This window comes from Diuraphis noxia, unplaced genomic scaffold, assembly GCF_037042655.1.
Source record: "Diuraphis noxia isolate RWA-SAM2 unplaced genomic scaffold, SU_Dnox_SAM2 contig0003, whole genome shotgun sequence".
NCBI classification, from domain to species: domain Eukaryota; kingdom Metazoa; phylum Arthropoda; class Insecta; order Hemiptera; family Aphididae; genus Diuraphis; species Diuraphis noxia.
The window spans coordinates 14,963,697-15,107,875 of record NW_028301713.1 but is presented as its reverse complement, the minus strand read 5'-3'; the positions used below and the strand labels follow the sequence as shown (position 1 = coordinate 15,107,875).

The following is a 144,179-nucleotide window of genomic DNA, read 5'->3' as shown; positions in this document are numbered from 1 at the left end:
ATTGTATTTATTTTAATAATATGTGATGTATAAACTATAAATTACTATAATTTAATTAACGGAAATATTGATATTTAAAAATTTTTTAAAAAATCAGCCTTTTGACTTAAATAAGTGTTTTTATCATATCAATTTTTCTGAAAATCAAATTTACAAATTGGCTATATTGAATATTTCGAAAAAAAATTTATCAATTTTTAAGTTTTTTTATTTTTAGTATTAAAAAATAAAAATGTATTCTAAAAATATAGCGCAAGTGTCTATGGATTATATTTAAAAAAATGTTGATTAGAACAAAAGTTATTTCATTTGTCAGAATGTCAGATCTCTGTGGGACACCCTGTATAAAGATAACGTCAAAACGTATTTTCGAATTTTCTTCTGGAGCGTTACATATTATATATTAATATCAAAATAGTTTTCGGACAAGAGCTATTTTTCAAAAATAAAACTTTTTATTAAATCTGAATAGAAAATTGGATTTCCATATTTATATAGTCAACCGAAATCGTTATGAACTTATAAGTATGAAAACAGATCATATTTGAAACCAAATTGCCAAGTTTTATTATTTTTATTATTATTTAAATATATTCCATCTGCTTACAAAATAAAAACAATAAGAGTTTGGAAATATATACCCCGTAAAGAAAAACACGAATCACACGAATAGGAGACTATATGTCAATAACAGAACCTCAGAAATTCTGATTTTGTAATATTGTAAGGTGTATATACATTGTTAAAACGTGGGCACATAATGGTTGTCAACCATTGGCTGATATTTATATTAATTTTTTTTTGCATTCGTCTCTACGGCTGTACGATATATTATTAAACGTGCTTATATTATTTTAATTATTTTTTAACGGTTACGACGGGAATAATATGATTTTCGTATCATCAATTTCTGCTCGAGTATTTAACAACTATGACTAAAATACAAATTAAAGTGCTGAAGCGCAAACGTATATTATGAGCACAGAACAAGGTTTGTGCAGGTTGATGATGATAATATAAAATAAAACAAATAGGTACACTGCACCTATACATATTATAATATACTCATATCTGCCATACGGTTTTAAGTATTTCTGGTCGTTCGTAATCGCATCACAAGGTAAACCGTGCCTTAAAGCGTTTGCCAAAAAAGTATTGCCAAACACTGCAGAAGTAGGTACCAGCAATATCTGTACAATCGCAACGTCGATTTTACCATTTTACCACCGATTTCAATGAGTATATAATAATAGTATACGCATTATGCATTCCATATAGTAATTGCCAATAGTACATTTTCTCCAGTTTTAAATTATATAAACATAAAATTTAAACTATTAAACCAGTCATGTATTCTAAATATTAATGTATGGGTACCAATATTATATGGCTTTGCGGATATCGTATTTAGATACGTATATATATATATATAGAAAACTCGCTGGACAGAATTCGCAAAATTTAAAAAAAAAAAAAATCCTGAGCACATATAAAATGAAGACCGTGATAGTTTAAATACACCTTTTGATACCTGAAATGAATGTAATAAAAATTAAAAAGTAAAACAGTATAATAAATTATCGGGCTAAATATTTATATTATCTTATTTAATAAAATAATTATACAATTACAACAGGTATTCCATCACGCATACGCCAATAAAAATATCTAAATTCGCTGAATATTTCGTATAATGTAAGTCATAAAAATATATATTTCGACTTATATAAGTGCAGTGTACAACTGTTGTGCAACTATAAAATAGAAATTCGAAATGGTAAATAGTAATCTCTATATATTATATACCTTAAGTCCTTAATATTCTTAGAAATCAAAAAAAAATTTCAACTAGTAAAAAAGGTCTCTTGTTTAAAAATACTCTTGATATATATATATATATATACATATTAAATTACTGGTCCTGATTTTTAGCAGTAAAAATATTTTCTCCTAATTTTTTAATAAAAACTAAAATCAATAAAAATAAATTATTCTAAGTTAAATAGGTAGGTACATACTAAAAAGTTGAAAAAATTGTCGAAAATTTACAGTCAAAATTGTTCTTGTTACTTTTTTGTATGTTTATGTTGTATGCAAAACTAATATAAGTCCTTTGCTAGCCGGATACACAAAATTGTAATTTTTTTTATTCATACAATTAAAAGTAGTTTAAAAGTAAACGAATAAAAAAGTGCTGTATAATTTACTATTGAAATAGGTGTCGTATTAAATACTTCCCAAAGATAAATAAAAAATAAATAAAAATAACGACTATTTTAAGAAGTTGTCGTTTTCATAAGAAATTTGGCATTTTTTTTTTTGTTTTGTTTCAGCTCAGTATAAAATAATATCATTAAAAAAAAAAAATACTTATGAAAACTTTATCCGTTAAAACAAAGACATGCAAGTAATGCCTTGACCTATAAGCGTGAGCTGTAGGTAGAAAGTAAACATAACAATCAGGTTCGCTATATGAGTAAAGTATATGTGATGCGTATGATGACATGACTGATGAGCTTTCACGAGAAAATTATACCATTTCGTTCCCACTATAAAAAAAAAAAATATGAAGCGTAGTCTTGTTCGTTGAATCGTTCTCAGAGTCATTAAAAAAGATATTTTTCAAAAGAAAAATAGATAGAGGTAAATTAAGCTATTTCTTAACAATAACAATATAGGGTATAGTTAATAAGTCGATGTACCGAAGTACCGCGAATAAATCAAGTGAATAAAGACCACAGTTCTGGTACATATTCGATCACTTTAAAGCCGAAAAACTAAAATCTTGAGAAAAAGATTCACTATTTTTGTTTGTATATTATATTATTATATCTTATTTCAATTCAGCTCGAACGCTTACAAGTTGGCAGTGCATTTTAATATTTTAAAACAACCGCAGGAAAAAGTTATGAGTATTATTGACTGCACAATATTGTAGTACCAACCCGTGGTACGCGGAAGGCTCGTAGGTGGTACGCGAAGAATTTTTTTTATTACCTACTATTTGCATTCAACATTATTTAGTTTATTTTAGTGTTTTATTTATTTGATATTAGCTAATTTAGTTTTAGAATTGAGGTGGTACGCGTATTTATTATAAAAGTGTCTGGTGGTATTCTATGACAAAAAGGTTGGGAACCCCTGTTGTAGTCAATTAACAAGCTTTATGAAGGAAAGTACAAAATTATATTATCTCCCAGTGCATCTCACAAGCTTTTATTGATATTTTAATTTTAAATCAAGTTATGAGAATTTTAAAAACATGTTTCTTTCGTAAATATTTAATTAATCATAACTATTGTTTCAAAATTAAAACATTAAAACAATCCTCAGAATGCCTAAGAGGATAAAAAGATATCAATAAGTTTTACAATTGGTCGATTCACACGAGTTTTTAAAATAACGAAATTAAAATGGATTATCGTGAACGTGAAAATGTTCGATGTTGTACGCGTTTAAATAGACGATGACAACAAATGTGGGTGTAATGTACTCAGGTACTCGAATACCAGAAGACAGAACTAACTTTTCTCTTACAGTGTCGTTTTCGTCGTACTCAAGTCTTCACACATATGTTTTATGGTTGCTATAATTAAAGTTTAAATACCTTCCACGAAAACAAAACAAACTAAGTTAAACCTTCAAATTTCAATCCGGTAACTACGATATATACAGCTGTGTAGTCGAAGTGATGTGTGAGACGCATGTCGAGTATATGCGAGTGTTCATCATGACAAAACATATTATTAACGGGTATCAGGGGTGCCGTCAAAAAGAACTGAATGTATGAACGGATCGTAGAAACATATTTTTTCTTATGAATTCTATAATATTATAATGTGGTTGGGGTCCCAAAATTATCGTTCAGATAATATAATGTAATAATAATAAATCATTAAACAATAATAGCATGGTATTGTCCGTTTAATTAAATATTCGCCATAGGTCGGTGAATGTGACATTTACTATCATCAGTTCTTGACTTGAGGGGGGTTCCAAAACCCATCATTTTACCCAGATATTTTAGGGTATATTCCTAAATGTTTTTCCTGTGAATGGTACGGTACCTATATTTTAGCCAATTGACTGATAACTTGCTTATCCACTTATAAGTGGGAGTAGCTTGCATTTAATATTTACTGGGACTAGAGTCCCAGAAAAGAAAACCAAAGTTTAAAATATTGCTCTAAAGAAAAACTCTCTAACCACCCATTATGAGTGTCTCTAAAGTTTATAGTAATCACATGGAGGCATATAAAATATCAAAGCGGAAATAAACCTTAAAAGCGCCCACCTCGTCATTAAAACTATAACTCAAACATTATAAAATGTAAAATGTAAACAATAAATTAAGTATCCATCACAATAATATAGTATTTATTTTATGAATGTATACGCTTATACTTAGATGAGAATGTTTATAAAATAATATTATACCATATCAACAATTTTATTAGATAATCATTCTCTTTATCTATTGTAGCCTGCAGATTACTGAATCTGCAGTTTTGGGGGTCATGGTCGACATGACGTTTACGTTTTGATTTTCTGGTTAGAAGTCCTCCGAAAATATCGTTTACTTTTTGATAATTGAATTTAATATTAAAGCCGAGACTGTAGATAAAAACGTTATGATCTCTGAGTGGAAAAAGTTCGTACATCGCAATCATCACGCTGCACGCGCCATCGAAAGTTGTATTCATATTATTTTATTATAGCCATATTAAAGGTAGGTACCCATCAATGTACCGAATGATGTCGGATTCAAACAATGATAATAATCATAACAGACTAATATTATGTATATAATATTGTATTAATATAGTGCTGTTCTGGATTAATTGCGCGTGTGTGCCATCACTGCTGCGGCTGATTTATCTTCGGTACTTATTGTTATTTTGTTTTTTCCGTTTCGGTTCGTCGCCGATGAGGGCACAAAAATAATGTATATGAGTATATATAACCAGGCAATATTTGTTCAAAATGTTTATATTATATTATACGAGTGATGTGCGCTGTGTGTATTATGTATACTTAGGTGTTCCGATGAAATTCATTCGTAAATTTTCTACTACACAATGCAGGCGAGCTATGTACATCGCGACGAACCTTGGTGTCAAGTGTATGAATAGTATGGTATATTGTATATATGTGAGCCGCGTGTGTACGTCTGTTTGCCGTCGAGTGTATTTGTTTAAGGGAAACGAGAGTAGTAGTTAGTTGTAGTTGCCGATCACAATATATAATAATAATTGTTAATTGTTATAATATATTATATTGTTGTAAATCCTCTCAAAAAACCTATTGTCGTCAGATGCATCAAACTCATCGAGTTCAGACTTTTTCAGATATTGTTTTAATACCTATCATGTAATACCCGAACGATTTCGTAACATTCACTTATTATAATTACTGTATCAACGATGACATCGATGATGAAAAGTATAAAGTAGTTCTCGTCGTTCTCGAAAACGTATTATAATATTAAACTGCAATGCCTGTTATATATATGAATAGGTATGTGTACATAAAATGTTTTTCGATAGAACGGCTCGTCAGTCATCATCAACAGCTAGTATGACGTGTCACCGGCAATTTTCCGGAACAATTTATGGTGGGTGAGTAATTTTATTAAGGCGTAAAAGAATTTTTATACTTAACTATCAGTTACTATTATGATAAATAGGTGATAGCCTTTCACTGATAGCCGATAGGTATGTTGATTTTAATTCAGTGCGATAAATTAGTATCGTACAGTTGTTTTATAGGAGTTATATATGTATATATGTAATAAACGCATTTGGTGGGTTAAAATTATATGTACGAGTGGGTGGGTAGCTTCTATTGTGGATAAAAACTTAATGTTCATCATCACCAATAATTATAGTTTATAATAATCGTACACGGACCGCAGTCGTCTTAAATAGTATTTCAAACATATTATAATATTGGATGAAAATATAACACTCGACAGATAATGTACGTTTTTACATTATTTTTCCAGGAAAATCTGAGTCAAGTCTCCCGCGGTTGCAGCCGACCGCATTGCACGCGCAGTGTGTATAGTGCACTATAATATAGGCGTCAATCTTTGCGTATTATTTTGACGTACGTTTCTTTCCGTCCGAGCACACATTGGACACGGTACATACTGCACACTGCACCCGGAGACTAAAATGCAATTAACTTTCGGACAGCTGTAACGTTCCAGAAAAAAATCGAGTGTTTCGCATAATGTATATTAAGTAGGTATAATTTTAATCTGTGCAAATCGAAGAATAATTTATAAAATATTAAGCTACATAATATGGATTATCCTATACTAGGCAGTAGGCCGGGATAGGGCTGTTCGATTATTTTTTTTACCACTCGATTATTAATTTCACGTTTTAATCGTATATTTCGATTAATCGAAAATTAATTGTCATTCCAAAAATCTATTTTTAACGACAGATTAATCGATTTTTTGAATGACTCATTAACCGATTAATCGATTTTTTTAATGTCTGATTAACCGATTAATCGATTAATCAATTTTTTTATTGACTGATTAATCGATTTTTTTAATGACTAATTAACCAATTTTTTACTATGGATAAATTGATTCCTTAACTTCTACACAATTTTAGACAAGATTTGCAGGATGACTATGACATATTGATGTAGATGTCCACTTACTTTTATAATATTATCCTCAATACATTCCGAATCAGTTAGCAGAATGCAGACGATAAGATAGAGTGCATAGCAGCCATATAAAAGTAAACACAAACACACAAAATGTAAAAAGTGTTAAAAATAGAAATTAATTCGAACCGTCAAAGCACGATTAAAGATAATCTTATCTTTAATCATGATTATAATAGGAAATTCGATTATTAGGTTAATAGGAAATTCGATTATTTGATTAATCGGAAATTCGATTATTTGATTAATCGGAAATTCGATTATTTCGATTATTTGACGATTAATCGAATTTTATAAAAACCGTAAAATAATCGATGGGAAAAAATAATAATCGTTATAATCGATTAATCGAAATAATCGAACAGCCCTAGGCCGGGATAATGAAAATTAAACGCAATTACAATGATTAAGAGGACGTTACACAACCATTTGTTGTCTCCCACCGCAAATTTACGCTCAGCAGATCATATTTAGTTCCGTTAATTTAAAAATTAGAGTATATTGATTTATTATATAACTTGATGGTAAACATTATATGTGGGTTTTTGTGATAAATTAATTTTTAAGTGAGTTATGAGCATTTTTAATAAACGCTTTTTTATATAAGCATAACTTGCTACAAAGTTAAACTGTCATCAAAAACCCACAAACAAACACAGATAATGTTCTTACCTTCAAATTTTATAATAAGTCGTCAATATTCTCTAATTTTTAAACTAACGGAGCTAAACATGATCTGCTGAGCCTTTTTTCTTGTGCTCGACCATCCATCCACTATACACTGGTTGCTTAGTGTCACCAATATCACACAGACATTTTAAGGCTGTACTTTAAACGTGCACGAAGTTCCTCCCCCCCTCCCCACTTTAATCTATAAACTGCAGAAAAACTGTAAACAATTGTTTATCCATTGTAAATTCATCCACTGAAATAATTGGTAAATCACCAGAAAACTTGGAAATCAAAAAACAAAATGAGAAGTTTACCAAGTTCACGTGGCCCCTGTATTTGGAAATTATTTTTTCTCTTTTTTGTCATTATTAACCTGTTCGATTTTCATTAATATTGTATTTCTTTTTTCAATTAATTTTCATTTACAATATTATATTACTCTACTTGACAATTTACCACCACTGTATATTATATCGCTGTCTCTTCATATAATTTTAATTTTAAAAATAAATAAATAATAATATGTAACACAATATTTTATGAAAATAATAAGATAAGTATAATATATAGTGGCGTGTTAAGTATCAGTCGCTACTCGCGTATACAGTTGCATTCAGTCTGTTATCGCGCCTTATTCCGATAGCAATATTATATAGGGGCTGCGAGACGGGTGGACGTTTTGCACAATATTCCCGTCGCCGCGATGAAATATCAAAAACTCAAAGTTTTGGCCATTTACATATTTTGTATTATAAGTATAAAATATGTTGTAACGTACGCGCGCATGCAAATAATATAGCGAAAATGTCTAACTGCTGAAAGCGTTTTAAACGCGTAGTATAAAATACGATGGCGATGGCGGTGGCGCAATGATGATTTTGGTGATCGGGTCTAAACTTGAATCGCATATTATACAAAAGCAAATCTAATTTGGTGCATATTATACAATATTATCAGTGCGTGATCTTAACGCTAAATCATTTTACGCGTACTATGCTGGTCGCATTGAATAATACAGAGCGTGATGCGCTGTCAGCGACATATTTTGTTGTCGTTGAAAATCATCACTATATATATTCAAGTTTCAGATACCGTGCAAGAGATTCGAGGAAATCTGAAAAATTAAATATTCTTGTTATACCGGTTTGAAATACAATATAAAATAGATGGTCAGCCAATTTATATATGGGACCAATTATTACGCACATGAAAATGTTAAAAGCTGAATTATTAATCAATATAAGTTATATATGAGGAAAATATTCGCTCACATAATATTCCTGTATAATGATAATATATAGTCATGTTGAAACAGGTCGTAAAGTTTGGGACGGAACAGCTTTTACGCTGCAGATATTTCTAATATTGCGCGGTATGCGAGGGCAAAAGTTTCATCACTCTGTGGTGTTCACCACCTTTTCGTACCTCGTGTAGGTATATACGGTCGACAGAAATTCTGTATATTATTCTCTGTATAAAAGCGAGTGTAATATATAATATTATAGTAATAATATAATATTATAGTTTGTTTAGTCAATGATAAAATTCGATGTGAAATGTGTATGCGTATATATAGCGTATATACCTAACCTACGTAATAATAAGCCATTGATAATAAGCCATCGTCGCGCCATCTGACGCGAAAATAGTTACAATTATTACTTAATTAAAATCTACAGACGGCAGACAGCTGCAGTTATCTGCAATGGGCGTTATCCGTTATCGACAGCACTAGCTGCGTGCGCTTTCGATATTACAATAATTTTGTGTTTAATATAAATATTATTCGTAGATGTTTCAGAATACCAGCGGTACATGCGCGGTTAGAGGAAAAAAAATCACTGACACTGCATTAGATAATATTATAATATCTGAGCTAGGAAAAATCACATCGGTTTTGTTAATCAGCCACTCGAGTGGCATTTTCGCAATGGCGAGGCCCATCATAATGCATAGTGTTCCTACATAATATATTCATACTATACTGATAGCAACTGATAGTGATATTATTCTATGAAAAAAAAAAACTTTACACTCGCTAGTATAGTATTACATAATAATCATAACATGTTTATTATTTAGAGAAGAGTTTCATGGAAAGCGTTTAAAAAGGTATAAAACTGTATACATTTCATAAAAATAATTAATAAATATTTTAGACACATATTTGTTCAAAAAATCGTTACTTCTTCTAAAAACTTCATATATTTGGAACAGATTTACTCATTCTTTGAGTATTTCAGTCAGTCATTAGCGTCATTACTCACTGGACTGTAGGTAGGCAGGTGTCTGTAGAAACTCTTCAAAAACCAAAACATATAATCCACGCCCTATAGCGGGGCCCCATCACAATCATAAATATCATAATATTAATTAATTATTGGATTTTTGTTGTTGTTTAGAGATTTTTAGAGAACATTTGACGATAAAAGTCGATAAGTATACAGTCTTGATTGTAAACACTTGTGTTGTATTTTATATAGATAACAATAATAGACAATGTATAAAACAATATATAATTATACGACTTTAATGATCATAGTCATAATATGATCATTATCATATTATGGTCGACATTCTTGAGGTATACAAATTGAGTTATTAACGATCAGCAACAAAAACCGATTCGCTGTAATGGATGTGTTAAATTTGAATTCAATGATAAATCATTAAAACGATTCTAACGTCACGGTCTGTTACACTAACTGCTAGATCTTAATTTTATTTTATCGAATATATTTTTTATTGCTTTAAATTTTAGTAATTAGGGTGGGCATATAAAAATAGGCAATAATAGATTAAAATTAATAATTATTATTTTAAATATTTTTAAAATAATTTTACCATGTAAAAGTTCCAAGTTCTTCAAATAATAACCTAACATTATATTTTTTTAAATATTTTCACAAACATTTTATCATACTTGAATCTAAGAAATACTAAAAAAGTCAAACATTACAAATATCTAAATATAGCATAAAAGTTGTAAAAAAAAATTTGTTTTCATTACAAAAATAAGATCTGTTCAGTACAAATGTACGATGTATCTTGTAATTATTATCTTAACCTCCCCAATAATTGATATTCAAATCGTGATAACCAAAATAACACAGCGAATATTTTATTCACTTGAATACTTGATGGATGTCAGTACGTCACGATCCTTAAATATTTTCGGTGAATCGTAAATTGTCGATAATTTAATAAGATATTATGGTATGCACACTTGTGCTGATGGTTAGGTTTCATCCGGTCGTATTGATAATAAACGGGTGGCTTAATAAAAAAAAAAAAACGAGCTGGATTTTTCGAAATAATCCGACGTTTTTTAGTCAACGAGAAGTAAACTTAAACTCGTGCCAACCACGGACGCCTCAAACAATGCTCGTTATCTAAAATACTTATTGACTTTTGGATCATGTTCGTATTCGTCGGCAAGTATTATGGAAAATAGATGATTATATAATATATTATATTTCGAGAAATGATATCATCGCGCTTCAGCGTATTTGTTTCGTGTTTAGCTTGTTCTAATATTATTATTATAATTATTACTACCGCGCGTTTAAATGTTTAACTATACTATATAAATACCATTTTGGATAATTGTTTTACATACACTCGAAACGAATTTGAACGATTTTATAGGCCGCGGCGCGGCGGTGGCGATAGGTATTTAATGTTTTCATTGTTTACCACTTACTTATAAGTTATAACACGACTGTATAATAAATAATAATAATGAATATATTACAATACGTGGAATCTCCGTTTTCCAATAACGATTAATATAATAATATTATTATGACATCCGACACAGTGTCGAGGGAATAATAAAATGAATATTTAGTGACCATTCATATTCCATATACTTTCATAGTTAACCAATCGAGTAATAGCTAGTGCATAAAATATTGCGTAAGACGTATACTTACAACAGTGATAACATTGTTCAGAGCGAACACTAACTGATTTATATAGGATGTTATAATTATAATATAAACGAATACGGTATGATCTCGTTTCCGTGGCACGAGTTTAAATTTAGCACTGTATACCGTGCGAGCACAAACCGAAATAAGTAGTTTGAAATTTTAGTTTTGGACTAAAACCGGGTGAAATGGTTAGCGGTGGTTCCGTCTTTAGTGTGGAGATGACCCGCAGTGGATGAATGAAATAGGGATGGCCAGAGAGGTCTTTCCATGGTCCATTTTACTCGTTTTAGGGTTATCATAATAGTTTTGACGAAAAACTGATGTTCTTGTATGACTTATGAGTAACAAAATTATAAAAATATATTTATTTTATAAACGAATTGACAGGTTTATTACTTAGAATTCTGAATCATATACACATAATTCGCTTTGATGTACATAATAAATAACACTATTTTATACTTAGTATTTATTTATACGTCAGCTGAAAGCGTGCAGTGTGACATCTTGTACATCGTATTGTCAATCAGATCTATAGTATGTCATGACATCAATAAAAATATAAAATTCCTTTATACCAATCGCTACCATAAAAGTGTTATTTTTAAAAGTTTTATTTTGTTAACCTCTTCATAAATACCTATATATGAATTAAATATCGCTTTGAAAAATGTTGACCTCCTCCCCCAAAAAACACAAAACCTTAGATCCGTGACTAATAAATTGACGAACATTCAGTTAGTAAGTTGTGTAATATTATAATTATGTATATTGTACATATATACAGCTGTATACCCACTGCATGCCTCTATACTGAGCGATTACTGATGAGTGATGAGTAATAATTGGCGTACGGTTTGTAGATATAAATGGACACGTGATTATATTGTACAATATCAACCGACAACCGTATGCCCGAGTAATGGTATTTGGGAACAAAAATCATAAATATTTATTATAATATTAATAGAATAGAAATATTTTTAGCACCATATGCTTCGATATCAAATTATTGAAATATGTTCGTCACGCAAATTAAATTCACTGCAGATCCATAAAATTATCTAGAAATATGCGCGAACACTACAATCGGATACATATTATGCTTTTACCGTGACCCTGAAGCAAATCACCCAAAAATATTAAGAGGACAAAACGAATTTTAGAGGAAATTTTGCAAATCCACGAGGTGATGCTATGGCTCTCACACTCATCATTTGTCATACCATCACCGTTACAATTTACATTTGATATCTTTATCATATAAATGAATTCAAATTAATCATAATATATAGATGTGAATCAATCATAAAATGTTATACAAAGTTCATTAACTTTGTTTATTAATACACAAATAATAATCGTTCTAGAAATGTAATTATCGTGTACTTTTGTTTTTATTGTCATATATTATTTTACTCAATACTATCATTGCGAGTGTTGAGGGCTGTGTATCTTACTTGTGAGGATAATTGATAAGGCCGATAGGCCATCTTGTCCCATAGTGTTACGTGTTCAAAATTTGTACTTATTTGGTTCAGATAATCAAAGGACGGGACACCTTTAGTACCTTTAGCACCTACGTGATTTGTGTCAATGACTGTGGGAGGCCTTTTTTTCATTATACCACTGTGGATATGCACAACTATATCCTCATCAATCATTATTCATTAATCACTATAATATGTGTAGAGATATAATTTGAAACAATTAGGTTAAGCATTTCGTTCGTATGTAGGTATATAGTAGGTACGCCCAAATTGATCTTTTGTGGTCTATAAAGATGTATACTTTTTGTCTCTAAATAATTCGATGGCTTACTTATATATATCATAATATAATGTAAATTTTTAATATTTCAAACTTTCAAAGTATAATTGCTGGCGATTATATATCTATAAAATAATTTTGTATTATATTGTGTTTATTTATTGCATTCCATTAATTCGTTCAATGTTATGATGAGTCAAATGTCGTTTAATTTATTATTAATAATTGTCGATATTAGTTACAATTCATTTTTACTATATATAATGTACGGTATCATATAATATTCGATGGTTATTATAAACGTCCTTGAATTCTGAGAAGCAATACTTGTTACTCTGACATCTTTTTGTCATATTATTTCCGTGAACACTTAATATTTTTATGTACCCAGGTATAAGTATCATGTTTATATAAAAAATTCAATCGCACGCTTATTGCTTAATAGCTTAGTGCACAGTGAATGTATTTTATCTCCGTTTCGTGAGTTTATTATACTTTCCATCGTTTTGTTTGATAAGTGCCAAAGTGCGCTACGGCTGCAGGGAAGTTCATCAATAATTCCAAATTTTGTTTGCCTCTCCTCCTACTTGGTATCCTAGATAATTGTCATATTACACAATATATTATTAATGTGTTTAATATTGGTCATTTAATACATATTTATTAATTGCGTTATACCATCAAAATGTTATCATTTGGTTTTAGTTTGTAATTTATACCATACAAATTATAAACCTATGTCTAAACAATCCCATTTTAAATTTATAATGTATATATTTGTACCAATGTCCCTTAAAACAAATTTTAATCGTTGAATTTCGTATTTTCTTCCATAAGTAATAGGTATATAGGTGTGTCTCAAAATTAGAAAGAAGCTATTACGTGTGGATCATATAAATTAGTGATTATTAATAATATTTTGGACTTTGGCAGATTTGTCGGGATCGCGAGGTTAAGTCTCTGGTAAACTTGTAAAAACAAAAATATTTGTAGACCATATTAGCTATGGTAATCGTAGCGATTACTTTTTAACTTTTTTATTTATGACTTGTATAATATATTCGTTTTATTCATATTATATCCTGATAATAATTATCAGAGTTAACTTTACACACCGTGTACTATTGCAATATTTAAATTATTTAATTATAAATGTATATAATATCATTAAAACAAATTGCAGTTCACCACACACGTCATTACAATTATTAGTGTTTCGTTATCTGTGGAATTTAAATTTTTTGTAAAATCACTTATACTTAGGTAGTTATCAATTACGAGAATTTATATTTATATTGTTTTTTTTTTTTTGATCCACTACGTGTGACTTATAAATGTTTAACAGAACCAACCCTGTGTTATTACGTTTAAGATCAGAATGAATTCGCCTATTATCAGATTTTAAGTTGAGAACATAACGTGTGTCCCTACGTTGGCTATTTTATGATATTTTAATTATTTTTGTTTTTAAGAATTTATGAGCGAGTAACTTATTACAATTTAAAAAAGCTTATAAATTGTATAAAAATTAGAATATCATAAAAAGCCAATGCAAGAATAATTTTACTAGCTTAAAGTTAGATAATAGTTGAATTCAGTCTTATATTAAAAGTATAACAAAGCATGGTTGCTTTTGCTTATACTAAATATAAATTTGCCGTGTTGCGCGTGTGGGTCGGAGAAAAAAAAATGGTTATTGTTATTTTTCTTTCCATACACAGCTTATTAATTTGACCGTCATACAATATATATAGAGTAGTAGATTTCGATAATTATATTGAAACATCGTTAAGACAAATGCATTACAATAATTATGAGTTATATTCCAAAAGAAAAGTAATATAAGGATATGTGTTAACTCAAATTATTATAGACTTAAATGATTCTTGAAATTAGAACATGGAATACAACTATACGAAATACGCATACCTATCACTTTCAATTGACATAATTATGGTAGGGGGGAGAGTGGGGGGGGGGCGATATTGAGATGTATCCTCGCAGAGATTTTTGTTTTTACATAATCATAATTAATTTTCTGTAAGCATAGCAGTTGGCTATAAAAGATTTTAAAACTTTAAGATGCGAAATAAGAATTCACGGACATTATCATAGTTGAGATTTTTTTAGTTTAAAACTTCCTCAACAATTATATTATTGTATGACAAGAAAATTGAACGGCTCATATAGTTAAAAGATGACTTTGAAAACCATTATTACGTCATTGCGTTTCCCTCATTTAATTAATAACGAATTACCTAATATAAAACTATGATCTATGAAATTTCGGGGGAGGGGTGGGGGGTTGATAATGATAAATATTTATATCCCGCCCCAAAACCAATTCCAAATTACACCACTGATAGTTGATAGGTACTTACATATTATATTATAATCATAATACCATTGTTATACTTGTTAGATGTCCACTGTACGGTTTAAGTTATTGAATGACTAATTTATTACAAGATTACATTATCAACAAATCCCGTAACCACGATCAGTTTAAGTTTGATTGTGAGTATAAAATATTATGTTTTATTGTCGTCGTTTAATTGTCGAGCTGGGTCGGCTGCTGCATTGGATATTATGCACGTTAAAGCATATATAATAATAATGTCAATAAATATTTTTCCGATAACATTAGCTGCAGACCAACATTTAACTAAATTTGCGAAATTGTTTACTATATAATTTTACTGCTCGGTTTGCCATTTTTCAAAAACGGCAACAGTCCCTTTTTAGAGTTACGTATATAATACAATACAAACCTTCAAAGAGGTGATCGACGTTGATATACAGGAATTGATAAGGCCCCGAGGGAGTATTTAGTTGTCGTTTGAAATAATATTGAAAAAAAAAATGTAAAAACTTTAGTTTTTTTAAACACAGAATATATTTATGGTGATACGGGATGTAAAATACAAAAAAAACCCAAGTCTAGGTATTCAGTATTCACTCAAACACAACACAAATTATCATTTATCGACGACCATTTGAGAAATCATTTAGCCGATGAAATACGAAAACGTGTTTTGAATAATATACATTTCGTAATCAAAAGTGGTTAGTAACTATACTTACTACTTACCTATACATACAACTGAATAAATAACTTATAATAATTTTCTTAACTTTTTTCCGTACCATCTGTATACTGCGGTTTTATCTGTCGTTATAGGTTATAACCAAAGTTCAGTCATATATCGGTTTACTTAAAAATCGTCGCTTTTGCGGTCTAACCACTCTGTCAATTATCATAATATTCTAATTTATAATCTAAAATATGCAATAAAATTATACTTCCGCATAAGTGCGAAAAGTAGAAAATCTAACGAGCTCTTGAGTTATTCCTAAAAAAACAAACCGGTTTCCGACCGACTATTACAGCTACACAGCAAAGACAACTTTCGGAGACGTCGACGTTTTTGTCTTCGAGAGGCCTAGCTATATTGCCAGATAAATTATTTCACATCGCCTAGGATTCGAACGCGAACGCTGCAGTGGTGTTGCTAGTTAGGTATATTATGTATATTAATATCATAGCCGGTTGTAATAATTATTGAGTTATTTTTTCAACAACGAGTCTTATTAAAACGATTAAATGTTAGATATAAGTACTTCGAAGAAAAGAGCTGCAGCTTAGGTACACGAGACGGCGAACAGGGCCAAAAGCATAGTAGCAGGTACGTATTTTAATATAATATTGTGAGATATAACTGCTACAATATGGCACGCTTTCATCGAAATCTCATTTTACTTTCATCGTCGGTATCCGTTAAGGTCTATCGAGGGCACCGAGAACGAGTATAATATTTACTATTGTGCAAGGAATAACTTACTAGTATAATATAGAAAACAATAATGTGGCGAGGAAAAACATAACGAAATCTCGCCATTAGGTATGTATTCTTTGCGGCCCGACACGAAAAAAAAGTCGTACACTAAAAACTAAGAATATAATCTAAAATCTAAAAGTATAATAGTATGGTAAGTAGACGCAGGTCGAAGATAAAACCATAAATTAGAGGTTAGTTGAAATATCCTACGGAATAATACGGCGTCGACGACATATGTGGGTTATAAAAATTGGTAATTATTATTAATAAAAATATATAAACATCAAACACCTAGGTTTAGGTATTAAAAATATAATTATTTCGTACACCAGTGGATATTGAAATATGGTCAGAAAAATATAAATGTACCTAGCTAAATCCAAGAAAGATTTCATTTCATTTAAATTTTATTTAATATTATAATATTGTAAAAACATAGTAAAAGCATTGTAAAAATACTTGGTGCATTATTGGAACAATTATATTAATGAATAATATTTTTAAAAAAAACTGGTATTAAAATACTGGTTGTTGCGAAAATACCTTACTTTTGACCCGCAAAGTGCCAACTATTTGTCCTGCAATTTGCTACTAAAATCCTCCATCAAATAGTTAAGATTATACCACCAGTGTATAAAGGTATTAGGTATATAATACTCGGTTAAAATAACGATTACTCTCATGTATAATACTTCCATAAGATAATAGTATTATATTTCAATATTTAGTATTTAACGTACGTATATATTATATAACAGGAGTAAACCACATTATGACTATCATTGTAGAAGTACAACACTCTAAGTATATACTACTGTAATTCTGTTATCATTTATACATAAAAATTATGTTATATAATCGTTATTCTGTACAATCCGGCCCTGATTAAGCGTCATATTGTGTTAGTGTAATAATATAATGATACACTTGTTATGGGTAACCATCGACAGTGTGTATTAATGATTTACTAGGTCATAAATTATGTGTTAAGCTACGGAATATATCGATAGTCCATAAATAAAAAAAATAAAAGGGGAAGTCGGTCTGTTGCGTAGTTAGGTATAGGTATCTGTTTTGAGTGTACTTAGTACGTCGTAATTGAGTAGGTTGGGTGCGTTAAATTTGAATTCAATGAAAAATCATCGTATTTTGAGTGCGGAGACAGTTTTTTTGGTTTTTATTTCTAAGGATATTTTATTATTTTTAGGCATTATATTACTAGTAGTTCGTCTATTAGCATTACGGTATTTTGAACTAATTTTTGTAAAAAATAATATCAGTATTATAATATTGCATCGTAAATTCGAATTGTTTATTATTATTATTAACTTATTATAAATCAATCAGTCAGTAGGTACTGCGTAAAGGAGATCGTTGATAATTGGTTCATGCAATACAATAAAATTAATAATTAATAAAAAATATTCTGAAAATTAATTGCATGCAGACGATCATTATATACCTATACCTACATATAAATATAATATAATCATATGTAACCAGTGTAGTATTACGTAACGATGAAAAGTTTCAAGTTCCCGCTATTAATGTTTTTGAACTAAAATTTACTATATAATTATTGGGATTTGGATGTTGGTGACTTAAAAGCAATTAAAAATTATCTAAAAAAATATAAATGACATAAGAATGATAAAAAACGACTTAAATTAATCACAAAAAGGATTTAAAATTAATAAAAATGTTTAATTTATAAAATACAAATTATTATTATTTTTATTTATTATATTTTAATTGTTTCGACATAATTTTATTTTTGTTTTTATATATAAGTGATATAACAAATTATAAAAGCATATAAATTACTCAAAATTATAGCATTGTACCTACTATAAGCGCAAACTGTATATGCATCATAGGCGTGCGCTGCAGAGTTTCAAGTTGGGGGCAGTGAATATTTTTACCGGCCCATACATGGATATTAAGTTAACATTTTTAAGCTCAAAATTAAAATTCAACCTTTGACCTTTAAATAAAAATATTTTAAACGATAATCATTGGTTAATCATAGATTGTTTTTGCTCAACACTGGTATACCATATCAAAATTAAAAATACATCAAATATCAATAACATAATATTATTCTTTATTATTATAATACGGTTATATTATTATGTTATGTTATTATTATATAGTTCGGCCCATACAAATATATTCAAACCGCCCAGGGGCAGCAAGGGCACACCTTGCTGCCCCTGTCCGCACGCCTATGATATGCATATAGGTATATAAAACATAACTTATACCTAACATATTTTTATATTTTAATATTATAGTTTTATTATCTGTACAAATTGTACTTAATACTTTGAACATTGAACACGGAAAAGTTTCTTTAAATCAAAATGCTTATTGTATTTTAATTATTTACGATTTTACCTGCACTAATAAATGGTGTAGCTTTAGAACGATAAAATAAAATATTTTTTTAAGAGAAAACAATAAGCTCGCATTGTTGTAATATAATATTTGTCTTTTTTTCCGCAGTGAAAAGTTTTTAGTTATTTATTTTTAACTTGAATAATTATGTTACCTACGTACAAAATCGTTAACGTAATAAAATAGAAAAGTTTTTTAGGGCAATGTTTATAGGTACTTAATACGGAGGTCTTTAAAAATCTAGTTAAGGACTGAAGCCTTAAATAAAATGTAAAAGAATTATGTAATTTTTAAGGATTACTTAGGTATAGACAATTTTAAATAATGAATAAAAATAAAAAAAACATATTTTTTATGCTGGAATTTTATCGAATAAATATTTGCATAACATTATAAATTTTAATTATCTAGACTTAATACTTCCATGTTTATATAATTAATATTGTTTTGCAGCTGTTGTTTTGATTTTCCAAAGATACATAGTAAGTACACATTTAACGGATTTGATAAACGAGCCATTAATAATATAGAGCGTCGTATAATATACTTGTTGATATTTTTACTACAACAAGAAATGGTTTATTATGGATGTGTTTACATTAAATAAGTTGCTGGGCTATAATCAATACTGCAACAACTTCTGTGTGTATATATATATACACGTTTATTATTATGTGGAGAGCTAATAATTATTTCACTATAATGAATGCACATTGCACAACATTGTCCCAATGCCTTATTTGCAAATCCGTTGACTGTCAGTTGAAGCCTACGTGGGGCGTTTGATACAATACGAGTTTATCACAAAAAAATTATATTACGATCTACACGACAGTGTCGGTGAAATATTTAACGTACTTATAGGTCCACTCGATGATTAACAATAATATAATTATTGTCTAATAATGTATTTGGATATAATGTGGAAAACGGCCTATATAACACGTGTAACTAAGCCACTAAGGGCCTTGCTGCGTATTTTCGGTATGGTGTAGTAGGTACTTGTTTCGATTAGAAATTTTTATCATCTCTAAAAATAATTTAAATAATGTTCTTACATATTGTATTTTTATATACATAACATTAACAATAACCTTCGTATTTTTTTTTCTGCGTGATAACAATTTTTATTGCACGTCGAAGCGTTATTATAGATGCGAAAAATTTATAAATGTGTAGTCCCGCGAGTCTCGGAACCCACTCGTCATCCCCGCCGCCCAATTTCCCTCGAACGACCAGGACCTATACTCTCAATGATATTCTACTGAACCGTATTTACGTTCGGTGCACAATTCGGGTAATATCGGTCGGTGACAAACATGTGATTCGCGTTTCAGTGCCGATGGAAAACAAGAAATCACGTGTTTGTCCCTTCGGTGGGCTTTTTGTCTATTGCGTGACGCCGTGACATAATATCATAGTATAATACGTTTATTCGTCTATACTATATCTCGTCAAGGTCATATTTTATACTATGGTTGCCAAAATCATACGATATATACCTAGTGTAACATTGTCACATGTAAGTACCCAACGTTCAGATGTGCATAATGAGTGCGCACGTGTAAAAACACGCAGAACAATGGTCTGCCCTAAAAGTTTCACGTTTTAATTAAATTAATATTATATATGGTAGCGATTTTAATACTCTTTTAGAAAAATATTACGTTCTAATTCGAATGTTACTTCCAAATCTGTAAAAATTTTCCGCAAGGCACAGGTTCTAAAAATACGTTCGTTTTAAACCGCAATCCGAAACCGTATTATCTACAATAATACGAGTTATCACGCTGTATTCACACTTTTTACTGTCTTATATAATATTATTATAATCATCATGATATCTACATGATAATATTGAATAGTTTCGTTGTTATTGTAAGAGTTATTTACATCTTCATAATATAAGACATACTTGGTACCATTACCATGGCATTGAATAATATAATAATATATCTCAAGGATTTTTCTTTAGTTTTTCCATTTATACACGATTTATTTTTAAATATTATGTATAAATATACAGTATAATAATCTTTTTAAATATTTAATTTGTATTTAAATGATTAGGTAATATATTATTGAGCTTTAATTATGTAGTTGTAAGCAATTCATGCACACAACTCGACACAAGACATCGATAATTTCAAATAATATTATCAAATTTACATCGGAAAATACGTCAGTGCTATTCTATAATACACAGATATAAATATACTATATTATAATGCATTAAAACAAAAATAATTTTATTTATAAACCATTATTTAGAAAATTATTGGTCAAACATTAACCATTAATTAATACGTATTATTTAACGAGCTGATGAAATGTTTAACATTTTTAATCAAGAATTTACATGAAGCACAGGATTTTCTATTTTTATTTATTGACGTAAATAATTCTAAAATGTATATTTCATTATTATGGCTTATGATTATCTATAAATATTTTTTTTTAAATATGTTAACTATTTTTATAAACCACACATTGTGTGTACGGTTACGGTTACCACTTAGTATTTCTCACTATAAAAATAGATTTAATCTTATTGCTTTAACTAGGGTTACCATACGCCACGTTGCATATTATTATAATACTTACACAACACATATAACACGTCTTGTATCCAGGAATACAATTTACAAGGATTTCGTTTCATTTGATATTTTATTAAATGTACAGAAATACCATTTTTTATTAATATTAATTGTCCATGTGCACCTATAGAGGTACTTACTACAGTACTTCAATGACTGCATAAAAATATAAAATATACATGTTGTATTATCAAACAATGTGACAAACAATAGTGGTAGGTATTTTAAGTGGTTTTAAAGGGAGTTGATTTTTTTTGTTTTGTTTATCACACACGCAGCTCACAACATGCCTGACATGGTAAATTAGAATTACTGACATGTATTTTGAGATTTGTACAAAAATAAGATGTAATAATCAAAGCTGCAACAGGGTTCTATCTCATTGAACACGACGTGTTTAAATATAAATTTGATTTCAAAATAATCAACTAAGTGGTTTGGGTGTAATCCTTATATCAATGCAGTAGTCGAGTAATTATTTCGTATAGGTATATATTTATATACGAAATAGTGCGAATAGTACGAATAGTGCTTCTCATATTTTGTAATATTATAATATTATTAATATTCTACAAAGTCTTCATAAATAATAATTACATTGCTTTATTACAAATACTTAAATACTTCAAGTACCTACAGTGGATTTGTTAATCAATCTCAAATCTGATAATTTCTTATAAGTTAAACTGATCGGTTGGTTGGACACGAGCTTCAGCCATTTCCAAAGAAGTTTTATTGGCGGGGCTCGTAGAAAGCTCTGCCAACACGACCATGGTAGATAGAATCGGCTGACACGAACGTGGTGGGCCACGATTTAGGTATACTCAAGGAACAGTCGAGCCGGTAACCATTATATTTTCCGTTGACCGTAGGTTGAACTTTGATAAACGTTATCTCTGTCTGCCTTTTTATCTCGATCAAACCGTGTTCGTGTCGTAGTTTGATCCTCGAACCGTGTTTTGGCCTCGTTGCCATCCGTCTGCTAGTGAGTATTAGTATTTTATAATGGTATACAATGCTACGGAATTCCGTCGAACGAGCCTTGTACGGAAGTTGTATACTTGTATGTGCAACTTGCATCGAGCTCCATCACTTCCGGTCCATCGTAACGAGTCGCCATTCGTCAGTTTCACGAGGATTATGCCTTAGTGTCATACTACTGTCATACATTATTATATCATGATCATATTTTGTGATTTATTCGCAAATTATTTCCAGCTCTTTTTTAAGGGTATAGTGTGTATAACTCTTGAACGCTTGAGCCTCCCTATAATATTAAAACATTTTAATTTTTAGTTAAAATTAGATTACTTAAATGTCATAGACCATATTATAAGTTAACGTGTCATGTAACTTAGGTAACTTAATGTTTACAACATTTAGTAAAATGTTTTGTTTTATTAATTTGTGTTAAGTCAACGAACATCGGAACATATGGTCTTGGGTGCTTAGCAATGCGCCATTGCAATCGAGTATAATGGACAGTTGTCACTTCTACGAAAATTATTCAGATTTTATTGTGTACAAATTGAATAGGCTGGTAAAATCAAAGTAAATCTTTATTCTTGATAGTTGTGTATAAATGTATAATAATAGTATGTTGCATGACGGTTTAAGATTTTAAATAAAACAATTGTACAAGTCGTATTTTTGTGTTGGCTAACAGATTTCTATGCGACATCCATTAGCTTAATGTTAATGATAATAAACCACGTACAATATAAATAACGTGGTCGATAATATTCAAATGTTGGTAGATCGCCGTTTTGTTTCTATCGTTTCTGATAAATTATAATAATACGTATGTACATATTATATTTTATGTTGCATTAATTGAAATAATGACCTAAAATAACTCATTATATTTAATTAAACAATCAAACATTCGAAGGTCCTATGATGCAGAAATATGTTGTGTAGGCATATAAATAATAGATATAGATTCGTGGACAACTAATAAATAAGACAAAATCATAGGTACTTGGTCGGTTATCAATGTATAAATACAACGATCACCTTGTAAAATAATTTGTTTTGAGTTCGTACCGAATATATTATTATTATGCGTTTTTATAATATAATAATATATTATATACTACTGTCTAGTTACAACTTCACTATACAGGGGAGCTGCGCGTGTGAATTGTATCGGAGAAGAATATACCTTGACGGCCACTAACAATTGTTAATTTAAATTCCACAAAAGTATTTGTGTGTAAATAATTTCTGTGTGCACGTCATGACCGTTCGGAGCCGTATATTATTTCGTTGTGTGGACGACTGCGCCACTGCGGGTCCAGGCGGCGTGTATTATGTATACACAGTTTATACCTACGGTAAATATTTATGGGCATAATATCTGAGACTTAAATAATAACAACGATAACATCACGAGTCTCGTCGACCCTTGGATCAACGAGGGAGGGTGTGTGTGAGAGAGAGAGAGAGCGAGTAAAAGTGGTTTTACCGACAGCGCGGAGAGCGTTCAAGCATAATAATATTATACCCTTAATTTAAAAATCTCGGACCGCAAGTGATTTGAATAAAACATAAGACGGAAGGGCGCGTAGAGAGCGGCGTAGAATGTATTAATGTAACGGTTTGCGCGGGAAACGACTGTCGACTAGCGGCGGAGGCGCCGCGGTTGTAGTTGTAGCGCACCGTAAGTTCGGGCGGCGCATTACGAGTGGGAAGGGGAGAACACGCGAGTGCGTGTCCGGTACTCCGCTCGGCGGCGGCGGCGGAGCAGGCTGCCAACCTAACTGCCGACAAAGCCGATCGGACCGCTTCGCATCAGCTGTTCGGACCGCATCGTCGTCGCCTAGCCAGACGTCCGTGATAACGTTGTGATACGATAACGACACTGCACGTGTTTGAGGTTATGTTATGTTTTGGAAAAAAGGTTTACGCGAATCCGAAACGCAATAATTTCGTCGCGCTTGCCGCCGCCGCGGCCCAATATTCGGGATTCGTGTCGCCGTTTCGTACTCGTCGCCCGGTTCCGTTTGAACGCCAGGTGATGGATTCGAAGAGCCTGAAGGACCGATTGCTGTTTGCCGTTGTCGGGTGCACGGGCACGGGCAAGACAAAACTCGGTGTGAGGCTTGCCAAAGAGCTGGGCGGCGAAGTCGTGTCGGCCGATTCCATCCAAGTGAGTACACCTAGTTGTATTGTTTCTGTTCGTCGACAATTGATTTAGGTTTAGTTTCACGAAAGGCCTATGCAAGAGGGGTGGGTGGGTGGGTGAGTATAAAGTGTTGTCGAGCACTTGCTCACGAGTTCATTATTTTTACTGATGTCCCGTGTTAGGCTATTAGTTTGTAAAAAACAACGTAAAAAACGTCAAATTAGATGGTAAACGGCCGCGTGTGTGTGTGTTTGTGTATGTGTGTGCGGCGCGCGCGTGTGTATGTGTGTACATATGTTCATGTACATTGTAACATTGAGTTATCCCTGCTGTTATTGTTATTGATAATCGTGATAATCGTGATAACGTTAAATATTACGTGTTGAACGGAGACCGTTATGTGCTAGCTATGAATAACTTAATTCGTTCGTTTTTCATAGTTAGTTCAATAAAAAATTATACACGAAACGGTGATAAGAGTTATCGTAAATCAAATCCCGAGTCCCGGATAATAAAATATGAAAAGTCATTTATGAACTTGAATTTCGTTATTTTTGCACGAGAACCAAATACATTTATCAATTTATTATAAGTACTAATAATGTAGAATGTATTCACATTTAGTTTTAGAGTTGACAATATATTATAAATAAATAAATACAAAATACCTACCTACCTAATGTTAAGAATGTTAAGAATGTTAAGATAAACATTAAAACTGTTCGTACATTATTAAGTCAGTTAGGACTTAAGGAGTGTATCATACAGACATTTGAAACGGTTTTAAAAATATTTTTAGCTTCTGATTTTTTTAATATTAAAACATGTTAGGTCAATCATGTTATCTTATGCTGAAACTAAGTAAGATAAGACAAGTGCTAAAAATTTGATTTCTATTATGTTTGCTCAATTTTTTTTTGTATTTTTATCGACGTATATCAATTTATTAAATGATTTGCTTTTTTAATAAATAATAATGTATTTTTTGAGCGAGCTAGATATTAACATATCTGTATTATAACTGTCTCTAGTGGAATATGACTTGCCGTTATTTTTCCTTTTCAAAATAATAATAATAATGATATATGCTGTCTATAATCGGAAAAATGCTTTGAATATTTAACTTCGATATCTTTTCCGGCTGGAATAGGAATCTAGTAGGTAATATCGACTGGTTAACATTTAACGTTCTCAGTAGCTTATAAAAACTCCGGAAAAACTAAAAATAAATTAAAGAAGAATTCTGCTGCAAAATTGGTATTGGCTTTTAGTGTGACTAAAACAAAATTAACATAGATAGATACTAACATTTTTACAGGGATTTTTACTGAACGTTTTAAAATTTTCTATATACCTACCATACACTTTCAAAATATTTTGATCCATGTTAAACCATTTATTGGCATAATACATTTTCAATTTTTGTAGTTTCTTTTTAATTTATATTGATGAAAAATTATCGCTCATTTAAAAAACTTTAAATGGTTCTTTAAAAGTAGTTGTAGATGAAAATTAAAAAAAATTGAACCTAAGTCCATATAATAGTATAAGTTGATAGACCGTCTTCAATTATAATTGTTTTTCGTATACAATAATTTTATACGATTAAATTCAAATTTAACATATTCATTACAGTGACTTATCGAAACACATAAATACATAATTAAAATAAAGAATTTGTTGTTTTTTAGGAATATATAGAGGTATGGTAATGAAACTAAAAAAATTGTATAATTTTTGGGCGATTCTAAGTCCCCTCATTTCCGCCTATAACAACAAAAAATTTTGTGTAGTGTGTCTATTATCACGAAATAATAAATACAATTTTATCGAATTTTTATTGAACTACTATACCTATTTGTAATTCATAACTATATTGTGATATTCTTTTTTCAAGTGTTTAATTTATTTTAGTTACTTAATATTTATTGTTATTATTATTATTAACTTAAATCATTATTGTAATATTTTAAATTGTAGGAATATACTACGTTTCACCGATCATCGTCAGGGCTTTACGTAATTAGGTAGATAGACTGCTGATTTATTAATTAGAAATTACAATTTACAATAATTTATCAAATTTTTATGCTTGTCCTTGAATTATAAATTCTTTTCTTATCTCTAAATTATATTAATACACCACTATTCTTTTATTGTTCGTAAAAGGTTTTAAATGGTGACCTACCTAGCTATTGTTTTTTTTTTTTTTATATTCATGTCTTATAAATTCTGAAGTACAGAATTTGTTCTGAAAATTATAGAAGTATAATAATTATCTATTCATAAAAAACTGTTTTCAAAAATCATATGTTTAGAAAAAATTATTTTTCATAAAATTTAAAATTTTCAATTTAAAGTAACTTCTAATATATACTTATGTATAAAACGTTATTATTATATGGATTATGTAAAACATTATTGGTTTTTCATTATGAAAATAATTTGTAAAGCTGTAATCTATGGATTATTATGTAAAAGCAACATGTTTTGTTTTGTTACTTATTGGACAGCCAGAGTTGCAACTATATTGTGTAGACTATAGAGTCAAACGCCAAGGGGGAATCGGTTGTTAATTTCTAATATCCATGTGTGCAATATTTCTTTTTCATGATTGTGGTGACCATATGACAAAGTATAGTACTGCACTCATAATGACACATCACATGTTTGGCAGTTAAACATGTACATTATTTATTCATAATTAGTTGTTTGTAAATCACTGTGTGTGTGTTTATGTATGTCTGTATGAAAGCCCACACGTTGGATACGTCCATAGAGGCAAAAATAGAGCACTAAACCTGTCATAAAAATTTAGAAATAGGAAACTTTTGACTTTCAACTAGAAAAACAAAATGGGACACTATCTCTATTTTATTTCTACCAAAGTATAGTTTTTTTTTTTTTATTAACTTATTTTGACGATTTTGGTTTAGGTTGGGTGAATGAACTTTATAAAAAACGAAGAAAATCTATATAGGTAACTACTCGTTATACATTGACACATTGTGTTTATTTAAACCCAATTTTATACGTATGTAAAACAATCATTAATCTAACAATGTTTTTAAAAAAAGTATAATGATTTTACTGTTTTGTGTCGTAATCAATTTTTTAATTTTCATCAGATAATATTCAGCTTCAGAGTATGAAATTAAAAGTATCATTCAAAAAAGTAAAAAAAACTCATAAATATAGGTTTAACTTTTTTCTTAAATGTCGTTTGGTAACAACTTATATACATTACGTAAACAAATGTTTTCAAGAGGTGCCCAAAAAAACGTTAATACATTCAACCTGTATAATATATTTAAAAAAAAAAAATTGTATGGATCTCCCACTGTCATTTTTTTACATTAAAACCAACTATTGGTGCTGTTAAATATATGTTCTCTGTTGTATAATTCAGTTTTACTAGGTGTCAGAGTATACGACCTTCTTGCCGCGTTTTGAATGAAATTGCATAATATTAATGACGTAAAACTAGAAATTCTCGTTTCTTTTATCCTATATACTATATAGCAAGTACCCTGGGGAATCGAAGATAATACACTAGTATACGATTCAATACGTATACAAGTATTAGGTTTACAACATAATATACCTATGTATATATTGAACACTCATACTCATATAATTTTACATAATTGTCTTTTGAATATACCAATTTTTTTTAATTACAATCATCTAGTTTATACCTACAATATCGCAAGAATTAGAGTTAAAATATTGTTCCTTCTTCATATTGAATAACAATATGATGTTGTATAGACTATAATTATATTAATCGAACTTTCCCAAGGAGTTTCGTCTTATTCTTAATATCAGTCAACGATTACAGTAAAAGTGATTTTACAACGTATATCATATTATTTAAATTAAATTTTATAACCTCTCCTGTTCCTTATTTTTAAGAATGAGGAAGGGGTCCAATTGAATAGATAATTGTAACATATAATGACTAAGTGATTTAAACTGTGCAAATGCAATGACGTCATATTTTTATGAGTTCCATTCATTCTTGTTCATATCTCAATAATTATTCTGTTAGACATTTTATTTTTATGTATTTATTTTTATTTTGTTGCACTTTGGCCGTTTTTTTTTCAATTTTCACTATAGGCAGCTTGTTCTTTTAATCATTTTTATAATCTTATTAACATAAAAAAATAAATGTCATCATATAATTATTGTGTTTAGTATGCCTAGACAGTATAGTGTACATGTGACCTAAATATGAAAATCATTTTTTTATTACTAAAATTCTATTATTTTTTTTTTTATTAGCAAATATTGACGTCAGGGTTATTTACAGTTAACAATTTTAGTTTATTCTTTATTTGAATTATTTTCAGTACATTTATGTTTTCAACATGTAATATTTTATTACATTTTAAATACAAAATTGAAAACAGGTAAATTAGGTAAGTATTACTTGTTTACAAAAACTATTAATCAAATTCCATATTATATTATTATAATATAATGTATGCTATTAATTTATATGCATAATATAAACTTTAAAACTTATAAATACGAATATAATATGAGATAATAATAATATATTAAGATATATAATAACATTACTAACTTTTAACTTGCTTTGTGAAGCAATGTTTCTATCAAATCTTTACACTGGTACTTATAGTATTAATAATTGAGTTGTCATCATTTGTTTTAGCTTAATAATATTTTTACTTATTTCTTTGGCCTAGACATAATAACTTTTTTATAGGATAAAAATGTTTTTTTTAATATTCCATAATGATTTAGGGGTTGTTAAGTCATCAAAACTAATATATTTTTATTTTACTGATTTAACTGTAAATATTTCTATTGTTGAATCAGTTTTATTGTCGTCGTTTTAAATTTAATATAGTCTTATTATTTACGTATGTTTAAATATTTTATTTGCAAAACCCAATTATTTTTATTTATTGGCGATATAGAATCGTGTTCCCCTCGAAAAGTCTGCGTTCCTATTCTTCCACGAAATTTACCACGCTCCATATGATCCCTCGTGATTTATTTGTTGAAGAAATAATAGCCTATAGTCCTTATGCGACGGAAAAAAAAAATACCTACAAACCCAAGAAATATCGCCTGCCGGTTTTCGGCGTTTCTATTGAGTACCGTGGTTGAATACTGGAAAACCGGTTTTTTCGCCTGTTGTTATAACGAGGGCTCCATTTCTTTATTAAACACAATATTTTTTCAAGATAAGCCCCGAGCGCATAGCATTGTTACTGCTATACTTATTAATGGTATTTTCAGAACTTTTTCTCATTCATTTTACATTTTTTTTTTAACCATCTAAATGGTCCTATCCAATGTTTAGCTAACAGCGCTTCTTGCTCAAATAAATTAATAAATACATTGAAAAATCTTTCATGATAATATTTCGACCACTACACTTAATTGTAATTTTATATTTTTATTTTCAAACAGTATACGAATATGAAATATTATAATATTATTTACATTTTAGAACAATTCATAAATTATATAGTTACATACAATGAATTAAAAGTATACTACGGCATATTATATGTTTAATAATATCGTATTGTGTTCGATATTATTATATGTTTTGTTTACATTATTTGAAATTTATTAAATAATAGTAACTTGCTTCAGAAATATTTCATTATATTTTTACAATTTTATGTTAAGCGAGGTTATTATTATTGGCCATTAAAAATATTATATTACATCAATTACATTAATTTTGATTGATGAAAGATGGATTCTTTTGGACAGATAATTTGTATTTTGTACCTTTTTTTAATGAGTGTAACTCCGAGTAAAACATTTAAATCGTTAAAATTAAAACTTAATAATTAAAAAAAACTAGAAAAATTTCAAAATATTTTTAAAATTGAATAAATCTATAAAATGTTGATGTAAGTATTTGGTAAAAATGTCATCGCTTTATAATAATTTATATATTATTTTTAATTTAAATGAATCATAACAAGAAGCGTAATGACTAATAAAAGTATTTGATATTCATAACTGTCTTTGACTTACAAAAGTTATAATTATAATAGATATAACTAGAAAGTAAAAAGAACATTCGTTATGTTGAATATTGTGACAAATTTTCCTTTTCAAAACATAAAATATATGAAAAGATTTGATAAATTTGAACACAATTTTATTAATGGGTCTATCTTTTTATGTAATTTTTATTTGAAATGGCTATCAAAATATAAATTAAATTTTAAATTTTTTACTTATAGATTTTGGAAGGATCTCTTAACTATTAACACTATTTTAACAAGGATTTCAACTTTTCTTTTAGGACTTCGCAGGGACTCTCTTAATTTTATGTTCTCGAACGTAAGAGATTTTCATTTTATAGCGACTTTCATTTCAAACATATTTCTTTATGGTTTGTGGATTTGCTTTTTTTCTTTCGTCTTTTATGTTTTATTTTCACCAATATTTATTTTGTTAAGTATGTTTTACTTTTGTATTGAGCTTACAAAAATGATACATACAACTATACAAGTATAGCTGGTTCATAAGAATATTAAATTGTTATAAGTTATAAAAATGCACATTCTCAATATTAGAAACAAAAATCAATTTGTCTTTAGAAATAAAAGTAATAAAAAGTTTCTACTTACTGCTTTGTTTTTACATGACTAATTTTTAACATTGTTTTAAAGTATTTAATCTGTGTATCTATTATAATAGTATATTGTTGCAATAAGAGTATGAGATAATATACAATATAATCATGTTACATACTTGAAAAAATAAGTGCTTACACTTAATTATTTAAAAATTAAACGCAGTGTATGTACAATGATTTATTAAAATTGTAACTATCATTAGGTATCATTTTAATAGTTATACAAGGTGTAACAGATAGAACTGACTTTTTGAATAATTTTTGTTCAAATCAAATTAATATTCTTAAATTGTTTTTATTTTTTGTTCATCAGGTGACTATAGCGCTACATGTATAATATATTTTTTTTATGTTTGTATTTTAGTACTGAAAATGAAATTTAATTTAGTTTAATTAAAATTTGTTTGGATAAATTCAAAATAGCCTATTTATGAATCTGATTATAAGAAAAATGTTGATGGTAAAAAGATTTATCCAAGTCAAGTAGTTTATTTTTTTGAAATTCAATATTTTGTTGGTTAAATTAATTGGGAATGTAATAACTTTTTTAAAATTTTCTAACATGAGTATATTTCGTAAATTACGAAATTTACCATGTAATATTAACAATTTTTGTCATACATTTAATTAGGATAATTTTTTTGTTAATTTTGTTACATCCTGTATATTAAGTTATTAAGTGTATTTGCGATTACCAAATAATAATATGTTTCTATAGGTAGTCTATTTTAAGTTTTGATGCATTTCTCTTTGGTTTCCAATTTTGAATTTAAAATTGGTATGCAATGAACAAATTAGTAAAAAGTAATAATTCATGGAACTTTCTAAAAAAAAAAACCAATTAACATTAAACTGTTCATGAACTTATTTTTTAGAACTTTGAATGTATAGGGTTATTATTTCTATATTTATTTAAGAAAATAAATAGTTTTCAAATAACTTATACAATTTGTGAAGACACTGAATTAAAAGTATGCGAGTAAATGATTCTTAATATTGTCTGTTTAATTATCTTGTAAAAAATCGTAGGTCATAAATATTTTATTATTTTTATTCTATTTTATTTTCTGAGTAGACACCAGACGTAATTACAAGCCGTATAACAATATTACTTAGGTAATGTAATTTATAACTGATTACGCATATAGGTAGATTTGAAACAATAATTGGTTTACTAATAATTTGTCTGTAATGAATTACCAGTTCTACTGTTATAAATTAGTATATAAACAATTTTTTATTTTTTTTATTTTTACAATTTAACTTACAATCTGTTACTAATTAGAACAATAAGTAAAATAGATGCGGAAGAGTTTATGGCTTGAATAAAAACGGATTAAAGAAACTTTCCATTAAAAGCAGTTTGTTGGTTATCTATACTCATATACATAATAATTTACAATGACATTATATTGCAATTATATTAGATTTATGTATATTTCCTAGATTAGTAGGTCCTTTGTAGTACCATTGCCGTTTTAATCTTTTTCTGGGGTTTCTTGGTATACTTTCTGGCCCAAGTCCTTCGATTAAGCCTTAATCATTAAGGGATTGGTGAGGTTTTGGACATTTTAGTTGAATTGCCTGTAAAATATTTTAGTTACATTGTGAACGGGCGAGATGATGGTAAGATCGTTATGTAAGATTTGGTCGGATACATAGAATGACGCTTATTTTGTTATAGCACGGAGGGTTTTGGATTGAAAGCGCTGAATACGGCTTATATGTTTGAGATTTTTGCCGAATTCCATATTTGGATACCGTACGTCCACATTGGTTATACATACAGTTTGTGTATTAGTAGCTTGGTTGATGACTTTATGTGGCTGGAAGTTAGGAGAGAACTGAGAAGACGAAGCGATCATTTAAGAATAGAGGTTTGTTTCGAAGATGAGGTGACCATGTAAGACGTTGATCAATGATAATATCATCTTGGTAGCGATGAGTGCTCTGCGTGGTTGACGTTGATCGTTATTTAAATAATTTAACTACGTTTTATTATTTAAATTAAATATCAGTATTCACGATACTGATATTTCTTCTTAGAAATTTACGCAATAATTAAATAAAGAAATTATCATTTAGGGCGTGTTTCAATTATATATGAAGGTGTTATATTGTTATGATTCAAAGTATTTTCCAGCAATAAACCATCTCATGTTTTTCCCTAGAGTCAAAATCCTCTTAACATAAATTTCGGACTGTAGATTCTAATGTATTAGGTATTTAATTTCATTGATATCAATACCTCTTCAACTATAGTCTCTAAGGCAACTGTATGGTGTTTGAAACATAAAAATATTGGGGTTTTATAAAATAAATCTTAAGGTTTAGTATGAACTATTTACACATTTATTTGGGAAATAGAGGATCCTAAGGAATTTTAATATGTTAGTACCGTATTTATCTTAATTAATTTTCTTGCAATCGTTTTTATGTGTTTCAACATAAATGTAAAAATTGTATGATCTAATTTATAAAGTAATCAGTAAAAAGAAAATTTTATGTTTATCTATTACCTAACTGTAGTATACTAATATTATTGTTGATTTGACCAAATTAATGTTATTATTTTGGATACTCGTATGGGTTCTGGCGGATTGCTACTTCCGAATATTATATAGTGTACTTGACCTGTAACACGCATTTTTTGTTGCCATTCCAAGTGTTTTTTTCTATTATCTAAATCTGAGTGATTAGAATATGGCGCCAGTAACAAAAAAATAGAATCACGTCCTTCAAAAATGGATGTACGCACATAATGTATTTGAATATAATTTGTTGTAAAGCAATAACGTTAAACTGGGAATAAGTGAATAAAACTACATTGGTTTACATTATTTATTCCATTTTAACATATTATTATATACTATATTATACTATATAGGTAATATAGGCTATATATAATTATTTATTACCTACAATGTGTACATTTTTCATGACATGTGAACCATGGAAGTTAGAATTATAGCCACTTTTGGAAAATTGCCTGGAAGTGAAAAGTATTTATTTCCATGATAATTTAAATATATAAATTATTCTTCGATTGTCTCTCGCGCACATCGTATTATGAACCTTGGCCCTAACGTACACTAACATTTCTCTCCTACCACTTAGTTAGTGCTTGCCTTTTTTTTGTTCGATTTTTCGCCCTTTTATTATGTGTACATATTTCATATTCGTGTTTAGTAAACTTCAAGGCCAACAGCGCGGCGCATTTACGACCGTTCATAAAAAAAAGAAAAGAATTGCCGCTATTAAATCGCCGACCTAACTCTCCCTTCTTTCACCAACACGTCGTATCGTATTTATGACTATCCTAACATATACGTTCAGATTTCTGACTATTTTAGTAAAGGATTGTATACCCACTAAAGATTTGACTACTTATTCAATAGTGTTTGTTGGCACCAAAAAGCTTTTGTTCTGCTCCCTAGCTGTTTCTTAAATAATAGGTTCCTAAGTTTTATATTTTACTGTGAAAAGTTGCCACATGGCACATACAAATAAGGTTATATGATTTGTTTATTTCATTTTTCTTCAACAATACACTATTTATTATTCGCTTACCTACCTATTTTTAAATATTATCTTCAACCATAACAAAATCAATTATGTATTTAAAATCTATTGCTTTTTCAAGAAACTCGTTTAACGTTCAGTAATGTTTTTATTGTTTCGATGTTTGAACCTTATTAAATTAGGAGTTAACATAAACTAGTGATTGTTTTAGTTCTTAAGTTAACGATGTAAAAATTATAAATATGTATTAGATATTTCTATTTAGCTATTGATAACTAATTGGTTAGATTTTTATGATCATGATTTTGTCATTTATTTGATTAATTTATCTGTAGGTACCTGCAGCAAAGTACACTTAAATAATAATTAATATTGCACTGATTAATTTCCATGTATACATGATATACATACGATATATAGGTATACGATTTTTAAATAATTTTTAACAATATATGAATAGACTTGGGGTAAAATATTATATTTGAGAATGATCATATATATTATTGTAGTATAGTATGACAAATGTAATGACACAGTTAACTAAAAAGCTTGTAAATAATAGACATTACTATATTGAAATAATATAATGCGCAAAAACTAATATCTTCGAAGGTTTAATATTTTATACATAGGTACTTGTTAGTTCGTATGACAAATGTCCGCCATACAATAATCATCTAACAAAAGATTTTGAACTTCAACTATAAGATAATATTTTAACTGTAGATATTATGAATTCATTATTCTATATTTATACTAATATGTAATATGTATAGTATAATAAATTATCAATCAAGTTACTATAATGATTCTGAATAATTTATTAATTGGATTCCCAATACCTTCATAAGTGTAATAATAAATTATTGCCTAATTAACCATAACACCAAATCCAAGAAAAATGATTGTTTTTTATTTTTTAGCAATATTTAAATATTTAAATATTTTATTCATACATCATATATTATCTTATTATAATTAAATATTCGTTTTCAAAACTATAAATCAATAATCATTATATAATATTAAATCAACTTGTGTTTTATTTATTTAATCTAGTTAGAGTTTTAATAATTTCTTAGATTATATTTTTTCTGGTGATCTGTTTTGGGTGTTTGATGATGTAGATTTAAAAATTATAATGTGCTTATGTCAGGATTCAAAAGTCAAAACAGTGCATTTTTAATGTTCGACTTGTAAAAATTATATCGTTGATTTTACTGAGATATAATAGGATTACAGATATTTTCCAATTTTAGGTATTCAGTTATATCAATATTAAAAATATTGTTAAATTTTAAAATATTATTTACGTAATTTTGACATATATTTTTTAATGCCTATATTTCAATTTTAGGATTTACTTATTGTTACTTACTTGTTTAATTATTAATTGTTAGTACCTATGGCTATATGTAATATTTTAAAAGAAAATTGTTATTGTTTTTTATTATAGATCTAAATATTTACTATTTTCACTTTAAGATACATAATATTATAGTATTTTGTAAAAATTGAATACTGTACAAAGATAAGAAATCTTATGGTTACATTTCGTTCCTAACAAATGAATATTTCTTCATGTTGTTTAATTGAAAATTTTCATGTTTTTGCTTACATTTATTTAGGTATTTATTAACTACTTAATTAATGATGGAAATCTTAATATTTACATCATATTAAAAATTTGCATACATTTCATAATAATTGATATTGAGGCCATTATTGTGCATACTATTGGTATAAACAAATTTAATTAACACATATATTTTAGATGTATGCGCTGAACTATGTAGTAAGTGCGTGTATGTTTTAATTGTAAAGTGCTAATAAACTGTTTCACTTTTGTTCAAGTTCAATAATAACTATAATCTATGAGATATGTGCATTTATTAAATAGTTATCAAAACGTTTAAGAATATGTCATTGAGAATCATTTTATTATTCAAGAATCACTAGTTATAGGTGATTATATAGTTCAACAAGACATTATTAAACTTCTTTTGTTAGCCGGAAGTTGTTATAATTTTACTTCAGAGGGGTTACACATTTATACAACTGTAATGCTTATTTATATTATGGTATTGTTTTCTGTTTAAAACCAGTTAATATTGTACGGATCGTGTATACAGTCAGTGACCGATATTAGCCTTGTACAGTTTAGCTTAAAAGGTTACACTTGATTATACCTGTGCACGCGGGGCTGCTGTATGTAAATCGGAATTTTTTCTCTCATTCGTCAACACGGCGTCGTATGTTCAACTTCGTGCTAACTGTTAAATTTTCTCTCGAATCACGTTCAAACGCGAATGTAGTTTGTACCCAAATACGTTGTGTACCTCATAGGCGTTCGTTTTCGTTTTAACAATAAATTTTGTGTGTTTTCACACACTTGCCATCACCGTCACACATGACTCGCGTTGCACATTCCAAACCAAATTTAGTTGAATGTTATTTAGGAACCCTGCGGACTACTTTTCACCCGCAAGTACTAACTACTCACAATTCATTACTATCGCCATAAACGGTGACGGCGTGGCGCTTAATCTAAACTGCAGTTACAGCCTTGGATCCGAGTGCGGACCAGCCAGTAAAAATACCTCGAATCATCATAACGCTTTATTTTCTTTTATCATCGAAAGTAAAAAAAAAAAATACCATCGAAGTGAGTGTGTGCATGTGTGAAAGCGACTGTTGTCTAAAACATTTGACTGGCATGGTGGATTTTAATATTTATCTACATAATACTGTATTACTGTTAAATGTTTGTTTACCACATTTTATTCATATCGAATATATATATCGAATGGTTTTTTTGAAACCTTAATGAAATAACATAAATTGTTTGTTTGGGTATAAATATTGTTTCTGCTTTGCTGAGTTTTTAATGTTTTCGTCTTCAAATACTGAATTCTTTTAAAACGAGTATAAAGAAAAGTTAATTTATTATTTGTTCACCGCAGGGTGTATATGTATTCATTTATTTATTATTGTTACAACAAATGCACTGTTTGTTAAGAGGAAATTAAATGTTTCAAAGTTTACCAGTAAATAAACCAGTGATAAAATAAAGTATTTAACTTTAGGTTAGAAATAATTGTGACTATGTTCGTTTTCAAAAGATAATTTTACAGTTTTAAACTAGACAGGTTAATGTTTGGTCTCGTACTCGAGTATAATAAAAAAAATACTTAATCCTTTAAGATTTTATATTTTACTCACATCCACGTAATATATGACAAAATCCGAAAACAGTAATTAATTCAAATGCCATGTATGATCATAAAAGGCGAGTTGAGACCAGCTGTGCAGTGATATGTTGGTAGTTTACTCTGTTATATCTAATACCAGAGAAAGGACCAATGTGGTACTAATTATGTGAAACTGAGATCGTTTGTCAGTAGTTGTTTCGTTTGAGTAAGACTCCTCCGTTAATAATGTAAAAAAAAAATGTCATTAAAATATATGTACCGACTCGTAGAGAGGGGAACTTCGACTTGGAAATAATTTCCATAGTGAGGCGGTGTAGGTGAATAACCTCGTGGGGCTAAAAAAATATGTATATAATAAACTACTTAACCATGTACAAATATTATAATATATGTGTAGTATATAGGGTACTTATTGCAGCATGATGTTAAAACCTATTTGTGCTGGCGCGATTAACTTATTATTATTATCTAAAATTGTTGTGGTAAATATTTTTCTCCCGTTCATTAATTTTAAAAAGAAAAGTGTTAGTATTTCTTTGTATATTCCATTGAACCGTTTGTCACACGTTCGTCGCAGAAAATTGTAGTCGATTCCGATTTCCCTCCCACCGCCACCGACCGGCATAATGTTACGAAACCGGCGGCGGTGACAACGGTTGTTCATAATGCATAGGCCAACCGTTGGCCATGATCTTTCGAATGAGCGCGCGTCATTGTATATTAGTAATTTGCATTCGTACGCGGTGTGGGGTATAAGTTTTTTGTTGGAGCACAAAAAAAAAAAAAAAATGATAATCGTAATAAATAAAAATGCAAACTTTTTTCTCGCTTATAAAATGACACGAAACGATATATTATTTCAATGGCCGTTGCTGAAATATGATTTAAAAAAAAATTCGTTTATCCGACAAACCGCATGTAAAATACGCGAGCGGTTTTTTTTCTCTCTCCTCTCCTCATCTTCTATAATATTTAAATACTATCCAGACGGGCCTTGAGACGTTTTCAGGCGATGATGACGTAGCTTGACATAGTTACAATATTATATGTTGTATTCTTCTGTGCCACGCGTACATTTTACGGGGGTGTTAAATTTATTGCGAATTCGTGTACACGCACGCACGCACACACACACATACGTTTTGCACGTTTGGCCTTGAATACCGCGTAGGAAAAAATAATGCCACCAGCATTGGTCCGGTCCGATGTATTTTTACGAATTAAATGCCGCGCCGCGTTTTAAAATCACAGTTTTCTTCCTTTTATTTATATGCACGCAATTGGTTCGAGTTGTATATAAAAATAGATTCGTTATGATAATATTATGTGCAAAAACTTAGTGACCGGCTGGTTCAAAGACTGCGAATTTCGCGCGTACGTCCTAATGGTGTTGTGTAAAAAACGGGTTTATAGTGAATTTTCTTTCGGCGAAAGTTTTCGATAACGTTTTAATTTTGATGCAGTCATGGCAAATTTGTTTTATTTAGTAAACGGCTTTAATTGGAATTGTTTATTTGATTCATTTTAGGTATATGGGTTTCATTGTTGTTAATCAATATACCTAATCTCTATACTGAGCTTTACTTTTGTGTAGTTATCTTAAAATAATATAAAATTCTTAAGAGGATGCCACTTGGACATTTTTTTGTCTCTGTCTTAAAAGTATTTAAATTTTATAAGATTTATCAATTAACTTTAATTTTTGAAATGTAGGGATGCAAATGTAATTATTATGTACGTATGTAATTAAGTCAAAGACAGCAAATGTCCTCTTAATACGAAATTTATTTTTCATGTTAGTAATTAGTACCTAGGTACACAGAACGGGTTGGTTGATTATAGTAGCTATATTTTATTTAACATAAATTACTAATTAAATTATTATTATTGTAATCATTTGAGTCATATAATATCATAGATTACCTGGTCTGTATTTATCATGTTATCACTTTTATTTTTTAAACATGTTTATATTATAGTTGTTCGAATCTTAACTTATTAAATTAGATAAAAAATATTGTAACAAATTATATTTGATTGTAATATAATCGTATAATAGATACGTTTTATTTTTGGCTCATAAATAATGTCTGGTAATAAGAAGTTAGATCGGGTAGCGTGGTTTTCCTTCGGATTTTCCTTACTTGTTTAACAATTATAAATTGATTAGGGTAAAAACAATTGAATTTAATCTAGCTGCACTTCGGTGTATTCTGTTCGGATGCCTTATTGAGTATTCAAAATTTATAATGAATTTATTACTTACTTGTCAATACCATAGGAGTATTAAAAAAATCATACACGGTGTATATTTATTATTTACTGTTGAATAAGTCACCGATAAATTAAAGCAAAAACTTGCTCAGCCTATAAATTACGTTTCATATATACTTGTATCTTTTCTTCTTTGTCCTCGACCTTGTATACTAGTTTTGTGAACACAATCTGCATTTAAAGACGTATTATTTTGGTATCCCATACATTTTTGATAAAGTAATATGATGTAGGTAGTGTTTAAGAAATTTTGTTGTTATACTGTTATAATCTTAAACAAATCAGTGTAGTTCAATATATTATTCTATGGGTATAAATATTTTAATTTATGATAAACAGTTTTTAGGGCGAACGCCGACCTGGGTCACGTCGGTGAAGATTGTTATGATTTAAGTTTTTTCTGCATAAACATAATATATATATTTTGTAAAAACATTTATTTTGCATCATAAAATTAATAATAAAAAAAATACTTGGTAAAAAATACCTCGTGGGTCTTAACGAGTTCACGACACTGTGTGCGGTCGTAAAAAACCAATTTTACGACTTTCATGCAAATATAAAACGTTCGGAAACAATCGAGTTTGTCTCTGCCGCCTTTTTATCCTAATTGCTTACGATGGTGTAAACGTTTTCATTCACACGCCGCGCCGTGTGGTTTTCATTGAATTCGATTTCTTTTTTTATGTTACATATATTTAAGTCTCAATAAACAATGTTTATTGTATATTATACATACAAGTGTTCCACAAAACTTTAACGGATGTTAATAAATTGTATTTATAATGATTGATAGTTTTTTAAAATGCAACTAATTAGTTTTCTTCATTCTTTGTGATTTTATATCGAAGATATAATATTCTAATATTCAAATTTTAATTTATCAATTAATTCATATTAAAAGAAAAAATAATTACGTTTTGTTTTGGTCATAATTATTGTTGGAATACATTTTCGAAAAAAATACTAATTATTGAATTATATTAGATTAGAAAACCCTCATTTCATATCAAATAAAAACCTTAAGCTATACACGAATAAATTAAATATTAAGTGTGGTATAAATGATAAATTCAAAACAGGTTTAAAAATCGAAATCGAAACTATGGTATTGTAAAGAACTGGATGGTAGTTGGTTAATATATAAAGATAAGAATTTAAGATTTATAAAAAATATAATCGTTTTAATATTCACTCTACAGTATATGATGATTTAAATATGTATAGTCTCATCTTTATATTATATTACCTTAATAAAAGGATTTGTTTTAACTATTATAAAATGTACAATATATTAAATATTTAATCGTAAAATATCATAAGTGTATTTAACACTTATGATGGCCGCTAATGTGTTTATTTAATTTATATTTTAATAAATAATATTATCGCATATAATATTATTTTATAGTAGGAGGTATCTACCATGATGATAGTAAATTAAAAATTATTTTTTATTGAATTAGATTTTCAAAAAGACTAAATATGTAAGTAATATATTTACAATTTTTAGAGTAATTAAAAATACTAAAACTTCTTCAACTGCACACTATAATGATTGTAAATTAATATAATTGTTTTATGAAGGTTAATTTAATTTAAGCTTAATTTTAAACATAATAAATTATTATTAATAATAGTACCGACCAATTTTAACCATGTTGTTAATTTTAATTAATATTTTTTTTGAAATTATATTTTAAGGAATTTGTATAATTTTTTTTACTTTGGGTACTATTGATACAAAAAATTTATTTTTTTCAAACTTCAAATATTTTTTTTTTTTTATTATGTATTGGAGTTTTAAAGATTTTAATTAAATATCTAAATTTTAGGTCCTTGGTCATAAACTGTTATAAATTAAATGTTTCTGTTTATCCTTTTTTCTTTTTGTTTCCATATTTATTGATATATATAAAATAAATAAACCTATTTTAATATTTTAAAAATCAATGATTTTTAATCAATATAAATTAATTTTTTTTAAACATAGTTTTATGCGTATATTGAGCGTTGTAAATTGTTGTTACTTTATATTATTATGTGATTCTTATCTATACACACACACATACACATATGTATATTTGTATTGATAAATGCGTTAAAGCCATAAAAAAGTTTTTGAGTCGACGAATTCATGACTTTTGGCACAGCCACGGCGGCCCCTATCGAGAGCGGCGCCGGTTTACTATAATATATGTGAATCAATGGACCTCATCCGGTCTAATCGGTTGTGTAATGTGTCAAACACACTCGTATAAATTCGTGAATATGTATGAGAACTATTTGGTATCTCTAATTCATTTTATCATAAACAATTATTTTTATTTATTTCATCTTATCGCATCACTATCAGATTAGGTCGTTTTAAGTGTCCGGTGGATATCGAAATGTCTTAAGAGAAGGATGAATTACAATAAATCAAGCAACCTTTTTTCTTTCCTGTATTATAATTCTTACTTTCGGAGAGAGGAGATCTTATTTTCCGATATCAGTTTTCGTCACATATGTTTTCTCAAACGTGCATGCATTGATGACTTTACCCTATAACCGGTTTCATCCCGTCGACACAACCCCGTCGTCACCATACCATTTTACAGTACAAATAACATTTTATTATTATTAACGTCGTAATTAAGTGTTGTTGGTTTGCAAACAAAACGTCTGGGACTGCTATCTTAAGCAGTAAACATAAAATAAGCTATTGATGAGGCTGCTGTGGCGGCGGCGGACTGCTGTTGCCCATTAAAATAGTTGAGTCTTGTAGAGTCACACACTTTTATGTGTCCCATTCATGATAGATTTATTGGCGGGAAGTATGACGGAATTGTATGTATATATTGTAATATGTATAATATGAGAAAATGGCTTAAATCCAATATGATATGTGTGACCAAGAATTAATTTAGGCGTTTTCCACTGGGACTCGAGAGTTAATTTTGGATCGAGATAACAGACAAATTGCCAAACGCGTTTCAGACGTTAAATGGAAATTAATATACGCAGCTATATATATTTCGATTATTACACAATCTTAAGTGGTAAGTTATCGGAAATTCGATGGCTTAATCATTTAAAATAATTTGTTCTTACTTAACTATTTCAAACGTATTTCAAGAATAAGTTAAACATTATGCAAATATACGAATTAGTATAACTATATTTATATTTAATAAAAACTATAAAATGTATGATGAAACATTTTAGATTCTGAGCGGGGCGATGAATGTATTGATTTTACCATGATGTGTGTTTTTATTTTTTATTTTTATTTTTTGTGTCTGTCATCACGTTTTGGGGCAGTAAAAATGCTTCGATTTTTGACTTCAGTACCTCGTTCGATCAGAAAGTGAATCTAGTTGGTCAAAAGTGAAATAATCTTCTTATCTAAAAAATATTCTTTATACTTTTCTAAATAATCGAGAAAAACAAACTAAAAATTAAGGGAAAAACGGAAAATTTTACGCACAATAAGTTTTCGACAAAATCGATTTTGATTATTGATGTTACTTTAAAACAAATGATCATTGATACATGAAATTTTCACCGAATATTTTTATAATTATATTCTATCCGCCATGAAATTTTCAAAAATGTTTGACTTATGTTGTACTATTCATAGGTATATGCAATTTTCGATCATTATTAGTTTTTTTAAAAATTAATATCGATAAAAATTTATTTTTTGGGTAGAAAATATTGAAGATTTAATACAAGGCTCTTAACATATTGTTACAATAGCAGTTGAAAAATAAAATAAATTCATGGTCACAATTTTTTTTTATAAGCATTCAAATTTTGAATTTTGACAAAATACGTAATAATCACAAAAATTCGCAAATTGTTTTAAGCTAGAAATTCATAAAAAATTTTCTTTTTAAATCTAAGATTTGAAAATTTAATACAAGACTCCTTACAAATTTGTCAATCTTTAACACAAACAAAATGTCCACCGGAAATTCAAATTAAATTTTTATTAGCATTTGAATTTCAAATATTGACAAAAATTCGTCAAAACCATGAATATTTGCAAATTATTTTGTAGTTCAAAATTCATAATATTGTTTGTACTTATATCTAAGGTTATAAAGTTTAACACTAAGTTTTCCATAAGTTTTGCTTCAAATAGCTATTATAGAGAAAATTTGAAGCGTCATTATAGGAAAAATGTTTTGAGCGTTTGAGTTTTAAATTTTTATGAAATCGTAATGATGACGATTTATCCTCAAACTAGGTATAATATGTATATCTATGATATTATAAGGTATTATGAATTATGATAACTACATGCAATGTTTTTGGAAAAATTGATTAACCATGCCTTATGCAAAATTGGAGAATTGAAATTGAAAAATAAAATATTTGTTTCAAAATAGAATATATGACAATATTTAAATATAATATAATATCCTAGACTGACAAATCATCTCCGTTCAGAATCGTTTTTCGTATACAATGATACCTATCATTGCATTCAAATTTAATCCCATCCATTACAGTAACCTACCGTACAGCAGAGCGACATCCACGACTTACCCGCTTTTTTTTTTTGAATTTGATTATACGTTTGATAAAGGATTTATCAATGAATTAAATTACATTCTATTTTGTTTAGACTTTTCATTGGTAAAATTTTTTTATTTATTGGCTATTGACGTAATTGTAATGGATATGTTGTATTTGAATTCAATGATATATCATTGCATATGAAAATAAATTCGGAACGGAGACGTCGTCTCATATGATATATAAATTATAAATAATCAATTTTAATAATTAAAAGAAAAATAAATGCAAATCGAATATATCTCATATGGCTATAAGTATCAAAACGCTTAACTTTTTTTTCGCAAATGTAAAATGTATAGCTTCATATAATATTGGTATTGTACATATTATATATAATAATAAAAAATTGTTAATTTAATTAAATACCGGGGTGTATAATGTAATAGGGGGAAGGCAGTGATCATAATTTAAACTATTGTTAATTTGGTAACACGAGATTCATAAATATAAAGGAAATAAAATGTATTTGGATTTGTAGGCTTCAATTACTGTAAACCTGTAAAAACCTGTGTTAAACTCAGTGACATTGAACTAATATTTTGGAATTGTACATTAACACGCCCCTTGTGTCAAGTATTATTTGTGATGAGTAGTGGTAAACCACTACCGAGTATTGGATTTGGGTTTTCATTTATAAAAAAATTCCATTCATAAGGAACTATTCGAAAGACATAAGTCCATTCTTTGGACGCAATATTAAAGACCGGTGTCTCATTGACAATAAACGAACACCTGGGCAACGCTGCCATCATCCGTGAGCAATTATACATGAAAGGAATAACCAAAGGTCTTTTTGATAGAATTTATAGGAAACTCGTTGTAGTTATTTATTGAAAAAAAAAATCATATTTCGCTTGATTAAACGCTTTGAGTTCATGAATCTGGACATATAATATTAATAACCTCTTCCCCGGTATTGAAATAAGTTTCAATGTGACTAATAACAGTTATTAAATTGACCAAGTGCGAAGTGCCACAATTGTTAAGCTGTCTATAGGCATTAAGTACCTATACCTATATAGTATATATATACTAAAATCCAAGTTTATCACCGTCGTATTGTTATTTACGTGTTCTTAAAAGCGAAGTAATTTACATTTTTTTTATATCACGGAACCAGTTATGAATGGATCTTGATTACATGCATGTTATTTAGCCCAGATTCCTTGACGAATAATAGTCGATTAGATATGTAGTATTTTCTCTGCATTCTTTGCTGTCGGTTGTCGCAAAAATAGTTTGCCATGTTATAATATTATACACTGTTAAAATATCACATTTTACAAGTGTGCTGTGCGCTTGGCTCATGACTTTTATTATAGTAATTTAATACCGAACCGATTTTATTAGAAACGTGTCGCGCGTATATAAATAATACAAGAATCGGCGTTTAAAACAAAGTTTTGAATTCAACAAATTTTATATTATGATTGAACTATGCGCAGAAGCCTATATCGTATTATACAGAGTAAAATTAGTTTTTTTTAAATTTGAATATAACGTACTATTAAGGGACTTTGATAAAATACAATATTCAACTGAGCGTTATAATAATGTTATCCTATGATTAAGTTTAAAACAATGTTACAATATTCGGCGCATTTTGATGCTTTTCGGTCGTGCTCCATGGGAACGCGTGCGACGGCGCGCGGCGATGGGGCGGTACACATTTGATTCGTGCCTAAAAGATCGCCGTTCAGTGATCCTAGGCGAGCCGCGCCCGCGATGTTATACCAATGTTGAGCTCTGACTATTCCCCCGACGGGTCATCTATTCGATGCCATACGTATTTGATCTCGTTGGGTCTTACATGTAAAAACGTATCTGCTCTATTGGTAGGGCGATTTTCGATTTTCGATTCTGAAATTCCTTTTGGTTTTCCTATCGCTCCCGAATGTCTCGGATAACGTTTCATCGTGTCTGTGTGTGTGTGTGTGTGTGTCTTTAAGTACCCGCGCAAACATTTTGTCTTTTAGTCTCTTATAAACACTAACGAAATAGAAATAAACTCTAAGGTATTTACGTCTGGAACATAAACCTGCATTAGCTCAAAGTTCATAATCTTAATTTCTTGCTTTATTTTGCACGAAATTATCTCATCATCCATTATCGGCCAAGACAAATATTTTCAATTACCTTTTGCACTGTATACATTTTATAATCATCGTATAATACTGCACGCTGCGTCGGAATACTTTGGCCTATAGTAATTACGTGTTTGGTGTATAATATATTATATTTATATTATTATTATTTCATAATATTACATAGTACATTTTTATCGCTAATGAGAAATTAAAATCTTATCGGTGCGTAAAATATAAATTTCGATAACGGTCGATTTGAAATGTATATATTATAATCATTTTTAGGAGTTGAAATCGCTACGGTGTATAAAATGTTGTAATGCGCAAAATATATTTGTCTGTTCGTGAACTTTTGAACTAGACTAAAGTAGGTAATTCGAGACACACCGGGATTGGCTCTTTGCATATTTTTGTTAGTTACATAGTTACATATTTTTCGTGATTTAAACTGAAATTTTAGCGGGGAGAATGCCCACCATGGATTAAAATTCATACAATGTCTGAAGTTCTCTCGGTGGTCCGTCTTTTCGGTTGGTAAACGATGGTTTCTTATAACGTGCACATGTTATTTATATATATATATATGTTACTCCGTTGTCTTTTTTCTAATTGCATTTTGATTTATACGCATCACCATCCCTCGACGAAAAGATATATTTAATTATCATAAATGATTTCAACCGTAGACTTTAACAAAACAGCTATGTATGAATTCCAGTTTCGAATAATGTATTATATCGTTCTTTATTTTAAAATTTGATCTTTGTACATTATGCCCTGTGGAGTTTTTCTATAATAGTTGATGTTAAGTTTTATTGTGTTTGACATAATATAATATATCCATAAAACATTGAATTACAGTTTTTTATTATATAAATGTTATTACTGCTTTTGAAACCTGGGTCTTGTGTTGCTTAAATTATATTCGTCTAGAAAAATTTCAATTAGATGTTTCATTTGGTGTATTGTTTATTTTACTGTGAAAAAACATCTCGCGGTTATTACATCGTCTGTTTACTGTTATTATTATTTTTTTATTTTTGTACGATTGTAAATATCAGAAACCAAAATGTTATATTTTCTTACTAAAATATTTCCAAAATTATAAAAGTACACATTTGTCTTCCAAGTACCGTATAAAAGAAATATAGTTTTGTTCGGTGCACCATAGTTAACTAGATAAGGTTTATTCCTGAAAATTATTCTTCTCTTACTATACACTGCAGTCAACCGTCGTTTTTTTCTTTTAGTGAGAGGAAGATGTGAACTTTTGCTGACAACTCTATAAAATACTTACAGTCGATGTGTGTGGTACCAAGTGGTAGAGGGGGGCTTCGACTACAGATCTTGCGCTTATGAGAAGTGGTAGCATTCGGCACTGCACTTCCACACTCGCGTGATAAACGAGTCCGGTTGATGACCTTGGTCAATTGTCTGCGATAAATGTGTTTCAATGATCCGAAGTTTGGTAACCCCTGCGAGCGGGTGGTGGTCATTCCAATTAAAAAAAAAAAAATAAATATTTATAAAATAAATAATATAACGATAAAAATAAACTGGGCCGCGACCGGTCGTCGCACGGCGGCGGGTGGCGGTGTTCCGCGGCCGCGCGGGGGCGAAGCGTCCGCTTTATGCAAAAATTGAATGGGAATCTCCTCTGGTCCCGCGGGACCTCTTTCTTCATCAAACACACACACACACATTGGTCCCCACTAGCGGACTAACAACAGGCGTCGTAGTGCGTGTGTGCAATAGTCTGCGGCGGGGACCGGTTGCGTACTGGCCAGCCGTGCGGCGTGACCTATCGCCAGGCGACATTGCCAAAAAGCCGCCGCCGCCACTTGATTGTACGGCTGGCGGGCGGGCGGTCTGTCGGTCGGTCGGTCGTCGGGAGACTCGCCGCATTCCTGAGCGCCGATCCAGTTATCGCAGCAGCGGTAGGCACCGTCTCCTCCACCGCAGCCACCTCCACTACCACCACCACCATATCCTCTTCCTCCAGACCAAGTTCGATATTGGTCGGGGGAGGGGGAGAATTCGTTTATAATAATATATGCTGTCGCCCCCTATGTCTGATGCGTGTGTGCAGGACCGCGTACGATGAGCTGGGACAATGGAAGTCACGAGAAAGTCATATATTATATACCTAACTATATTGTAATAATAATAATAATATGTTTTATTATTATTACTATATTGCGTACGTACGGCGATAATAATTTCCCATCGCGTGTTCATACGATTATTGTTGCGTATTTCCGTATATATTATAAGTAGTAATAATAATATATAGGTAATATACATAGACACATATATAACGGTCTTGGGGGGGGAGGACTGAACGTATAATAATATATTGCGTGTGCAGATGTTTGACTTTAGTGTTGCTGATGTAGGATTTCGCTCGAATCGAAGGATTATTTATATTGTATCGCGTATTTTGGCGGTCGACCATATTGTACCGAACTGCAGTTATTTTTTATTTTTGTCAAATTTCCACCCTCCCATCAACCTCCCACCTGCACGCGGCACGTCTACAGCCGTGGCGCCGCACTTTTTCTTTCGCAAGTTTCATAATATAGGTACCTATACCTACCTGTATTTATTTTATGACGCCCCGTCAGCTATATAATATAGTCATGACGTAACAACCGCTTACCGTTGTTTTAAGATCGATTAGTTTAATATATACCTTTTTATATACGTACTACAATATACTATGCGAACTATTCGAGACTAGATAATTTAATGTGGCAGGATTATATTCACGGCCAAATAGTATGTTCACATTATTTATTTTGTTATAGCTGCAGTGGTGTTCGCTTCTTTACAATCTGATTTTACATAATTTACAAACGTTTCATTTAAATTTTGTAGCTATTATATATTCAATTTTTGCATAATTTTCATTACGGAAATAATGATAACGATTAGCATATAATATTATATATTAATATATTATACAATTGATAATATAAATAATATGTAAATTGGACGTATCGTGACAACATTTTGAATCCCGTCATTATAATATTTATACCTTTGATATCGCCGAATTGTATTTAGGCGTACAGTTGAAAAGATACACTGAATCTGAAATGAAATATTTGAATACCTAGTATAATAAAACGCAAGTTCGAAAATACAATTTTTTTCTTTGAATTCAATATAACGTATAGTTGTATTCAAATATTTAAGTTTGACTTTTCTGGGAACCTCTTAACTTCAAGTATCATCATTACTGGCATAATGTATTTGCTGATGGTGTTGAGTTCAATAAAACCATAATTTTTTATACTACAATGACGTGTACAATTTTTTTAAAAAGATATTTTGTATGCGTTGTTATGATTTTTTAAGTAAAAACTGTTGAAGCAAATGTGATAAAAAAATATTTACATAACAATAACATTACATTATTTATTTATTTCGTTTATAACAATTTTCAAGTTTTAAAAATCGAGCTTAGACTTTAGGGTGATTGAGTGTGCTGTTACAGCGATGAGTTCTTTCTTTAAATCAATTCCATAACTTTTACAATACCTAAATTATCATTTGAAATTATAATAAAACACTGTTTGTGCTAAGGTGAGTTGTAGCCTTGTAGGTGAGCTATGCTCAACGCGTTATCCGTGCACATCTTTTCTCTATACTTTTTAATTTTTAGATATCCTTATAAGTTTTATAATTAACACACTCACGTGAAAAATTTGATGTGTATAATAAATTTATTGCTCACTCTTTAGTGTAGAATTATTATTTTAATCGCTGATAAATTGCAACTGATAGGTAGTTAACCTATTATATTATGCAATGAAACTATTAATTATTTTAGAATATTTGCGTATACTTAATAACTGACCCACGATCAAACTTATGGATATTATCAAAGTGTATAAAATAAAATATTTATTGAACCGTATACGGATTATCCATTATGAGGTAGTATAGTATTAATTCTGTTTAAACTTTGAATGGATAACGGGAACAGGAAACAACGGAATAAATGGATATTGAAAAAATATCAACAAAATGTTGATTTTTCAAACGTTATCTATTTGTAATCGCACTCTTGTGAATTATTATTATTCTATCTCACACTGCGGCTCGTGGACCGTGCACTGCAAAACGTGTTGAGGAAATTTAAGCTGAATATGTCGTTCATAAAAATATATAGTCTGCAGTTCTGCACATAAACACATTAATAATACGATCTAATCGCGTAATATTATTCGATTAGTCGTATTGTGTGTAGGAGATAATAATGTTTCATAATATATTATAATACGTTGTTGTCGCCTATATAGCTGGGCAAAAAATACAATTTTTTTTGTCTGGTGTAGCTTTTTAACCCGACTTGACTGATTCAGTGTGGTTGATATTTCTCACTTCGTTGAGATTTTTTTTGTTCAAGCTATACCTATATTTTATGTGTCGTAAGTGCAGTGGTTGGTGTTTACACAACGTGAATTCGATTAAGTCATTGTATTTACTATATCGTTGGTTGGCGCGCGTGTTTAAAATGCACTTTTAGCTGTAAGTTTGATCTATTTTGTTGTTCATTTTAATTTAATCATATTTATAAAAATAATAAAACTTACGCTTGTAGTTTTATTTAAAAAAAATTCTATAAATACTTATAAGTATAGTATTTCTGTGCAGTATAATCAGTATAAAATCGTAGTTATTGTTTTATATAAACCATAATAGATGATTATAGTATAATATATAGGATTACAATATCTACTTACAATTGTATAACCATATTAGCCGTTGGTATAGTTCAAGTTTCCGTAATAGATTTTATAACAGTAATACAGAGTTGTATGTATATATGATTTACTTATTAGTCCAACGAAAATATCTTTGCTACATTACTACCTTGGGGCTAATGCGTCTTGAGCGGTGTCACTATTTTAACGAGTGATCATTATACCTTGTAATTTGTATATAGGTAGTTGAATTGTTTTTGTTTAATACTTATAGTGAAAAAGAACAATAGCAAAACTGATAAAAATCTATCGTTACTGTATCAATACTCTCTGTATTTGGTTTCTTTTCTCCATACTAGGCTATTATTCGATTGTAATATGTACGTATTTATAGAGGTGCTGTAATTATATATATATACATTATATACAATGCATATAGACCGGCAAATTAGTATTATTATCAATTTTTTTAGCCGCCACATATAGTAACATGTATGGAATGTGATATTTTCAAACAGGTACCTATTTATATATATATACAATATACATATATATACCAATGACAGGTATAAATCAATATTGCTTAATATTAATCCAATTAAAATTTAATGTAAATATAAATTAATATTTTATATCGAGTTTGTATGAAAATCTACGATGTTGTGTCATTTTTTTTTATATATTACATAGTATATGGTTGTTTTTTTTGACGAAAGTAATACTCATTTTAATTACTCGCATCCAATGATTTTAGTTTTAACAAAAAAAAAAAAAAATATATATATATAATATGCGTGATTTATTCGAATATATTTATCATAGTGATCGTCGTGTTATTAAAGGTAAGCCAATGTAAATCTGTATACACCGTTAAGACCTTAAATCTTACGTAGGTTCGTAAGTAGTTACGCATATATTATAAAGCCGAATTACTTTCGTACACCGCTGCTCCGAACTCTATCAATTTATAATGGCTTCGCAATCTTTTCGGCATTAGAAAACGGTGTGATCATTTTAGTCTTGAAAAAAAAAATGATTCGATGGATTATACATGATATATTATTATTCGATATTGTCTCCATTATTATCTATAATTTCGCACAGCCGTCTGCAGGGTACAGAGTAATATAAAATATTGTTTCATGTATCAAATTACCATACAAAAATACATCGTATACCGTCCGAACTTCGAATAGCATGTCTGTAAGAGCATCTCCCTCCATCGACCTCTGTGAATTTGTACGATTAAAATGATTTTTTCGATCAATCGAACACGACTACATTAATACTAATAAATAATAATATTACAAAACGTAGTTTTGTGCAGTGTATAGTCTCGTCGGCTGCCTCGGAACGTATTTTTATACGATTCGTATGTAGGTTACGATCTGTTATTTTCATTGCATAATTGCATATTGTACTTGAATTTTCATTATGTATGTAGTATGTACCCTATGTTAGAATTACATTTTTTGCCCAAAATTTCAAAACACAAATTATCTTAAAACTAATTATCGACACACCTACCGCACCATTACTCGGTTATCGGTAAACATAATATTTGCGTCATGCGGCTTCGGCGGCGTTACACGATTATGGTCGACGACTACACGTAAACACGCTGTATATAATGTGTATATGGTAGCAGGTGTGTATATAGTATATATATATATACAAATTTAATTTTATACTACACATGTATGTATACAACACGCCTAAGTACGTATTTTTACGCATACGAACCACTATGTACGTACATGTGTGTGTGCATGTGAACGTGTTACGCCGGCCGAATGCAGTCTGCCGAGCACTAGACTAGAAATAATACGCGTATGAGAATTATTATTTAACTTGGCATGCACGCATCGTGGCTAATGTATTATATTATGTATATATTATGTACGTAATATGTATAATAGGACCGTGTAATACCGCCGACGAGCCATGGTATAATAATATACGTCGTGTATACAGGGTCGTCCGAATTTGACGGTAGGTACACAAATTGCAGTGTGTGTATCGCATTAAAAATAATAATAAAAAAATTTGTATGATTTGTTGTATTTAATATGACCCATTATTTGTACAGAGTTTTGATGTTTAAAAATAAAATCCGAAACAGGAGCAAGTTATTATTTATAAACCTATCATTATTTTCGATGTAATTATATTGTATTTCAGTATAGCTGGTATACATAATAATAATATTATGATAGTATGATTTAATGAACGTTTGCGCATTGATGTCGTTTGTGTTTGTAATCGAGTTAAGTCGAGTAATTTCATATACCGGGTTTTCAGTATTTAATTGGATTATTTGGAAGAATTATTTATTGTTTCGTAAACAGCAGTTATTTTAATTATTATCATCATCAAACATATGATGTTTGAGCGTCTGACGGTTAGAAATCGTACAATTTGTTAGTCTAAAGATTTTATGTAAAAAAATAAAAAAATATGATGGACATAATTATTAATTAATACTATATTGTAATTTCAGCTTAAATTTCAAGTGTTTCCTAGATTCTGGACAATTATATAACACACATACCCGTATTAGATAATATATTGATTAAGATACATGACGGGGCATGACCCGTTTGGGCGCAGTATAAATAATTTACCTGAAAATTGTTAACACGTTTGGGTGCATTTATAAAGACACCTTTGGGCACTATATGAGGTTGGATGTGGTTTTGTTGAGCTTATGTCTATTGCGCCGCCCGATGTAACAGATTTTACTGATTATATACTTGACAATATTATATATCAGAAGATTCGCAATTTCCACCTTTTATTTGGGCTGAAGAGCCACAAACATACCCAAGAACAACTAATGGCCCAGAATCTTTCCATTCAAATTATAATCAGCAATTTTATAAACAACATCCTAACTATCAAAATGTTATTAAAAACGTATTGATCGAAATTCAAATAGAGACAAATTTAAAAATAAATAGCATCGGAAAAAAATAACTTATAAATTAAGAAAAGAAACTGAAGAAAAACATAAGTTTGTACAACAATGTTGGGAGACTTATAAAGTTGAAAAAAATATATTAAATTACATTAAAAAATTAGGACCACGTTTTGCGGGGAAAAAATTTATTAATTCATAGAAAATAATATATAGTATAGAATAATACTGATAAATCAAAAATGTTTAAAAAAAAAATATATATATTTTTGGAAGACTATTGAGCCAACCTCCTCGCGGTGTCTTCTGAGTAACGCTAATAGGCTTAGATTTAATAAAATATCTTAATATATGCAAAGAAATAAATGCGCCCAAACGTATTATTATAAAGGGAAATATTACGCCCTAACGTGTTTTGTTTTGGGAAATGCGTCCAAACGTATTTCCCCCACATGACCTTATGACTTTCCATTCTCAAATGCGCCCGCATCATATATTCATGATATAATATTTTTTATTCCACATCCGTTATGTGCTAGCATATTGTTATTATATGACTTTTTTTGATGAATAGGTACAATTTCTGCGTTGGATGTCGAACCGTTTATAATAATATTCTAGAGTATTGGTCGTCTAATTCATTCAACGATTTGTAAAGTAATTTATACTTTTCGCAAAGCCCCATGAACAGTTCCAAATCGTTCTGGTGAGTATTGGTCAACAGGTGTCGTCACCTAATGATTGTTAACGAGTTTTGTGAATGTTGTCGTTGAATGTTTTAAATGTGATGCCTAGCTATTACGGATTTTATATTTTGTTGGATATTATTTTGAATATATTTACATACCGAATAGTTTTTGAATTATTAAATGCTAACAACTGTTGACATAATCACTGTTATTATGTTAATTAGGTACTAATATAGAATTGTTTCCGCGTTTACTGGACTAACAACCTTTGCACAGTTTTTACTTTTTTTTTCACTATAACGTCGATACCCGCCTGTTAGCGCTTCATCTTGATTCAACATTTTGTATCTTTTCATAGACAATTAGTTTTTGAAACGTTTATATCAACGGAAATAATTATATACTTATTATATATATATATATATATATATATATATATATATATATATATATATATATAATTTCTATTGGATCTTTTCATGACAATTTCGTGTGTATGATGGTTTCCGCGGTTAACTTGCTATTTAACAAAATTTACCATACGCAGTCTTGTAGGTATATGTTTTGTTTGGACATGACCTCAAAATCGTCGTATCAACCAACAGTCACCACCTCCACGGCTCCACAGATAATTTGTATACACGGATTAAGTTTACGCTGGTATTTAACGGTGCAGGAACTCCTCCGGGGCGGAGATGTTAGTGAAAAAGTATAGTGGTTTTTGCTCGTAAACCGTAGTTTAGTAATTATCATTTGTAATATATTTTATATTATTATTTTAGTAATTTACTAGTACCTTGTGTGTTGTTTATACGTATATATTTATATTCATGTAAGAATGTTGTGATGGGTCGTTAGCCTCGCCGCCGCCACCGCCGCCGCCGTCGTCGTCGTACGTATATAATGTGCTGACTAACGAGATTTTTCGAGATATTTTGAGACGGCGGTGCGGGAGTGATCGTGTTCGTTCGTGGAATTGAAGAAAAAAACATCTTAAAACTAAAAAAAAAAAATTTTACCGGCTGGCGAAATGGATTGTCGTTTTGCCGTCGACGTGCCACCACCAGCACTCATCATTACACTTGGCGGCGGCGACCTTAACCCTCGTCGCCGTGTCTGGCGACGTATCCCGTATCCTGCAGTCGTCGTCGCCATAAGAAGACATCGTCCAAGGCCCGTGTCACAGCTTGCTTAATTTTTTTTTTGCGTCTTCTTCTACCATTTTTGTGTTTTGTTTTTATTTTTCGTAAAGTTTTTCGATTTTTTTTACTGTCGCTGTAAATAATAATTATTAAAAATCCAGATGATCGAGTACCTATTATATAACTCGTGCCATTTCTATATGTTACCTCCGATCACATATCGGCCCTTATCCGCTGAAAGCCACGCTGAGGTACCGACCTAGACCAAGACAAAACGTATTGACGGAAACCCCATCTACTCACCATCATATAATATCAGCTACTACTTTTGTCCTTCTTCTCACTCGGTAGTTTCTCACATTTCCTCATCTAACCTCCTGTGTAACGTATAGTCGTTTGTGTAATAATATATGTACCTACTGCAATAGGGATAAAATTACATTGTTATTATTATTATTATTATTATTTATCATTATTGTGTTGTTACCATCATTATCCAAAGACACATTTGACGCGTTTGACACGCTAGCCGGGCTGACGGTCTGACACGCTGTAACGTATAATATACTGTTTAAATATTATTATTATTATTTTACAGCACGTTTTGTTTGTATATGATGATAATGTTATACATGTTGTGTTCGATCTTGTTACACGGCTATTGTTTTGCGAGTACGCATGTACCTACTCGACTTTCGGCTAGTCGGTGACATTTAAATAGTGTTAAAACATCATTGGTATTATACCATGTTTGATTTAATTACGAAACCGCGGGCGAAAGAAGGAAAATCGTTTTTCGTGCATAATAGTCTTCAAAAGTAACCTTTCACTCCCCTTCTCACCGCATTTTCATACTCGTTAATCTCTTCGAGCACGATAAATAATATATGTTTATACCTACCTACATTAAAATGTTGTGTGTGATATATATAGAGGAGTGTATATGAAATTGTATTTATTCATGTGATGCGAGTTTCTATGGCGTGTGCGCTAAATGTTCGATATAACTACAGCGTTATACCATTTCCGGTACCATATATATAGTTACTCAATATACATATATACATAATATAGGTGATTTCACATTCTGACTTGATTTTCAAAAAAAAAAAATGGTTCTGTGATTGGCTGAATCTTGCGGTTAGGGGTATATCTCTACAATGTTACCACTATAGTATAATCCATAAATCTTTACTCATATAGCGAATGTTAAACCAATTACCACTATTCTATTACCGCATTTAGTCCATCAATACTAGACGTATAACTTCATTTCGCAATAAGAAATTACTATAATAGTTTCCACGATTTATTTCCGATTTAATTACGATTCACGTTATCACGGTGTAGTAGTGTGAAGTCGCCGAGTATAGTTATCCCGTGGATCCTAAACATACAATAATATAATGTAATAATTTTACCTATTTCGTTTGTATTCACCACTACGTCTCGATAATTGACGGCGAGACCTTATTTCCTGTGCGGAATTCGCCACTGATAATAACATAAATGTCTCCATTTCGATATATTTGTGTTGCGCCGTGCACGTTTTTATCAAAAATTCCGCCAACGACGAAAGTTTAATGTAATATTATTATCCAACTATATTTGCAATCTTACTATGTGCAAAACGTCATGGTGGTAAGACGCGTTCGTTGAAAATATATAATATATGACATAATAATATACGCAAGCTTATAACGACATATACGTACATTATCATTGTTGTTGGTGGCGGCGTGGCGTTTATGCGAGGTTTCCTCGTTATCATGACTAATTGAGGATAAAACATTTTATCAGTAATTTACACTGTAATATGTTAATTTGTAGTATATTCCGCGAGTCCGTTAGTTGCTGTAAACAAATTAGATAATTAAAGTACATATTTGAGGCGCGAGTTGAATAAGTTATAACATATTATAATAATATTTCGAAAATCCCGCGTTTTGTTACACGCCGTTATATTATATACATATATATATTATTATTATTATTATTATTATTATACAGTGTATACAACAAGGCGCCAACTCATAACGCTACTTTTGTATCTTTAATAAATATATAAGTAGTCGTTGTATAGTAATTATATACCGTAGTGCGCGTCCGAATGTGTATACACTGCAAAAAATAACGCAATATCTCTCATTTTAATCTCAACCGAGACGACGGACGTGTAAATTAAATTCTAAAAAACATTCTTGTAAAGAATTCATAGAATTTTGGTCAAATTCTCGATACAGATAGGTTTGTAATACCGACCTATGTATTATAATATATATCATTATGCAACCTCGGAACGGAAAACTCGTAAACAACCACACAAAAGTCTTACAAATTCATTACGTATACGACCGCTGTATAAATACGAACACATGAAACGGCAATGATAGGCAATAAGATTTTCATCTGTTTTTGTTACTGCGTCTTCTGGTTCTGGTACCTATTTAATATCCTATAATAATTATAATAATAATAAAGTAACAGTGGTTTCTCGACGAAGAATAATATGTGTCGGACTTTTATTGTTATGTATTGACGTTTTCGCCAGGACACGACCGTTGTGTGACTAGTATTTAACTCGTGTTTTATATAATATTTTATGTGTGCGATGATAATATATATATATATATATTTACACATGCACCGAAAATAATAATATATATGTTATGTTTAATATTTATATATTAATATATTATTGTATAGGTGTAGCTGCGTTATATGTCGAGGTATATACATATATGCGTGACTATTAATTTTAAATTCAACTTAGTAACCACGATATATTATATACATAGGTGTGTACTGTATATATGTATTTAAAAATATTGACGTAAAACCATCATCCACATAAATTCCTCTCTCGGCGGCAGGCAATCTTATTGGTCGGGTTCAAATCGTTTAGATCACAGATATGATCCACTCGGAGAATTTATAAACTAGAACGCTCCGAGACTGATATAAACAATATTATTCCGCATGGCAGCAAACCCATAAACGCTTATTATAAACCCTATTTTATATGTTACATATATTATATATTAATATTATTTTCTACAACGTGCATTTACGCGTGGCCGTGTTATAGAGAATTATATTTTTTTCCGGGTCTACAAAAAAAAAAAAAAAAAATTATTGAAAAATAAATACACACTGGTTAATTGTATTTATTTTGTCGTTACATAAAATATGTCTCATTCAATGTCCTATATAACCCTAAAACTTTTTCCGTTGAATACGGTAAAAAATTCCGGGGACTGTTGAATAATTGAAAAACGGTAATTGATATCAGCATATATTTATAAGTTAAAATAAAGTAGTTGAATTTTTATTGTCTTTATTGATCTTTTTTTTAATACGCATTATTAATAACTGTACATAATATAATATATAATATAATGTATTTTGTTCGATATATCTATTTTATATTTCACAATCGACTAGTATAATCAATAATATAATGAACACCGTTGTCCGAATCCATTAAAAATATTTAATTACATATCTATACCTAACCTATACATATAGTATATACATGTTTTTTTTATTATCGTATATTATTGAATAATACAATTAACGATGTGAATGGAAATATAAATTTAAAAACGCTTTTTCGATCTTCGAATCGACTTTAATAGTTTTTAATATTGATCGTTATTTATATAGTACAAACGTGTTTCTTCATATTATGCTTTATTAATTCTTCTGCGTCAGACCATATCGCCAACTACGTTTGTCTACAGTGGCGGCTCGTGTATATGTGTACAAGTGCACGTGCATTACCTACCCAGACTCAAGAAAAAAAGAAAGCATAAATCATAATAATACAACCAAGTAGCTGTACATTGTTATTAAAATTATTTTTCAAAATATTAAAATAAAATTCAGAAAATTATAAAAATAATATAATATTTGGATTGGGTTTTTCGAAGGCCAAACAGCCGGGCGGTTGCCCGCGACGGAACGGTTTCGGTGTTTATTATAGTGATGCAGTAGTGCACACAATCGCTGTGCACATTTGTACAGTGTAAAAAGTCGAAACGCGGTTATAATGGAATTGATGTGCACATGCGTTTTGTGCACATATCCGAATAATTTGTTTTTAGTGAATTAATTTCGACGCCACTTATTGCATTATAATTTAGGTATAATATTTTATTTTTACTTTCATTCGTTTATTATATTATTCCAATTATCAGTTGATAATGTTTCTCGACCATCATCAGAAATTCAAAATAACAATCGTGTTAACAAAATTAAAGGTAATTGGTAAATAACTAAAATCTGTAAACAATTATTTAATACAACTTATAATATATATATATATTATATATCTATAATATTGGTTATATATTTTTTTGGATGTGCACTACTTCATTAAAAACCCTGCACGAGCCGCCACTGTTTGTCTATAATATAATGATATTATCTGTTTTGAATATTATATACTGAATACCAATTCAAACGGTTCGCACATAAACGGGGAAACTATTTCGCGAAATAAGTAAAATATTTATCGAGTTTTTGAGTGGAAGTGGGCAAGAAAATTGTACTTCTCGTTCATGTACATATATATCGTACCTTATGCGATGAAATTTAACTTTGTTATTCTGTGAAATATTTTATCATACCCAAATAAATATATAATTGTAGTATATATGCGCGTATGATGCTGTTTGGTTATATTTTATATTAGGTATATTCAAACGCATCATATTAATATATTATGTATATTATATTATCATCATACAGCCGTTCGATGTATAGAAATACAATTTTCCAGTTTGCAGACCGAATATTTTATGAAATCTCGCCGTGTTATAAGAATTTATACTATACATATTTATATACGAAACGGAAATGCTCCAAACAATTCAATATGTATAATATGCAGCGGAAATCTCTGCAGATAATCTCTCTGTCTTTCTGTTCGGTCTACTAACTACCACGCCCCGGGCGTGCTTATATTATATGTATACCTATGTAAGTATGTATTTTTGATAGAATCGATACGATCATTGATAAATTCGCCCGTCACTGGTCGGACTTACTCATTGCGTCTTCTAAAGTATACTGTAACATATTGTATGATATTATATATATTGTCTTGTGCGTGCATCGCACGCGATAAAGTCCGACAAAATTATTCAACCGAAAACCTGCACGGCTGAGAGTTTTTAAGTATACAAGTTCTGCGCTAGTGTCGAGTGGGAGAGGTTGCGGAATGCGATATTGAGCGTTAGACAATATATACTAAAATATACCAAAATATATATAATATAGGTACTTGTAGTCATATATTTGATATTTCCCCCTCAGTGATCAACCCTGCAGAGGTCGGTTTCACGGCACGGAGAATCGCATCTACTGCATGTTTTCCTGATTTTTTCACGGTGTTCGCCTGAGGGGATGACTTTTTTTTCTCAACAAATAGTTCGTCGCGCGGATATTTGTCGTGGTCTTTGATGTCGGAGTATCCTTCAAATAAAAGAGTTACCTTTCCACTGTAGGTACCTCTATACGATGAAGTTGCATGTCTTCTGTACGTTTAACCAACTTCTTAGAGATACTCTATTCGACGTTAATGATTCCACACGCGAGAACATAAACATTTTTTTCGATTCGTAAACGCATATAAATATAAAATGCTTGCGCGTTTCGTGATTTTATTTCTCTTCCGCATTCCGTATGATGTGGATTATAAAAATATACACTGCGGCTTATATATGTAGTTTAAACAGTTATTTTACTTGTTTCAATACATGTAAAAAAGTAATGTCTGTCGAAATACTAGCAGCTCATTAGCTGTCGTTAAATTTTGTAAAATTGTTATACACTATATAGCTATACTCGAATAGTTTATACAAGCCTAGCTATATATAGGTTTGACAATACGCACCAGTAGGGTTGAAAAAAATAGATTGCTTAGGAATCGATTGAAAGTATAAACAAATAATAACAGGTAGAAAGACGATCATCCCGGGACGGCGGCGGTGGCGGCGGCGCGTGGGCTGTTTAAAATTTCCGTCACCTAACCTACCCCACAGACGGGCCGACAGAGATAGGCTGCGGAGAGACGAGGTTTATGTATTTCGCGTCCTGTAGTGATATACTATATAACTCTGTTATATTATGTACATATAATGTAAGCGACCGTGTATACATATATATATATATATATATATTATGTATAGGTAGCGAGCAACAAGTCTGCCGCCGGCGGCCAGACACACCACCGCGCGTCGCGAAAGGTAGACAAACACGCCGCTTACACACGCACACTCATCCAACGCAGACGGATCAATATACTACGGCATTATGCGTCGCGTTAGACCACCACCCCTCAGGTCTAGCCGACGATCTTTACCGCCGCTGCGTCGTGTTTATTGCTGCATTGCTACAACCCGACTGTATAATATAATAAATATGTTATAGAAATAAACCTCCTTCCCCATATACCTCGCTTACGTGTACGTTGGGTATCTATATGTGTAAGTGTATATACTATATGCTGTAAACCTAACCTTCCAAAGGAAATCCACGATGTCAGGTTTAGCCGGTCAACGTTGACCGGCCGGGTGAGATCTATTGCACAGGATTTCAGTGTTTCCTCCATTATTATTTCAAATACAGCAGTATAATGACACGTCGGAAATGGCGCACAACAACTGCGTTAGCTATAATAGGTTATGTCTAATCTTAATAAACAATACGCACGATACGAGTGAAGAGGATGCTGAAAAAAAAAATTGTTAATAATACAAATGTATTACAATATCTCATATTTATATATAGAACCACCCTTGTCTCCACAAAAAGCTCACGAAGACAATAATTTATGTTCAATGTATATTTAATAATAAGTATCAATATTTTATTAATTCTCATGTAAATGAAAATTTAAATGAAAATAAATAATAATAATATACGCTTAAGTTACGTATGTATATTTGCGTGTTTTTCGATCGAAGTTTTGGAATGTATAACGATTAAATTTATCATATAAGATGGGTTTCAATGTTTTTGGGTTATTATTGCTTTGTTTACTATTTGTATATTAATTGATATACCTAAGTAGTAAGTACTATGATGATAACTGATTAAAAAAAAATTATCATGATAAAGAAAACAATAGTATTTAATCTGCATTATATTTACTATGATTGCTAAGTAATAGAGGAGGGTTACATACATTATCAGCCGATTTGCATTTTTGTTTTGATTCATAATAATATTGTGCAATGTATTTACAATAATATAAAACACGTGGTTGGGCAGTTTTGAATTGTACAGATATTATATATTACGTTTATTTTAAACCATCGCTTAAACCTATAAATTATAAATACAAAATGATAACTGGCGTCGTTTCGTTTTTTTTCCGCAGGTCTACAAAGGTCTTGATGTAGCCACCAACAAGGCTACCGACGAAGAGACGGATGGAGTCCCTCACCACATGATGGGCACAGTGGATTGGCGCGACGAGTGTAACGTACACCAGTACAGGAACGAAGCTTTAAAAATCGTATCCTTTTCTAGTCGTCATCATTACAATGATAATAATAATAATAATAATAATTATTATTATTATTATTTTGATGTGAACATTATATTATGATTGTTTTGTTCTAATCGTCGCATCGTCGCGTAACCTCCAGTTAAAATATAAATGACGAAAAAAGATTCTTTGCGCTCGGTCCTCCGTGTATAATATATATATATATATAGCCATTATTATATTATAGCTGATTAACGACCTCTTGTTCGTGTTTAAACAGCAGGTTTCTAATGAAGTCCTTTTGTCGTGCACACTCGAATGTCACGCTTCGTGTTGTTTGTTAGGGTGTGTGTGTGTGTGTGTATTTTTTTAAACACTTTTCCTAGCTATATCCCCTGCAAGTGTATCTGTGTGTGTGTGTGTGTGTGTGTGTGTGTGTGTGTGTGTGTGTGTGTGTGTGTGTGTGTGTGTGTGTGTGTGATATATGCGCTAACAGCGTTATTATTATAATATCGCGTATATATTATATTTCTCGAAGAAAGTGCTTTTTTTCCAATATATAGTAGAGTAATAATGCGTCGGTTTTCAAGTATAGAGTACAGATAAAAGAAGTGGGGGGGGGACTGTGAAATAAAATGTGTAACAGTAGAATATATAGCTTGGACAGTAAAATAATAGCAGGAAGTGTTGTACTGGTGCAGTGCGGTGAGATGGCTGGTATATTGTAGTGGTATTTCCTGAGGCGACATAAGCCATGATGGGGAGAGGGTATAAGCAAATAAAATATGGAAAAAGCTGGTGCAAGATTAAACTGAACTTGTGTAGTGTGGATTTGTCTTGAAAGATTAAATTGATGTTTAAACTTTTAAAAGATTGATTGATTATAATTATTATTTATTATACGCCGACGTGTAATTGTCACCTGCAGTCTATTGCAGTTCGTCAAATAATATTTTAATATTGACTTATTTGAAATTTAATTTAAGTTGACAAATCAAGTACCTATATATGATTTTTAATGTTGTAGTTTAATTTTGCATGGATGTAATTATAATGAATTTTATTCTCGGAACACCATAATATATATAGCGACTATTCCTCTAATACTCATATATTCATAATATATGTATGATATGTTTATATAAAATAATTAAAAACGATCGGTACATTTACAATATTTCTATAAACGTATGGTGCTAAATATTGTTTGATTGTAAAATGTATCCAACTTATATGTCGTATTATCGTTTTCATATTGTGATTATAATATATTATAAATACATTGACATAAAAATTATTTCATAATATATAACATATAATATTACTACGAAATATACAAGCAGTAGGAAAATAATTGTAGTTGTTCGAATTGAGCGTGTTATATATATATATATATATTTTTTTTTTTTGGATGAATGACTTAAAGGTTTAAAAGTGAATTTTATTAATATTTGTTGAAGGTACTGAGTTTTTGTGATTGATTTGGGTTGACAATTTTAATGCATTGTTTTAATCTTGATTGGTGGAAAATGTCCAACGAAAGATGTGTGATGGGAGCAAAATCATATTTTTCAATTTTATGTATTTCATGTATATTTGTGTAACATATTTTGTTTGAAAATTATAATACTAGGTACAATAGAAGTTTAAAACTCAGAAAATCGATTACAAGTATGTAACGTTAAAATAATAATATTAATGGTGGCAATAAAAAAAGAAAAAAAAACGGTAATAGTAGTATAAAGTTTTTCTCTTGGCGTCTACATGTCGGCTATAAACGAAAATGATTATAACATTTATAACAATATGAAACAATATATAATACGTAATCCTCAAAACTGTAAGAGAGAACCGAAAAAACTAATTAATAAAACAAACATTTACTATGATAAGAAGCGATGACGATATTAAAATGAAAGCAAATTAAGTAAAAAAAAAAAAAAAAATTAAAAAAACCCGAGTGGCTCTTTCGAGATTAAGTGCTCTCGAAACCGAGTGATTTCGTACAAATCATGTTTTATTTTCTCGACGAGTTTCCCATTCAGTTATCGTAAATTATGTTTTATCATTGTGTGTAGGTAAATATATATAAGCGTTTTCTATTCAATTTATATTTATATATTATATGTATGCCACATATAAACTTCGCGTCAAAAGGTGTTCTATATGTATATTGTATATATTTACAGTGAATGACCCATGCAGCTAGCGTTTTTCCGGTGCGGTCGTTTCGTTTCCGGCCACCATCATCGTGACGCTTATATTAAAGTCCACGATCTGCACGTATCTCCCCCTTTACGCGTTTACGTCATTAAACGAGCCATATGGGGGGTTATCCGGAGATATAGGAGTTTGATGCGTGAGGGGTTTCCAAAATGTCGTACTACTCGAGGGTTTCACAAAACGCGCAAAACGTTTATTCAATAATACGCGTTGCTTTCTCGATATATATTATTATTTCCCATAAAACACTGTTATTGTGTAGCCAGGGTTTTTGTTGTTCCGTGAAAAGAAACTTATAATTATATTCCCTGTGCAACATCTGAAAACTTCTAGAAGCGTAATCATCTGCAGCGTATGGAACGCAATTCCGTTCAGAATTTTCGCTGCATATTATTATCGACCACATAATAAGTAACTGTATAACACATAAACTGTTTTCACTCACTTATTCTTCATCGCGACGTCATGTCCATTCCATTATAATACAATATTATATTACAGTCGTTATATACCGCCAACACGCATCGGGTGTAACAATATGATTGTATTTTTCAGTACATATAATATAATATATGCATTATATTTGTCTCGTATGTTAATAATATATTATAGTGAGAAATTGCATCGAATTGTCATACCCCAACGTATAATACGTAACGTGCTTTCAAGCAACACCCTCGTAGTTTTTTTAAATTAAATAATTTTTTTTTTTTGTACTTATTATGATTACGGATATACGATACACCGTAGACACGTCTTGATGATGAATTAATTTCGATTACATATGCTTTTAACGCCCACCGTTTTCGTATTAATATTATATTGCTGAACTTTCATCATGAATCCTTTTTATTTTTTTATTTCTCATTAGCAATAATTTATTTACACGAATTAATAATAATGCACGTACCTATATATTATATATTATTTATTCACTATTCTCATGTTTATATACCACTGAATTAATCGAGTGCAACATAAATCAACAACAATTAATGTGTGTTTTATAATAACATATCATACGTATTTTAAGCGTCATGTGGATTGATTGGATATACCGATCATTTGTTTTGATGTTTTAATTAAAAAAATAAAATATAGGTATATAACTATAAGGCTACAATACCGTTATAGCCTTGTGATGGAGGTGAAAAAAAATTAATAAGAAAACGTTCGTCGATTCTCTATACAATACATCCAAAAAAACTGAAAAACTGTAACTTTGACATATATTTTATATACCTACATATATGATCACAATTTATGCTCATTATATATTATAGTGTTGTGTTTGTTCACTGCACTCACCAACGTTTTGTCTAAATTTGTTTTAAAACTCTCTGAACAATAGTGTATGTGTGTACAATTCAAGTATATATTTAGATTGAATGTTTATTATTGTAGATAATTTTCATATGGGTATGTAACAAATGATTTTTCGTAAATAAAAAAAGTATGCAAGTATGCCGAAATATGTATTTATATATATTTTATTATGCTAGTGTTAATGATTATCCTGCGTCATATCGTATATTGTATGGTCCTTGACTTGCCAATATTACCAGATACAAGACATTTACTCTAGGGGCAAAGTTCCAGTGGTGGTGGGTGGCACGTCGTACTACATTGAGTCGATTATCTACGACAATCTGGTGCAGGGTTCCGTTGCCGGGGAATCGGAACCGGATGCTGCGGACGACGACGACGAGCATGACGATGACGAGCAGGACGACGAAGGTGATGGCTTGTCCGCGAACGCTTTCCGCGAGTACGCCGGATTCCGGAACGTCAACGACGTGCAGACGGCCACCACGGCGGTCGGCGCCGGCCACATGTATGTGGACGCGTTGGTTGAGGCGGTGAAGTTCGCGCAGAACATGACGGCCGTCGGGCGACTGACGGTCCGACGGTACAGGAACACGTTTGTTGGTGCGGATAACGTGGCGGAACCGTGGCCGCCGACGGTGGTCGAATGCGAGACGGCCGCGTTGTATGCGCATGGCGTTCGCGTGCTGGATGCCGTGATGGCCTCGGTCGGACGGACTGAAGGTGTACTGGACATTCAGTTCGAGGTGACGGCCGCGGACGTGGTGGTTGGCCACCGTGAGCGGTATCGGTTCGGCGATATCCGGTCCAGGCTGGACGATTTGCTGAAGCTGGTGAAAACGGCGGACATTTCGATGCAGGATGCGGGGACCGTCGAAGTGGACGCGTACGTCAGGAAAACCCTGTGCCGGGTGCATGCGGAAGTGCAGATGAGGATGCAGCGGCTGGCACTGGCTTTGTTGGCCGACCACGAACGGACGGCCGTGGATCTGCTATCGCCGGCCGCTCTCAAGGCGCACGCCGCATACTACGATCCGGTGGCGGCCAGTGCGCTCCATCCACATAACACTCGCAAGGTGTTTAGGTATGTACCGTAATACCTTGGTATTAAACACGTGAATGCGGTATTAAATGTAGATCTGTATAGGGTCGTGGATTCACTGCAGCTATACAGTGTCGTGTAGCATTTATCGTCCGTGGTAATCATGGTATCATTCACTAACCGCGACCTACCAGCTTAGAAATAGACACCACTCACGACATAGCTGTGAGCCTGCAGCCTTAAGTAAATATATATTACTGAACCCGTTGTTAACCTCAATATATGTCTTTCTGCTCTGTTCAGTTTCTTAAGTTTTCTTAAGTTGAGATGTATTCAATTCTAGGTATTCTCGGTTTAAACTTGGTTATACCAACCTACCAAAAGTTAAACGTCCAATCAGAATGCGATTTGACCAACACGATACGACACACGACGTAGCTGTGAATCCGGCTGTAGTTTCCTTAAATTCACATTCTGATTGAACGTTACTTTTTTGGTATCTCGCGTAGTAACCAATTTACAATCGAGTTTACCAAAAATCGATTACTGATCAACTTTTAAACCAATATGCTTATCAGTTGAATCCGTATTATAGTTACCATCACGATTACGCACGACCGACACGATCGCGGATTGTAGCTGTGAATCTATCGCTCAGAAGTTTCCATAATATTATATCGTTTCTACAGTGTTCGTTGTGCTAGCCTTAAATTGTGTGTTAAAACAGGAATGCCATATTCATGTGTTTAATATCAATGATCGTAACTCATTTTATTGTTTGTCGTATTCATAAGGATATAAAAACGGGCGGAAAACTGTATTTGCGCATGTTATGATGCATAAAATTAATTGTATAAAGTGTAATAATATTATTGTGCGTCGTTTGCTCGTCGAGAATAGCAATTATTAATGTAGGTACATATTGTGAAATAATCACGAAATCGGTTTCAAATCATATACCTATAAGTCAATCACTTGAATTGAATTGGCTTTAGCTAACATATCACATCGGCATAATCGTCGTCAATAATAAAATCGAATAAAATCATGATAATCAAGTATATGTAGGTATGACAAAACACCTGGGTTGTGATTTTGAAATAGTTTTTTATTATTATTAATTGTGTGTAATATACTCGTATTTTGTTTATGTATTTTTGTTTTTTTACGCGTTTATTTTATTGAGTCGATCTCAGTGTTGTCGTCATTGAATTTTTGATTGACAAAGATGAAAAACAATTATGTAAAACGTATACTCCCTCATCACATGCCCAAAACCACAAATTGCATCATGATTTCTTTAGAAATACGAAAAAACTAAAATTGGTTTGCGATTTTATATCTCAGCAGTAGTTTAAAAGCTCAAAGTTAAATTGTATTATCTATAGTGACTACTATACCTAAAACTTATTGTACGTATTAATTATTTAAGTACTGACTTTTAGCGCAAAATTTAACTTTCCAAATATTATATATTTTTGTTTTAAAATCAAAAGTTATCAATTTCAGCAGAACTTTATTAATTACACAGATAATAGTAATCAGTTACCTTTTTTTGTGAATAGTAAACGATATGTATTAAAAAAAAATAAAAATATGCACATGAAAGAAAACCTATTTACTGTAAATAGACTACCATTATACATATTAATAAGGTTCTCAATTTATTGTAACGAATTCCGAACTATAATTACCATATACTTTGAATATAATCATCTTGTGCCTCTTGTGGTTATAACTTCTTTTAATCTTTTGTGTTTAATCCTCTGTATTATATCGGGTTTTCGGTTAACGACTATTTCGTTATTAATTATTTTTTCAGCTATATCGCGTAATCCAGCTGGATGTATATTAAAAAGATAAGAAGTTGGCGTGGTCCTTATATTTCGGTATAAGTTTAAAACTATATTGTTTAACCTGATAATATCAGAGTGCTTGTGATATCTATAATATTATTGGGATGATCGTTAAAAAACTACTTGTTTGATAAATATATACCTATTTTTAATACACATCGACCGAGCAGTCTTTTATTACTTTATTAAAATAGATTAATTGCGGTAGATGACATTCAACACGGATTTCATGCGAAATCGCTTTTCAATCGCCATAAACCAACCGATTATTATTATGTGTGTTTTGTAAAAGGTATAACATTATACATTATTGAGTCATCCTGCAACGCATAAGCATAATATAGGTAACTATACTGTGTTATTTCTAACAGAAATCTGCTCTCGGCGGAAGACCATGTTTGGCGTCTTTTGTTTTTGCCGGGAGGAAGAGATGACGGTTATGACGATATTGTATAGTTTTAGTTTTGAACACCATGCGTGCAATTTACGTTCACCTTTATATTATTCATCGGTTCTGAGCTCGGTTTGATTCTTTTTTTTTTTTTTAAAAGAATGACGTTTGAGTTCGTTTTATGCTATTTATGTTATATCGGTGTATTATTTACACGCGTTGAAATGATGATAACGAATTTTACTATGTACGCTTGTGTAATTAAGTGAACTTTTTATGCGGAAAAGTTAACTACCCGTGTCCCGCGTCGTTGTTTATAATATATCCCAAGCGTATGTACGTTTGCATTAAATGCATCGGGTTGTTAATCATTTAGTCTGAAACTGAACTGCGTTCATGTTCTGTAATATAATAATATATACTTGTGTGTGTGTGTGTGTGTGTGTGTGTGTGTGTGTGTGTGTGTGTGTGTGTGTGTGTGTGTGTGTGTGTGTGTGTGTGTGTGTGTGTGTGTGTGTGTGTGTGTGTGTGTGTGTGTGTGTGTGTGTGTGTGTGTGTGTGTGTGTGTGTGTGTGTGTGTGTGTGTGTGTGTGTGTGTGTGTGTGTGTGTGTGTGTGTGTGTGTGTGTGTGTGTGTGTGTGTGTGTGTGTGTGTGTGTGTGTGTGTGTGTGTGTGTGTGTGTGTGTGTGTGTGTGTGTGTGTGTGTGTGTGTGTGTGTGTGTGTGTGTGTGTGTGTGTGTGTGTGTGTGTGTGTGTGTGTGTGTGTGTGTGTGTGTGTGTGTGTGTGTGTGTGTGTGTGTGTGTGTGTGTGTGTGTGTGTGTGTGTGTGTGTGTGTGTGTGTGTGTGTGTGTGTGTGTGTGTGTGTGTGTGTGTGTGTGTGTGTGTGTGTGTGTGTGTGTGTGTGTGTGTGTGTGTGTGTGTGTGTGTGTGTGTGTGTGTGTGTGTGTGTGTGTGTGTGTATTCGATGTTATTTAATATTTATCTCCCCTCTCGCCCGATCCGTTTGTGAACAACACTTTTTAAATTAACAATTTAAGATTTCTAACAGCACCGAGAACACTATTCCCTGGGGAAATGTTGTCGAGTTTTTATATCTATACATGCACGTCTGTGTGAATCGCTTTAGTTGGAATACGCCGCCCGTGTTTTATTTATTTATTTATTTATTCGTTTTATGTTCTTAAAAATAAGAAAAACAAAGAAAAGCCTGACCCGCGAGACTTATCTATTTATATAGGGAGAGACGGTGCTTATGTTACATTATACTATTATAGTAATCGTACGCAAAAAAGGGTTGATATAGGAGCGATGCCGATTTTAAATTTTCTACCTTCCACGAAAATTCAAAAACGGCTTGACAGAATTTAATTTTTTATATGCCGTAATTCATATCTAATAAGTATAGTCGTGTCTTTTGCTGCAAGTATTTAATTGTATACTTTTAAAATACCGGTGTTTTCTCATCATATACGCGGTCGTACGACGGTTCGGTCCCTGATGCTAAAAAGGAAGCGCCAGTATTTCTAAGGTTGGGTGGGTCGCATAAATGTCCTGCAGTTACCTACTTACTCAACCGTTATCACACTGTAAACTATACCGACTGTTCTGTAAATAAAACTGAGTGTTGCTTAAACGCCCCCACCCCTCTCCCCCAATACCCTTAAAGGGTATGTAAATCTATGGAACAACTAACGAACCATAACGAACCTGTAAAATACAGATATAGGATTTTGGTTCGGTGTACTTACGGATCGAAGATATTATCGATGTTATTGGTGGTTTAATTTATTTGTTGGTAATTATGGTTATCAATAATCTTAGGTATATATTTCTTTGTGCAACACTAGCAAAGTTTATATTATACACAATTATTAACTTTAATACTTTATAGAGAATGAATAAATTAAATTTCCGGTAACAGATTTTCAGATTGCTCTTTAGGCAACCCTTTCTGAGGGGTTTGGTTTCGTATTTATGATCACACCAATTTAGTATTCGAGTGAAAATGTTCGCTATATAGCGTCATAGCGAGCAGTTACATTTTAATATATTATGCTAATACCGTTATTATTAACCTAAATCACGACGCGTATTTAATAATATATATAACTGAGAACGGTCGTGAAAATTAAGTAAATTAAATGCGATTTTCGTTGCCACCGCCGCTGCTTTTGTTTTCTATTCTCCATGATGTGTTTATTAAAAGGTGTCGCCATAGAACCATAATATGAATGCATAAAAGAGTTTAAAACTGTCTGATTTGGATAAAATGGGAAACACCCCATCGGAAACACAATATTTTGGAGCGAACCTTATTTTTTATTGAATCAGATTTCTTGGTCTTAAAGAGACGTAATCCGTTTGAAATACCTATATTATTACAGGTATTAGGAACGAATTCTACCGGAGACGTAATTTATGGAAAATGTTGTGTAAAAAACGTAATTTTATGTTGATTGAACTATAATACATACCTGCAGAATAATATTTTGTTGAAAATGTTCACTGTTGAGTTTTTATGGTATACGATTCCTAAAAAAACACATTTTTATCAAAACATGTTTCTGAACTTATGTTATTCCGACAAAATACGTTTCAATCAATTATTATGATAACTAAATAATATTTTCCTAAGGTTTATTGCCCCATCGTTTACTTTTCCTTTAAAATACTTTTTTGATAAAACATTTCCTCAAGCAAATATCTTTTCGACAAAACGTGTTTTTATACAAATACAATTTAGTTAAAATGATTTCCAAGGTTTTCTTTCCAGTCAAATATTTTTTAACAAAATTTAGACCTCCCCGTCAAAGTGTTTGTGATTTGTGTAGAAATATTTTAGCCCGTTTTTCTATCAATTATTATTTTTACCTGTCTTATAATGTTTTGTTTACAGTGTTTTATGTTAGCTCTGCCATCCTTTCTCAAAACGTTACGTACATCATTCATATAATATTAATATATTATTATATGGTTCAAATCTCCCTAATGTGCCTTTCAAATATACATTCAAATTACAGAGCTACCTGCTGTAATTATGATTTATGGCTTTCAGAAAGAGTATAATTAATAACTCATTTGTAATTATAAAATTATGAAATATAATTGTAGCCGTGAATTACAAAATAAAGGAACAATGAGAGCATATTATAATATACCTACAAAAAAATTTTATTTTTTATTTTTACACGTATATTACCTTTCATAAAATCACCTGTTTACACACTAGACTATTTTCCCATCAGAATATTTATCTTTATTTTGTGCATTTATGTAAATATATATATATATACACATATGTATATGTTGCATCTATTTTTTATGCACTATAGTTATTTGTTTTATATTTTGTCAGCCTATAACCCAAACACGTTTTTACTCGTATTATTATTATATTCCATTGGAGATCATCTTATACTCTGTGGTACACATTTAATATTTTATTTATCACTATCTAATTGATTATTAAGATTGTTCAGAAACAGACAAGTAAAAAAAAAAACTATAAAAAGAAATTTTCGAATTTATTCGGTTAAACAAACTGACATAGCATATAATTATATTATACATATATATGTATGTGTGTGTATAAATTAGGTATAAGTAGGTATCTATAGTAATAAATAAAACCCGCGCGTTCTGTTTATGTAATAATAATGTGTTGGAGAATTCGTCATAATTTTATCCAAGACTACAACAAACAATACTTATTAGTGTGTTGCGATAGAGTTAAAATATTCAGATATAGAGTTTGGGTGGGATCAAAGTATTATAATGCATTCTTTCGGCGTTTGTTGGCTAGCAACCGAGAAGCAAACACATCGCAGATAACGACAATATTTGGTTCACCTCTACCATATAATAATATTATAAATGTGTCGTTTCAGTGTTTTATATACGTGTGAGTCTTAACGCGTATGTACTTATAGGTACATTATATTATATTTTGTCAATCGTTTGACTGGATTTGAATTTCCCATCGTACGCGTAGAAAGAAGCTTCTACTTCATCTTTGCACAACGCTCTGCGATACGATATCTTAGTACCAATTATATTATACTGTTTATCTATCTAGTGGAAACGTTCAAATATTATATCTAACTGGGTTGAGTTATTCTCTTAGTAGCTATGTAGATTAACAACAACCGTCCGTTATCTAGGTTTTGTGAAGCCGCGTCTTTCGTTACGAACGAGTGATGTATTCTCATAATATAATACTTTTAATACTTTAATAATGTTATCATCGTATACAATAATTATCTCCGTGCAACCGTATGACCTCTAATATTTGATAACGACAGCTGTTAGCCGGGTTTCCATCTCAAACTTCTATACTCTTATTAGTGATTTCACTTCATTCAAGTCTGTAACGCACTGTAGATAGGTACAATATATGTATATATTTTATATACAGGTATAGGTTGTACTACGAAAAACGCAACCAACAAGATAAACATAATAGATAATCCTTGCAGTCATCCTATAATGCAGGATGTATCACAAGTTCTGACATATACCGGATGATTCTTTTATCATTGAACACTCATTATTTCAAAAATAACTAATGTTTTTGAAAATATTTTCTTACATAATTTTAAGTTGTTAAAAAACCAACGATTTTATTAAAAAATGATATTTTTAAATATTTTTTACCCTAATCATTTTTTAAGTTTTTTTACTTTTGTGAATGACAACACAGAGTTTTAATTTCATATTCTAAAGCAGAATATTTTTCTAAGTTTTTTGATTCATAAAAATCGAATTTAGCGCTAGTAGTTTATAAGTTATAGGTATTCAAAGTTTTGATTGGCAGAGTGGAGTGGTACGGGGTTACCCCGCAAAATGTTTGTCCACTACTCCACTTGTCTAAACTTTAAATACTTATAAACTCATTAACTTACTCGTCCTAAATTCGATTTTTATGAATCAGAATACTTAGGAAAAATATTCCGCTTTGGAATATGAAATTAAAACTCTATGTTGTCATTCAAAGAAGTAAAAAACTTAAAAAAAATATAAGGATAAAAAATATATTTTTTTAATAAAAACGTTGGTTTTTGAACAACTTGAAACTATGTAAAATAATATTTTCAAAAACATTAATAATTTTTGTAATAATGAGTGGTTCAATGATAAAAGAATCACCCGGTATATCATGTGATGGACATATGGCCCAAATGTCATAGCTTCGTTATATACCTTGTATAATACTATAATAGTATAATAGTTCATGCGAGAAATATGCAATATTATTGGTATTTATGTTTTCCAAATTACTATTCTAAAAATTTTTATTTAAATGTTTATCCTGCTGTCTATTATACACCGTTAGACCCCTTGTGAGAATCTATGCCTCTATATATAAATAACCCATTCTATAACCATATCATTATGATGGTGATCATTTTTATTTGGTTTTGGTTATAGTCATATTTTTTTTTTTACGACATAATATTATGTACTGCATAATAGTGCTATTGCAACATACGATTATAATTCGCGTATAGTACTGAAGTGCCTACAAGAAATGATTTTCCATTTTAACAAGCTCACGTATTTGTGATGGAAAAACGATTTTGACCATTCCGTTTTTGGGCATGTTCGTCATGATGATTGTGACACTCGTCATGATATACATATTTTATACTATTTTTGTTGGATGTTTATTTGTCACCGTATATGCTCGTTGACTAATCGTATTGTTTATATCACGCAGGACTATACAGATCTACTTGGTGCGGGGCAAGCAAAAGAGCAAGCTGTTTGAGGAGCAGAGAACCCGAGTGAGCGGGTCCGATGTACCAGTGGTTGCCCTGCGGTTCAAAGAAGTACACATGATGTGGTTGACATGCGACTCGGTAAGTCAAAATACCATTGTTTTAATCGAATAATATATTTTCGCGATATACCTATATTATATGTTGTTTCAAATACTGGCATTGTGGGAATGATATTGTAGTTTTTTTGAACAAAGATATCCGCCTAATTAATTTCCTCTTTCTGTTAACTAAAAAAAAACGAGCCTTATCGCGTGGCTCCCTAACTACAAGAATTAATTTACGCATAATCACAAGTAGGTAATCACAATTATATATTTAATTTGCACATTTCTAGTCGATCCCGAGAATTCTATTACTTATATTCTATACTTTGTGGTGTCATTCGAATAACTTATGTTTAGTCATATCCTATATAATAATATAGATAAATAGATTATAGTATAAATATAGTATATATATATTTTTTTTTTCTTATAAATTCTTAAAATCTATTTATCTATAGATAAATAATAGTATTATCCTGTATACGATAATACGGCGTCTTACATTAATGAAATATATATATTAATATAATATGTTCATTATAATAGTGCTATATAATTTAGCTTGTTTTGTGGTGGTCGAATAACGTTATGGTATTATGTCTGTAATTTGGTTAAACAACCTACATATTAAAATCATGATATAGTCTGTATTACATTTTTTTTGTTAATTTTAAACTAATTGATTCAATCTGTTGGCTGACGTGCAGGTTTTCGTAAGGATTTTAGGAGTTTTATAAAATTTGTAAACTAATTTTGATATGTACGCAATTATTGCGTACTTTAAGTGTGTGTTTGATATAATTGCTCAGAATAGCACATTTCAATAACACCTTAGGTATCTTACCACGCAAATACAAATTGATTTGTCGAAGGGGATTTAATTTTTTAAAACGCTGTTTTTATGGGATAGCTTGGCACTGTTTATAAACATATATATACGAGTATATATATATATATATAAATCAAATACTTTTGTTGAGTGAATAAGTTTGTTAGGTATTAATTTATCAGTTTTGTTGTTCATATTTTTAATAATGATTATTTTCTATTACGAGTACGAAGTATAGTTATACGACATTGCTGCAGTCTTTGCCTAATTTTGTTGATATATATATTATGAAGTATACTACAAATATTGGACATTGTCTGTGCATACATATTTTATAGTTTGAGTATAAATCGTTTGTATAATGATATTCCAGAAAATATAGGTCATAAATCATAATAAATAGCACATATACATTATACATACAGCTTTGGAGTCTTGTTATAACTATAGAGACCTTCGATTGTAGGTCATTCAACCCGGTATATGTCCCTATATAATTCTCTAGTGTAATTATATAATCGATTTCTATATATATTGCATTCGGTGCGTTTGGATTCCGATTGGTATTATGTTTTCACCAGCAGGATCGTAGTATTCGTTTTGGAACATTGCGAAATGTTCTACTTATTCAGACAGCATACGTAATGTTATGGCTATTATGACGCATAACAACCCATGGTGGTCGGTATGTTATTGGTCTAGATACTCTGCAGGAGAATTCGTATTAGTGATTTTTGCGGTTTGGAAAGCTCACCGTGAACTGTAAAATTCGAATTCGAGGCGAAAGATGTCGTTCGTTTGATATGCATATATATTCGTGGAAAACATTCCGAAGATTCAATGACGTATAACGACGATATATTATTTTCGTTGTACTCTATACGAGTACTTATTTTACAATAATGACGACAACTTGACGGAAAATAATGTAGCTAGGGACTTTTGACACTGCATTTCTATGCTGCGTTAACTGTCTAGGATGCAAGGTTTTTGTACCTATTGTTTGTAAATATTATTGTACTATATCATGACAATGCACGCCTGGGCGAAGGCGACGTCTTGAACTTTAAACGGCGGGCACGCTGTAGTATAATATTAACATCATATTAATACATAGGAATAGTATATAGGGCGCCACATGAACCAAGCACAACACACGATGATATTCTATAATATTAATATTATTTACGTGTATATTTTACGGTATATCCGGAGTAGGTACAGCCCGTATCACTGGTTGACTCGGTGCAGTATTTAGTATTATTTCGGCATACGATATGGGTACGACCGTATTATCATATAAAATAATATCATAGAATATTATACACGGTGTAGGTATATGCGCGTTTTTTTCGGGTTGGGTCATCCTAGTTTCCGTTTGTCCTTGTGCTGGTGGAATGTGTGTGACGCGTACGAGACGCCTGCCGAGAATTCGAGTGGAGATGCATAGAAGATAATAAAAAAATCATAATGTTATTCAAATTACATTATTATATGCTCTCGCGTAGTCGTGTGTATTATAATGATGCGATGCCCAAAGTTCGAGGTTTATCGTTCGTCAGCCGAGTAGTCTCTAATCGTGAATTTAAAAAAAATAAGACGACGAAATTGTTCGCAGGGGGGAGAGAAGAATAAAAGTTTACACTTCAACGCCGATCGTGTAAACCGCTTCGTAGCCATAGGATAGTCGTGTAGGTATACGAGTGTGTCGCAGATCCTGACAATCGCATTTTACTATTATAGCGGTAGTAAAACCATATGGAAAATTGCTGCACAAACACGCGTAGCGTTGGAGAACAAATATTATCTTACCGAAAACAAAAATTATTAATATCTGGAAGAAAACATTATTTGGGTTATACGCGGTTGTGAAAAACGCGCGTTTTCTACGTTCGCGTGCCTAACCTCGAGCCCGATTGTGTACGTACGTTTCCCCAGCCCCCCCACTTTCATATTATAACAATTTTTTTATGCAATTATTTAGCACGTAATTAGCACGAATTTGCACGACTATTTTTGTAATTTGCACGATTTTAGATTGTGCGTAAAATCTAAAAATATCCATGGGGGGCTGAAGAAATATTTCACCAGCCCCGCCAAACATAAAAAAAGGCAAAACAGAATTAATTCCTGTGCCAATATTTAGCACGTAATTAGCACGAATTTGCACGACTAGACCCGGAATTCGCACGTCACTCCCCCGCCCTACAAATCGAATTTTCCTTTTTTGCGCATTTCCCCAGCCCCCCACAAAACTTAAATAATGTGATTTTCAAATTTTTTCTTGTCCCAATATTTAGCACGTAATTAGCACGAATTTGCACGACTAGACCCGGAATTCGCACGTCACTCCCCCGCCCTACAAATCGAATTTTCCTTTTTTGCGCATTTCCCCAGCCCCCCACAAAACTTAAATAATGTGATTTTCAAATTTTTTCTTGTCCCAATATTTAGCACGTAATTAGCACGAATTTGCACGACTAGACCCGGAATTCGCACCTCACTCCCCCGCCCTACAAATCGAATTTTCCTTTTTTGCGCATTTCCCCAGCCCCCCACAAAACTTAAATAATGTGATTTTCAAACTTTTTCTTGTCCCAATATTTAGCACGTAATTAGCACGAATTTGCACGACTAGACCCGGAATTCGCACGTCACTCCCCCGCCCTACAAATCGAATTTTCCTTTTTTGCGCATTTCCCCAGCCCCCCACAAAACTTAAATAATGTGATTTTCAAACTTTTTCTTGTCCCAATATTTAGCACGTAATTAGCACGAATTTGCACGACTAGACCCGGAATTCGCACGTCACTCCCCCGCCCTACAAATCGAATTTTCCTTTTTTGCGCATTTCCCCAGCCCCCCACAAAACTTAAATAATGTGATTTTCAAACTTTTTCTTGTCCCAATATTTAGCACGTAATTAGCACGAATTTGCACGACTAGACCCGGAATTCGCACCTCACTCCCCCGCCCTACAAATCGAATTTTCCCAGAGTATCAAATATAATTATATAATGTGTATTTTTTTTTGTATGTGTATTAAATCCATCATTTATGATGCTACATGTTTTACGTTGCTTTTTGAAGTATGATAAGAATTTATATTATTTTAGAAATAGCTATTAATTCTACTATAGGGCAAAATTGTGTAATTCAATTAGTGATATCTAATTAAACAAAAATAATAATATTAGTACTGTGACGAAACAGCTGTGAGCTGTCACATTAAAAAACTACAATGAAACGTGATTCTTGTAGAATAAAATATTAAATAAGTAATAATTATATAAGTAAAATATTATAGTTATAATTTGAATTAACTATATGAGGTTATAGTAACTTGTACATCATTTTATTGTATAATATTTTTTTTTTTTTGTATCTATCTTATGAACATTTTTAAAATATTAATGTAACTCTAAAACAAATTACCGCAGATACTTGAAATGTTGACTGAATGTTTAAATAGCCATTTTATATATTTGATAAAATTTTCAAAATATTTAGATTTGTTTTGAGCTGTTTACTGACATTTTAATTTTTCAACTTTTTTAGTTTTTTTTTCTATAAATATCGATAAAAATTTATTTTTTCGGTAGAAAAGCTTGAATTAATTTTTAATAATCTATAATATATCCTAGACAGATAAACCCCGTTTCAGTTCAGAATCGTTTTTCGTATACAATGATATAATATCATTGAATTCAAATTTCATTCCATCCATTACAGTAACCCACTTATAACCTTCTGTACAGCAGAGTGACATCTACGACTTACCCGCTTTTTTTGTTTTTGTTTTTCTCGATTTTTTTGAGAACTGCTAGAAAATGTATACTTTTGATCTCTCTTATGCACAAAGGATATTCACTTTGCTATCAGGCACCATCAACCATCCCCCTCCCCATGTATGAAATCGCAACATTATTTTAACAAGTTATGCTGTACATAGACAAAAAAAATACAAATCATTTTAGAATCAATACATTCATCACTCTTTCAGAATCTAAAATTGACTATTATCTTTATTATAATAATTTTACTATTGTATTGATTGTTATCATTATATTATTACACCAGTTAATTATTATTATTGTATAATAGCTTGATTTAAAAAACCTTGTTAAATGCTACAATTTATAATCGTTTATTAGTTGTGTAATTAAAACATTTTTACATACCATTTTTCATAAGCCGGACAGCCTCTCTTTCTCTTATTGTTTCACAAGCCATTCCTTCATCAAACATTAAAGAAATAGCTTTTTCCTTAGTGGGTCCAATAAGACGACGTTTTTTTGTGGTTATATGTTCGTTTTTATAATTACCAATATACGTGCAATTAATTTATTATAAAATTATACTCAAGAAATATAAAAATGCACACTGCAGACCGTAAATCGATTACTGTCGACTGTCATCGGTCGCAATAACAATTACAAATGAAATGAAATGAAATGAATAATATCTAATGAAAATGTATAATTAGAATTAATATTGATAAAAAGACGCGCTAAATAATATAATATGGTCGTGATACTATCATGAAATATATATATGTACAACAAAACATGATTATATGATTATGATTTGATACTCTGGGAAAATGCGATTTGAAGGGCGGGGGAGTGACGTGCGAATTCCGGGTCTAGTCGTGCAAATTCGTGCTAATTACGTGCTAAATATTGGGACAAGAAAAAGTTTGAAAATCACATTATTTAAGTTTTGTGGGGGGCTGGGGAAATGCGCAAAAAAGGAAAATTCGATTTGTAGGGCGGGGGAGTGAGGTGCGAATTCCGGGTCTAGTCGTGCAAATTCGTGCTAATTACGTGCTAAATATTGGGACAAGAAAAAATTTGAAAATCACATTATTTAAGTTTTGTGGGGGGCTGGGGAAATGCGCAAAAAAGGAAAATTCGATTTGTAGGGCGGGGGAGTGAGGTGCGAATTCCGGGTCTAGTCGTGCAAATTCGTGCTAATTACGTGCTAAATATTGGGACAAGAAAAAATTTGAAAATCACATTATTTAAGTTTTGTGGGGGGCTGGGGAAATGCGCAAAAAAGGAAAATTCGATTTGTAGGGCGGGGGAGTGACGTGCGAATTCCGGGTCTAGTCGTGCAAATTCGTGCTAATTACGTGCTAAATATTGGGACAAGAAAAAATTTGAAAATCACATTATTTAAGTTTTGTGGGGGGCTGGGGAAATGCGCAAAAAAGGAAAATTCGATTTGTAGGGCGGGGGAGTGACGTGCGAATTCCGGGTCTAGTCGTGCAAATTCGTGCTAATTACGTGCTAAATATTGGGACAAGAAAAAATTTGAAAATCACATTATTTAAGTTTTGTGGGGGGCTGGGGAAATGCGCAAAAAAGGAAAATTCGATTTGTAGGGCGGGGGAGTGACGTGCGAATTCCGGGTCTAGTCGTGCAAATTCGTGCTAATTACGTGCTAAATATTGGCACAGGAATTAATTCTGTTTTGCCTTTTTTTATGTTTGGCGGGGCTGGTGAAATATTTCTTCAGCCCCCCATGGATATTTTTAGATTTTACGCACAATCTAAAATCGTGCAAATTACAAAAATAGTCGTGCAAATTCGTGCTAATTACGTGCTAAATAATTGCATAAAAAAATTGTTATAATATAAAAGTGGGGGGGCTGGTGAAACGTACGTCGATTGTGTGACGTTGTATTTTCATTTAAGTTTTATTGTTATTGTTGTTGCTGTTATTATTACTATTATTTTTCCTTATAATATTATTATTATTATTATGTTCTCTTTCCTTCTTTGTTTCCATATTATCTGCGCAACGAATTTTCGGCAACAAAGGAACGGAAACGCTGCGGTGACGGCGGTGTGTGTGCCATAACGGTCGGTCGCGGTGGGGTGGGCGGTCGACTTGGTAGATATTATGATGACCGGCCTTGACGCTGGCCGAAATTTTATAAAATCGCCGAACCGACGTCCTTGTGTGTGTGCGAGTGTGTGCGCGTAAGTGCGTGTAAGCTAGTGTGTATGTGTGTTAGTGTGTGTGTAATATGCGAGTTAGCGCCTGTTTGCGAGTGCGCGCGCGAAACGACTAAGAGAACGGATCAAGGACACGACATTGGTTTTTGGCTAGGTCCTTATAAAACACTTCCCCCTCCCTCCCACTGACCGATTTTTTTTCGCGGCTTGTCCGCGTTATCACGCGTACACACTAGATTGCGGCAACTTACGGTCGTGGGGAGGAGGGGCTTGTTATTTACAATTTCTTTCCTCCCCGGCAAAAAAAAAAAAAAAAAAAAATGAAATTCGTCGGTTCTTTTCTTATTCATTTACTTCTATTATATTACTACCCACTCGGTCACCGCCGTCGCCGGAACAACAGACAACGTTCGGTTTCCCTTTCATTCATCACTTTCGTTTTAGATTTTTATACCTACTCTGTCCGCCGTACATGCAGGCGCTCGTCTGCTTCTCTCTCTCTCTCTCTCCATCATGCCATAATATCTTATTAGCTGCCGTCTCCTCTTGTGTGTACCGTTCTGCATTTGACGATTTACATAATGATAATATTATTATCATTTTCTGCATTTGAGTCTTTAGTAGGTATCATTATCACCGGTGTTCGTGTAACACAGCACACTTGTACGAGTGATGATCACACAAATCGGATTTTTTTTTATTTCTACCAAAAATAAATGCATGTAATTTTATTTAATTTTTTTTTTTTATTATTCAAATTGCTAACTCAACAATGATTATTAGCGACGCATAATATTGTCGATTTTATTGCAATGACGTGTCACGATATCGACTATTGGTTTTCGTTTTACTATTGTCATCGACATCGTCATCATACTCATTGGCTGCGAATAATTAATTCTTACATAGTTTTTCCGAGATGTCCTGATTTATTAGGTATTTTCCCGAACCGCATTTGTTTGCTGTGCGCACGATAAATATAATATAATGATATATTGTGTTCATAATTATGCGTAAGAACAACTCAATAGTCTGCATTATTATAATATACTGAAAACGTGGTCTAGTTAAAACCAATTTATTTTTATTTTCCGTGATAGTCATATCAATATTTTAATTAAACCCGTTCATGTAGGTTATCTATATTAACATTTCCTCGTAATAATTAACAATGGCTGATTTCTTTCTTGACACTTGAATGAATTCCATTCGTGTCTACACCACATTTTTCATATTATACGAAATTCTTTTTTTAATATCATAATAATAAAAAATAATATATACATATATATTAGAGATATTACGAACCATAATATTTAAGATCGAACCGAACCCGAACCGAACTTTTCTTTAAATTAACGAACTCGAACAGATCCGAACCTACACACTTTTAATCGAACCCGAACCGAACCGAACATTTCAAATATTTTATCGAACTCGAACGGAACATTTAAAATTAAATTGGATATTATTTTATTTAATATTCATTCATTTATTTATTTATTTATCATTTAGCCACCATACCTCAGAATTATTGAATAATGATTTTACTACTATTTACTTAAATACTTTAAATACTTTAATAGTTAATAATTATTATGTATGAGATTTATTTTTAATTATTAATATGATGATAACTGTTAAGAAAAAGCGAAAAACATCAATATTTAAAACAAGCAAACATTAAACAACTAATATTAATCTATTAATTATTAATTAATTCAATAATAATTTACAATTTTAGCCGTTACTCCATCGACTTTTATTTCTCTGGTTCGATTGTCGAACGGAACTATTAGATATTTGGTTCAGTATGTGTTATATTGTGTATTAAAGCTATTTCCACACATCATTACTATAATACAACGAAAGTAGTAATAATAATGATTATATTTTATTCCTAGTCAATAATGTTTATTTCCTTACGACGCGTTAAGGCTAAAAACTATATTAATGTTTTTCCATCGTCGCCCGACACCTCCATCGCAATATGTCAGTCGGCCACCGCGTATACTAACGATTCCGTATATTTCATTCATAAAACAGTTTACGATGTATACTCGCGTTTAAAAAAAGACTCGAGCTAAACTATAACAATGGACTCAGTGGGATGTAGACGGTTTTAATTGGCATAATGGTGTGTTGCAATAACGTCTGTACATATAATTATGATATAGTAACCGGAAACAACAACGAAAATTGTTACAAGTGTAACGTTGTTCCTGTACATCAGCAATTAACATATAAATAAAATAAAGAGTTCAAGTTAAACTGTCTGGTATAATTTAATTGTAACCGTTTTACGTAAGCGCATTAATTAAATATTTTATTTGTTATCAATATACGCTACCCATATAGTAGTGCGTTTGAGCCTTTAAAATGTTATATTTATAGTGTAGTAGGTTATAGCACATGACGTGTTATTATGGGATAAATTGTTTTCGAATGTTTATAATGACGTGTATAGGTACGAGTATACTGTTTAAAACGAATAATAATTATTAATTATTATATTATAATATTCAAGAATTCGTTAATCAAACGAGTTTATCGTGCCGGATTATTAAGCGCATCATCGCGGGCTATAATATTTTATTATTTATGTATATTAGAATACACGTATTACGCAACGATAATATTAATATTATATTATTTAGATGAGGAGGTACATAATATACGTTTATAAAACCGCGGACCATTCCTGCAGCATACTATTATTATTATTACTTTCGGCTTTACAATATTATAATTATTATATTAAGTCGACGATTTGCGCGTCTCGTACAGAATATTTGGCAATTTTTTTTGTTTTACACAAAACCGGTTTCACGACGACGATTCGATTAAATACCTGCGGATTGGATTTTTTTTATAAACGTCACGCGACCCATGCATATATTATTATCAGCTATCGCAGTCTGCTGCAGTACTTTATTGATCTGCGTGCATGTCTGTAACTATATACTATACAGGTAGCTACACTTTGTGTTATACACCGCACCTCATATAAAATATATAATATAACAATATTATAATATTTTGTACATACAATTTGTTTCTACCAATAAATCTGTACGCTAATTATTTATATTATCGTCGTAAATTCGTTTGGTGTGCAGCGTTTAATTTAAGAATAGATATCGGTACGTCTCTGGGGCTCAGTATTATTTTTTCGATCCCAAACAGGTGGTTTGTTCACTTGTACATATAATATATTATAGTATAACAATATACATGCACACGCATTTTTATTTAAAAATGTCTTACAAAAACAAATTTAAATGTGACTAACAATGAAATTTACATTGCTATATTCGTATAATATTATGTAGGTACGTCATTATTGTCAACGTGTGCGTTCAAATAGCTAAAAAACTGTTGTACGATGTACGGTATATTGTGTGACGTATGTTTATAGGGAAGAAAAAACTTTTTTTTTTAAAATGATTACAGATTATGTAAATCGATTTGAAGTGTTGTGATTGTTCGATGCTTTATTTTTCGGTCGTCTCTATTCTACAAAAATTAACAACTCTTGTTCGTGCGTGTGTTCTATATAGCTTAAACGGTCGATCTCGGATAATTTCAAAGTCGATCATGTTAGAATTTATTTTAAGGAACACGCGCACGAAAATTAATCTAGTTTGTACTACTTATAATGTGCACTTATAATTATAGTTATTCAATGATAAAAAGTTGTTCATTGAAAGTCTATCCTCAAAGGTGAAGTTTATTGTTAGTGGATCGTGACCAAAAAAAGTATGGCTACCCCTGCTATATACATGGGCGATCTCACTGGGGGGGGGATATGGGGGATAGATCCACCCCCAAGGTTCTTTATTTTCTTACTTGTTAGTAATACACGTTTTGTCTACTTTTGATATTATGTGTTTTCAATATTGACTTATTATGTAACAATTTTTTTCATCCCTCTCCTTTGAAATATCCTGAGAACGCCTCTGGCTATATAGCATAATGTTATTACAAATATTATATCTACTCAAATTATTATAAACCGACGGTTGTAGTGATGGCATGTATACAACACACTGACATATTCAACAGACCGGTTATAGGCTATTGGATAATACCTTACCTATGAATTTCGCCTAGACAAACTCGTCGTATAATATTTCTTATAGGTGACAATCGTTGTATGCTTATGTGAAAATAGGCGTTTTCCTTGGGACTGCAGTTTTAGTGAACGTGTACGTCATCATCCTCGGATGCGTCATATTGTAGTATAAAATATATCCAATATCGTATATTATATTAAGACATACGCGTCTAGCTTTAGTATAACTTGCGTTCTTTTATACCATATCGTGGGAGATTCGGCGGGTGGTCTGTCTTTAATACGCGGGAGGCAGACGCATTGTCTATGAAGTCCACGAGAACAGCTAAACAAAACAAAACGTGACAAAGCCGGGAGCGTAAGGTTTATTATATACAACTTGCAGGGCTGTGGATTGGATGCACTAAATGAGCATAATGTATATTATGCACTTGTGGTGCATTAATAAATTATTAAAATACCCGAAATAAAATTTACGATGTTAAAAAATACAAAATAATTTTGCTGGTATAAACTATTAAAATATATTATATTCAACCATAAAATGTGCAAAATACAATTCAATTTGATCAAGCTTATTCCTGCCTCTACACAGTAACATTCTTTAAAGTTTAAATTCGCTCAGTCCTGTGTAAGATATAATATAGTATTAATTTACAGTACAAAAAACATATCAAAAATAATATAAATATTTTATTATTATAATTTTTCACAAGTGATTATAATTTAATATTTAATATCATATCATATATTATAATTTATAATATTTAATTTAAAGATGAAACAATCATCAAACAACCATATATAGTGGTTTGTTTGTATTTTACCACAATACCACCACCCTCGTCTGGCTCATCTATATACTTTCTGACAACCATAATTAACCGTGATGCGATTGCATGTAGTATCCTAAGGGTTATATTGGATTTTGAAAGTTTAATTAAACACAAAAATAAATGTTTAAACTTTCGAGTTTCGAGATTTAACTTTATTACATGTCTCGAGGATTTCACTGAAACACGACGTATATATAGATTAGGTTTTAAAATAATTCAAATGTTTCGAGCCAGACAGCGTATTTCTTTAAAGTACCTTCAGCTATTGTTTGGGTTTTTGTATAGTTTGCAGGAAAACTTTCAGTATATCTATAGAAATAATCATATTAGTACGCTATAATTAATTATACTAATAAAAATAATATTTAATGTATATTAAAATGTACATATTATTATGTAGGATGGATATAAAAATACAAATGCGAGAATAAAAATATATACCATTTCATTCCACTCATTCCGGTTGATTATTAGCATATAAAATAAAAAAATTCAAGCTAAAAATATTTTACAAATCATAATAAATAAAATATATTATATTATTATTTACATATAGATAATATTTCATAAATTATTAATTTTTTTTTTGTCAGTTATCTCCGTTATCTATATTATAATTACAATACAGTGACTTAAACCAACTTGGATAATATTTTATATTTTTACTATTCTGCAAAGTTTCGGTGTTGGTGTTTTGTAAATTTCACAAACATTTTTTTTGTTATTATTATTGTATAGTTACAATTGTAAAATAATCTGCTTAAGTATTTTCCTCCGTTGTGGTACTATAATTTGTATACGAGAACTCGTCTTTGTCCGTATTCCGTATGTATATACATTATACATATTATTGTATGATGTACTCATTAATTTTCTCGTCTGTTTCCGTCGACTGGTAAATGATAGTATACGCTAGAGGAATAACGTGAGTTCTGAGATTTTAATTCTTTGGGTGTATATTTTCGTTTAAATACACACACGTCTATAAATTAGTATCTTTAATCAAGGCAATATTTACGCACGGCCAAAATAGACATTTGTCCTGAGCCCATGTGGGTAAGGGGCCCACCGGTGACTAAGACTGACTATGTAATATTTGATGAAACCGGCTCTGTCTATAATATCTTATTTACAGTGTCTGACCTATGTATAAGTTGTCATACACGTGTTGATGTTCGTACTTGTTCGTAATTTTACTTGTGTTCACCATTATTGTAACTGCAGAATATACAACTGCAGCGCTGCACGTGCGTTATTATCGAGTGTTTTTTTTTGTTATTCTGTGATAATTGTCGCTTTTGGTTACGAAAATAAGTAACGACTGTACGTTATAGGTTGTCGTGTGCAAAATCTGTGTTTTTTTTTCTGTATCGTATCTTATTTGTAGGTAAAAGCACATTAGAGAGACGAACACACGACAGGGGAGAGAAAAAAAGCGAGGGAAATAAATGTATAGGCGCCTCGTCCGCACACACAACATCCTACTTATACACTATACTTATATATGTATATCATATATATGTGTAGTGTGTAAACTTAAATATATATTATATTCACGGTGTAAACACACATGAACACTTGCATATGTATACATTATTATGTACAGACTAGTTTTGTTTATATTTTCATTTCGCGTTCGTACAGGTTTTTATTTCCATTTTTTTTTTTTTTTTTTGTAAAGAGACTTCTTTGAACCTTGTCTTATTTGGTCGCAGAGCAAATCACTCGCGCAATCAGTGAGCCAAATGTGAATATAACGACAATTTCGATTTCAAAAGAATAACTAACGGCCTGTGCATATAGGAGTGGGCTTGCAAAAATGTAAATTTGGACCGCGTTCGATAAATACGTTGCGATGAAATGCAAACCGCTGCATTATAATTTAGCGTTGTATACAATACAATACGAATAATAATAATGTACGTAAAACATTAAAACGAAATTTCAAACGACTGCATCGTGCGAGTGTAAAGTCCTATAGCCGAGCGATAAAGCGCACAATATATATTTATAGGATATACCTCTTATAATACCGTGTACCTTGTACCTATACAGAAACCGTCGTTATTATTGCAATTCGATACTCTGGATACGGTGTAGTAAATAATAATAATAATATTATATCGTGCATGACTACGACGTCGTGTATACATGCAGCTTGTGCGGCAGTGGTGGTCAAAGTTTTTTCCTCCAACTGTGAGCCTCATCGGTATTTTTGTGGATGCCATGTGCAGCCATAGTATATATATTTATGTAGGGGAGTTGGGACACGGGCCAGACGATAAATTCCCGACATCATATATATAGATATCTAAGATATCCAAGCATGATGTATAATAAGTATATATGTCAATAGTTTTATTAACGCAATTATAACGGGCGGCGATTGTACATATATAGTATACATTACTATTTTTTATGTGGACAGGCGGAAAACCATAACAATTTGATTCGGCGGTCTTAGATCGAATGTATGGGAAAATAAAAACCCATCCGGTTGGCAACCACTGGTTGGCGTTGGTACTGTACTCGTGGTTCGCCGTGTAGTAATGATCAGTGGTGGAAGAGATGGGTTGGTATATGAGGATTCAGCAAACCCCCGATAATATAATATTTTATTATTCTTTTGTTTTTATATTATATCAATATGTACAGCAGTGTCTTTTTATTGCGTATAAAGTATATAACTATTGCCGCGTTCGTATAATAATAGTTAGGTACCTATGTGTACGTATCATCATGTCCAAGGGTACGATGCACGGCTTGGTGCTTATACCCTCCTTCGCGACTTATTTGTATGTGGTCCGATGACGTTTTATGTGTGTTTTAATTTCTGCAACGCGAGTGGCGTCACCGTCCCTGTAGATTCGCATAATATCTCCTTAAATTTTGTCGTCGATGATGTACCTAGCTGGAAGCAATAATATTATGTTTGTATACAATTGTCGTTTTATACATATCGCGAATCGAAGACCCATTTTTCCCACCATCAATCGTATCCGCGTGTAATTAAATTTCAATCCCGCAATGGTTTTGGCTGAAACTTTCCGAAAGCGAGAACGCGGCGACCTTCCGCCACTAATTTTGCGGTAAGTCCTCGAATCACTCACGTGACCTCGGTATATGTATACGGTGTACCTACTCATCACCAGTGGTCAACCGTGATATTTCCCGTTAAGTCTTGCAGTGAAAATGGTCGTCGTAAATCCGTCAATGCATCATTATGTAGTGCACTGCAACGCGCAAGGTATACGGTAACCCTATATATAATATATATCGTCGAGTTTAAGTAGGTACGCCGTCGTCTGAGAGCAACGGTCGTTAATAATAATAATAATAATAATAATAATAAAAACTATATATTTTTTATTTTATTATTTAAAAGGTCCTCCGCCGTTAAAGTAATAATGATACTAATGATAATAAACATCCGACGACTACTACTCGCGCATATATATATATAAGCGCGCTCCGACATCGGGGATTTCAGTGGGCGCCGCGTGCGCTACCGTCCGTCAAGGTCCCCCGGGAGCGGTTCGGGTGGAAAATGGTGGTGTCCCGCGCCGAAAAGGAAGCTGTGTTGGCATTAGTGCGTAATAATATGAATACATTATTATTATAATGTTGCGTGACACGGGCTAGACGGAATTATATTTAAAAAAAAAATTAAATAAATAATTTTTCCGTTTAATAATAAAACATAGAACAAAACGTCGTCGTCGTCGTCGTCGGTTGAGCGACCGGACAACAGCAGCAGCAGCAGACGACGACGACGACAATTGGATGGTTAGTGGAGGGGGAGGCGGGTTCGAAGTAGTACAGATGAAACAGTAAATTCCACGTGCTGACCCGGGGCGCCACCGCGTTTGGTGGTTGTCCCGCGACGAGGTTTGATGGTTGTCGAGAGGATATTTTTGCTGGAAGGGGAGTTGCGTCTTAATAAGTTGTGTCCCTCCCCACCCACCGATGTTACACAGACTTATGTATCATAGGTACCTAATACTATACACGTGGCGCGCGCACCCGGAAACAGTTTCACTACAATATAAGTCTGCGAGGGCCCACTGTACATACACTTCATCCATACTCATTCTCCACTACGATACTTTATGAACCAAAAAATAAAATTGGGTATTAATTTCTCCCGTAGTGTATTTAAAAAAAATAAATACTCTAGCAATGTTCCCGGCTCTGATTCCTTCAAATATAGAAATTGGTTTTATATGTAAATGTTTTTAAGGAATTTCGATTAGATGTGTATACCTATAGATTATTATTTTTTTTTTGTTATCGTTGCAGTATTAATAAATTATACACTATACACGAATAAAAAGTTTAATTTCTTACACTTGTCTTCTTTAGTCATTACCTACGTTATACGTTAAATATAATTTATTTTCCTTTTTTCTTATCAAGAAAAACAACGATTATTCATATTAAAGAACATATTCCAATTAATAAAATATGTTTATTTGATCACTATATATTACCCTATGGCCTCTGTATATCGACCGTTATATTTTAATAGATTTCATTAGTATTATACATTTTTTTTCCCATTTAGGATTTACTCATTTATATACTTATACATTCTTTTGTATAAATTTATTCACTCCATTGAAAAAAAACTAATTGTACTTTTAAGGTTTGAAATTTTCCTTTTTGCATTTCAACAGTATCTATATACCTATATATTATGCATTTTAATTTTAAAACAAATTATTTAAAATCGTGAAAAATCATTTTTACAACTGAACTTAGCAATATATGACATTACACTTTTTGAAATGTGTACTAACTAACTATTAGTTGAAATTAATATATGTATATTGTATACCTATTATATTTACTTTTTGAAATAATATACGCGTTAATATAATGTTGAGCAAAAGTATTAGAGATTCCATTCACAATAAAATGTCTAAGTTATGTAAAACATTGCTGAAAACCTCCATACTTCTATTGGAGGCACATTAAACCTTATCTGTACAGGAAAGACATAAAAAATAAAATGTAAAAAAGAGGGGTGGACATTTTATTATAATTAATGTAAATACACGTTTGTTTACGACCTCATTCGTACTAATGCGTTTCGTGCCTATTTCTTTTTAGATGTGTTTATTATATTAAAAACTAGTCAACCTGCTCCTCTAGACCGTAATGTTTTTAAAGTATTATTCATATGCTACATTTTACTTGGTGTGTACATTATTTATTTTCATAGTATTTAATTTTACATAAATCGATTCTAATCTGCTGCGGCGTTTTCGAGCAAACAACTATGATACCTATAGTAGGTATGTATGTAAAATAATACATGTATAAAAAAATGTATTTTTTAAGATGAGTTAGCATTTAAATTACATTATAAATTACACGCAAATAAAAAATAAAACTATGAAAAATAAAACCCATTCAAGTAGTTTTATAGTGGATAGATATATAATAATATATATTTTATGTTTTTTACTATTATATAGTTGTATTTGATTATATATGATAGTTATTATTGACTAATTGATTTCAACAAAACCATATATTACATTTTTATCGCCTGGTCGTTTAATAAAATGTATGGTTTATAGGATGCAAAAATAAACACATTCGGTGGCAATTTCGCGCCATTGCGGTTATTTAAATGGACCGTTAGTGGACTTGTATAATCATTATTAATCTTCGTCGTAAGACATTATATAATATATGTTATACGCATGTACCTGCAGCTGTAGTGCAAATTATTATGATCGGATGCACCATATTATTGTACTCTTGTTAATCGTTTACCTCGTCAGTTCTGGGAAAATATATTGCTGTTTAATACTGTCGTGTGCCATCAGGAATTTTATATGTATATTCTATTACTAAGGTACGTAGCCGGTTATGTATATATGCGACGATGTCTTACAAATAATTATAATTATGACGTACTACAAAAGTAACTGCATTGTATGTACACGCCGTGTGTACGTATAGTTATATTGTGGATACGTAAATTAGAATAATATTATTGGCCTATAGTAGGTATGTTGTGCATATTATGTGCGATATACGCGATTAGTAGTGGTTTGAATGCGTACACAATTGTGAGCGAAAACAATTAACTGATTTTTTTCTCTATATATATTATAATTAAACTGAGAAAGAAAAATTAATTAACTATATAGGTACGAATCGATAGGTGGCCTATACACTCTGCCAGTGTAATATTGATATACCTACGAGTTATTTATGTATTTTTTTTTACGATTTTTTTACCCTGGACTGTACTCGTGTTTGTGCGTGTCAATCGGTTCTAGTCGAGTAAAGACGACAGCGTAGTAGGTATGATTTGTCTACTATTTTGTTTGTTTTACTATTTACGTAAATTCCTTTTGTACGATTGAGATGGATAACTCGGCTTTGCTCTTGATCGAAATATTGATATATTGTCTCATTTAATTATTAAACCTACCTAGATTTTTTTCTCCTATTATATGGTAATATATTGTGTTATTACCTATGGGCTATTTGTTAAGGTCAACAGTCGTCATTGCAGTATTAGGCTTCTCCCAATTTTCACATGAAAATATTATACTCAATAATGTTATTTATTGTTTTATGAAAAATCTTTCCCCATCCATCTCACTCGACTAGAAAAAATTACGAAGTAAAAAATCCGAAACATAATCAGTAGGTTCTTAAAGTTTACTATCTTCGCGAATTAGAGATACATCTCACGCACATATAACCATACTTACTTATTAGAATACATTTTCCATTATGTAAAATAACGGTTTTCGCAGTTATAATTATTATTAGGGCTCGGATTTCAATGTATTTGCATCTTTTTTTTGGGATATCTTATGCGATGCTTACCAAGCTACAGATATGTTTCAAGTACTTCGCTTTCTAATCACAACAATTGTTTTTGCTTTTTTTTTTTTGAAATTTTAGTGGATTTAATACTTTTTAGGGCATTTGTTGACGTTTTAATGCCTTTTAATTTTTTAGGAAATTGTTGACCTATTTCTCGTTTTATGACTAAAACAATTGACCTCATTGAAATATAAGTACTATACCTACATAGTAATATAGTACTACGGAATATAAATTATTTTCATTTTTAACTATTTTAACTTATTTAACATCAGGTAATTCGGTTTTAAATTAGACAATCTTTATGTCACACCTCACACCATCCAATTAGCCGATTTTATTGCATACAACTAAACTTTTATCGGAGTATTTTCTTATCGAGCGATAATATTATATCGGTGGTGCGCGTGGCCGATTGTTGGACGCTTCTAATCGTGTTCCGTATTACGTCAAAAGTACTTACTGCATTATGTATTTCACATGTTACATATTTTACGTATATTATTTATATTTGTATAAACAAAACAAATATTAAATTTGAAATGCCTAAAGTAAGGATGCCATATTCGGTCCGACTTCGTGGACACGTAAGGGAATATGGTAGTGATGTGTTTTCTTCGGATGGTAATATTTTGTAAAATATGTAAGGTAAAAGTTGCCGCTTACAAAAAGTTTATCAATTACAACATGTATCATGAGATAAGCACAAATAAGGATTACAACTACAAATTGTAGGTACCAAAATTCAAAATTTCTTAACAGTACAAAAATCACCATTCTTTGAAGACTTAACTAATGCATTTATATAAATTGAATCAACCAACGTTTTGCAAATTTTTAGAACAATATACAAATAAAAAAATACCAGACGAATCTATACTTCAAGAAAAAATTACGTTTGTCAAATGTATATGAAAACACTTATAAAAATTAGACAGTATTTACAAAATAAAAATATTTGGATCTTTACAGACGAAACGGCTGATGAAGAAGGGCGTTACGTAGCAAACGTTATATAGTTAGTACTTAAGAATTAGATACTTCCAAAAATCATTTTTTACTAAAACAGTGATGTTTTAGAAAGAGCAAACCAGTGCAATCGCAGAAATTATTTGATAGATCTCTTTTAATTTTGTGGCCAACAGGAATAAAACATGACATATTATTACTTTTTTTGAGTGACGCAGCTCCATATATGGTCAAGACTGTACAATAATTAAGTTCTTTGTATTCCATAATGATCCATGTACTTGTTTGGCACATGGTTTACTTTACATCAAGTATCGAAAGAAATACAGGGTCAATTTTCCGAAGTGGATCAGTTTATTTCAATTTTCTTAAAAGTGCCATCCAGAGTGGATACATTTAAAACTATAGCTCCTGGTATTTGCCCCTGGTATTTGCCCCCTCAACCTATAGTGATATGATGGGGTCCATGGCTAACTGCAGCATTTTATTATTGTGAGCACTTTCCGATTATTGAAGCCATTATAAACCAATTTGATAAAGAAGATGCAATTTCAATCGCAAAATGTCAACAATTACTTAGTGAAGGTACTTTTAAGAATACATTAATATACATTAAATCAAACTTTAGTAGCCTTCAGTTGCAATAACTAAGCTAGATCAGAAACTAAAACATCAGGATTAGCATTAACAGAGTCTATAAATATTGTAGCTAGGTACAATTAAAAATATTATAAGAAAATCACCAAGTCAAATTGGAAAGAACGTAAATTTAAAATTAGAAAACGTTTGAAATAAAAATAAAGGCTTTAACCAAAAAAAAAAAAAAAAAAAAAAATGTCAAATATTAGAAGGAGAAGAAGGATATTAATTCAGAAAATATTATTTCAGAAGACTTCACACCTAACGATATGACATTTTTCAAGTTTGCTCCTATCACCTCAGTTGATGCGTAGAGAGGTCATTTTCAGAATATTATTGTACTTATTGTACAATGCAATGCAAATGTAAAATTTAATTTAATTTTTTACTCATTTTTTAATAATAATTGAATTTTTTGAAAGGTTATAATATTAACTATATGTGCACTTAAGGTTTTCACGGTTAATGAAGTCATGTGTTAAACGTGTTCACTTCATTTTTCCTTTAGGTTTTGACTGATTTCACAAAATCTATTTAGCAGCCAACAGTAACTGTCACCGTGATTTTCTAATTTATCATTTTACCCAAATGTTTTGAATGTTTGTTATTGTTTATTGATTTCCAGCGCATAATATATGTATGAAACTTTGTATATTGTAAAAATGTATGGAGTGAATAAATTTCTAACCGCAATTGGAATGCGATTTACGTTGAACAATTATATACATTATTTTCGTCATAAAAAAATATAAAGAATTGTTAACTCCGAGAGCCTAAAGATTTAAACGAGAAAAATATAACGTATATTATGTATTATTTGTAATAATAATACGGTCTGTATATTTTCTTTCCATTCTGTAGTTTGTTTAAGTCCATAATTTAAGTACCGAAATCGGATTACGCTGTATAGTATTCATTCGGAGTATTGACTTTTCGTATTCTGTATTTAATTCCACTAAAATATTTGTTGTCGATTGTTTTTTATATTATATATAATATGTATTATGGCTCTCGTCGATATTAAATAGTAATATATCTGTTAATACACCAACGACGTATATGTATACACATATTAAACTATCGACCGATCATATTCATACATCGTGTTGTATATATATAGCTACTTAAAAATAATGAGTTACTGAATTGTTTTGTATCGGTTGACGTGATATTATACTATTCACGTACGTTGAAGTTAATTTATAAAAAAATTATCATTCGATTATTATATATGTTTTAAACGCTTATAATAACGGCGAAGGCGTAAAATAAAAAGATATAAACACATACGTATACTTTATACATATAATACTAATCGCGTATGGACGTGTCGTATATAATTAACCTTCTGAATATAATAATATATTATGCGCGATTCGTCGCTATCATAGATTCTAAACGGTTCGGATTACTGTAAATCGTATTACGATTTTTATATCTATAAGGTATGCGCTGCATTTGCAGCAGCAATGCGGTGTAGGTATATACTATATACAATCTCGCGTTTTACCGCCAATGACTTTGTGACAGAGTGATTTATTAACGCGAGACGCTTGTTGTGTTTTGTATAGGCCTATATATAATATTAATTTCATTTCATTTTTTTTTTTTTTTTTGAAAATAACTAATTTGACCAAGCCGTGGGGAATCGTAAAAAACAATTTGAGAATTCTGTTTTGATATATATAGGCGTGCACGTACATATACTACATTTAAATTCCGGTTGCCTAAACATATAATATTATAATACACGTACACCGCGGTCTATATAGGCATAGGCACCACGATTTTCGGTGCCAAAACATATATGTCACAAAGTTGTGGACACTACTCTTGCGCCCCAAAACTTTGTTTCGGGATCATTAATAATGCCGATGGCCATACAAATAAACGACAATGACCGCGGCTTCCGATGAAAATCGCCGTAATAATCCATTCGCGATCTCTCGGCGACAGGTAACTCACTCGAGTCAGCTGCAGTTTATATATATATATATATATATATGCACTCAACACGCTGCACGTAAAAATATAGAAAAACGTTAAATCGTTTACCAGACATTACGAAATTTTGAAAAATTATATGTATATATATATATAATATATTTTAGGTACCTATATACTAATGTCACGAAAATATCACATACTAATTGTATATAATAGACCAGTTAATTCCGTTCGGCATTCGCTTAACTCGCAGCGAGCAAATGATATATCATCATATAGAACGTATTTAACGTGGATTTAAATATACGTTAACTCGAAATGCGCGCGCAAACCGTATATTATATAAAACTTTGTGTGCGACCGGCGACTATATATGTATACTCGACGACTCGGTTCCGTTACGGCTCAATTATCGGAACGGCATTCCGGATCGATGAAAACCCATGTATACATGCATACATGTACAATATAATATATTATAAACCTATTGAGCGAAATCCGCGAGCGGTGTAAAGTTATTCGGAAATACCGTAACTATATCGTTTGCTGTATGCGTGTGTGTATCTATGTATATATGTATATATGTATATATGTATATATGTATATATGTATATATGTATGTACGTATATGTATGTATGTATGTATGTATGTATGCATATATATGAATGTATGTTCGTATATACTTATGTATACATGTGTGTGTGTGTGTGTGTACCACTATACAACTTTCAAACCTGTTTCTGTCGCCGTTTTGTCAACCGGTTTTCCGCGCGATCCCCGTCGAGCGTGTTCGGTTCACATCGCACGCACGTCGCCGAGTAAGTACACGTCATATAGGTACCTATTTGTGACGTATTATACACCGTGATCTCGCTGTTGGCGAATGTCTTATCGATTTCGGGGTTTCAAAACTTTTACCGAAGAGTTTCTCAATAAATAATTTATACGCGTAACCGCCCGTACTGCACACCGCTGTGTATAATAATATACTTTTGCTACGTTTCATCGTTTGCAGACGAATTGTCGTGATCGGATCACGGTGATCCGATCTATAATGTTATATTGTATTACAATGTATTGATGTGGGTGAATGATCGTCGCGAGTGTAAAGGTATATGTGGTGTATGGGATGCATGGGGTTGGAGTTTATGGTATTTTATAATAATGACATAATATTGGCGCACCGGAATCTCGTGTCTTATTTCCTACCATCATCATCACTCGACTCGACTCGAATTTGAATGCTCGCGGCGATGATGGAAAAAACTATTTGTTCGACGTTCGGCATTTGTGCATTGTCGTTTATACAAACATAATGGGTATAGCAGTTTATCAGTTGAAAAAAAACTTGTTGAGAAATCACAATGATAATGAAAAAAAAAATCGAAAATAGCTGAAACGAAAAGAAGAAATCTTTCAATACGTGTATACAATAAGAAAAACCGAAAACAAGTTTCGTATCAAATCCGGACCGCTATAAAACGATCACCCAATATACATAATATAGTACCTATAATATTATAGGTGAATAACCCGTCCTTGAGCTTGATTATAATCTTGGACGAGTGGTTATAATAATTAATAATAGTTGTAATAAAGTTGTCGTCTCGAAAAACGTGAAAATCGAATACACTCGGTCGTAAAATCGTATTCCAGTGCACCGCAGGGGGGAGGGATTGTGCCACTCCGTCATAATATTACATGATGCACTTCTGGTTAGAAACCCAAGTTTTTTCTCCCACCCGTGTGAATAATTTAACAGTCAAATTAAAACGTTTTAATTAAAAAAAAAAAAAAAAAATGTTACCGCCGACAATACTTTACATAGAAACAACATTTAAAAAATTGAAGTAATATTATACCTATATTTGGTGCATATAGAAATTCAGCGGGCTGCGCATACCTAAATAGTATCCCTACCTATTTAAGCGAATTTAAAAAGTTGACGTTACACGTTTAAACTTTAGAAAGTTATAAAAGTGTTGCTTTTTGCTCCCCCCCCCCCAAAAAAAAATCGATAAATAATTTTGTCTCTTACGAAAACACTAAAAAGTTGACGGGTGGCTCGAACAAACATACAGTGTACCAAGTCTAAAGTTCGTCCAGCAGATCATAGGTATAATTCACGTTTATGTAATATAATATGTAATTCGTTTTGTTTCACCGCGAGCGAGATGTAAATCAGTCATCATCACTAGGATATAGTTAGTAGATGTAGGGTGCATCGGCTTGTACCGAAAACGCTGCAAATCTTCTGCGATTTGCCCTCGACAACTATATTAGTATTCTAATTTAAACGTTAAAATATATATGCTGCACAGTATTGCGGTCGCGGTTACGCGTTCCCGCCACCGCCACGGTCACTGTTATCATCTGTCCTCGTCGTTATCGGTGTATTTGTGGCCATACATAATGTTATAACTGTGTATTGTACGTACGTATACCTTTCTTTATATAGGTAGTGTGCGCCGTGCCGACATTTTCGGATTCGATTAAAAAACGTTGACCTTCAGGACGGAAAAAGAAGAAGATCCTTCTAGGTCGGTAATTTGTGGTTGCCAAATCGCGACGATGACCCGCGCGATGGATAAGAAATGTCCATGTATAATAAACAACGATATATATATATGGATTAAGTATACGCTGTGTGTGCCAAATTACAAGATTCCCAAACATCTAAATGGTTTTTAATTAGACGCGTTGCCCAAGAACGAGTTTTTTTTTTTGAGTGTTATAAACCGAGTTATAAACATTCGACAAACGTCCAAACATTCTTCTCGTTCGCTCGCGCGTTCTAAACGTATATAAAATGTCACTGCGTCGTTAGGTTATCGCTGCTGCTGCCGCACGATTGTTGTTTTCGATAATTTTATATTTCGCTGATCAAAAAGGAGTAAAATTCCGGTATAACATTATTGTCGTCCATCACGCGGTTTCGAATTTTAAACATTGTTCTAAGTTGGAGAATCGCAACGCTGCTCCAGTGTTTTGTTGGCCATCAGCTGATTGTTCTAGCTTATTATTTCGTTAATTAAGTTGTTAGTATACCTACCTATAAACCTATCTACCTATTATTTGTGACAGAGAAACGAACGTCAAGATATTTTTTTAAACTAGATGAGTACGTCGGAATTTTTTCAATGAACTATGTTTTGTGACGTATTGCGTATAGACTTTATTCTCGGATAGTGATTTAAGGTCAATGTCACTTTTGAGTATTAATTTTCAAGGCTGTGCCTAGGTAGTCATGATATATTTCGTTGCGAACTGAGGAAAATAATTTCTCAATACATTAATTGATTACATTGTTTTAATATTTATGTAAATTACTTTTGAAAAGGATCACCGTTATTTTATAGATTTTTAACTTTTATAAATGTATAATAATATATAGACTTTTTTTTTAAATTTTTGTCTGAGATGGAAACGTTTTTAATTATTTAGTTTTTGTTTTTGTTTATTGATTTAAAAAATAAGGTTTTTGGTTAACGCTCTTAAACGTTGTTTTTGATTGTTACACTTTTCATTAAAGTTTTTAAGAACGTTATTTTTTTATATTGTTTCTAAATAATACTTTCGATGATTTTGTTTTTGTTATATATATATATAAGGTGTAACAGGACTATTTAACAAGTTTCCATTACAAATACTACTATATTTGTCAAATAGTACTGTTACACCCTGTATATATATTCTAAGTCATAATAGCAAAACAAAATATAGGCACTATATAGTTAGGTACATAAAAGATAAAAATAATTAAAAAGCTCATCATAATTTATATGAAAACTAGAAAACTAGAAAATTCAAAATTAATTTATTAAATGATTTTGTTAACTTCTATCGTTATATTTTATATTTTTGTTATTTTATTTTATTTTGGTATCTTTTGTTATCGTATTACCTACAATTATTTTTTGTTTTCGTTTTTATTTTGTTTAATAACGTAAAAAAAAGTTTTTTTCCATTACGAGTTTTGCATGAGTTAGATAATTATTATTAGGTTTAAAATGCACATCTTTAAAAAAAAAAATTTTTTTTAAGGTTATAAGTACAAAAATGCAAATGCCTATTATGCAGGTACCCTTATTACACTTTGATTCTACACTAGTTTAATTTGTAAACGTAGGCATTTTGTTTTGTTTTGTTTAATGGTATTCAAGGTGTCTATATATTTCCAGGAATAAGGTTGGAGTATAAATTTTTTACATGTTAATTTTGGTGATAATAACTGAGGTGAAAAGCTAAGGAAGCATATTATAACCATCAGAAATAGAGTTAGTGCGTGGAGGTCAGAATGATGTGTACATTTGAAAACTAAGGGATATATCATAAATGTGCTCTCGTTTTATTTTTGTCTATAAATAAACAATATGTTATTGAAGTTATTATATATTGATGTTTTTGTTTTTACGTCGAAGTGCATCGTTTTCAATTATTTCGTATACAGTTGTACTGACTGTAATAATGAAATAATAATGTTAGATTTTACTTTATAATAAGGCTTCTAACTGTGACAGAGTAGTCGTATTGGGTTCCAAGAGGATGGGTGTAGTGTATATGACGTAATTTTATATATGATATATATATCATATATTGTTATCGTCGGAAGGGTTAATGTCAAGGTTTTAAGTTGTGAAGTATAATATAGAGGTTTCGTCGACTTTTATTTGATGTCTTTTTTGACGTCGAAGCGATGAGTGTTTGCTAAGTGTGTACTTGTATGTGCGTATTTATTCTATGTTATTAACCAAGCACATATTAATTTATGTATCTAAATTGTGTTAGACGTGTCGGGGTGGGTTATCGCGTATTTAATGTTTATTGTCAGCGGACAAATCGTCATCATGACGTATATCTAAAAAAAAAACTCCCAAAAAGTCGATGGTGTGGGGACTCCACTGGGGAGGGGGCAGGTTAAACGTAAGTTAAGCGTATTCGTTTCTTTCTTCGATGAAGACGTTACTATTCTAGTACTGCAGTACGGTGAAGGTAATCGGATAACTTTTTCATAAAACTAATGGAGAGCGTTACTTACTTTTTGATTTTTAAACAATTTTTAAGGATATATTAAATTTATATTTTTAGCAACCAATAATGTCCCGAAATCAGAAACTCATAATGTTGTAGAGTTATTAATAAAATTAGGAGTGATGTACGTACAAACTAGACTATTATTGGAATCCGTTTTAAATATTATTTTATTATTCTAGACCAATTGAGTAATACATTCTAAACAAAAATAATTATAAGAAGATTTAGAAGATTTTTGAAAATATAATAACTAACTATAAAGAATCAAACTTGTTCGTTTAACTTCGCTGCCCACATAATATATAATACTCTTTTGTTTCGTAACTAGACACTCAACGTTTTTACCTTTTAAAAGTTTAACACTTAGCACCCAGCACGGTATGCATAATATTATTATGTTATATTGTTATATATATATATGACTTTAATGTGTTAGGTAGATGTTTTTTTGTCGGACGACGACAGCGCAATAGTAAATATGCAGCACATAACCGCTCGGTTTACCGTTCCCGGTATAAGTGCACATTGCTATTAGACACTACACTGTGTAGTGTAATATCAGACGCGGCTTAGGAATTTATACAGATTTCGACTGTTCGACTACTACTGCAGCGCCTGCAGAGTGCACTGACTAACGAACGCCCAAACTATGAGTGGGGAGATTATAAGAGTTCTGTCAGCTGCTGCTACCGCCGCCATAGCTACCGCAGTCGCCTCCTAGTCCATCAATCGAGAATTGTTTATGATTTTATTAGAGTACAATATGATATTATTTTTTATGTTTTTTAATGGGTGGGACGGTTTCGGCGTTTTTATTAGGTTGCTCGATTATGCGGTTCGCGCGCTATCTAATCCGACCGAAGGTCATAGGTCGCGTCTCGACGGTTATTGTATGTATATGTTATATATAATATGATTATGATCATTGTCGGTCGGTGCATGCGATCGTACGGACTACTGTTGTGTATTATTATAGAGTATATCACAAAACAATATTAGCCCACTATAATATATTCTAATATGATTGTCTGTAAATATGTAACTTAAACGTTATAAAAAAAAAAAAAAATGCTCGAAATAAAAACGTTTGACAGTTGACCGTTATACGATTTTGTGTTGCTAATACGATAAATAGCACTAGCTGTACGGCAATAACACGAATCTATCAGGTTGTTGGTGACTATACAGTATTTTTGAGTCTCCCTCCACACGATAGCTACTTTGACGAATCTCGTCGGAAACGACGGTGGAGTTGTTGTATTTTTTTTTTGCAAAAGTGTACATGGATTTCATACATTATTTTATCTCACCATATACATGCGTCATTATAATATTGCGGTGCTTAAAAAAAACACTAGGTCACGGAGACATGCATCACAATAATGATTATTCGTTTCGATGAAATGTATTCGTATTTAACGATCCCTAATTGATTAAGTGCTTTTCTCATACGCCATAATTAATAGCAATAATCTTAAAGCAATTCGAACGCTTATAATTTGGGTTACATTTTTTCCGACTGTTTTTCTTACCTGGTAACGCATTGTATATAATATAATTATTATACCTACCAAATATATTATACACCTTTATATATTATATTTTAGTATGGTACATATAATTGTTCGTATTTAATTTAATTACATTGCATTATATCATATGTCTTGCAGAGAACTTCACTTTAATCTAGGAATATTATAATATAGTGCCTCAGAAACGTACACTGAAGACACTGCTGATTGCTGCAGTGTGGTGCTATCCGTGATATGCAGGACATAGCGATCACCCTCGTTAGATAAGTACACCAACCGATCAAGTAGTGATGGTTATCAAGCGTACAACAAATCTCGAGGATTTTAAAATATCGTCTTTAAGTACAGGTGTATTTAAAAATTCTGAAAGTTAGATTTTGAATTGTACTTCATTGTTAAAGAAAAAAGAGTGGTAGATCGTGGTGAACGAATCGCACTGTATAAGTTAAAAAACCAGTTTCCGTGTTTATTCGAAATTAATTTCGTCCGCTGACCGGACTAAACCACAAAAATATCGGATGAAGTGAACGCACTCGCATGTTTTACGGTGATAAGCACTTTACATGCGTTACAATGATGTGACATTCTAATACGATATATGCGCTTCGTGGACTCGTGGTTGTATAGTGCAGGCGGCTTCCGAGTTTTAGAACGAATTTTGGCACCGTACACGTTATTTTATAAGCGGTCGTGTAGGCTCAAATATTATAATTTACGACACATGGGGGGGGGAGAGAAGGAGAGACATTGGTGAAAGAGTAAAAATAACACTGTCGCGTGTAAGCTATAATATCCGAGCTTTGTGCGCGGAAAATTAATGACGTCTAGAGAAAATTTTGAAAAATATATTTATATATATGTGTATAATATATTATCACTAATTGTTTTTTTTTTTTTTGAAAATCGTCTATTTATAAGTGTTATAAAACTGTTTTATGCTGTTGCCAGTGATTTTGAAGACGCCTTCTGATTTTTTAGCATTTGCTTGCCATTCTTTACAGGGTAAGGTTTTTTAATACGTATACGGTATAGGTACCGATTTGCCTGACCTAACCTACACATGATTTCAAAAATTACTAACGGTTTTGAAAATGTGTGTCGATATAAAAAAATTGAATTCCGAACTCATTTTTTCAAAAGTAGGTGTTTAAAGTGATAACGTCACTTGTTCAAAAATCGAATTTATATAATATAATTTGATAACTGAATTATCTAGGAAGTCTTTTATATATGTTTCGGTATTTTGGTTGAATTGATTTTATTAATTAACTTTTTTCGTTTTATGGGGCTTTATGCGTCTGTATTATTATGAGCATAATATTTAATCAATTAAATAATATGATCGTTGTATGTTGTGACGTTGATAACATTGTTTTTATGCTTATCTGATAGGTATACATGGAAAGTAAAATGTACTCTTAAACCTATTGCGGTGGGAATTTTCTCTGGGGTTAGGGTTTCGTAATAATAACGACAGATTATAATGACAAGGAGATTATAATATATATATAAAGTTAACCATAGGTAAATAGTATATACACTCGTCGCGGTATACGGTTTAAAATTTTGTCGTGCAAAGTTAGCCTATCGTTCACCGTAAACATTGAATTTTATCGTGGCCGTTTGAAAGCTACACACTATACATAGTATCACCACAGAATAACCAGAAGGCTCACTCTTTTAGAATAACACGGGTCTTATGGGGATAGATTTGCAACACCTGTTGGGATATCAGTGTAGCCTGTATGTAGATAATAACCAATTGTACAACCACAGAATATTATGTGGTCCCGTATTACAACTTATTGGTACAATAAATATTGTACATCATTTTATTGTATAATAATAATTAACAATGTTTAAACTAAAAAAAAAGTTTAACTATAACTGTTCGAACACGACATCGCCAAGTAAGCAATAAAACATTTTAACTATTAATAGTCACATAAATATTATTTATTTTGTCATGGTGAAACATTAATTACAAATTTTTATAAATACATCAATACATAATACTAAAACAACAATATCCTAAAGAAAAATTATCTTTTTTTTTTACAAATGTTTTAAAATAGCTAATTTTCTTTTTTTTCTGTTTGTTTCAGACAACATGGTCTTATTAAAAAATTTAATTGCTGTAAAAATCCTAAAACGTATAAATAAATCTATTAAAAATTGTTTGTTAAATAATTCACAAGGATGACTAAAACGTACATTACAAAGTAGATCTTTCATTATGGACCCAATATTATTGTTAGTAGCAATAGAAGGAAAATTGTCAACAAATATATCTTCTAATTTAATTATGTAATTATAAAATTCATCATGAGGCATTAATAGCTTACCAAAATTGGAAGAGTCATTTGCAGAGTAAGATTTGAAGAAAGTTAAAAGAAAGGATTGATCTAATGTTTTTTGATGATTTGCATACTCTATACAAACCTGGCATTCATGTTTCTCTAGACATTTCTTCATAAGGTATCCACACACATATGTATAGGCATTCCTCTCTGGAATATTTAATTTCCTGTAGTCAACCGTACCAATTTTTATTGATTTAAAATTAAAAAGATTATTTTGTTCTTCGGATACAAACAACCGGTTTATTTGTGTGCTTGATTGTTTGTTGACATGAGTAAGTACTTGATCTAGATCTTCAAGACAGTTAGAACCTGGGGAATGTTTAAAATACTGAAGGCAAAATATTTTTTTAAAAGATTGAATAAATTGAACAGGCGTGGGATTTGTGTTGTTACCGTGTTGCTGTCTTAAAACCCCAAATAAATTTTCCAGACAATCTTGATTTAAACGGCCTGTAGAAATGTGATATGGTTGGATTTGAGAAGAATTTAGGGATTTCCATAGCATTTGTAGTGCACTAATATAGAGACTAACCAACCATTAATGAAATTTATCCGGTTAGTAACATCAATATTTTTTTTTTGTTTATAACTTTTAAGTTTGTAAACATTTCAGTCATTTTTATTAGATGATCCAACTGAGGTGATGCATTATTAAAGGGATTATTAAAAATTTTACCGTTAGGAGTTTCCCTAGAATTAAATATGTCGAATAATTTGTCCATGTCATTTATAAATTGTATTGTTTTTTGAGAGTCAATTAGTAATAATCCACAATTTAATGCTGTGGACATACTAGCTGCAACAGTGGCACTAAAAACTTGAGCTGCTAACCTTACTTTCATTTTATCAAAAGGACCAGGATAAATATGAAAATATGTCAATTTAGGTGCCATACGGAGGTTACATTTACTATCGTAATTGTAAAAATTATCTAAATGTTTTTTGTCAACTAAATCTTCATTAATTTTGAATAAATGTTTAAAAAACATGTTACGTGTTGATTTTAACAGGTGAGGGGGATCAAACATATATATAACTTGCTGTCCATCAACTTCAAAAAATGGTTCCTTAGGAGAAACATTATTAGAATTTGTAAAGCGAATGAAATTTGACCCTTGATCAGAAATGAAGCATTTAACATTAAGTTTAATTTTCCGTAATTGGCGAATTGTTGAAAAAATAATATAATTTAGATCTGGCCCAGAACAGCTATTAGAAACAAGGTAATAAGCAATAGGTTGTTTCCAATTATATTTAATTCCTCTTAGCATAAGAACAAGAGCGTATTTTGCGGGTTCATATGTTCTATAAGCACTTGATTGGTTAAAACCAATTATCTCATCTTTGGTAACATTGTAAAATAAATTTTGTTTTATCGACATTTCATCAGCACATAAAAAGCAATCCAAAGCATCAGGATGAAAACTACTCATTTTGAATTCTAAAAGGTGAAATAGGAAATCATTTAAGCCAGGTTTTAAATCATACTGTGAAGTTACTCTTTCTAAAGTGCAAATAGAAGGAAGAAAAAAAGTTTTTTGAAGAAAATTAAATACCATAGGACTAAGAAAATATATAGTTAAAGCAAATTGTTTTATTTGTTTAGAATACCGATGTCCACTTTTAGATCTATCTTTATTTACAACATTATTCTTGACAAGAAGGTAGACTGATGGAGATAAATATTGTTCACACATCTTCATACAATGTTCAACAGTTGTAGTCTGCTCTAGTTTTTTTCAAGTTCCTTAATTGTACACAGAGCCTTGGACAATCTTTGTTGAAGTACTCGTTTCCTTGGAGTTTTGGCAGTTAATGAGTTGGGAGTTTGAATACTTATGGAACACGTGTCGACTGATGTACAACTTGAAAATGATGTAGATGAAACTAAAAACAAAATTAAGAATAAAAGATCATACCGAACAAAAAAATCTATTTGTAATCAACATACTAGGAGTTGAACATCTTGGTGGATTGTCAATTATAACACTTTCAATTTGGGTGTTATCATCTAAAGATATGGATGAAATATTAACATGTTGTGAAGATTGGTCTTCTGTACGGATAATGTTACCTAGGTAAAAGAACAAAATAATTTTTTACTATAGTTACTAATGAAGACATTTTATTTACACATTCAACTTACTGTTAAATAATGTTGGTATAGCATGATTTGACAATCTATTTTTTTCATTATTCAGGTACATATTGTCTTCAAAATGAAGTGAACACAATCTATGATTTCTATTCAAAACATCAGGGTCAATGGTTGGTAAATTGATTGGTTTACAATTTTCAACCCACACTCAGAAAAATATATCATATATTTAATGAAAAACGTATATTATTTTAATGAAAATCGGGTATGATTTCGAGCCTATGATATTAATTCATTATAATAAACATTAATGTTTCATAAAATCAATGATTTATAACTTTATTAAATTAAATCCAAATTGCATTAATATGATTTCCATTTTACTAGAATTTTGGAATTGATACAGTCAAATTAATGATACCTTTTTTTTGTATTTAAAAATATGATACCTTGATTAGAAGATTTATTACTTTAAATTAATGAATTTGTAGCAATGAAATAATTCTACTAATTTTCTTCTTTATAAGGTATAGACATTAAATTAAAGGAATATTATTGTTAAAAACCAATAAATTATTTATCCATTTTAAGATAAATTTCCTTTAAAATCAGTAAATAGTTGTATCATATTAACGAAATTGAAATTATCTATGTCTTCAAATTAAAGAAAAAAGTGTTCAAATTGATAACAGTTTTATTACTAAAACTATGCAAATTTTCATTTATTATGAAAAAAATATTTAAAACCAAAATGAATAATTATGTTATTTATTAAACAATAGACAGCATTATAATAATATAAATAGTATAACAGGATAAAAGTGATAAAACATATGTTTATTATATACAATAGCAATAGAAATAAACTATAAATAAAATAATATAATTTTCAAAAATCCATTAGTTTCACTTAAAATATTTTATAAAATTACAGCTAAAAAGAATAGTTAATCTTTATACAATAGCAATATTAATGATAATGATTTTCTATAGTTTAACAGTCATTCAAATTACAAATTTAATTTATATAATTACATAATAGTACTTCTAAAAATAATTTTTCAATCTAATAACTGTTTCATTTGAAGGTAATTCATACAAATGAATTGGAGGACCTATAAATTCCTTAATACTTTTTAAAGCATACGTTTTTGGTAAACATTGTTTAATGACATAACTTGTTAAATGTTTTTTGTATGAATCTATTTTTAAATTTTGACACAGAAAAAAAATATCATCATTTAAACATAAAATTTCTTTTACTTTATAAGCTAACACAGTGTGATGATTTTCCGAAAAAGTTGTAAGGATATGATTGGCTTTGTAAATGGTATGGCAATAAGAAATTGAATTATAACAATTATAGTAATTTAGTAGAAGCAAATCATTTTGTGGAAATAACATTTTAATTGTAGAAAAATATTTAGAAAAAGAAACTGGAGATTCTGTACTTAAAGGAAACCATTTTTTTATTTTAAAATTTAACATTAATTCAGCAAAATTGAGTGAACACTTAATTGATAAAGAAAGAGGAATATTAACTCTGGAAGTTATATTTTTACAATAAGATTTAAGTTGTTTGTGTTTTGATTCAAAACGGTAAGACCATAGTAACTTTAAAGGTCCAGATTTCCTTATAATATTACAATAGTGAGTTAATAAATGATGCTTGGGTTTCAATGTGTCATTAAATAATTGTATGTATTTACTGTTATGATATGCTATACATTCATTTAATTTTGCTAGATTTGAATCATTAAACTTAGGTAATAACAACAAGTCAACTAATTCTATGAAATTAATTAAAAATAACCAATATTTATCACTTTCTGGAACTAAATCTCCAATCAATAGAGGGAAGAAATGTAAAAATGTCTGCATTTCTCTAGAACTCATATTTATTTTCAACTTATCTGATTTAACAAACTTTAAAGGAGGAGACATATTGCCTATTTCAGAATCACCATAATTGAAACCTTTTTTTCTGATATTTAAAGTTTCTAAAGTAGAATTTTAAGCATGAATTTTTTTTTGAAGTAAATATTCAATAACAATATCTGTAATATTTTTGCGACACTGATCATTTAATCTGTGATTTTTTGAGAAATATTGTAATACCATATCTCCTTTTCCAGAGCTAGTCAATAAGTCTTCTAAATTAAACTATATAGAAATTATGAAAATTAGTTATTAACTAAGAATTTTGTATGACCTAACAATGCAAGTTATGCAAGTGTAATATAATACAAATTGATTCACAGAAAAAAAATCAGATTGAATCCAATTGAAGTGAACTTTATAGTTTATAGTATACTGCATGGTTCATTACTCAATTATAACCAATATAAATTATCTTACATTAATCTCACAGTTTATAGTGGAGCCATGATCACTTTCTGTAGAAATAGAACTATCCGAATTAGTATATTCATTATCAGAAGAATTAGTATTGATACATGTGTTGTTTGAATTGACAGGCTCCTTAATAAATAATACATATTAAATTAATTAAAAATTTCAATTTCAATACTTAAAATTTGTTAATAAAATATAGTAGGTAATTAAAATGTGTACTAACATTGAATTGTGATTGCCATTTGATCAAATTATGTTCAAAGATTATTCTTTGGCCAAATTTTTCTTTTGGGCACAGAGCATCTAAATGTCTACCATTCATTAATTTCAAACCTTCCAAAGTTATACTACATTCTACAAATTATAAAAAAAAATTTTACTTGGTAGTTGCTAGGTATTTAATAGGTACTCAATATACGTATTGCAAAAGGTATTTATTTTTTGTTACATACATTGTATATAGTAGTCAATTGTAATTTATTATCACATGAAGACGCCTACATTATGTCAATAAATATAATACATAATAAAATATAATAGATATTTATCTATATAAAATAGCATATTCTTTAACTACATTATACATCTACGTATAGAGGTATATTAAAAGTTAAAAATAATTGAAATAATCTACCTACCTTTAAATAATTGGTAAAAACACTCTCCTTTCAACTCTTGTAATATTCCAAATAGTTCTTCACACCCATTATGAATTGGTGAACCAAACATATCTTCGGAAAATGAAATGTCAGCATTCATTATAATATCATGAGTAACAGTAGCATCCATTCTTAATTTAAATTGTAACACAATAGGTAATAAACGTTTAATTTGTCTCAAATAAACACTCGCGAACACTCACAAGACTTTACACAAGGGTTGAAATAACAACCATATAAAAATAATATAATACACAGGACAATTTTTATAATTTTAATATCGGAAATCTTAAATACCGTATTGTGATGCACGAATCATATAGAATAATGCGCTAATGTGCGATTGATTTCACGATTTGACGGAATTACCACATATTACAATGGCATTACGATATAACCCACAGAATAGAAACTTCTTATCCCGTTATATTTATAAATAGTATTTAATACAACTATTAATGAAAATTATTATTAAATTTATGGAATCTTCCATGAATTCAAATCCAAATTGAAGTTGTTAAATTGATAAAAGATACTCCATAAATAATATTTCAACAAAATGATTATAATTATCATAAAAACAATACTATTTATAGATCATACATTTTGAAATATAAAAACATTATTTCTAAGAAAAAATGTTGTTGATTTAAAGACGAAAGGAATACAATTAATGTAATATTATAGACGATTTTATTATGAAAACTAAATATAGTAATATTATTTGCCATTAAATTTAAGTTTATAATTCATAATAATTAAGATACAGTTTTCATTATTTCTATAGATAAAAGATTATTTCTAAAACAATGAGGTTGAAATTTAAATCATAGTCTTTCTTAATTTTAAAGGAAAATAAGTATTACAATTAATGAAAATGAATAAATTTAATGAAAACATTTTTTCATTGAATTAAAAAAAGTATTCTTAAGCTGATGACTTTATCATTGTTTTAAAGAAAATTATAATATTTTTGAAGAAAGTAACAAAACCACAAATCTATGAAACGAATTCATAAAAATTAAAACTATCTTTTTTCTGAGTGCAGGCAGCACATCTATAATTATTTGGTTATTTAATCATTTTAAAATAGTGGTTTCGGTTAAGTTACGGTTAATAATTAACATAAGGTTCCCGGTTCTATAATCGGTTATTTTCGATCCGGTTACAGTACCTGCGCTGCAGTATAACGTTAATCTGACGATTGTATATTACTCACGTGGGGGGGGGGGGGGCGTTATATTAAAAGCAAGAGGTTGCGCATTAAGAATTGATGAAATCACCAAGCAATCAAAGTTTATATCATATAGATACCTATAGGGGACGTCGAATTTTATAAAATATAGAAATGCGTGTAGGACATAGGGGCGAGGAATGAAAATTGATTTTTTAAGTGTAACAAGAGGGGTTGATGTAATGGTTTGAGAAAAGGGTATAGTCGAGATGAATGTGACGACGACGTGTGACAAACTGAAATGTATACAGTTCGGTGCACCAATAATACGTATAGGTTATATATGTGTGGTAATGACCGCAGTGGAGACTAAACTGTTTTCCGCGGGAGTCTTGACAGGAAAATCCAGGGGCAGTTTTTTTCTAAAGTTAATTGAGAAAAACACGCGTCTCGCGGCTAAAGAGTTTAACATTTTGATAGATATTTTAATTTGTTGAGCCCCAAGTTGAACGGTCTGTTTATAGATCTTTATTTTAATTTATAATTTTAGAATCTTTGTAGATATTATCATCATAATACACGATAATACAGTATTTTATACCATCGTCACGTATTCATATTATAATATATCAACGTTTGTCCTGCTCTTTTCTGAAATAATGTTCGTATCGAAATGCCCATATATTTTCCTCTTCCCAGGACGATGACAGTGCTACAACAATATAATATATAGATATACGTATATGTCGTATACTTTACTTTATTATTTCGATAAAAATAACTTTCGTCTGCCGACGGGATTCGCGGTCGATAAATAAAGTGCTCGGAAGTTAATTATGCGTAGGTACTGGTGTTATATGTACATCGTATAAAATATATATTATACGATTAATAAATAAATCCGTTGTCGAGGTTTATGTCTATCCATTCCGAGTTCATACTTCACGGCGGACGGACGTCGACTACTACGGTCTGCCGGTTTTCAAAATACTCTGATGCAGCGATCGAGTTTGCCGCGAATACAAACTTTCTGATTTTCCGTTTCTCTCTCCCCTGGAGTGAATATCGTGTAACGTGGTCGAGGGCCGCCTTGTTACGATATTAGTTGTCCAGAGAAGGTTTCCTATTCCTTAAGGTTAAGTTTTCCGTATAGCTGAGGGTTAGAGCACTATTATGAGGTGTTTATCAATAATAAGACAAGTTTGGTTTATATATCCATAATATTTATATATTTAAAATATACTTTACTATTTGACAGACCGCTGTTAATAAATTAGTATTGCTGAGTTCGCGTGAGACACCTTTATAATAAGTAATAATGTGCACATAGCTAGCAAAAGTGTCGATTGTGTACATTTTGTATTGGTCAATCATATAGTGCGTGTTAAGTGTAGGTATAATATATATATATATGGTGTAACGAACGTTACAAAAGCTTGTGCGCGTAGTTTATGAACCACTGATGGTACAGTTTTGGCGTGTTTTGCCCCTCTGTCGCGCCTCTCCTTGTCGAGTTCGTCAAGAGCTGGCGCCAAAAAGCTACGGTGTCAGAATATGTCCGGCATGGCCCAACCATGGTTGAAATATTGTATATCGACAAGGATCGTTATCACCATCAGATACAAAATGGTTGCGTTAAGGATTAGGTTAGGTTATTATACCAAATATATATCAATATTTTTCTTATCAATTAAAAATTCGCTGGCATAAAAATTCCAGTGCATATATATGCTTGATTAGCTTATCGGCTACCTTTACTCTGCCATTTTCGTTTTTATCATCAAATATTTAATTGAGGCAGGGGAGGGTATATATGCAATAATTTTGTATATTTCAAACCATGGCCCGACAATATTTCTGCGATTTGTGTTCATATGCGTGCGCGTCCTCCATCAATACAAAATTATTATTATTATCGAAACATATGCGCAGTATAATTATATTTTGTATTAGTATACATTTTGACGATAAGCTTCGTGTACTCTAATCGGCTCGGTAGAAAAGAACCGCAACACGGAATAATTTTTTTGCATAATAATAATTATCGGCGATGATGAGAATGTGTTTCGCAACGACGACAATGTCGTCTTCCAATAAACACTCGTCATCTCCCCCCTTCTTACCGCCCCACTCCTGTACCCAAAGTCATCATTAACGCGCTTACACGCACACACATACAAACCTACACACACCCCTTCTGCCCACTGTGGTAGAATTATAATATTATTATGACCGTCGCTAGTCATAAACTATAATAATATTATATGCGATCCAACTTATACGTCGACGGCGTTAATTGTTTTGAAATAATATATTTATCGTTATCAAAGGCGCCATCTCTCAAAACATTGACATCATCGTCGTTCTTAGTTTTTTTTCTGCGGTACACTCAGTACATCAAATAATAATAGTAATAAATAATAATAGTACTATGTCGAATGTACGCGTGCGTAAACATATTATTTTAGTTTACATATGTAACTAAACGTATAAATTATTACTATTATACTGGTAATGAGTTTTTTAAAACCATTCAGCCAATTATTTCCACGAAACGTTTTATATATTGTAATCATATAATATACATGTATGATATTCAATAACAACAAAACTATATACAAAGTCGTATTTTAATGATCGTGTTTTACACATACCTACTATACGTACACCATTGTATAGGTTTATTATAGCTCCTGCATCATTTATCTAAACGAATCCTATCGACGAATGTAATAATATGTAAGTACAGACGAATTTAATATAATTTACGGTTATTGTTATATATTATGATTTCTGCATGTATATAGACGTTAAATCAATATTGATCTTTGACCTTCAATAAATAATTTAAAATGTAGATGAGCGCGGCAAACCGGAAACGAAGTTGTTTATTCATATGCAGGTTGAGCGTCTTTCTCAACAACGTAACGAGTAAGTGTATGATATTTTGTGTGTGTGTGTGTGTGTTATATGTTATACATTATTGTTACGAACGGTAGTATAATATTTACTCGTCCGCGACAATATTTCCCCGCACTGCAATATTGTTAGAAACGCCACCGCTTTGGGTATTCCGTTTCGCTTCCGATTCTGAAACCTGACACGAAATGTATTTGTCTCCGTCTCTGGAAGTCTCTAGACGGGTTTCCCCCAAGTATAGTGTATGGACGTGTGCACAATGCATTTTAACGTATGCGATATTATTGTGATGATATTTTATGCTTCCAAAAGCGCCGTCGTCCGATTTCACGTGTATATTGTATATACGTCTCGGGAAATCCGTCATTTTCTCAAATGGCTTTTGTCGCGCTAGACGATAACTCGATCAGCGAATATATATTATTATTATTATTATTATACAAGGTGATGCGCACGTCTATTATGTGCTACAATCGTTGATTTGATTAGTTTTAGCTTTTTTGTAAATATTTTATTTTTACATATAATTATTACTGTTATGAATCTTAATTTTTCAAAGAAATTATTATTACCTAATAATAATATGTTTTATATTTTTCATAATTTTTTTTTTTTTTTTTTTTTTTTTTTTTCATTAGGAAAGAGCCCTCGGCAGCATAGGCCATTGGGCTTACGAAATATGAATAGCTTAAATTAAATATTTACAGTAAGAAACATAAACGAGAGAACTTAATTCTAGATTTTGGATTGAAGATTTGCTGTTGTGATGAATTGGATGATGTCTGTTATGGCCTTGGGATGATTTTGAAGTATTTCGGAGAGTGATTCGGAAAGGTTGAGGCTTGATCGGATGTTGTGGTATGTGCGGCATTCGGTGAGTAAGTGTTTAATGGTAATTTGGACGCCGCATGTTGCGCATGTTGGAGGATCTTCTTTAGCCATTAAAAAACTGTGCGAAATTTGAGAGTGGCCGATTCTCAGTCTCGTTATGATGACTTCGAATTTTCTGGGTGTTTCGATGGGAAATTTCCGTGTTGTGTTTTATTTGATTAAGTTTGGTGGAGTAAGATAACCATTGCTGGTGCCATCTTAGATGACATTTGTTAGTTACCAGTGCTTGTATGTCCCTGTATGCGATGATATTGGTGGGAGACGATAGTGTAGAGGTTATTGCAGTTTTAGCGGCAAGGTCGGCGCGCTCGTTTTCAATGATGTTGGAGTGACCGGGGATCCAGCAAAGTTTGATTTTGAAGTTATTGTTTTTCTGTAGAGTATATATTTTGTTTTGAATATGAAGACCGATGTCTGTTGGGTTATTGGTATTGTTAATATTGTTGATGGAGCTGATTTCATAATTTTTAATCTATATGTTTAATATATATTTAAATTTTAAACAAATAATGTATTATTTTTTTTTACTTTTTGAAATTACCAACATAATATATACATTTTTTTAAATTTTATATTCTGAAGCAGAAAATTCAAAATTTTGATACCCACGTGCATCATAAGACTGAATTTAATCAGTTATAAGTATTAAATAAGTTAGAAAGAACAGTTTGAATTTCGAATTGTGCAGTGTATGGAAGGAAGTACTGTATTACAAAAAAATATTCCTTTTTTACTTTTACAATTACTTCTTCGAAGTTTGAATTATGCAATCAAACAATTGCTGTTATTCTAAATTTCTAAAAATTATATTTTTTGTTTTGAAATTAAATGTCAACAAAGTATGCGGAATATTTTGTTTTTTTTCAAAATAATGAGTATATATAGACATTCAAATAGATCACCTTGTACAATATTATGTGTAGATCAGTAGTGTTCTATATCACAATGGTATGCAATAAAACACGATATCTGTCCAATATCTATTGTTTGTAACAAGTTTTTGGCCGTGTCCGGTGACAAAAATATTACCTATTGTTTTGCCGAGTAATAAATGACGTCTTGTTCGGTGGATGAAAACCCCGGATGTGCAGGCGGAATTCGGCCCTTAACACGGTTTGTGAGTCACCGACTTTGCGCGGGTATGACTTGCGTGTGATAAATCGCGCCGAACACACGGTGTATACATAATAGGATTGTTAAAACCGCTCAAATTAAATTATAAATTATTATAACCGATCATTAATCCGTTCAATAACTGACGCGGTAATATAGACTCTTGCATTGTATGGGGCCCGACCGCGGGTTGCGACCTCTTCCCGCTTCTTTTCACTGGTTTTAAAAAATACTCGTACTTGTTATACATAATATTATTTTTAAATTATACACCAAGTATGGATGATAATATATACCACCTATATATATTACTCATACACTGCGCGCGTGTTCATGCTTTTTTTTACGAGTAATTAAGTATAATATATTATTATTATTATAATAAATGTATACTTTAATTTCTTCATAATACAATATACCTATTATATATGTATAGTGTTATATAATTATGATTTACGCCCGATGATTGTATAGTCCGTGAACACAAATCGGATTGTTGGCGCCATTTGAAAAACGGGCATTCGCGCGTGTAGGCGATAGTGTATACCTAATAATAAGTATGATTTTCTGGCGTATTCGCTAGCCCGAGACTAAATGCAAATTGTCTTGTTAAAACGTTTGTTTAGTAGGTTTATCACTGTACCCACTTATATATTATGTATTATGCAATCGTTTTATGTATTTATTCGTTACTTATAGTAACTTACTAATGTATATATATATATATATGTATATCTCGTATACATCGTTCACAAACGCAGGCGTCAAATAATTTCATGTGGTGACGCGATCATCGTTGCAATAGAGTGCAGGCTTCTGAAATCGAAAAGGCACTTGCATGTTATGACCTAGCTATTAAGCATAATATAATGTTAAATAATAAATAACCGGTGATGGGTTATTTTGTCGGTTTTTTTTATAAAAATGTACGTATATAGGTTCTTGATCGACGCGTTGTCGGCAAAAGAAATCTTTGTTGGCCGATCCCGCGGACGACGTTCACGTCACGCGAGCGATGCATTCATGTTTGCATTGGGTCTGTCGTCGGCGGTTTTTCGTTTTCTCTCGGTCACCGTCGCGGGTAATCCCACGCCGCTTCTACCCGATCACTCCCCTCTTCCCTTTGCCTCCTATAACCAAGCTATACGTATACTCGCGCGCCGACGTCCATATGGCACATACCGCGGTCGTGGTATTTCCTCGTATGGCATTAACCCCGTTTTCGTATAATAACAATATACGCGTACCTCCGCGATATAGGACGTATGTCGCGTGTGAGCTATTTCAACTCATACACACACACACACACGAACGTTCCTTACATGGTTAGGTCCCATTAAGTATATTATGCGGCTGTAACGCGGCCTACGCAACAACGGCAATCGCCGCGTCTCGATTTACGTTTACAACTCCTCTTATTCATGAATTTTATTCCCCGCCCCCTCCTGATCCATCTCCCCTTATATATATAATATTTTCCGGCAGTGGCGCTATACATAGATACTGATTATGTAGGAGAGCTTCAAACACTGTGCACCTTTTGTCCGCGTTTTCGCTACACCGCGGCTAATCCTTTAACCTCATCTGCAGAGGTCTCTACACACACACACACATTATTGTATATTTATTATACATTATAATATAATAGGAGCGTATAATATGCGTCATCAAACGGGTAATGCTGTGGCAAATGTCTGCAGAGATATTATGTATTATACGATGTTATGTGGTTTGTCGACGGCCGGACGCCGTAAATAAAAAGGGGCTAATACATGATATATATATGATGTGATGGAGCACCGTCGAGTGCAGTGTGTGTCGGCCGACTTCATCGCTGACCGGATACGCGCTTTTAGCCCTTTCCGCCGGTGTAGCCGCCTAGTTATATTATGCATTACACGTCATTTAGGCGAGCCTTCAGGCGGACGTTCGTGCGAGTTTATAACGACCGGCGGGACATTTTTTTTTCTTTTCGGAGCTTAGACGCATCGCCAGAGCGGAGGTTCGTTGTACGACATTATACGACGTCGTATAAAATATGTTAATCATAATTTGTGCTATTGCAGTAAACATTGACTTGCCTATAGGCTTATCGAGCGCATCAATGACTTAAAAATCAAGCGAGACTTCCTGTTCTCCGACATTTTTGGTTCGAATTTTCCAACGATTGACCCTGCAGGTCAGAATAAGACGTGTGATCTTAAATACAAATATTTTTTATAAAACATCAAATTCCGGTTAAGCCCAGTTAAATTAATATTTATAGGAAAGTTGAAATAATTTAGTATAGTAAAGTGTATCAAACAGTTATGCCCACACGTATTCTTAAAATTAGTAATTTTTAATTACATAAGTAACAAAACAAATATCGATATTTGAAATTCTTGTACAGAATTTATTTCTAAAATAACTTTAGTAGTAAATAAAAAAGCTTGTTATATAATGTGTATACTGTATAATGTATATTTATGTATAGTGATAAATTGTAGATGAAAAAACATTATAAAATGCATAGGTACCTATCATAAATATTACCTACTATTATAATTTTTTTTTTGTACCAACTACCTGTAGATATTTGATAAAAACATTTAAGAATACATATATCTATACCTACATTATATAGCAAGAACTGAGGTCTTTTAAAATAATATGCACATATTTTACTCTAATTTACAAATTTTTAAATCGTAATTAACGTTGATCATAAAATATGCACTGTAAAGATTTTATATTTTTTTCATACCCTCTATTTAGAAACTAATTTTTAGCTTACATAGTTATAAATCTAATGTCTCAAAAAAAAAAAACATCTTAACACAACAACTTTCAAAACCCTGAACTTTCTAAAACTATCTTTATGAACTGTTTGATATTTCATACAAATCCGATTGTTGTTTATATCTATAATAAATATAAATAAAATATACATTCATCGCTCCATTCAGAATCTAAAATAAAATAAATAATTACTAGTGCAATCTGCACATTAAATTATACTATATCTATGTGTACAGGGTACACTATAGCAGTGATTCGCTTTCTTTTTGTCAGTCAGGTGTTTGGGGGTGATGGATGATGGTGGAGCTGAAGGGGTCCGGGGTCCTCCCCCGCAATTTATATAATAACGGAGAACGTTTAAAGTTGTCTCGGGTGACAAGTGATATTCGCGGAGGCGACTTCCTGTGTGCCGGACTAAAGGGGGGAGAGGTGCGGAGATTGTTTGATATTATTATATTATACATAACTTCTTATATATGATGATAAAAATAAATAAATATAGGATAGCGACGGCGGCAGCAGCCCCCACGCGACCGGAAACTCGTAAGCGGCGTCGGTGCCGTTGCCGTTGCACTTTCGATACAATATGTATATTATTCCTTTTATAATGTTATTATTATTATTATTATTATTATTATCGTCTCATCGCGTTCCATCGTTTGTGTAGCTTGCTGCTTTCAGCCTCCTCCGCGGCTGTTGCGACGGCGGTTATTAACCCGTTCGAAATTCGTCATTTGTATATAATATTATTGCGTGTTAATTCCTATTCATAACAACAACAACAATACTAATAATAATTATAATAACAATGACTGCGTATAGCGAAGACTTGTTCTATCCGCGTGCACGATCAAGCCGTATCGACATTACTTTGATTATAAAGACCTACATTATAATAATATTAATAATTATTTAATTGAATAAATGGTAATAAAGAACTAAAATACGTATGTAGATGGTATAGATACTAAGTATTCAATTTACGATTTAAATGCAACTTTACATAATAAACTCAAATTCGCTCATTTATTTTCAAAAACTGTTTTCTATTTCTTTTGACAAAACGTATGAAAAATAAAACATATAAGAACCATTTTTATGTATATATATATATTTTATATATATATATATATATATAATTTCACTGGCAAGAATATGCCCTAATCCCTATAATTTCCTTGTTGATCTTTCCAAAGTACATTTATTCAGACAGATTCGGACCAACTATATATAATATTTTGATTCATTTGAAGCGTGTTTAGAATATACTATATATTACCTAATCTCTACCTTCCCCCAATCTTAGTAACGACATGATATATGTCTCGAAATTATACATAAAAGATTTGTATAGTATGCATAATCTACATAATAAAGACAAAACTACAACGGCAGAAATAACCTCTATTTTTTCATATCAATCACTGAGTATAACATTTTTTTTTTTTCATAATGCTGCTTGTCTTTTTCATTTCAAGATGTAAATTGAGTCGAAGTCCCCAGAGGGGCTTGCAAGCGTGTGGACGGAGCCCTCCCTCGCTCATAGTCATGTATATAATAATATTCTCGTCGGGTCGTACGGTTTTTTTCCATTTGTTAAATGAATGAAAAACGTTTCGTGTACGCCACGCACTGAAACCGTTGTGGCTCATATATACCTACGTCTTATACCTACTGGCTACTACGATCGATTACATTTTTCGGAAATAAAAACTACTCATCGTTTTCGATCAAAATTCGTTAAATAATCTTCGCGCACACGTTTGCGAATCGACTTTTTTTTTTAAACTTGTTAATTTAATAACATTTATTATACAGGGCGATTCTTTTAAGTGGGTACACTAATTATCTCGAAAAGTATTTACTTTTTTCAAAATATTTTTTTACATGGTATCAAGTTGTTAAAAAAACCAACGTTTTTATAAAAAAATTATATTTTTAAATATTTTTTATCCTTATCATTTTTTAAGTTTTTTACTTTTTTGATTGACAACATAGAGTTTTAATTTCATATTCTAAAGCAGGATATTTTTCTAAGTATTTTGATTCATAAAAATCGAAGTTAGGACGAGTAGTTATATCTATTTAAAGTTTAGACAAGCGGAGTAGTGGACAAACATTTTGCGGGGTAACCCCGTACCACACCACTCTGCCAATCTAAACTTTAAATACTTATAACTCAAAAACTATTAGCCCTAAATTCGATTTTTATGAATCAAAATACTTAGTAAAATATTCTGCTTTGGAATATGAAATTAAAACTCTATGTTGTCATTCAAAAAAGTAAAAAACTTAAAAAAATGATAAGGATAAAAAAATAATTTTTTAATAAAAACGTTGGTTTTTTAACAACTTGAAACCATGTAAAAAAATATTTTGAAAAAAGTAAATATTTTTCGAGATAATTAGTGTACCCACTTAAAAGAATCACTCTGTATACAGTGCGGGTTACTATTTACCATAATCTGTAATAGCCGGCTCGGCGTGCAGGTTCCTATAATATTATTTACCTTCATCTTACCTACTATCTTGGACATCAAACACACCCGTCTAATTATTATTGGAACGCATGTCGATTTTGAATGGTATACGACTATATACGCGTTTACTATACGCGCCTATAATATAATTTATCGTTTAATCGCTTTATGATTCGAAACAACATTAAACCGGTAGCGAATCTTACCGAGCGATTTCTATGATTTTTTTAAATTCATTTCATTTCGCGTCGTACGCCGTATTGTTCTATTAAATCGGACGTCTTATTATATTATGTATTTCAATAATGTAATTATCGATAATTTAAAGGAGTTGAATAATAAAAAACACAAATACGTTGTGTGTAGCCAATAATACGATACAGAGTAATTTGAATTAATTGTTGTTAATTATGTTTGGATAGGTTTAATTGATCAAATCGTTTTTTTTTTCTTTCAAATTGTTTTTATCATTTTCAGATCTATAGTCTGTTGAGAAGATGAAAGTGGTTTTGCTATATTATTATAATACGTGCGACGATGGATTATTATTATTATATTGCGATGTGTATACTGCTGTATACTTTTACCACTTGGAGACCGTTTAAACGACTTAATTGTCGACGATAATAATATTATGCGATTATAATTTTAGTACAATATTATAGACATTTTATCGATTCGTCCGTTTTCTATTCTGCGGCGGTTAAAAGTAATTCGTCAAGAACAGTCTGCGCACATGCCGTGTGCAGACCATGTTAAAAACGTTTGAATTACGTTGAAGTGATATACTCGTAATGCAATAGTTGATGGAGAAAAATAAAGCACATCGAAAGTATACTTTTATTTGACTTGTCGACATTTGGACAGGTTGAAGTTAAAAATCGTAAACTCGCGCCGAGACGGTGTATAACCGTTTAAAATTACACAATAACGATAGTTCTTAATTTAATACTCGAGACAATATCATACTATCTAGAAGATATAGCTCGTTATATTTGTATATTGATCAATGCTAAGTTAAGGATTTTTCCTGGTGTGTGTGATTATGTAGTTATTCAGACATTTAGTTTTCTTCTGTTTTATATATGTAAGTTATTCCTTACAGTAAATACATCGACAATAGTGCAGTTGAAATTATAAAAATTGCTAAATTACCTATAATTGATTTCCTAATAAAATCATTTACTATTATTTTTATCTGTTGGCATATTATATCGAACGTAGGTAACTCTTTGTATATGAATGCGTATCGCGGTGCAGCGTTATTTTTGACCTTTGGGCATCCGGAGCACCGGTACATAGTATTTATTATAGAAATTAATATTTTATATATTTAATTTATAAATATTTTTCTTTTAACTCTCAAGTGCGCTGGATTGATAAAAAATATTTATCTATAAATTATCGAAAAAAAAATCGATTAATAACTCAATTATTTTACCTTCATAATATAAAAAACGGAGTAATGCGAACACAACTAATATGCTTGTACTTAAAGAAGTGCTTTGAATAAATCTCCAATTTCATAATAAGTTTTTTTCTATAATGGTGAGATTAACAATTATTAAATTAGTTATTATATGTTGAGAACGCTCTTGTAATGCTAGGAAAAAAGTTATAAACACATTTTCTCTTCAATGTCATATAGTTATAGTTTTTTCAATCATTAATACACCCTACAGTACCAACTTATCGTATTTGCTATTAAATATCACCTTTAATTTATTTTACTCCGAAACGCAGTGACAGATTAAATATTTAATTTAAATATCTTATTTTTTTTTTTTTTGTGGAACTAATAGAATGTTTGGTTAAGTACCTATAAATACCTATATAATTCATAGAGAAAAGAATAAATATTACTGAATAAATTCTTATATTTTACACAATTAAAATTAAATCAAATATATAAAATATAAAACAAATAATTATTTGACGATTAGTATTTGATTTTAAATACAGATTGAGAATATATTTAAAATACTTTGCTTAAGTACTTTTTAAAAATTATTTCAATACTTTTACTCAAGTACTTTACAAGACTGGTTGCGTGTGCCTTTTCGATCTACAATAGGCTTCCACGTACATGAAGAGTTTAAAATAAGTAAAGTTAAAGTTAATGTATAGATGATAATTGCAGCGTGGTAATACATTTTTCTGTGTAAAAATAAGTTCAAAATAATTCAAAAGGTGACGTAATATTTCCTAAGTAATAAACATATAATTATAATTTCGAGCCTCGATTGGTATTTAAAGGTATATGCAGCACTCACAGACATCTTCATATTATCAGGTACATTTTTCGAAATAAACACAAAAGAAGAACGGCAAATTATAGTGAAAAAAAGAATAAAAAAAATAACTTCCAAATTTATTCTAAATTATATTGTTTGAAATTCTGTAGGATATATAATTAACAGTGTTCATTTAATAACATCGTTTCAAAAACTTTTTTCTGTCGTGTCTGTCTTTATTAGTTTTTGAGTTTTTAAGTTGCTTTGGGGACCAAAGTTATTTCTCTGTAAACTACGTTTATGTACATGTATAGCTTACATAGCATGCCGGCCGACCGACACTTATAAATATTTAATTTGGTATTTTTTTTTTTTTTTTTTAATCTCCTTTTTAACGCCGTTGACTGTCCAAAAGTTTTTCTGTTTCCCTCTCGGACTTTCTGAAAGGTATATTTATAACTGCTTCTTTTTATGTCGGAAAATTCACAAACAAAATAACTACTGCAGGACGATGTATTCAATGTAAACAAAAATTGACGGTTATTTTTGGACCGACGAAATATTATTCCGTGCTTTATTCGCAGCGGTTGTTCGAGGTGTGTAAGGTCGCACAAATTTTGACCTAATAACCAAGAAATATAATAGGCCTCATGTCTTGGCGGAGAGTTAGGAAACTGTGTTTTTATTTTTTTGTACGACCATTGCAGTAATTAATTTTTGAATGTTTACAAAATGTCTAACGTTTGTTACGGAATAAACCGAGACATAAAAAGGTCTTTATCAAGACTACTAATTGACCAAAAACGAAGCGGTTTGACAGATGAAAACCACACCAAGTAAAGGCGAACGGCAGCACAACGGTGTGATTTTCATCTGTCACAACAGAGGCTCGGGCCAATCAGCGACGGACTAAGTTAGGTTAGGTTAGGTTAGGTTACTTAATTAAGTTGTCCGACCCGAGCCAGGTTCGCCGTCGGAGTGCCGCTTTGATTTAAGTCTGCACCGACGACGGCCGACTCCCTAGCCTACACATGTTATGTTAACCGCATATTGACATTCCTAATATTGTAAAGATAGGGTCCGGCATTAGCCCGACCATACGCCTAAGTGCCTCCGATTGTGTCGACTCACTTAATTAAGTCTGGTCGACACAAATCGACACTTTTCTCGACCCTATAAATTGTAAACATAATTATTTTATTCATAGCAATAGAAACAACTAATTACTGAATACAACAGTCTTTTTATTCACGACGCGGGTCGTCCAACCGGACGCACCGTATCACGTTATTATGGTATGTAAGTTATAGTCTTATAGCAGACGAAAAGCCGTGATTTAAGAGTGAGAAATTGTAGTGACAGTATAGACAGATGGCTGTTTCTACCATTTGAATTAGAGTTTCGAAGTGAATAATGCGTCTGCAGATGTAAAAGAAGCATATTTTGTAATTTGACAAAGGGTTCATATACTAAGGGTTCTGAAATAATTGGATTTTTTTACAGAATCCCGTACTTTGATGTCATACGAATTGAGAAGGAGCTTGTGCCTAAATATTTTGTTTGGCTTTCCAATTCCTATATAGTTTACCGCATTTAAAATAACAATATTGATCATAACTAAACAGTGAAAATTGCACGTTCACTTTCATCACCATACCTGTTGAAACTTTTTTTTTTGGGAGGGGGTTTCACAATTGTGTCGTAGTAATTTAATATTTTCGATTTATTATTTTTTTTATTATTATTATTATTATTTTTATTTATTATTTCCTATCTCGTTACAGCGTTCGAATATTATTTATTTGAAAATCAGTTTGTTAAATAATTATTGATAATTATGATGGGTTAGGTTATCAGTATTTTTAATTTCACAATTTTAGACGTATATATTGTTTTATCAATTACACATTTATATCGATGATTCGCGTCATCGGATGTCGGACTGAACATAACTGTAAACAATCTCGATAGCTTACAAAATACATTTTCTTCTGTTGAATTGTCTTATTGTAAGTTATGATTTTACACAGATAATTGGTCGTAATATTATATTGGATTCCCGCTGCTGTTGGACAGTTTTTAGGCATAAATATATAGTATATGAATTCGATTGGGACGTACACAATATAATATGTCCCATATATAGTTTATTTTAATATACGCTAACTATAACGGCTGTCGGAAATTAATGATAAATATCGCTCGAAACATCCGCCTCCCTCGTCGTTTCAGCATTATAATAGTACGTTTGACGACTTTCGCGCGACGATCTTCGGGGACGACCGCGAAGAGTTGACGACGACTCACAGCAGACATGCTGCACACACACACACACACACACAATACGCATAAAATATTATTTCTCTCGTTGTTTAGTATAGTGTAGTTCCTCGTAAACGGCAAACGACGACGACGACGACGACGACCACCACCACCATCACCACCACCGCCGCTGCAGAGAGAACGGCAATAAATTCTTTCTCGGTTTATACCCTAAACCGAGTTAACGGTCGACGCTCGCTGATATCGTGTCTGTGTGCCTTTTTCCCGGTATTATATTATGATTATTACAGTCGTCGGCGTCGTGGGCGTCGGCCGAACGACCAAACGGCGCGTGCTTGCTTGAGTGCGTGCGTGCGTGCGTGCGAGTGACTCATCGGCGGTCCCGTCTGTCCATATCGAGCCGAGTGCGCCGCCGCCGCCACATACTTTCACCACCGCCGCGACAGAACGTTGTCGCCGAGGTACGCTTTATTATTATTATTATTATAATCAGACGTCCGTTTGTCTCGTACGCCGCCCGACCGACCAACGTCGCGTGGATGTGACGATGGGCTTTTCCGCGTTTATGTGCATACTCGTATATGCAGGCGGCCTCAGTTCCGCGAAATCCGAAATCCCTCTCGCCGTGTAGACGATCCCATCACGAACCGTAGTTACGGTAACCCATATATATATATATATATATGTATGTACGTTTTACGACCAGAAGCCTGCAGCAGAACCCACCCGTTCTTATACCATACACTGCACCGCGCGGTGTATATACGGTTATTGCATTATCCGCGCTAGAACGGGCAAACGTTTTTTCGCGGAAATTCGAAAAACGACAATATAACGTTGCACAGCATCTCCTCCGCCGCGACGTCTCTATAGGAGTAACATAGCTAGCTGCGTACTCGAGGGGTGCATATACGTATAATAGTACCTATATATATGGCGCCCACACATACACTACACACGCGTATATATGTTTCAACCCTGTCCGCGTGCAGGCGTAGTCGTCGCCGTATATGGTGCGTGCGCGCAATGGTTACCATTATTAATGGGCAACGTCTGGAGCGTAAATAAACAGCTAGGGTGATTCACCAAGCATGCTCACCCATTTTTTTTTCTTCGAAAAATGCCCGGTGTTTTTCAAAATATGATTTTTGGAATATTAATCTAAAGACAACCCGCATGTCTTCGAATTCTTGATAATTATTGCACTGCCTATACTTGAAGAGTGCTGCCCATTAGGAGACATCGCAAACTTCTGTTTTTCAAATTATTAGACCCTCGGCCCCATTCTATATTTTTCTGTTATAAGTTTATTAGATGATAATTTTTCTGAAAATGTCGACGTTTTTAAAACACATTCCGAACAAGAACTATTGAAGTTACTTAACCTATAGATTATACCTACAAGGAAAATAAATGTTTAAATATTGTTAATTTTTCAAATTTTAATCATTATTATTATTATCCAAATTCGTGAACAATTTTAGAACCCGCGAGCGCATAATAATGTAATATATCGGTAATCACGATAATGTTCAAATAATCTAATATAGACCAATTAGGACGAACGTCTCTGTCCACCCCCCCCCCCCCAACCCCCCGTTAAGTCGATGTGGTATGTATATATTATCAACCCCATCATACTTTAAAATGGTCGAGATTGTTGGTAATAATAAACTTATGTCATCCGCCGAGTATTTTTGGCCGTAAATCTATCACGTGTTTAATAATTGACAGAACCGTATGCATGCGGCGCCGGAGTAAATGTATAATTTTTAATTGAAATACGTATAATTCGGCGGCGAAGCGCACACAAATTAATTTTGAACGGCAAACACTCAAACGTCGAATGCACATATTATTATTTAATACATTATAATAATAATATTGAGCGTGAGGAAAAGCAATAAAATTCTATGGAATTGTCGGAGTGATGAAATTGCAATGTGCGCACGAGCCGTTATAAAATATTCTGTACGCGCGCGTATATAGCAAATAATTATAAATATATATGTGTGTGTGTGTGTGTGTGTGTGTGTGTGTGTGTGTGTGTGTGTGTGTGTGTGTGTGTGTGTGTGTGTGTGTGTGTGTGTGTGTGTGTGTGTGTGTGTGTGTGTGTGTGTGTGTGTGTGTGTGTGTGTGTGTGTGTGTGTGTGTGTGTGTGTGTGTGTGTGTGTGTGTGTGTGTGTGTGTGTGTGTGTGTGTGTGTGTGTGTGTGTGTGTGTGTGTATTATATTATGCGAGAAGATTTTCGCACGATTCCGCGCGTTTATTATAATCATATTTTAAGAATTAAGATTAATTATATTATTATTTCCTCGGCAGCAGTGCACATTTCAATGTCTGGGAACGTATAATGGTATTTTTAAAAGTTGAAAATAACTCGTTTTCATATTTATATAATATCATATATCTCGGAATCGTATACTTTATTATATATATGTGTGTTGTTCGCAATGTATGTATATATCATAATATGTACTTAAAAAAAAAAAAAATTAAAAACCTAAAACGATTTTATCTCACGTATTTTATCATTATGTGTTATGTACTATAGTCTCGTTTACATGTATATAGGATATATATATATAATATTATGCTCTATTATTGCGAAATCTATACGAACATTTTTCGGGGTGTCGTGTCAATAGTATACACTCGAAACGGAGAAAAAATGTATAAACAATTTCAGCCGATAATAGTTTTCTTACTTATATACGCGGTTACTACGCGAGTTTCAAACATGACGATATAATAATATAGTGATTTACCGATAAACTTTTGAAATTTTTTTTTTATCGTTAAACACCGCGATTACTGTATTATAGGTAATCAGATATCAGACCGCACTTTCGGTGCGCTGCCGTACAAATGTAAGTAGATTGAAAAATCGTGTATTACAATATTACAATTACAGATTGTATATGCGATTAGTTGTTGACGTGTTTACATGTTATGGTTTTAGGTCAAAGAGTCGACCACACGAGCGCCTTGTTGTTTCGTGCTTGTAGTTCAGTGTGATAAACAAATTCTTAATCTGTACAGAGAACAATCATCGACCGATAATCTGGTCGATCGAAATCCAAGGCAAAAGCAAAAGTTATTGTAACAAGTTATACGCGGCAGTCGTCGTGTAAGCGATTCGGGACAAAGTGCAAAAAAAATTGTCCGTTTCAGGTTTTCCAAAAGCAAAAATAATTTTCCAGCTCTGTTGTCACACGTAGTAAACCGAGGGTCTTATTGCTTTTTTTTATATTGCTTTATAAGTAGGTAGAAGTACCTACCTATATATAGATACCTATAAGAAAAATATTCTACTTTAACGGTTTTTCACCGTGTCAATAGGATGTCAGTGTGAGCATTTATAATGGATTTGTCATGAATTTTAAATTAAAAAATGTAAATTTATGAGGTCGTCTACCGTTTCTTTATAGTATGGCAGTGCAGCCCACTTATTGGTTACTACGAAATGATTAAGAAATAGTATAGGAAAAAAATGTGTACCTACCTTTATATCAGTAAGAGCATATTATATGCTCCACTCGGATTGGTGAAATTTCGATCCAGAACTATTTCACAAGAAAAAAAAAACCAAGCATAGCAAACATTACAAATAATGTTATTTATCAAATATTATCATGACATTAAAATTTTTATTTTTATTTCTGGAACAGTTGTATTGCATTATGCCTATAAGTATCGTATTTTGTAGCTTTAAATATTTTCAAATTTATATCTTATTCAACGTATAATAATATGTTAAGCCCTAGAAAAATATTCGTATACGTCTTTAATTTGTATATAATGTAAATATGATAGGTAATACCTATAGTATATCTGAATTGTGCAGCAGATTCGGTTTCTCGGTTGATGTAAGTATAGAAAAACGGAAGTTTTAAAACCCTGCTAAATGTGATTAACACAATATATAACTTTCATGTCTACTATTGTAATTTGTCCAATCAGAGAAATCTATTAGCCGCATTTAATGTATATCTACTGCGAAACGCTTTTTTTATTTATTGGCATTTAACTTTTGTAAATATTATTCTGTCTGAATGTTATCAGCCAATGTTGAAAACGTCTGAAACTCATATTGATGTGACTTTTGACTTAAACCACCATCAAGCAATATATTGATGGTGATTAATAAAATACCTGAAAAAATATAATAATATGTGAATCTGTAAAATTTAAAACGCAATTAATTCAAGCTCAGCTGTTCGATTTTAATAATTCATAAATTTAGATGCATTTTGATTCGGTCACCGATTATTTTCCATATAGGTAGATACATTGCCCGCAACGTAGTGCGACGATGTCATTTCGGTTTTTGCGGCATTGCAAGTATAATTAAGTACTAAGTATGTTAATAATAGTATGTCCGTTGTGCGTCTATAAAAATAAATATAATTACGATGATGGTAAGAATAATACAAAACACGTGACGATTAGACTTGTGTCCAAAAACGGAAAAATTTTTCTGCCTACTGGGTGACCTAAGTATACCTAAGAATATGTATTTAATTTTTATCGAAATACCGCACTGAGAGTTTTAAACACTCACGCGACGCTTCACCTTAGTCCTAGGCACATGGGCGTTCTCACGGGGGGGATATGGGGGATAGATCCCTCCCCCCCGGAGGTTCTTTATTTTCTTACATCTTAGTAATACACGTTTTGTCTACTTTCGATATTATGTGTTTTCAATATTGACTTATTATGTAACAATTTTTTTCATCCCCCTCCATTGAAATATCCTGAGATCGCCTCTGCCTAGGTACCGCGTCCGCGACCGCGTTTATGGTATAGAGAGTGGAGTCCTAGCGCTGTCCGCCACGTTCGTTTCGTGACCGGACGACGACCAGTCCGTTCTGTTATTTTACCGTATTTTTTTCAAAGCTGTGGCGCCGACGCTGACCGACGTTTCGAGTCAAAAAGCTCGTTTTATCGAGCTACAACAAGCATGCATACAAACGTCTTGAAACTGTAAAAAAAAAAAAAAACGTGTTGGACGGTAACGACGGGTTGGTGTATATAAATTGTCCTTTCGGTTCATTTTTCTCGGTAATAAACGGTACGCCATTTAAGTCCTGCAGTGGGGGGGGGGGGGTGTTTGCGGCAACAATATCATCAACGTACGAAGTACGCACAATCTTGTTTTTGGAGATTTCATCATTCGTTTTCCACGATGGCGGTATCGTAGTTTTATATTGTGTTATAATTCCGTTGTATATACATGGACTATTTTTCTGTTGAAAGTATTCCGTAAAGCGTCCTCCTCTTCCTCGCACCGGCATCATCGTATGTGTATATATATATGTTTGAATGTTTCCCTTGCCGAGTCTTGCTCGCGGCAAATATCGTTGCTAGGATTTTCCTAATATATATGTATTATATATATATAGCTTTTAATAAAGTAATGATAATATATATTATTTACCAACGCGTCGTCGTCGTCCTACTGCAAGTGCGAGGAGATGCAAACCGTGACAGCTGCTGCTTGCGATAATCTGCTTCGAAAATATACTCTGTTGGTTTGTGCAATGACCAGCTTGGACCACAATCGCATTACATAATATATTATATTATAAAGGAGCAAGGTTGGGCTCAAAAGAGGGTCAATATATTATCTACTTGATATGTATTATCGAAAAGCAATTTTTGAGGGGATTACCGTTTTTGGCGTTACACCCCATCCTAGTTTTTACTATTTGTCTTGTCGGAGAATGTTTGATATACGTCGTATACTATAATCCTGATTTTTAATATATAGTGTATTCGTGCACGGTCACCCTTGCGTTGTCGTCGCCGTAGTATGATAATGCCACGGGCTCAGGGTGGTCTGTCTGTTGCACTCGCATCCGAGGGCTTGAAAAAACAACCCCCCCCCCCCCCCCCAAACATGACTATAGATAATTTGAAAGTTTAAATGTGCGTAACTTAATGCGTATAATAGTATATATTATTTAGGTGTGTGTGTGTGTGCTTCGAAAAGAGCTGCGTCACTTTGATGTCTGTTTCGGGTGGTTGTACGGTTATCGATGAACAAATATATTTATATTATATACATAGAAAGAATGGTCAAAGGTCTACGCAATCGTAATTAAAATTGGTTAAATATTTGCTTGATAGTTCGACAACGACGATCGTATTGATGAAAAAAAAAGTTTGCGCGTCACTTATTTGTACCAGCTATATAGGTTAGGAATTATATACGGTACACAGTGTTTCCTGTAAAAATCAAACTTTGATGAAAAATCAAAAAATTTCGATAACATGTAAATCACGCTTGGTGGTATCAGTACCTACGTAATATACAGCTCAGAAGACATTAACGCTAATACGTAGATATTCGGTTAAACATCTGCAGAGACGTTTTAAAAGGCGCGATGGCTTACGAAGGTTTCGCGTGGAATGGAAAAAAAAATTCAAGAGCAGGAAAAATTTAAGTTTGGTGTTTAAAGCCGGTTAATAAAATATGTATAATATTATTATATATAGATGAGACTGGGCTGGAGATGAACTGATGGGATAGCTAAAAAAAATTGACCGTTTATCTACTACTGTTTCGTTTATGTGCAACTGCACGACAAGCGGACGTTTTTCTATGTGTATGTATATTCTAAGGTAATAATAGAATTTTTTTGTGCACTTTTTGAACAGCAGCTTGACGTTGATAGATTATCAAATGTGATAAAGTATAGGAATTACGATGGAAAATATATATATATATTTTTTTCTATTAACTTCAATAATATCCGACAAGACAAATTCGATGACCCGAAAATACTATACACCCACCTATAGTAGTTATGATACAGCATCATCCATACTGTACAATGTTTAGGATTACCTATATAGACTCTATTTTACGTCCGCGTATATAATATCTTAATATATAGAGTGTAATAGTGGTGAAAGCACACCGTCCGCTTTTCTGGAGTAGGTATATATATATATATATATGAACGTAAACGCGACGATACATATTTATAATAAACAGACGGCTAGCGGATTAACCGTGAAAGTATGTGCTCTAAATGAATAATTCAAACACGCTGGGCTTATAATAGTTGTCGGGCAGTTAATCATTTATGGCGGTGGTGGTGTGTGTAAAGAAAATATAATAACTGGTTCAATGACTCTCCGCTGGTCGGCGATGATCATAATAATAATCGTGCGAAAAGGCGGACAAATATCGTGTGTACCTATATGCCTAGGTATATAATATTGTATATGATCGAAATGTGGTGTTTTTTTCTTCTATGATCTTTTGTTCGCAAACGTGTTTTAAGTGTGTCTCATTTTATTCGCCGTTCACATTTATTGTATTTGTATTTATTTATTTATTTATTTATTTATTTATTTTATGTTTCCAGGACGTTTTGAACAGACGGCTCGAAGAACGCACGGATGAGATGGTCGAACGGGGATTGGTCGACGAGCTTTGTCAGTTCAAAACGGAACTTTCCAAAATGATTGGTACAGACAAGTAAGTCATCGTCTCGTCGTTCGCTTATGTTATTATACCAATAGATAACTATATGATCCAATATAACTTTATCGTAAACAGTTGAGACGAATATTCCGAATCTGCAGCAGTGGTTTATTTTATAATATAATATATACACCTTATCGAGAACAATAATTTACGAAACTCTTAAATCAATTAAATCCATCCAATTTAAACATTATGTCTCTTGTATAACAGGGGTGGCGGATTATATATATATATAATATTAAAATATATATTTCATCGGTTAAAAATATTCATTTAGCTGATATTCTAAACATCGGTTATATATCTGTGGCTAACAACGGATTTGAATAGTTTTGTATGACACGTCTTAACGGTTACTTTATAAACGAACACGGTCTATATCTCCCAATGAATGTATCAAATTACGTCTTACAATATTAGGTACTACCTTCCTTAATATTTAATTTTCTAAGTATCACGGAATACATCTCCTAAAGTTTGTTTTCAGGGTTGTGTGCTTAATGCTTATATCATATATATGTTTGTTTGCACACGTCCTGTCGTTTATAAATACTGTGGTGTATATATTACGATTTTATGAGGTTGGAGTGAATATCCAAACTTCTGATTTTCTCGATGGCAACTAATTTGTTAGATATGAATTACTTAAGTACATTTTACGGCTAGTATTTTGTGTACATATCGTCTTGTTGTTATTATACTTTGTACAACCATATTTACTCGTATATATAACGAAACGAACCGTTTGGATCATATAATATTCAAAACAAACTGTAAACGCATTCGACAAACGATTTATTACTTCCGGGCGCGCGCACATAAACACACACACACGCAATCATATTACTATTAGTTTGAGTATGTATAGACTATAATTATTATGCGTTCGGCTTATGGTCGTTATTGCGTATATTGTATTATATACGCACTGCAACGCGACTACTGTTGTGTGTCGTATGGCTGAGCATTCCTGTGTGTACAATTTAACGATGTATGATGGGTTTGTTAATACATCTGTGAGGTAATCTGTAGGTCGGCTAGCATTGCTGCCCAAGTCCGAAAATGTATAATCGCAGACGAAAAAAAAAACCTACGATAATAATACGTACGTATAGGTATATATATATATAAAACCCTTTAGCTTCAGTATATACATACGTATTTATCCAAGTATGCGAATAATAACCGTTTGAGGGCATGCGTATTATACACAAAACGTTCGTTTATAAACATTAGATAAATGCGATTTATGGGGAATATATGTACACATAATACGCCGCACGCTGTATATAGTCCGACTCACATGTTATTATATTTGTGTATATATATATATATATATATATATATATATACAGAGAGAACTTTGCACTGCACACATAGTGCGCGTATTACTCCTATATGTATATAATATAATGCTCTGTGTACCTACCTATGTATGTATATACTGTTTCATACATTCGTATTCCGCTCGTGGCGCACAACCGGTTCGAGCGAATTTTTTCATTTTAAGTATTGTAAAATATTATGTTCTCGACGCATTATCAACGCGTAATGAGTGTTAACACAATCCGGCAAGTTTTTTTACGTCATACCATCGTCGTATATAACATGTATGGTATATAATATATATTATTTTGTATATGAGAGCCCGCGATTTGTATTAATCGGTTTTCGTGTGTGATGTGTTTCAGCTTCGATTTGGACTTTACAAAGGGCGTGTTGCAGTGCATCGGTCTAAAACAGTTTCAGAATTACTTTGAGTTGCCGGTCGAGAGTCGCGACACCGAGGCTGGTCGCAAGTGTCTGGAGGACGCGCTCGTCGCCATGAAGTACATGACCAAAAAGTATGCCAGACGGCAGATCCGGTGGATCAACAACCGCTTCCTCAAGCCCAACGACAAACAGGTGACTGGACGACGAAACTTATATGACATTGACACACTCGTTCATATTATAATTGTAAATTGTTGTCATCTACGAGTGACAACAATATACATAGTTATTAGTTATATGTGTCCTGTGATGGAGTCGCGTGCAAAACTTTTTTTCAATATTATATTACTCGCTCACATCATATTATAAAGTCACAATTTTTTTAGTAAATAATAATATATATTTTATTCGGAAAAATAACAAAACGTGAAAAAATGTAAGTCGATTTTTGAAAACTTCATTACCAACTTGTAAAGGAATAAGATGTCGTTTTGGTGAGAAAGCCTGCAACTATCGAATTTAAGCCAACATTTTGAATTGTACAATGAAATAGAATTTTAAACACCGTATTATTATTAAATGTAGGTATGTATGAATAGTTTAAAAAAGTGTATTATTATGCATAATGTAATATTACCTATGTATAATAAAACTACATCATAAAACCATTACAATAGAACACGTTACGATGATTAAAATTAAAAAAAAAACTCAATGGTATCATTATAAAAATTTAAGATTTTGACGTTTTGGCTATTTATTAATGAATCGTCGTAATTTTCGCTATTTCGAGCATAAAATTTTTTTCACGCATTTGACGGGTAAACGAAAATTGACCAACAATTCGTAATTATGGCATTTGGTTATTTTTCTTTGGGACTCGTCGCTTTCATAATATTCAAAACCGTTTTGATATATTGTTATTTATACCCTGGTAGGTACATACACTTTTTTACACCTACACCGACTTAGCTAGCTATAGATGACAATTTTGTCTTTGAGTTTACGAGATTTTAATAATATACGCTGAGTATTACGAACATTTTAAGAAAGTAAAAAAAAAAAATTCGAGTGTTAAAGTTTTTCGAGTTATAGGTTATAGTTATAGTTATAGTTATAGTTATAGGTTCGAATTATCACGAATTAACTGTAAACATAATTTATTACCTATGTATTATGTGAAGTATCATTTGACACTAAATCTATTGGTTTAAAATAATCTCTCATTGCCACATGAGAATTATTTTATTTTTTTCAAGATCAAACTCCTTTATGGATTATATTTGGGAATTTTTTAGGTATTATTGGAGCATAGTAATATGTTCAGGAACGGATCGAGATAAAAATTCGACCCGGGAAACCTGTACCTAAGCCGGCCCTTTATGAAAAAAATATTCTCAAATTTAATTACACAAATGTATTTATAATCAATTAATACATTAATTCTTTAGTTAATGTTTTAGAGGTAGGTACTAGCTATAATAGTAGTTACTTTATTGATTCTGTTATCTGTGACTATATTATAGAGTTCTTTCTTTTTCGACGGACATTAACATAAACGTCTATTTTGGATTCCGATAGTCTGTTTATAATAAATTTTAGTGTCTAAAATTTTCTCTCACATGCTACCTACTCAAAACGCAAATAGTATGAATCAATATTTATAGTGTATTTAAATAATTTATAAAATGTATATGTGCCTGAGTTGATGGCGGTGTTTAAAAATATTTGTATGCCAATCCTAAATTACTATAAGTCCATGCTACACATGGTTTAAATTTATAATTATTTTTATTAAAATCTGTTTTTCTAAAAAAAAAAGTACGGACCCAGTAGCCCGGCCCAATCCGTGCCTGAATATGTACCATTACGAAGTTGGTTTTTGTGCATATTATCTTCTGCCTTAATATTAAAACGAATAAGATTGTGATATTTTGTCATTATTCGTTGTTTGTTTAAACTGCAGAGAGGTTGGATGACAGAGTGACACGTTGGTGAGAATCAAACAGTTTATTATTATTTGAGTAACATTTTAAACCAAGCTCGAGAATTTCTGCCGTGGGGAGGGGGGTGGGCTTGAAAAAATTAGGTTTATATGCCTATCGATATACCTTCGAGTCGTGATGGCATCGCCCATCTTAATATATACCTCTATACGCGTAATGTGTAGGTCTAGTAGGTCCGTAGTATACCTGACCCAACTAGCATAGTGCGTTTTTTGTATACAGTTAGATATAGTCACGCAATCTACGTGTTTTATATAATATTATTATCTAACGACCAAATTAGTTTAGACCTGTAAATATAACACAGCACAAAGACATTTTCCCCTAACTTGGTTATAAACGCATTATATTTCTGCAATTAAAATTAGTATCTGAACATTGATTTTGATTTTTTTTTCTCGCACTCTTTTAGGCCGTCTCGGTGTACCGACTGGACTGTACCGACCTCGGAGAGTGGCAACAGCTGAGCGACCGAGCGGTGGACTTGGCGCAGGTCGTGCTGGGCCGGAAACCTCGCGGTCAACACACGCTGGAGCCGATCGACGTTAGTGACCAGAAAACCGTTTTGCCCGTGTACGGCGACTATTATTGCGACGACTGTTCCAGACTGTTTTCCAGTGAGTGTCGGACACCACATCAATCGTCAGTGGCGCGTGCGTGTGTCTGAGATAACCGAGTGTGTTTGTGGCAGAGAACAAGTGAGAGAGAGAGGAGCAGAGGAAATGTGAAAATATTAGCTGCAGTGTCATCAATAGTTGTAACCGTTAGCTATTATTATAAATATGATATTACACCGCGGAATGACTATTCCTCGCGCTTGTACCGAATAGCGCAGAGGTACTCAAACTGAGAATTTGTGAAGGAAGCCGCGTCAAGGTACCGGAAACCAACGGTATACCTAGGTCTTGTATGATTATTAATTTAGGGCTCGGATGTTGTTGCACTAAAAATGTTATGAAATCGATTGCATTATTGCTGTGAAAAAACCCCAAAATTGCACTTAAAAATTGCAATAAAAAAATATTTTATTGTACCAAAATAATAAAAAAATATATATTAACAAATTATTTTATGAAATGGATTAAGTCATTTTATTAAGTAATATTATAAAGTTTTATTAGATAGGTTTTAAACGAGTAGATAATAAAAAAAATTCAAATTCTCGTCAGTTGTCACTAAAAATCTGGTTAAATTGTGCGGTCTTCTTATTTTTTCAGAAATCTATACTAATAATTTTATCAAAATTTAAAACTTTTTATTTAAACTATTTTTGATTTGTTTTTTTAAAAAAAACCTTACCTTACCTTAAAAATTATAGCACTGTATAATCTAACAAAAAAGAGTAAATATATAAAAAAATATATAAAATTGTATTGAAAATGACGACAATCAACAAAATTGCAATAAAATTGAAAAAAGGTAAAAAATTGCAAAAAATTGCACTTAAAATTTTTATATATTAATTGGTACTCGTTTGAAATAAATTTATAACTTACCTAGCAAAGAATCCGAACAATAGAAAAAAATTGCAAATGCAACAACATCCGAGCCCTAATTATTATAAATGTTATTTGTAACCAATATGAAAATAAAAACAAAAAACACCACGCGACAATTTGAAGTTTTATTTCTAGTGCTTAAGTCACTGTTAATATCATCCATATTGTGTTGTTTCAATTTTTTCATAATTATTTGGGAGTCATCAAAATATTGTGAAACGACCAATGAAGCAGCGAGATGAGTTTGAATACCTCTGGAATAGCGTTTTATCTGCCAGTGTTGGTCCCATCGATCATTTTTTCCAACCATCAATTTTTGAGCACGTTTTTGGATAGTTTTTGACTCTGTAATGCTAATACTGGTGGACATCAATTATTACAGTGTTAGCTAGATAACTTTAACTAAAATATTTGTAAATTTGTTTTTTTCCCGACGAGCACCAATGTCGAATGTAGTAGAGCTTGGTAAGTATAAGATTTGAAACAGGAAGTGGTGGACAGAGAAATTTCTACATGAATAAGTCTTACGAGATAGATAAGAAATGCGAGACACAGCCTGTGTGGTGATGTAGAACCACTACATGTATATGTATAAATATTAAGTATAATATTTATAGACAAGATTATGTCTAAGACTATAAATATTATACTTAATATTTATACATATACATGTAGTAAATAACTAAATTATATAGTTTAATACGTATGAATAGATTAAACGAGTTTGTTAAACTCTAGTTGAAAATAGTAAAACCGTCTTACCGTAGATACCTACCATGTGTACCTACTTGTACTGTAATATTGTATTTGTATAGCGTGATATTATGAATAAAAATTGTATTTTAAGAAAACAGTAAGTTGTATGCATCTTGTGGGCAGAACAAGAGAATAAGCAAATGGATATAATTATAAAAATTTTTTTTTCTTAAAATTTGTTTTATAGTAATATAACAGTTACACTCTGTGCCATTTAAAATTGTATAATCATCTCTTTCAAATGTAATTACATGAATGTAACAATAGTCTAATAGTTGTGACCTATTTTAGACATCAAAATTTAATTAAATTATATAATTAATCAATTTATAATTATTTAAATTAAAAACAGTTTAAAATTGTTGTAATTTTGAGAATTGTTATTCCTTTTAAACTATACTTAGTCCCAATATTTTTCAGTTGAGTGTTAATAACTCAGTATTCTTCCCATATAATGCAGATATATATTTTTCAAAGAATATTCTTCATGTTAGTGTAGATAAATAATTATATTGTTATAGCTAAATAATATGTAACGAATCTGTTGGGGTGTGCTGTTTTGTAGAGGTCAGCTGGTGTGCTCGAAACTTATTGGTTTAGGTTTTTTTGTTTTCCCAATAGTTAATTTGTTTTATTTTGTTACAGATGACATCCAATATAACATCCATATGGGTTCAAAGAAACATGTTAAAGTGATGATGAAACGTAAACGAAAACTTCAGGATACAACTTTACACTCTGGCTGTGACAATGAGAAAAAGTTGTACTCTCCATAAGAATACATAAGCTAACTTAATTAAATTGTTACCCATTAGTATTGTGATGACATTGTAACCCAATAATTGAATTTATAGACAATTAAGATTGTGAAATGACAAAATGAACTGAAATAAAGTCTGACTTTTGGATTTGAGGTATTTCTAGAATATGTAAACACAGGGTTGTTGTTGAAATATTTTTCTTATAATGTTAATGCATAAGATCAAGACTGATTATAGATTTTAGTTAAATAAACAAGTAATTTTGTAATGTTTCGTAATATTTTAATATTGTTATAATTGTTATTATTATTTTTATAATAGATAAAATATTATTAAATTGAGATATTGTAAACATAACTAATCGTATTTATGTTCCTAAATCTTATTTAAGAAGGTATTGAATCTGGGAATGTATAGTAACATTGTATGCGCGAAACCATGAATATTGGTGGACGGACTACCCATGCTTGACAACGGGAGATTTCATGGTGGCCTGGCCTGATAAATATTTACGTTCATGGTTCGACTTGTTGTATAAAACAATTTTTGTTTTTTAAAGTCTTCCTGGACTGCCTAAAAAAGTTTCATGGCCTAAAATATGGTCCAAGTACGTCCCTGTGGTCAAGTTATTCCCTCTTCTAATGGAATAGACATATAATACATTTTATTGGATATCTTACAACAATGTACACTGATATAAACTAGTATAAAAATAGCAAAATCAATTAACAAATCTCACTTATAAAAATATTTTCAAAGCATTTCACTATCAATATTTTAAAATAATATGTGTCGTTAACTATACATGTAAAGATACATTATTATAATATTAATGCACTGTGTTAATGTACTTGTGTTTGTTTTGAATGAACTGTAATTAAGATACTTTATAAGTTATTGTACCCAGTCATAATTTATGATATTGTATTAAGTTTTAACGGGTTTTAACTAAACATATTTT

At 31.4% G+C, this 144,179-nt stretch overlaps 2 protein-coding genes across 2 annotated transcripts; one reads left to right on the top strand and one right to left on the bottom strand.

The window, feature by feature from the left end:
- Positions 1 to 24,732: 24,732 nt before the first annotated feature.
- Positions 24,733 to 143,575, top strand: LOC107163455 (tRNA dimethylallyltransferase). Its single transcript, XM_015510902.2, has 8 exons — positions 24,733 to 25,051; positions 64,179 to 64,316; positions 68,078 to 68,922; positions 76,845 to 76,986; positions 136,362 to 136,474; positions 138,175 to 138,388; positions 140,615 to 140,819; positions 143,103 to 143,575. Exons 1-8 carry the CDS (start codon positions 24,782 to 24,784, stop codon positions 143,231 to 143,233), a joined length of 2,058 nt encoding a protein of 685 aa, XP_015366388.2. The 5' UTR covers positions 24,733 to 24,781; the 3' UTR covers positions 143,234 to 143,575.
- LOC149056781 (uncharacterized) lies at positions 112,125 to 113,428 on the bottom strand. The gene is made up of 3 exons (XM_089223682.1): positions 113,087 to 113,428; positions 112,672 to 112,802; positions 112,125 to 112,574 (listed from the first exon to the last, which is right to left on the bottom strand). The coding sequence occupies exons 1-3, from the start codon at positions 113,235 to 113,237 to the stop codon at positions 112,443 to 112,445; spliced, it is 414 nt and encodes a 137-aa protein (XP_089079808.1). The 5' UTR covers positions 113,238 to 113,428; the 3' UTR covers positions 112,125 to 112,442.
- Positions 143,576 to 144,179: the final 604 nt, after the last annotated feature.

Excerpts from the sequence above, each read along its gene's own strand:
- LOC107163455 (XM_015510902.2), top strand. The coding sequence starts at position 24,782 with ATGTTATGTTTTGGAAAAAAGGTTTACGCGAATCCGAAACGCAATAAT. Across the intron at positions 76,987-136,361 it reads TGTGGTTGACATGCGACTCG|GACGTTTTGAACAGACGGCT; the intron begins GTAAGTCAAAAT and ends TTATGTTTCCAG. Across the intron at positions 136,475-138,174 it reads AAAATGATTGGTACAGACAA|CTTCGATTTGGACTTTACAA; the intron begins GTAAGTCATCGT and ends GATGTGTTTCAG.
- LOC149056781 (XM_089223682.1), bottom strand. The coding sequence starts at position 113,237 with ATGGATGCTACTGTTACTCATGATATTATAATGAATGCTGACATTTCA. Across the intron at positions 112,803-113,086 it reads TTTTTACCAATTATTTAAAG|AATGTAGTATAACTTTGGAA; the intron begins GTAGGTAGATTA and ends TATAATTTGTAG. Across the intron at positions 112,575-112,671 it reads AATGGCAATCACAATTCAAT|GAGCCTGTCAATTCAAACAA; the intron begins GTTAGTACACAT and ends TTATTTATTAAG.